Genomic DNA, 129,133 nt, shown 5'->3' on the forward strand with positions numbered 1-129,133 from the left:
ATCACAACGTAAGATAAAAACCTAACAACCTATAAAAATGGGCTTAATAAATGGGTTGAAAGAGGAGGAGGAAAATTTGGAGAAAGAAAATGAGAACGTATGTGAGAATATGGTATTTTCCTTTATAAATTCACTCATACGGTTTCATGCGTTTTTACGGTGCATGTTAGGGGCGAACGCCAATTACAAACACGCAGCAAAATTTATCTACTTTTTTTTGTGCAAATTAAATAGTCAATTTAGCACCAAATATCAATTCACTAAAAACTTAGAGAAATAAATCAAACAACCAACAAGCAAAACATCAAGATTTGTACGTGAAAAACCCTCCGGTGTGAAGGAAAAAACCACGTAACTTAGTCCAATTAGAACTTACAAATAGTAGAGGTGGGAGTTGGAGGAAGGGTGAACAGAAGAGTAATGGACATTTAAACTTTTATCATCTTCACAAGAAATTTCATACAAATATTGGTAATTGAAATGACTGTGGACCAGTGTGGAAATTTTACATAAAACTCAGTGAGATAATCAATTCCAGTAAAGTTAAACTGTTTATTAGAAGTCAGACTGACTGGGTGGTTTGGAGGTGGAGTCTAGCTGATCAAGCCACTTGCGAGATTCTTCCCATAGTTGGGTTTCAATACCTAGCTTCCTCAGTTCTGTAAGGCCACGCTCAACTGTACAAGCATGGAAGCCAAAGCATCATAAGTAAATCAAAACTCAGATTTAAAATATATACCATTACTTCATGGTACCAAAATTTGAAATGAGAAAATCGAGGTTAATTTATTTCATTAACCATGTGTCATTAATTATACAAGTCTTTTAAGATGTAGTGCATGTTTGGCATTGATTCACTATTCAGAGCTTTTTGGTATGAATTATGAGACTAATCATCAAAAACTTTCGTATGGGGGTACCATGTCATATAAAGAACTCATTTCAAGAATCACAAAATTTACACATTGCTTTATGGTTCATAAAATATCCATCATATAGCGTCAGACTAGCCGCAAAGAGCAGAAGTAGGGCTGTGCCAAAAAACCGCCTACCGCCTGCCGGCCGAGTACCATCCGAGAACCGACTGACATTGCCTAACTGGCGGCCGGTAGGTGGTAGACTTTTTCCATTTCCCACAAAGTTAGTTCAATAGGAGGAATAACTTTTGAGAAGTTGTATTTTAACTGATACTTACCCGACATTACCGCATATTGGAACAACGTCATTTTGAATTATTATTTATTTATCATCTAAAATGGTGTCGTTTTGAGATGACTATAAGCATTCAACTGAAATTATCAACCAACATTACCGACCGCCACCTTAACTGACATGTCGGTGACGAAAATAAACATTGGCGGAAAAAGTCGGTGAAATTCCAACTTTAGTGTCTGTGGCAGTATGAAATGCGAAAATGCCTATTTCGTAACTGAGTTATCCGACTCCCAACCCTAATTGTAGAAGTCTATGAGGCAAACACATGTATGTACATCCTGGCATGGAAATGGCAAAAAACTTCTCTTAATTTTTTGAAGGAATTTCTTGTGATAAAGAAAAAGCATGGTAAATTTCAGATTGGGATTGTGTGGGAGGAAAAGGTCTGAAGTTCAGTCCGAACTCCGAGGATTACAACATTTAAGGTACCAAAAGAAAAATTATATCGTCAAGCAAGCGTGTGAACAAGAGACTGAAGAGAGAGAAAAGAGAGTACCATCAACTGCATCAAGTGAAGTAGGTGACTTCGTGTTGTGGTTGATCCAGAACTGCAAACGCTCCTCTGCTATGTCTGTTTCCAGTCCATGGTTTTTTGCTCTCCTCCAGAAATATGTAAGCCAAGCCTACAACAACACAACAAGCAAGCATCCAAGAAGCCATGCAGTGTGAAAGATGTGGTCAGAAGCAATTAGAATTATATGCAAACCTCCTCCTAATTATACGAATATCTATTATTTGGGAAAAATTGGAAGACAAATGCCTTTTCCCTTCTAATTTGGCTTATTATTTGTATAATCATGTTGAAATGAAATCAAATAGGCTATGTCATCACAATGACAAACATCCAAATGATGATTAGGTCGCAGGTCCTTATGATCAAGGCCAGCCTAATATAAAATAACATCATCTCTACCGACGTATAGAGGCACAACTTTTTTGTCCTCCACTCAAAAACAGCCCTCTCTCACTGTAATTTGGTTTCTCTATGCCATAAAGATAAGTTGATGAATAGGGTTGAAAAATTTCATTTGAAATGGGTGGTTGTCATCATTCAAAAGGGTACATTATCACCGGTGGTAACTTTGGTCATTTCTCAGGGGAAAAAAAGAAAGCAAAAGAAAAGGGTAGTTTTTGCCAGTAACACACAAATATCACTATTACCAACCATTCTAAAAAAATCCAAACATGCAAATCTAATCCATCCAATAGGAAAAAAAACTCCTAATGGCGCTAACTTAGTGAAGAAACCCCACATGAGAACCAAGAAAGATAAGATAATACAGTGAACATATTTATGACATTTTTTCAAGCTATATAAGAATTTCAAACTTTAAAGGTGTCATCATACCTGCTTAAAAAAGACATCTTCGCATTCCTCTGGGCTTAGTTCTGAAAGCAAACATTAAATAATATTTTTTATTATATCAATAACACCAAAGAGATCCAAATTTCCAACATCAACATTATATTAGTAGTAACGTTCATGAAGACAAGTAATAAAAGTAAGCCTTGTTACAACAAATGCACGCCATAATTAAAATAAATAAATAAAGAGGAAAAACAAGTGCCACATACAGTGTATAACTCTTTATTAACCCACAATGAGTTTGTTTTCATTGAATAGGTCTCCAATCGACACGAACTAAACCATGGTCAACTTAGATAAGCCATCTGTTGAACAGATCCTTGGATTCCTAAAAGGTTTATCTGTATGCATAATTTTTTATAAATATTTTTCTATACACATAATTAATGTAGTAAGCACCTTCTTATCTCATAAACCCAACATGCAAAGAACCATTTATCCGATCATGGAGTCCCAACTCTCAACATTCATCATAGGCTTGTTTTAGGTATTTTCAGTATTGCAAAAGCATTTACAAAAATAAAATAAAAGGTAAATTACACTTTTATCTCCTAAACTACCATTCAATTCTCACTTACCCCCACCCGGAATTGGAAATCGGGCAGGTTCATCTCGCAACTCACCGAGTTTTGGAACAAAACATTACTTATTGAGCCCTAGCTCCAAAATGTGCAACATTACTAGTGAGTGCAAAGAAAGAACTTCCATATGAAAAGTGTGGTATGTGATAAACTTACCAAATGCTTCAAATTGTCCCTCGGCTGGTAGCTTCACATCATCTGCACCAACAATCGAAAGGAATGAATAAATAAAATAACTGTTAGGCAACCAGAAGTCACTTATTATGATAATTTGAATTAGTAAACAAAAACATTCATTCATATCACTTTGTTCGATTAATTATTACTAGAGTATAGTTTGCCAGACAACAATCTAGTCCCTATCAAAATTTTCTTTATAATTCATATAATGTTCTTACCTTTCTAGTGAATTACACATAACAGAGACAAACATGTGAGATTCATTAAAAAAAGAGAAAACTTCACTTACCACTCCTAATCTTTCAACACTTTTGCAGTCACAACCATAAATTTTAAAAAGTGTCAATTTAATGTATCAATTTTTCAATTTTTTTCAATTTCACCCATCCATTAGAATTTTTTGTTAAATCCTAACGGAGTGGTGTCAAAATTTATAAAATACCCCTCCTTTTTTTAGGAGAGAAAAAAAGGGTCAAAATTTGCAAAAAATTAAGCGTTGTTAGGATTTAACGGAATTTGTAAAAATACTCATGTCTGAATCTTTGAAAATATATATATATATATATATATATATATATATATATATATATATATATAGGGTATTTTGGAAATTTTGACAGGATTTAACGGAAAATCCTAACATATAAGTGAAATTGAAAAAAATTGTAAGATGGATCACTAAATTAACATTTTTAAAAGTTGGGTATGATTGCAAAAGTGATGAAAGTTAAGATGTAGTGAGTGAAGTTTGCTCTTAAAAAAACTAAAAAAAACCAGTCATGATTCTCACCAAACATGAAAAAGGACAAAAGAAATGATTCCTTTATATTAAGTTCTTTTGTTTGCATAAACAATAGGCAATTTTTAAATAAGAAGATACAAAATTTGTATCATTCAAAACCTAACTGCTCTATTATTGATAGGGTGCAATGTTCATTGTCCAAAATACAGAGAGTATATGTATAGGAGAAGTTCTGCTTTATAATTATCTGAACATATAATGTATATAACAAACTACAACATTTTTGCTGATACTAAAGTATTATATTATCTTATGACCAAAAGAAAAAAAAAAGAAAAAAAAAAGATTCTATTGGAAAGCAGTAATTACTTAGCACCTGAGACCCAGGATCTAAGTGAACTTGAGCGTCGATTTTGAGCCATCGCAACTGCCACTGCTTCTTCTACCTTTCAAATAATTACATTTAAAACCATCTAGTTATAAGAAACCACTGTTTTAAAAATAAATATCAAAAAAACAAATCTACTAATCTAGCACAAATGGTAGTTCTTTGTTCCTCAATTGGCTTAGAAATAACAAAATATGTAATGCTTGGATTCACAAATACAGTAATGTAGAAAACTGCTTTATTTTTTTTTCAATTTTGCTTGCAGTTTCAATAACATTGTTCGAAAAGGGAAAAAAAAAAAAACGCAAGAGAGGGAGTTTTCTGTCTGAAAAGCTCAGTAAGTACTAATTTATGTCTTGGTTAATATAATGACATAGATCGTATATGAAAAGCCCAAAGTTAGATATTTCGTTGATTTTGTAAACAAAAAGTCCCAACATTGAAAGGACTGTATTTATTAAATTCTCTAATTATTGAGAAACATAAATGAATGGACCTTCATTGTTGGAATTTTTACCATTTTTGAGTAAATGGGAAAACTTTAGTTCTTCATAACTCCTACAGAAATTTGTACTAAATGCATGCAAATTTAAACTTAGAATTCTATAACAGGATGGAGGTTCAATTGTTTAATATTGCTTACGAGACAATGTCAAAGAAGTTAGAAGTTAAAATATAGTCAAGACTAGAAAGCTGGTCTAAGCTATTTCAAAATATTCACATGTAACTTCATGAATGATGCTAAGCATCAGCATTCAGATAATGATTGGACGAAATATAATGTGAACTTTAGGAAGATTAAAATTCATGTCACTTTGGGGGTGTGACACTGTTCCAATGAACACATTCAACTCTTCTAAATTGTTAAGTGAAGAGGCAAAATAATTAATGGCAAAGGAGCAGTGTATGAACTTAACCATCCACTATTAGGGGACAGATATTTCTTTGGGTACTCCACATCAAGCAGAAATACAGAAAGCAGATTCATAGAAAACATGGATGTATATGCGCAATCATCTGTTGCAAAGATTTCAAGGAGAAGACAGATGATATTCATGAACAGATATGTTTGCCAAATTTGTAACCATAAGGATATGTATGACCAGAAACCTTTAGTGAAGCCAGTTCCCGCAGACCTTTCTCAACTAAAAACATGTTTTCAATATTTCCCTCTCCAGAATGTCCATTCAAATCATGTGAAACTTTTTCTCTTTCCTCTAAATCGTCATGTACTGATCAGCATGAGATAAAAGAAAAACAATGAGTTAAACTAAGGCATGAGATGTGTAAAACAAATCAAAAGGCAAGGGAGAAAACCAATTTTCATCCTCAACATGCAAAAAACAAAAAAAATAAAAAGGACCGGTGAAAAAGGATCAAAAAATATTCTTACTGATCTCCTCCTTAGCTTTCTGTCCGGCAGCTAATACAACATCGACAGGAAGAGGGGCAAAAGACTTCCAGCATTCATATCTTGCTCCAGCAATCTCTGCATGTATACCTGCCAAAATTTTCTAGTGCTTATTAATCATCTAAGATGTATATTAAAATGTGTTCTAGTTCAATCATGAGTTAGAAGGCAACCAAGATAACACACATAGAGGGGAGTTTCAACCTTTATAAATGCTGCAGGATCACAGTAAGTATTTGCTATGGGACATGGTTTGTTCCTTATGTTAGACAAGACAACTGTTCAGTCTAAATGTCACGGGCTGACATCTTGGTCAGTTGGATGTAAGTGTTACTCCATGTCTAGGCTGTTTAAGGTGTCTCCAAAGGCCTTTATGATTGATTTTTAAGATAACACAGGTTAGAGAATGTGAATATATTTACACAAGTTTTCAACACATGTTTAAAGTTGGTCACAACTATTCAGGAGACTGTATATACAATTCTAGGATGATATCGAGCTGACAAGATCGCAATTCAGTGCCCTTAAGGCTTATATACTAAGGCAGCCTGTGAAACTCAGGATCTATTATGTGTATTAATTCTTTCCCAACATCTGTTCTATGTAAAATCATACTCTCTATAGCATCTTGATTTAATATATCCTTCTTACTACTTCTCCCTTGTTATTTTGGCCTCCCTCACGCAACCTATGAAGCCAAACCTGGAAATATTATTTCTATGGAATTGAATGCATGAGGTCTTGAATTCGCAATCATCAAAACTAACCATGTAAACTATATGTTAATTTTCCTTGGCTAAAGAAGAGGTGGGGTGTTAGAGTAAGTCTTACGAGAGCAAAAAAAAAAAAAAAAAAGCGAGAACTTTATGTACACCTAAGGAAAAGAAATTGTTACTTAGGCAAAGACAACAACATGGAACACATAATGACTTTACCATGTCGAACACATAAACTCCAATACCGAGCAAGCCAACACCTCTTTAGAACAACTTCTTCCTAAGATAAAAACTGCAAATCACGTTACTATGACATAATGTATTAAGAAACAAAATTGCAAAAACAAGGTAAAAAATTAAATACAGACCATCTCTTCCTGAGTCAGTATCATTCTCTGAGTCATAGCCTGAAGTGATTGTAGTTCACACTCAGCTTCGTGCAGCTGCTCCAAAGCACATGTTGCCTCATCCCTTGCAGTCTAAGTGTTCCAGTGTTAAGTGTAAATTTAAATTGCACAGGACATTGCAATTCTACACTAGATAACGGTAGGAAAAAAATAAAAGAAAAGGATAAACATACAAGCTAGAAGTTCTGGATACCTCAACTTCTGTCCGAAGGGCAACAATCTCACTGCTACCAGCATGAGTTTGTGCAGCAACTCTCAGAGCAGCCTGCAAGGAAAACTGTGTTCATATACAATCTAATTGGTAATCTGTATTCTATTAGACTTTAAAACATTTGAAGAGAGATGCTGTCCACAACATGGTGGTCTTCTAATCAAACACACCCATGTGATTTGTAGCAATAATTTGATCGAAACCTTAGAACCAGTCTACAATATGATGAGAATAGGTAAACCTCACACTGTACATGCTAAAAATTTGAACCTACTACGATTTGGGAGACACATGCACCATATCCAAGGGATGCATCATATTCTTTGCGCCTGAGTTCCTAGGGTCTGTTCTGTTCTTCATTGATCACATTCTTCTAAGATAGTAGGACTTGTAGGATCTAAAAAATGAACCTGTAGAATCAAATTGTTTGTCGTAATTGTTGTTTATGATTTATCAGCTTAAACAGAACATATCGTTGATCTTGCCCAACTAGTATTTTGGATTCATTAAATAAGTTCAAAAATAGCTCGTTTCATGAAAATTATGGTAAAGAGAGATTCCTATCTTGTTGAAATTTTAGCCTTCAATTACATCTTTTAAGATTTATAAAAACACTACATAATTGATAAGTATGACAATAGTTTTCTTTATGTATATTCTCAACTGTAATTTATTTTTACAAGTATACTGATATTTCAAAATTTTTGAAGGCATTTCTTTAAGACTTGTGATAACACTATTTTCCTGCTCTTCTCTTTTATAAAAAATCTCACACATGCTAATAACAAAAAAGTGATATTATTTAGCAAATTCCTACAAAAAAAAACTGCTTATAATAATAGGTTAGGTATACCTTGGAAAAGAAAACTTGAACTGTTAGAAGAGTTTGTTAGGATTAGAAGAATCTATTAGTGATAAGGATTTGTTATAGGGGTATTTTGGTCATTGTATTGAATTTTAGAATATATATATATATATTAAAGAGGTGAGAGAGGCTATGTAAGATTTCCTAGGCTTCTCTTTCTATCTAAGTATTTCCATGTGAATTCTACACCATGATATCGGAGCCTAGGATTTAACCATTTCCCTGTAATCCTTCTCGTTTCTCCCTGCTTCTTCTCTTTTCCCTTTTTCTTCTTTCTCTCATCTTTTCTGTTCTTGGTACTTATTAAAGATGTTGGTTTATTTTAATTGGCTACATTCTGGTTAACAAAACGCTTTCATATCAGAGACTTCCATAATAGGGACACCGTAATTCTAGAAGATTTGTTGCAGAATATAATTTCCAATATGGAAAGAGCTTAACAAGAAAGTATCTGCACATAATAAATCACTAAGAAAGCAATATTTTGAAGATCTTAAGATTCTGAAGACTTTACAGCGAAGAAAGTCTGTTTTCCCTACAGCCCTTCCAGACGCTCATATGCCAAAGTCTGAACACCTAGCTTAGAAACTTAGAGTCTTATGAAGGTCCGAACGGCTCAGCGAACACGAGCCACAAAGAGCTTCCGTCTACAAGAAGTCCGGACAGCTTAGCAGAGGCGAGCCACAGAGAGCACCCGTCTGTAAGGAGGTTCAAACGCTGATGCAATGACTGCGGACAAAGAAACTATTTTATGCAACCGTCCAGACGCTAAGTTCCAAGTCCGAATGTGCTTCAATAATTACTTGAAGTTTCAGTTGCAAGTCCGGACGCTGCCTATGCAAATCCGAGTTCTAACTTAGAAAGGAGCTCTAAGTTAAAGGAATCTATTGAAGAACTCTTCAGACAGGGGTTTGGATGAGAGACAGACAAGTAGGCGCTTGTTAGAATTCAAGGTACGACTACTGCAAGAGTATTGTGAGTATTACTATATTGTAACTAGCTATTTCTTCTAAATAGTAGATTTCCTGGGTTTGGCTGTCTCGGAGTAGTTTTTCTCTTTGATGCAAAGAGTTTCTATTTCGTAACCAAAATATTTGTGTCTATTGCTTTTCCGCTTCATATTTTGGTTGCTTATTTATTTACGGTTGATTATATTAGGAGTCTTTATTTTTTCAAAAGACTACTGAGTTACTGGGCTTAATGCTCATGTTAGGGGGTCGATGGCGTTAAGATCACCGTCACCAGTAGTGTGAAGTCGCCACTGTCACCGCCATATTTCCCATCGTCGTAGATGGTTTTGGTGTAACCAACAGAACTGTAATCGTGGTTGTTGTGAGAAATTGGCCTTTGTCAACTTTTTCGGTTTGAGTTGCTAGTAGACTTGTTCTTCGATGCTACTTAACTAGTGCTGATGACACATTTCTTGAGTCTAGCTACTCTATACTTTACGGCTGATAATTCTTTGGGTGATTCTACTCTTGAGCCCAATGTCTTGTCCATTTCGCTTCCAGTTCCACCTCTATATGAGTATGTCTCTCCTTTTCATCCAGTCTTGTTGCCCACACGTTTGACTCTAGCCACACTCACTCAAGCGCACCTACGACTACTCGCCTTTTTGGCTTACTGTACTGACCAAAGACCGAAATACGCACTGCCTGCCCCACTCCAGGTCTATATGCGTTGCCCTTGACCATCAATTCTTGCGCCTCCACCATCTTCTTTACTGTCTTCAGATCCAGTGTCCCTACTTGCATCCGATTCCTTGTCCATTACTCTTCAGAAAGGTAAACGTTCTTCTACTACCCAACATCCTATAAGTCAGTTTGTATCAACTAGTTCTTTTTCTCCTTCACTTTCTTGCTTTATTTCCCATCTCTCTAGTGTTTTCATCCCACAAACAGTGCAGGATGCTTTATCTTGCTCTAGTTGGAGGTGAGCCATAGAAATGGAAATAGAGGCCTTCATCAAAATAGTACTGGGGAGCTTGTTTCATTACCACCTGGTAAACAAATTGTTGGCTACAAATGGGTATACATGGCTAAGTTTAAGATGGCTCTATTGATAGATTGAAAGCTAGTTTGGTTGCTAAGGGTTATACTGAGACATATGGTATTGATTACGATGATAGGTTTTTCTCCAATTGCTAAAATTTCTTTTATTCATGTACTTATTTCTTTGGCTGCTAATCTACATTGGCCCTTGTTTCAATTGGATGTCAAAAATGCTCTTTTACATGGATATTACATGAGGAAGTTTATATGGAGAATTCACTTGGATTTGTTGCTCAGGGGGAGTATCAAGGCCATGTCTGCAAGTTAAAAAATGATTTGTATGGTCTTAAAACAGGATTTCCCAAGGGCATGGTTTGGAAAATTCTCTGAGGCGGTATTGGAGTTTGGTCTCCAAAAATGTCAGACAAATCGTTCATTATTTCACTTACATACTAGTGCAGGCTATATTCTCCTTGTGGTATATGTGAATGATATTGTGATTATCAAAGATGATTTAGGAGGTATTGTTCTCGATTGAAACAGTTTTTGCTGCAAAGGTTTCATATAAAGGATTAGGCAAACTTTGATATTTTCTAGGTATTAAAGTTGCTACATCCCGGACAGGTATCAATTTATCTCAAAGAAAATATGTACTTGATTTGTTAGGAAACACAGGTCTTCTGGGTGCTCCTCTTGTTGAGGTTCCAATAGATCCTAATCATAAATTACTAAAGGATGAATGAGAATTATTTGAAGATCCTAACAAATATGGTCGCCTAGTTGGAAAGTTGAATTATTGTACTATCACTAGGCCAAATATCTCATATGCGGTTAGTGTTGTTAGTCAGTTCTTGGAGGCTCCTAGGGTTTCAGATTGGAAAGCCGTCACTTGTATTATTAGGTATCTAAAGAGAGCTCCTGGTCTTGGGATATTGTATAGACCAAAGGGACATCCCAAGGTAGAAGGTTTTACTGATGCAGATTGGGTATGTTCTCCCTCAGATAGATGGTCTACTACAAGATATTGTATTTGGTGGTAATTTGGTCACTTGGAGAAGTAAAAAACAAACAATAGTGGCACGATCTAGTGTCGAAGCAGACTACAAGGTAATAACTCATACAGCTAGTGAGTTGATGTTGTTACAACATTTTCTCTAGGAGATTGGATTCTCGGCTCCCACTCCTATTCCATTGTTTTGTGATAACTAGGCTGCTCTACATATTGCGTCTAACCCAGTTTTTCATGAAAGAACCAAGCATATTGAGGTTGATTGTCATTTTATTCGAGATAAGATACTTGGTAAAGATATATCTACATCATTCTTGAACTCTGGAGACTAGTTAGCTAACATGTTTACAAAAATTTTGTGTCAAAATCGGTTAGAGTTTATTTGTTCTAAGCTGGGTTATAACGATATATATGCTCTAGCTTGAGAGGGAGTGTTAGAAGAGTTTGTGAGGATTAGAAGAATCTGTTAGTGATAGGGATTTGTTACAAGGGTATTTTGGTCATTGTATTGAATTTTAGAATATATATAATAAATAGGTGAGAGGGGCTAGGTAAGATTTGCTAGTCTTCTCTTTCTCTCTAAGTATTTCCATGCAAATTCTACAACATGAACCGTCACAGAAAAGTCAATTCTAACTAAACTTTATGGGGAGCAATCTATGTGCATTGAGTGGCAAGTAGAGAGAGAGAGAGAGTGAGAACACATTATTTTCCCATTTTAAATTCGTGCATGGTTTTAATAGATCTTGAAACAGCACAAACACACAAGTCTGGTATACTAGGAAACATTAAGTTTTCATTTTAGAAGTCAGGAGCTCCAAATTTACATGAACAGGCTGCTATCTGTGTGGATAAGTAAAAGGCCCTAATAGCATGAAGGAGCATGCGTATCCTATTACATGGGTCCATGTCTTGACACCAGCACAAATGAATTAAAACATGCAGATTTTAACGCATATTGACTGAGTAACATAAACTTACGCATACGACATGTAAGAGATACTATATATTTATAACTAGAATTTTCAGTAAATTATATGAGTGATATACACTTGCAGAGTCGTTGTATAGAGATAGAAACAGTCTTAGTACTACAAACCTCTCTTTGCTGCAGAGCTGCCTCCTTTCTGAGGAGTACACAATGTAAAAAATTAGTGTACAAAACAAAGGAACAAAACAAACCTTACAAATACAAATGAACCTTTAAGCTTGCCTGCTTAAAAGACGGGCTTCTAAAGTTACACCTTCTCCAAGGGTAGCAATCTAAAGAAAAGCATATAAACAGTAAAGAGAAAGGGATAACCCATCAATACTAGAATCTGTATAATAACCACAAACAAATAGAATACAACAAACTGCAATAGAAGACACGGAAGAATAATAACCAGGAATCATTAACGTTAGGTACACCCAAACTTCATACATCAGTAATAATTTATGAACAAAAAACTTTCTTACAAGCATAAGTAATATGTGAACACTATGTTTGTGTGTACTCTCCATGAGACAGTTTCAATAAAGCACTTATTTAAAATGAGGAACCACAATTATTAACTAGTGACTAAGCTAAGTCCATCAAATGTCTATATCTCTTATTCATCTACATAGACCAGCATATCAACACCAATGCTCACGCAATTGATAAACAGAGAAGCGACCTTATTAATATATTTGCAACAAAGAGTGGAAAACGTAAACCTATTATATTGCATGCATCTGAATCAAAAAGTGAAAGTCATGCATAATCCATTAAAGTTATTCACATAATTACTATAAAAAAAATACATTACATGGTTTTACCTATTTAACAAATAAAGAGAGGAATATTTATCATTTGATATAGTTGTAAAGACACATCATCTAATTGGTTGCCTTTTTAACTGTAAACAATTACCTGTTTCTCAAGCTGCCGACCTCTTGCCTCTGCTTCCTCAAACCTCTCCTCTGCAAGTCGAAGCTGGGGAGGCACATATCAGAACAGGGTACCAAACAAAATACTTGATACATTATCAGAATTAGACCATTGGACCACTATAATTTTCTGCCTAGAATAACATCTTCTATGTTGAGTGAATGTGCTGCAACAGCAATATCCGCATGACAAGCAGTCAATTTGACCATATTGATTGTTTGGAGATTACTATTGCAGCACTCCCAACCATTAACTCAGTGCTTCAAAAGCTGAAGAAAACCGGCTTGATGTGCACAACTAAAATATGAATCTTCTTAAAATAGAGCATTGTTACTACAAGCCAGTGTCAAACATTTATACCGTATAGGCAAAAATGAAGTGCAAAATTATATTGGCATCACCTTTTCGAGTAAACTTTCATTTTCTTCCTGTAGCATATCAAGCTGCAAGGAAATTCACACCTCATTAGTAGATTCTCAATAAAGATAAAAGTTTTCGCAATGATCACAGTTGCCAAAGGTAAGTAAAAAATTAAGCTTATTAGCAACTTCAGGCACTCCAATCCAAATCAATTACTAACCATAGACCTTAAAGCACGAATGATATCATCTTGAAAAGCAGAAATACCTCATCTTGTAGAGCAGAAGAATACTGACTACCAGTTTCTTTTAGGTTCATATTCCCCAGATCCATTGACAGCCTGCTTATGGTCCAAAACTACAGAGGATTAATTTAAGAGGAATTGAGGAAACACATTGATAAATATGTGCATTTTGAAGCACCTTTATGTCAGTATGCAGAAAAGAATTGAATTGAAGTACTTTATGAAAGAATTATTGAACATCCATATTTACTAACAGAATAACAGCCACACTCTTAAAAGTCGCAGGCATACAACAATGGTAATGAAGGCATGGACTGCTCAATTCTGTTGTAAAATTGTCCCAACGGCAAATATTATTTCCTCATAGAATTTGGTATGTTTGGACTTCAAAGGCCAGATTAATGGGGACAAACCACATTGAGTGTATGAAAAGGAAACAAACACTTAATAAGCTATTAAGATTAAATTCTTACCCCCAAGACGAAAAAGTAGATATGATAAGAATATGATTCTTCATAAGAAGGCTACAAGTTTACAGCCTCAAGATACCTTTTATCTCTCCTAATATCAATGGGAACCTCTGATGGAATTACAGAAAATGTTGGCCTCAGTGATATAGGCACACTAGCTGGTACCATGGGAGCTATCTTGACTCCTAAATGCGGACGGGCAGCTGATGTAGAGCGAGCAGATGAAGGTTGTTCAACGGTATTGGTAGGCTGAGAAGATCGGACAGTTATTGTAGAACGAGCAGGTAGAGCTTGTTCAACAGAGTTAGTGGATTGAGACGGCCGACTAGCTGATATTGAACGAGTTGAGGATGGCTGTTCGACAGGGTTGAGAGACAGAGATGATCGACCAACTGACGAAGAACGTGCAGATGGAGGTTGTTCTTGAATTGCACGAACTGACTAATAAAGACATCATTGAAGTCAGAATAAGAGTTCATAATATCAATATTGAAATATCAATTCGTTTATAATTGTTTTCCTAAATTCAATCATCAAACACAGCCACGTCTATTGTCATGCCAACTGCAACATTCTTCATCATTTAAGAAAAACTTCATAGGATCATAAATAAGAATGGCTAAAATGTGCACAATGTAATCCCAGCATGTTAAGTATTTCATGCCATCAGTCTAGACTGACCAGAACACTTTTTCATGTCAGCTTAAGGTGATGTAATGCACTTTAAATAAGAAAAAAGGAAAGGGCAAATGATGTTAAAAAAAGGAACAACCTTGATCAGTAACATACACTAGAACGCTCAAGGAAAGTGATATAAAAAATACATACATGCTGTTTTACTTCAAGGAAAATGATTACTTCAATAGAGTTGTGAATAACTTTTTTATCCCGATCAATCCTACTTATATGAATATAACCAATTCTTTTCTATGCATATTGTTGATCTTCACAATTCCCATAATTAATTCCACCATATCATCTGGCATCCCATTGTATGATTCAATATACACTATCTTAAAGGAAATTTTATCCCAACAACTAGTACATTATCATTGTAACATAGGTTACTGATAGTATTAACTACGCATAAGTAGATTCTAACATTCTTAACTGCCCTAAAACTCATGTTTCTTTTGCAACATAAGCTTGACAGGAATAATTTTAGGCAGAATTAAGGCCAATTACCAAAGGCGATCGAGACCGCATTGACCGTCCACCTGCAAGCCCTATGCTCCCTACGCCACTCCCCGAGGTATAATCATCAAAAAGCTCATCCTCCTCGTCTCCCTCATCAGCTTGTTGATGTGCCATCACCCGCGCCAGCCTCTGCGCTGCAGCTTTCTGTTTCTTCAAATTAGCCACCCCGACGGAGCCCGACCGTGTGTGGCGGTGCAGTGGCGACATCATTGGCGAAGATGGCGCCCCTGGCGTCCCCGTTATGCTCTTCTGCCGAACATACACAGGTCTTATTCGGTCCATAGCTACTGCCATTAAAGGATTTTTTTTTTTTTAAAAAAAAAAAAAAAAAAAAAAAGAAGAAGAAGAAGAAGAAGAAAACGAGAATGAGATTCTGATCAAAAGCAATTCAATTACAAAACACACATACACACCAAGAAAAAAAAATTGTTACGACGCTTACCTTAAATGCAATTTATGATCACGTTGATCTTCTAATTTGGGATTTCTTACGGTGCAAGTAAATACAAATTGCTCATAAATTTTTGCTCCAATTCCTATTTCTGATTTATAGATTAAAAAAAAAAAAAAATTCAAACCCGGAAGGAAAAGAAGAATGAGGAAAATCACAATGCGATTGCTCTTTAATGCAAAAAAAAGTTTGGAAGTTTTATCAAAATTGAACTTTGATAATCAACCTGAAATGCTCTCATTTAAATCAAATTGTTAATGATTTCTTGAAGAAGAAAAATGCGAAGGATCTCCAAAAACGTTTTTACATTTTAGAGTCTCATTGGAAGCTGGAAAGGAAAGAATGGGATCCGAATGGCAAGACACAGAGCGAGCGAGAGGTAAAAGTGGAGGTTTTCGCGTATAAAATGCCACGTTTGGTTTGAAAAGGCAACGGTCAGTTTGGGCAAATATCTACAATTCAGGAATTAAAACAAAGGTACCGCATTTCAAGTAACTTTTTTGGTATTAAAAAATAAATAAATAAAGTAACTTCTTTGGTCGATATAGAGAAGAGGAAATTCATTTTTGTTAAATTTTTTAGAATAAAATGGTAAATCTTCGGACTAAGTCATTGCCTCTTCGGGTAAAAAAGGAAAATACAATTTCAAAAGAACATGGGGATTTTTATTTTGAGATGGCAAGGAAGTTTTTTAAAATACAATTTTAATCTTATATATCTTGCTCCAAATTTTTAGCCTAAAATCTATAGGAGATTGTTTTGTGACATTTCCTCAAAAAAGGGCCACATCTAATTCATTGCTGCATGTGTTGGATGTCACCGGTGTCCTAATAAATCACATGGTAAGCACAGAAGTTGATAGTTGATCCTTATGCATGTTAATCTTCTTGGCTTCCCAAGAATGAAGAAAGGGATGGATGGTAAGGATAGTAGAGATGGTATCCTTGACGATGAAAGAGATCCTCCGATCACTCGTAAAAGGCTACCAGAGATCCGAATGACTACTAAATAGCCTCCTTCAAGGATAAAGGATTTGAGCCCCAAGGAGAAGGCTAATTGAGCTGCAACAAGAGCTTCAAGAGATGAGTGCTTTTTTAGGGTATTCACAGCAACTTTTTCCGATGCAAATGATGATATAAATCAAGGAGGAAAGAGAAGGAAAATTGAAAGCCAAGGATTCTAGAGGCCAAAAAGATTCTTTCCATACAATGCAGGCAAAAGCACAAGTGAAGAAAAGAGGTTTAAGGAGTTGGCAAAGAGGACAAAAGAGTTCATCAGGAGGCAAGTAGAGATTTGGTAGGGACACCATGCAATTTTTCAAAGAAAGAGTCTAAGCAGGTGGGCGGTCACTAAGGTTCAGCTCCAGAGATTGGTTCAAGCAGTGGCGAAGATAAAAGGGGGCAGGCAAGGGCGCCCGCCCCCTCTAAATGTTTGAAAAAAAATGAAAAATAAAAATGTAATTTTTTAACTCAAACTCTATTCTACCCCTAATAATAATGCTCATACAATGCTACAAACCCCTAAAAATTAAATCAAAACATTCATTCTTCTGTATTTGCTCAAAAGAAAAATAAAAAATTAAGACAGCTTAGCTCAGTGACAGTAGCACCCTTAAAAAATGGAAATTACCTTTAAATTTGGGCTGATATTGATCTAAGAAAACCCAACCCAAAACTAAGAAAACATAACTCAAACAAAATTAGACATCATGAATGATCGATACATTTCAAATCTTCCTCTACACGCTACTAGCAAATCTTCTTCTACAGGCAAATCTTTCACAAATCTTCTTCTTCAGTTCTTCAATCCCCTGTCGCCGAGGCCTAGGTACTACACTTCTCCTACGCTTTAAGCTTGTAACTTGAAAGTATTTCTATATTTGAGTCTCTCTGTCTCTAATTTTTATTTTAAACTATAAACTTTTGAGTATCATCACATAAAGAGTCAAAGAGACAATTATACGAAAAAGACAAAAAAAAAAAAAAAAAAAAAAAAAGAAAGAAAGAAAGAGAAGAAGACAGAGATGAGAAAGAGACGAAGAAGAGTAGGCTGTGAGTGAAAACTGAAAAGTGAATATGAAAAGTGATAAGAAAAGGTTGAAGACAGCCGTGAGTGAGAGAGTGAGCAGTGAGGACATGTGTCATTTTTTTTTGTGTTTCTTTGTTGATATTTTGAATTTTTGATAGTTTAATAGAAAATATGATAAAAAAAAAAATAAATTAAAAGTAAAACATCCATGATATATTAATATCTGATGCCTGATGCGCTAGCTTAATGAATGATGCGTAGGTAAATATATGGTTGATGCCTTGATGGTTGAATGAATCAATAGTGAGTCATGAATTATAATTATAATTTATATTTTGAATTGTAATTAGCATACTTTTATATATTATAATAAAAATATAATATATAAAAAGAATAAAAAATATATTTATTATCATATTTTATTATTTTAATTCCGTTCCTATTAAGACATATTTCTAGCTCCGCCACTAGGTCCGATTAGGATTGTGAGTGAGAAGTCAGAAAGCTGATCGGTGGTGAAGAGACCGAAAGAGGAGGGGGTTTAAAGGAAGTTTGCGGAGGAAGACCAGATGGTCCAGATGGGAAGATGTGAGAGCTTGTGGATGTTATTGCAGAGGCTAGAGGACAGGAGATGGATTGTGTAGTCTTGTTGCAGATATGCCATCCAAGTTTGGAAATCAAAGCCTGATTGACTGCTCGCATTTATCGTATACCCAGACTTCCTAGGGATCGAAGTACAAATGGAGCTCCAACACTCATGACTCATCCCCCGCCGAAATTTCCCTTGTCCTTAAGGGCAAAGTGGGGAAACCGAAGTTGCATCTCATCTAACTTCTCCCACGTGGCCGGTGTCTGTACACTGTAGGGTTGTGTCCATGCCAAGAGATGAGCACTTCGATGCCTTTGTTCTTGCGACGATGATCTATGAATGCTTGAGGTTGAAGTTGTTCAGTGATTTCCAACTCAAGGTAATTATAGTATCACTATTAAACCATAATTGAGATTAAAATAGCGAATATTTATTTAATTTTTCGCAACTATGAACATTAATTATGACAGCTAGTGCAGAGCCTCTATTAAGCAACCATCACGTTATATTATAATCATTACAGAATCGAAGCTATATCTAAATACATAAAAACATCTTAAATCATTAAGTATGAAACTTCCCCGAAGGCACTAATTACCTTGAGATCATCCTTACCCAAATTCTAGTGAATAGATCACATGTGAAATGCAATTATATAGTAAACCCAATCATTTTGAAACATAAGAGTAAAATACACATGCGACAATGTTTTTCAATATGGCAAAGGCAAAAAATCATGCTGATTCATAATTATACAAAATATATAATTACATCATAAGTCATAACTCTTCTTCCTATAGCCTATTCGTACCATTTCCTCTTCACGATAAGGTTTGCGAGACTCGTTGAATATATGGTACAACTCCGGTCTACATAGCCAACTACCTCTAGTTTATTAACCGAGTCCAACTTCAAGTGATGTGACAGTTCGGCAGTCTTAATCAACTCTTAGATTATATATCATGACTGATTCAATAATTGATTGGAACTATACTATTGTAAGATTTTTGTAAAATAAAAATATAATTTTTAACATTACTCAAATTCGTATATATACTATATTGTAACAAACTTGAGCCCGGATTCATAAGAAGCTACCATATCTCAAATCTATTGCTAGTAGGGAAAATTATCTCAAAAGTAATACTAAAAATCATATTTTTATTCTACAACTATTTCAAATCCTCTCTGCGGATGTTCACACTTTTTCTTTTTCTTTTTTTAATTCCTGTGGATGCCCAAATTGTTGCTGAGTTATTTCAAATAAGAAAAAGAATTCCCAACCCCCCCCCCCCCCCCCCCCCCCCCAAAAAAAAATATAAAAGAAAAGACAATAGTGTGGGCATCCACAGAGAGTGGTTGGAGCTTTGCCACGGGCCCACGAAACTTGTTCAGAGCTACCAAACTCTCGCAAAGGCATCCTCCTAACTACAATTCTCCCCTTACCAAAACACATAAACGACATATCAACCTTATGTATCACGTATGGAGCGTGTTTATAATATTTTTTTGAATTGGAAACGTGTTTATAATAATGAGTATATTTGGGTGCTATTTGGACCTAAACGACATATCAATGAGGTTTTTGACTTCTGTCCTTATCCACGAATATCTGCATTGCCCTTTTTGAACTGAACCTAGGGTTAGGGTTTTCCAAATTCTTCTTCTCCTCCCCGATTGAATCGGGTTTTTTTTCTTTTCCCAGATATGCGGGCTCTCCAAGAATCACTCACGCTCTCTTCGCTCTCAAACTCGACCATCGCTTCCCCCTCTCTCTCTTCGGGCCCAAGCTTCTACGACTGGCTCTTCGAGTGCCACGGCTTCTGGCACAATGTTGCGCTCATTATTCCTTCCCTTCTTTTCGTTCTCTACCTGTCCTTCCAAGCCAGGAAGAGCTTCTCCAAGCTATCGCATGGACGGTCTTATGTTATAATTGCGTACTACGCGTGCCTCTGGCTTGTTAGCTTGCTCAACCTGATTTGGTGCTGTTTTCAGGTTTTGGTTTTGCAATTATAGATTAATTGAATAAATTTGTGATCGTGGTGGTTTCTTCAATTTATTGCCTTCTTGTATTTGGTAGTTGACTTTAGTTGCTGAGTTTTCTTGGTTTCTATTTGGGTTTCCTTCACATTTTCAGATTTAGTTATTTGCAGCTGAATTTTGGTCGTTTCTGAATGGTTATATAATCCTCGTTTACTTTCTTGGATTTGAAAAACTGAATTGTGCTGGTTTCCATTTGGGTTTCTTTGTACCATTGGATTTAGTTATTAGTGGCTGTATTTGGGATTTGTTGTTGGGTTTCTTGCACGTATGGTTAGTGGCTATACTTGGGTGGTAAAATTGGGTTATACAAATTTGTTTCTGAGGGGTTAACATCAAGTTGTATGTTTTATATGAGTAAAATGAAATTACTGAAGAATTAGAAATCTGAATAAATTGATCCCATGTAATCGCAACTGTATGAAATTTTACTGTGAAAATTATTATTATTTTCATCAGAGTTCAAGATAGTGAATGGAGGAAATTAGGTGGCAAATAGAACTTAGGATATGATCAGAGTGCAGGGTTTGTTTCTGGCAGCTAATTGCGCATTTGGAAGAATAGAAGAATTTCTTGTGGCCTATGAAGTTTCAATAGTTAAGTTTATTTCATGTTTGTCTTTGGTGGCGCAACAAGTGTAAGAGATCAAAAGAAGTTAGGAAATATTACTTATCAAAAAAAGAATTTAGGAAAGAATGTAAGAAACAATAAGAAAATAAAAAATCTTATTTATACATGAAAATAAGTTAAGAACAGGAATATAGAAGAGGAAAAAAATTTCAGTTAAGGGCCGTTCCCGCGCATGTTCAGTTGGTCACATGGTGCTGATGCTCTTGAATCTTGATTGTTTCTGTAACTCTCTCTCTCTCTCTCTCTCTCTCTCTTATCTTCTGAACTCTGGTTCCGACGTGTGTAGACTTTGATTTACTTACATGTTCTAATCTAGTATGCATGTACCAGTGAGGTCCTGATAATATGTTTTCTGTGTTATTTTATCATAGTTTCGGAATTTCTTAACAAGGCAAAAATTCTTGGTTAAATTGAATCTTTGCACATTGACATCTGTCAAGCCACTGTCCAATTTTCTTAAATTGCTTTTGGTTTGTAATGAATTAAGTGACTTTCCAGCAATCAAAGACAGTAATTAAGTTTGATAACACATGCTATGGGGCTGTTACTAAACTCTTGGTTTCATCCGCATTCCTGTTTGCTTGAAATTTCCTGTTCTCTTAGCTAAGAACTGGATCCTCTTTATTGACACAGGCATGGGAGTGCACTCCAGGAAAAGAACTGGCATGGAATGTCTTATCTTTGCTTGCAACATCTGGAATGCTATTTTTAGAAGTAAGCTTGGTGGCCTTTTTATTCCAAGGAAATCATTTCAGTGGGTTAGAAGCGTTGACACGGACATTTGTTGTCTCAGGGCTTATCGTTGGTTTGGATTTCCTTCTAAAGGTATTCTTTTCATTTTCGTGAAAATAAATAAATAAATAAAATTCACTTATGTATAACATTACCTTTTCCATGATGATCAGAATACAACATTCTTATGGGGGACGAAGCATTATTTTTTTCCTTCTCATATGTGTGTTATAATAGCACACTTTAACATTTCTTGGCTCTCAGCTTGTACACTGATGGACCAATGAACTCCTATGCCATTTCTAATTGATTATGTATGGAATTGTTGTATAGAAGCTCTTGCAAATATTGAACTACATGCTAAAGTGTGGATTATTGTTAAAGTTCTTTATTTATTTATTTATTTCTTTCTTTCTGAACTTGTTTTTAGTTGTTCAATGACTCAATATTGCATTAAGTAATGGATCTTTCCTTGCCCATTGAACCTCTTTCAGGCAATTTATCTATTTGGATTTGGGATCCCGTTGTTCATTGACAGCAATGATCATACACACCAGATGAAGTGGAACTTGTGGGTTGTTCATAGGCTGGTGCTGACTGCAGTCTATGGCTTCATACTGTTCATGTACCATTCCAAGTGGAGAGAAAGATTACCTGGTAAGTTTGTCTGGCATATGCAAATTAAAGTTGTCACTTATCAATTTCATTGCGGTTTAATCTCACTGCTTCTTTTTTTTTTTCAATACTCTGCAGCAAGACCTGCATTCTACAACTACATTGTTATTATGTTCTCGATGAATGCTCTTGCACTGTTTGCTTGTGCACTTACTGGAAACGGGGCTAGTTTTGGGTTCTGGTAATTTTTTATCAATCTCTTTAAAACTAATATTCCATTAACACCTCAATTCTAGTAATTTTCTATTGGTTTTTTTTTTATTAAAAAATTAAATTAAATTCTCTGTCACAGGTTGTATGGTGCCACCATTGTCTGTTATCATGCCTTCTATCTTCCTCTTCTATATGTAACATTTCTGGCCGACTTTTTCCAGGTTATCATCATCATTCATTCTTTGCAGCTTGTTTTTTTGGTTGACCTAAAATTTTCTCTCTCTCTCTCTCTCTCTCTCTCTCTCTCTCTCTCTCTCTCTCTCTCTCTCTCTTTAAATTTAGAAGATAGTATTGTTTTTAATTGATGGCGTTCTTGATGGACACAGGAGGAAGATTTGCATTTAGAGAATGTATACTACTCGGAGATGAAAGATGCTGGTTTCTTCGATGCTGATTGGGAGTGATACGGTGACTTCTGAATAACATGATCTGTTTACAATACTCTCTGTATATAAAAAAGTAAATATGTACACTTCAATCTCGGAATGTTGAGATGCAAGCAATGTCTGATCAATGTTTGTATGGCTTCATATCTTTTTCTTAACCGTAGAAGCTATTACCATGTTCCCTTTTTGCTATTCTCTTATGTTCTTTGCCTTACGTTTTTCAATAGAATATGGTGATTGAGAACATTATTCTTCATCAAGTGCATGAGCATCTCCTATAAACAAGGAAAATCAACAAATTTATTTAAAGGCAAAATTTTCTCAGAATATTTAAAAAGTAAGGACAAAGATTTCCTTTAAATTGGGTTTGAGGAATTTCTTAAACTTAATCTATAAAAATGTCGTGCATTTATTTTTTTAATAGAATGTGAGATGCACATGTTTTTTTAATAAAATTCATTTCAACTTTGTCCCTATTGATAAAAAATTATGTGTTTTCCACATGCTCAAGAAATACGTGTTATTTTTATAATACGTATACTGTGAACAGGAAATTGCTGAGTACGTTACGATTCTAATAATAAAATTCTGCAAAGAGTTACATGTACATTCTACCATATGCAAAAGACCAATACTATTGTATTGGAGTAAGCCATACTTATTCCAGTTTCAGCAAGTAAATTATGGAATTAAATATATGGAGTACCCAAATATCAAAGGGCCTTGTAGGCCTAGCTGAGGGCCTGTTTGCCCAAAGACAGCTTTAGCCCAAATCTAAGGCTTGGACTCACCAAGCGGCATACATGTACAGTACACTGGAAGTCTCTCCCTTGCATACACCCAAAATGGTAATAATTCTATAAAGAATGTCATCCGCCTATTTACCGACTTGCTTATTTCAAACTTGCATAAGAAAAGAGCTCTTGAGAGCACTCCCTCAAATGAAAGTAATTTATGAGACCTTATTGCCTTGTCTGTTTTGAATCCACTCAATAAGGAAAAGAGTCATTGGAGGTGTCACCCAAAGTGAAATAAATTATGAAAGCGCACCACTTTCCATACTACCCTCCTTGACCTTCGATATTTGCCTTCTTGTGCCCGCTTGCAAACTAAAGACAAAATCTCTATAAAGGTAAAGCGGCCCGCATCACATGTATACAAGCTCTCTCACCCTTTTTGCTTACATTTTGTCCATATACCTTTTTGATTTCACTCTTGCTAACTTAAGCATACCCTTTTTGCTTACATTTTGTCCATATACCTTTTTGATTTCACTCTTGCTAATTTAAGCATCAGAGGTAGTTTCCCATCACTCCTGACATGCTACTTTAACTCTTAGTCTTTTTGCAAGTCTTCAATATTGGATGTTCGACGTGTGTGGTCACTATATCAATAGTTGACATTGTCTGTGGGAACGACAGTTCTAACCAAGTCATTGTTCCTTAAGACAAATAACTGACCATGAACACGTGGTCTAGATAATATCACATCATTGAAATTCTCTGTTATTAAGTTGTCCGAGCAGGTGAGTCACACAATCTCATCTTTTAAGTAGTTTTAATTTATATATTATTCGAACAATCTAATAATAGAGAATTCTTCAGCCAACCTGATAACATGAAATCCTTAAAGAAATTCAGGAATTTTATCCCATATCACAAACTTGGGGTTTCATTTTTCAGGTATATATCCACCTCAATTAGACTAGCAGGTTGCAACACCATATTCAATGATTAAGAAAAAGGGTAGTTGAAGGGTTGGAAGAAGCTTTTATTTTTGATCTCTTGCGTGCTCACAGTTGAAGGAAGCTTTGAGTTTGACAAGGCCTAGCAGTTATTAACTTCCTCATACCCTTTTTCAAATTCTCAACTACCCAGTTGGTTTTACATCATTTTCATACTTGTAAAGATTAATGCTTGCATGAATATTATCCAGTAACCTCAATTATAGCCATATAATATACGCCCTGAGACTTTCCAGGGCTAATCATGTAGTGTATAGATATATATTCCTGGACTTTTTCCTTTTCCTCTATTATGACTAGTAAAAGACCCTAGAAAAGGAGAAGAAAACAGGAAAAAGGCTTGTAATCATGAAATGACTTGATGAGATTTAAAGGTTTGTAGAAAGGATGTCTTGGTCCCATTCAATGTTCTCTTTAGGGCAACACCAACGTTGGGGTTGGGACCTTTTCCCTTGCTCCCTACCCTCCCTTTGACTGGTTATGGTCGGCACTCATCATGTTCAAATTTGAGGCTAAACCTAAACCTAAACCCTAGGAGTAATGTTATGAATAATGTTATGAATCTCTTATATTGTGTATATTTTGCTAATACGAAAGGTTTATTTTTAGCTTATATAAAATACATTTTTTTTTTTTTTTTGGCTATAGTGATTAACCTTTAGGCAATCATCATAGCAAAATGTTTCTTTATTTTATTTATTCTCAACTACACTTTTTTGATTATTTTATTGTTTTTTTTTTTTCTCAACAATACATTTTATTATTCAACAAGACCACTCAAGAAATATGACCATTGTCTTATCAAAAAAAAAAAAGAAATATGACCATTGGAAAATAAAATAAAATTATATGAACGTATGAAAATATGCTGTAAGGAAAAAATAAAAATTATGACTATTGGAAAAATATGACTTAGAAAAGATGATGTTTGAAAATATAAGTGTTGACAAGAATATAATAAAAAAAAATGAGAAATAAGATTTGAAGAAAGTAGAAAAGATAATATAAAATATGTTAGAGTGTTGTGTTGAAAAAAAGAAAAAAAAAAAGAAAAAGAAAAAAGTAGATGAAGTAGAGAATTGTATTTTTTAGTTAGGTATTTTAACTAATCTTATGGAGATGATGTAGGGTGGTCAACAGACGGAGCTGGATGGCAACTATTCTCCGTTTCCTTCCGTTCAAAAATTCCCTTCCCCCACCCTACCCGTCTCGTTCCCCAACTTGTACTTTTGTATAGACCACAAAATATGCCATTATGCAATAGGAAGATGTTAACATACAATTTTTTTTTTTTATTTATTTTTTTTTTTTTTAGGGACGAAGCTAAAAGCTTTTATGTGTAAGGATTAGTGGCCAATTTTTTTTTTTGGCAAGGGCTAATAAGCTAAATTTTTATTTTTTTTTTAAAATTTCAACCTTATAATTTTTTTTTTTTTTTTAGAAATTGGGGGGGGCATGGCCTCTGCCACCCCCTCCTCCTCCATCCGTCCCTACATTTATTACTCATCTTTTATCTATTTTGTTTGCACATTTATGTGAATCTTACAAATTTAATGGTTAATTAATATATCTTTTGTGTGAAGATAAACAAAAGACGGGAAAAAAAAATGAAAACCAAACATTTTTCTACTTTAAAAAAAAGAAAAGAAAAAGGAGAAGAAAAAGAAGAAAAAGAAGAAAAAGGAAGAATAGAAGAGAAAAGAAGAGAAGAAGAAGAAAAGTTGAATCCAGCAGAAACCACGTAAAGAGGTTACACGTCACAATTAATCCGGCAAAATCAGAGTGTTCCTTTATTTCCTTTAATTAATGAACCAAAGAATATGACTATTCTCCGTTTTCTTTTTGTCGTTAGCCTGCATGTATTATATTGCAATTTTTTTTTATTTTTTTTTATTTTAAAAAAAAACTTTTTACTTTAAAAAAAGAAGTGAAAAAGGACCTGAGCGATCCACGTCTTTTTTATTTTTTATTTTTTATTTTTACTTTTATTTTTTATTTTTTTTGAAGGGAAAGTTTGTCTTTCCATTAAGAATTATTTGAGGGCGTAATTATATTTTTGTAGTTTTTGAGAAAATAACGGATATTTCACATGTTAATGAAAAATCCTGAGGAGGATAATTGAAAGGGGCTAAAGTTTTTGAATTTTAATGAAGAAATTGAAAACCGTTTAAGTTCATACATCCTATTTTGTCGTTCTCTCATTCTTCAATTTTTTTAAAATCATAATTGAGTTTGTGAGATCCATAAAAAGGACCTGCATGAACTCTATAAATTCAATTATATTTTTTAAAAGTGAAAAAATAAATAAAAAACAATGAGATGAAAATGAATTATTTCTACCAAAAAGAATAGTCGGTAGAAGGATTTAATTCCCATTTTGACGTGAGGTGGAGTGCAAATCTTCATCAAGGATCTGTCTCTATAACAAAACTAACGTTACATCATATTTAATGGATTAGGGTGGCTTGTCCCATTCAAACCGTCATACTTTGATCATACTTACGTATTAAGAGACATGATTGTAACTTTTTTACAACTTAACAATTTTCTTTTTTTTTTTTTTAAAAAAATAAAATAAAATAAAAATAAAAAATCAACCATTGAATAATATAATCCACGTAGTTAGTTTGAAAAAAAGTTGTACAATTTGTATGATATATTACATATTAAACAATTTAGTGGTGGCTTCATGGCTTGTCCCCGGTACTGAAGAACAGTTGTACCTAATTCACTTTACCGGTCTAATAAAGCGATGTGTCTTATTTAGTATGTAAAAAATATATATATTTTTAATAGTATGTGTTTTTCACATATTTTTTTTAATAATATATACTTCTGAAATGCATGTCACTTTATTATACTGGTTTATAAAAATTAACTACAAATTATTTTGTAGCTAATTTTTATCCTGTGTGGAGAGTGCGTGGGCAAGTTCTTGCAATGTAAATTAATTGTTATCTTATGTTCCCATTTGTTTTTAATATCTAACCTGCAGTAGCTGGATTGAATCTCACAATGCAAATTAACCACAGTTAATTATGCCGAAGCATAGAGGGGTAATTTGGGAATATTGACAAATTTTGGTAGAATAAGGAAAGAAATATTGACTCAATTAATAATTTGAAAAATAATAAAATATTAATAATAAAGTAGCAGTTTGAAAAGATATGAGTACTTTTTCATAAAATTTAACAAGAATCGATGATATAATTTCTTTTTAGGTGCTAAGATTTCATAGGAAATAGTAAATACTTGGGGCTTTGAGACCTCAGACCAATAAAGTACTGTGAATGCCACAAACATTAGGACTCATTTGAGTGTATAAATTTTTTTTTTTTTTTTTTTGTATTATATTTAAAATTGTGAATAATGATAGAACTTGTTTTTTAAAATTATGTTTGGATGGTTTAGAAAATTTGAGACAAAATTAAAAAAAAAAGGATAAAATTTGAACAGAATTTGAATTCTAAAAAAGTAACCCAAACAAATTTTTGAAAAATAATAAAATAAAAAAAAAAAAAAAATTGTTCATGCCCCGAATTATCCATTTTGATGTGAAAACAACAAAGTTGTTTACTTTTAACAGATTAACCGGAAAAAGAAGAAAATACATATAACTTTACTTTCAAGTTTATGAAAATTTTGCAAAAGAAAGAAAAGCCGGTCAGCATTACTATTTTAAAAAGGTGATTTACTTCTTCATCATTATAACTAGACAAAAGGGGAATTCACAGAAAGGTGAGCATTTCATCTCCCAATTTTAGCTAGTTATAATTACTATAACTTTTTAAATATAACCCTTTAAAATTTTCATTCCCATAAATTGTACCAAAAAAAAAAGAAAGTAAAATCAATCTATATAGTTATCCAAATCTACTCAGCTGGGTGACCGAATCACTTCGTGCCCATCAAGAGTGGTTCGCCCCTAGGCTGGCCAAATAAGGCGGTCGAGCTACCCCTCCATTATATATATAATATTATTTTATTATAAGCGACATGTATTATAATGTGATTAGTGCTGACGTGGTAACTTGATGATTTCTATCAAAATTTCAGACAGAAGTTGTGCCTAGAGACTTCTTGTGTTTTTGGCTTACCATCAAGAGTTTTCAGATACTTTTAAAACTCAAAGAGCTGTTTGCAACTCAATAAAACTATTTTAATTGATTTTGTATTTTTTTTTCACAAACTTTAATAGAAAAGATTACTAATTTTTATCCTTTATTTCTCAAATTCAGCCAAATTCAACTTCTGATGTTTTGGGGAACACATTTATGAGACGTTAATTACCAAAGAAATATGATAACCTTTGAGGATGTCAAAACAACTAAAAAATCGTGTCGGAGAAACTTAATCTATTAAATTGATATTTACTTTTTAAAATAATTAACATGTATTTTTAAAAATACATATAAAATTACGTGCTTTAAGCACATATAAATAAACTTCACCCAATCGTCTTCTTCTTTAATTTAATTATTTAAAAAGAAAAAAAAAAAGAGAAATTTTTTTAAATAAGCTTGAGCCGGCCACTGGCAACCATTTAAAAGTTTGCATTTTAAACTTGGATGACAACTTTATAGCCTATTTTGCGATTGAATGGGTTAATTAATTTTTTATTTTATTTTTTTGTCAAAAGGAAATTCATTATATATTATAATTTTGGCTGAAAATGTTTTTTCACCATCTTATAAGGCATAGTAATTAATTAATCAGTAAGGCTGATCTGTATTAGGCAAATTTGGCTGTATATTTCTTTTTCCTTATTCTTTTTCTTCTTGATCAATGAGCTCGGGGCATTTTCCAAAGAGAATCGATAAGCATATATTAATATATTCAATGCATAAATAAATAAATAAAATATATATATTTCAAGAATAATACATTTTTAATTTTTGCCAGCTGGCTAGCTAAATTATTTATTCACATGAAATTCCTCATAAATGCTGCCTTTATTACACGTGTTTCCTATTTTGTTGCACAAAAAGTTCATGCATTTTGGATTTTTTTTTCTTTCACAATGATAACATTGATAAGGAATGTGAGACAATTTTTGACACAATTGGCTTATTTCTTGTAAAGAGATGAAAATAAAGCATTTTTTTTAGCGAATTTGACACAAAATTAGTAATTTAAAATTGAAGAATCTGACTCGTTTAATTAAACAAATCAAAGTAGGATTAACCAATATAATTTTATATTGATCATTTAACACGATCCAAACCCAACACACGACATCAAGTCTAACAATTTTTGATACAACTTGTAAACCCAATATAAAATTAACAGAATAAAATTAAAAAATCTAAGCAATTTAATTAAATTAATCAAATTAAAATTAACCTATATAAATTGATACTTATACGTATACTCCATTCAAACCCGATTCACGACAACGGGTCAACGAACGGCAGACCCTATTGACAAGGCGTAAATCACGACTATTTCTGATTCCACTTCGTAAAGCAATTACTCAACCATACTCACTGCGCAACACGTTTTGAATTTGTACCCAAACTGACGTGTATAGCAAAGTAGCAAGCAATTTTCTCCATTTTGCGATTCCGACCCGACCAAACCGGGCCGGCTATGGTCACGGTTTCGGTTGAATTGAAACGGCGGGTACAACTAACACCACCAACAGGCAACAGGCACCGGTTCCCACTTACCAGACTTTGCTTTCACTCCCTTTCTTTCCAAGTAGCACTGCCCTCTGTTTCAGACCACCAAACACACCCCTCTCTCTCTCAAAAAAAAAAAAGAAAAAAGAAAAAAGAAATATATTTCTCTTTTTTAAAATTCCGAGGCCTGTAAATGGAAATTGGAATTTATCGATCCCACCGAAGCTTACTGTTGTGTATATATATATATAATTAAAAGCGGAGTTTCCACGCAAAATTGCATTCCCTTGTCTTTTCAAATCAATTCCATTTCCACCCTTAAATTCCTCTCACTCCTACTCTCTCTCTCTCTCTCTGTGATTCCGAACGCTGTCGTTTCTCTGGCTCGTTTTCATCTACTGCCTACTGGTTTCTAGAACGATCGAATTCCCAGCTGATTCAAACCGTCGGCGTTTTCAGTACCGCAACCGGCAAGGTAACCGCTTTCTGAATCTCTCTCTTACTCTCTGATTCTGAACGCCGCTGCCGTTTCCATGTCACGTTTTCGTCTTCTGGTTCTTTGAACGATCAATTTATTTCTGAGTTCTGTTTGCACTGAATTTTAAAAAAAAGTTTGGAATTCCGATTCGTTTCGTGTTTTTCGAGGTTCTCTGAGTTGGAAACCGAGTCAGACGCTGACTCGTTTCGTTGACTATTCTTCTATTTTCTTGTTCGTTACTTTCTGTTTCCATATGCTGTCGTTCGGCTCAACTCGTTGAGCTTCATTGTTTTGAACGATCTGAGTTGGGAATGAGTCAGAGTGTGAGTGTTGAAGTAAAACGAGTTTGCGTTTGGTGTTTTTACTTCTTGTTTGGTTGCTGAGAAAACAGAGGAATATGAAACGGAGTCATGTTTGAAAATTTTCCGATATCTTTTTTTTTTTTTTCCTCTGTGGGTCCGCAATTTGGATTCTAGTTATTTCAATTTTTTCGTTTCCTACAGTTTCTTAGGAACCAAACGGAGGGTCTTTCGGCCTTTATATATGCATTCGTACATGTACATTTGTGCAGGGCAGTTTTATTTTTTATTTTCTTCCCGAAGAATTGGACATGTGGATTTCTTTGTTAATTTGTGTGTTATGTAGGATAAGAGAGACCTGGGCATTGGCCGCGAGTTTTGCGTACTGTAAGGATTGTATTTGAATTTGAATTTGTTGTGACGAAGAGAAATGAGTACGCAGTTTTTGGAAATTCAGCCCAAGGAACTGAAATTCATATGTAAGTCAATGATTACGAGATGACCCATTTTAATCATTATCCTATGTTTTTCCTTCTTGCTTTATTGATGTACTATATTGGTGATATCTACCATTGTCATTGTTACAATTTCTTTACACCCCGTTTGATCTCTGAAGAATTGAGGAAAACAGAAAAGAAAGAATTATGAAGGATTGCTTTTGTTGTTGTTGGATTTAGTTGTTTTGTTTATTTTTTTATAAATAAATTTATAAGCAAAAAAAAAAAAAAAAATCTGATCTAAATTGGCATAAATAGTAGTGAATCATAAACAAAATACCCAACTCAACTCTGCCAAATAACTGGTGGAAGACAGAAGAATTTGTTGATTGTATCTTCCCCCAATTTTGAGGAAAGCAATGAAATACGAGGAGTCTGATTTTTCTGTCTTTTCATGTTTTTCTTTCTAAAATCTCTGTAGCTATACAAAAATAGTCTGCGACACCAATGAATTTGCTAATAGAAGAAATTATGGGACCTCTGTGCCTTGGCTTAGGTAATGAAGGGATGCAATGTTGTCAGTTAAGGTCTGAGGGTTTTTTTTTTTTTTTTTTGACGAATAGTTAAGGTCTTAGGTTATGGATCCACAACTAAACATTTTTTTAAAAAAATACTTACAAAAAAAGAAACAGATAACAATTTGCAGATTAATTCGCACTCTTAAAGTTTTTATATGTGGAAAAACTTCAGTGGCCCTTTAGGCTTTAGATGTATTAGATGTGTAATGTTTTCTTCTTCTAGTTTTAGTCTGTTGTTAATTTAACTATTGTATTTGTTGCACCCATCTACTTCTGAAAGATAAAGTTATGGACTAACATGTCTGAATTCCTTGTTTTTCATAGTTGAGTTGAAGAAGCATAGTTCATGCTCAGTTCGACTGGCCAATAATACCCACAGCTATGTTGCTTTTAAGGTGTGTATTACTTCTACCTATGTTTTTCTATTCCCAGCTTTCAAGAGTGTTAGACTCCGTATAATTTTATTTTTTTTTTAAAATTGTTTTGTTGTTGTTTTAAGATGGAATGCTCAATAGCTATATGATATTGGCAGGTTAAAACTACATCCCCTAAGAAGTACTGTGTGCGACCAAATGTAGGTATTATTTCGCCGAAATCAAGTTGTGATTTTTCAGGTATGCCCTTCTCATATCTCATCGGGTACAAAATGAGCTTTTAGTTGTGTCTGTGATGTTTAGTAGCATCAAGTATAAAGCCATAAGTGGCCTATAGTCCAGATTCAAAAGACAATGGTTTTTGTTTATAGTTTCACCGGACCACTTTATTTTTAGAAATAACTATTATTTTACACAATAAAATTCAATGGCAATTTTTTTTTTTTTTTGACAAGTAAGAAAACATTTTATTAAAAAAAAAACGTAAGGTGCCTCTAAGTATACAGGGAATATACTAAGGAACAACCAAAGCTAACCCGAATAACCCAACAATACCCACAAAAGCTAAACCCTAAAACCCGAGAGGAGTACCCACAAAAGAACCCACAAAAGAACCCAACTAAAACACAAGGAAAAGCACCGTAAGACTCGAGAACAACCCTTAAGACCCACCAAGGCACACAACCCTACGGCATGTGTGCCTTGCCTTTTTGACGCCTAGAGGGAGCGTTAGTGTCGCCATAATTGATGGAGCTTTTCAAATTCAAGAGCTCCCTCTTGCCTTTAGTCTTTTGGTGAGCTATCATCTTGTCTTGATAGAATTCTTCTTCCATGGCATCCCGGATGGCCAAAAACTCCTCACCATGCACACCATCCAAGGGCAAAAATATCCCTGTAGTTATGCATTTGCTATATAGATTAAATTGTTAATTCATTCCTGGGATTCAATTGTTAATTTTTTTCTTGTTTTGAACCGGGATTCAGTTTTTACTTGTTCAATGTCTTAAGCTCTCTATCGAATATTTCGAATATGAATAATATTCTGAATCTGATCACGGATTTCAAGGTAATGAAAATGTGTTTGGATGTTGAATATAATTTTAGATTCTTTTGAATATGTGTTTGGGTGTTGAATTTGAAAGATTGGAAAAAAGTGTTTTATAATAGTATAAAGTAATTGGAAATGATTGGATTGTATGAAAAGTTGTGTATAATGATTGGTATGGTAAAAAATAATAATAAAAAATATATGATGGGTTTTAAAAAAGTGTTTTATAATAGTATAAAATGATTGAAAATGATTGGATTGTATGAAAAATTGTGTATAATGATTGGTATGGTAAAGAATAATAATAAAAAATATATGATGGGTTTATTCAAACTATTCAAACTTTATTCAAGTGACCCATGGGTTTTATTCAACTTGGATCCGGGTATGGGTTTTTGAATAAAAACCCGGTTCGAATATTGAACAATGTTACGAACCAAACGCACCATAAATTATTTATAGAAGCTGGACAAAATTTGTATGATAAATCTAGTGAGTTAAAATAGTATGAAATAATTAATATTCATGAAGTAGTAATATTTTGGTTGTTTACATTTTTATTTTTTTAAAATATTCATGTAAGTGCTTTGTTTGATTACTTTTGCGTACACAGTATATTCTGCCTTTTCAACTTAACTAATGAAAATGAATGTAGAACAACTGAGAAAGGAATCTGGGCTCTACATAAGTGTTACTTATCATGTGTGTATCATTGAGGAGAACTTCCTCGAGATTGATGGATTAATGCAAATAGCAGTTATGGAAGTTTCATATTCTGACAAAGGTTTTAGGGAATGTGTCATGTTTTCCCTTTTTCGACTGAACTTCTAGATCTCTTTGAGGGAGGAAGTTTCTGGTTCTACATTGCTCAGTCAAAGAAAGTGACTGAGCCAACAGTATTGTTTTTGAAAATGTTGTGAGAATGAGAAATTAATATACAGAGCATGTTGGCAAAACATGATTGGTGTATCCACTTCAAACGGTCGGAATGCAGCTTCGTGTACTTGTGCGATGTTGTAGAACCATCAAATACAATCTGATCCTGTGTGTGTGTGTGAGAGAGAGAGCTGAAAAGTTCTAGGCAAATTCAATTGTTTGAAGTCTGGCACCCCAACAGGGCTTGATGCTCTTTGGTAGTTTCTCTATAATCCTTTCCTGTTTGAATTCATATTATGTACTTGTGCACTCGCACGCACATACACAATAACATAGTCAGAGGTAACTGCACAGAGTTTGGGATGTTTTGGAGGTTAATTTGGTTGGTCATTGATATGATTTGGGTTTCATCAGATATTTTATAAATAAAAACTATTGGCATGTCATGACATCACAATGCGATGAAGAAAAATCTCCTGATACTTGCAAATGTTGGTTTAGTATATTTCCTCTCACATAGTTTTACTCTTTGGTTTTTGACTGTATACTGTTTTCTTCTGTTGTTTTTGCTTCTATCTTCATTGCCTGTGATTTCAAATGTAGTTACAATGCAAGCTCAACGGACAGCTCCTCCTGATATGGCGTGCAGAGACAAGTTCTTGATCCAAAGCACGATAGTTCCTGATGGGACAACTGATGAGAACATTACGCCTAGCATGGTAAGTTTTTGTAGTTTTTGTTCTTGATTCTCTATTTTGGCTTCTCATAGATTATTTTGGCAGTTTGCCAAAGATGGCGGCAAGTACATTGAAGAGAACAAGCTGAGAGTAATCCTTGTTAGCCCACCCCATTCACCGGTGTTGTCACCAATTAATGGAGCACTGAAACAGGGGCTGGCTTATGAAGCTTCAAAGCTGAAAAGTCAGTTTTCGAGTAGAGTTGAAACAAAGCAAACGGTTAGATAAACTCTTCTTAGTTGACAATTTTGTGTTAACTCTCTGTATTCCCCTCTCCCCTCAAAATTTTTGAATCTCTCAATATCAATTGGCTTTGCTTTCTGATTTTCTTAGATGTCTTGGATTGACACCCCCTCCCCCTCCCCCTTTCTGAGTTTAGTAGGTAAGAATTCTCCTGATATATGTGATCAATAGTGTGTTTGATGGAGTTTAAATTCCATCAAGTGTAGCGAACCCAATTTGCTTATGCTGTGTTTGGATGTTAGATTTCAAGTTAAGATTTTATTTAAAATCATAATTCGAAAAACCAAAGTTGATTTTCTTTGTTTGGTTCAATAAGAGAGTTATTTCAAAAAAATTGAGGAATTTTGAACTCAAATTTCCAGGCATCTGAATTCCAAGTTTAAATTCAATGGAGGAATGTAACATTATTCAAATTCTACTAACAATGTCTTTTCGTACTGCCCAACATTACTCTTCTGTTCATGCCACCACCACCATTGCCCATTGAGAGTCAAACCACGACCACGACCACGACCACGACCACATCCACGACCATAACCACCACCACCAGCAGCCACCACCTGCCACATACAACCACTGCTGCACTGTCACTATCCCACCATCATTGCCAAATTATTTCCACGACCATTATAATTATCATCATAGCCATTATAATACTCTTATTAATTTAATTTTTAAATATAGTAATCCAAACAATTAAAAATTTAGACATTTTGGAAGTTTTAAGAAATTTTCAAATTTTGATCCAAATATAACCTTATAGAATATAATGTGGTTCTCATTCTATTCTACCAGGTTACTAAGGATGTAGATGAGTCCAATTTGGTCAATGATGAGGTGCTAAGCCTAGAAAAGGATATGGAGTTCGAAACAGTGGAGGATGCAGAACAAAGTCCAGCAAATGATGCAGAACTGAGGACAGCAAAGGATGCAGAATTTGAGCCAGAAGAGGATTCAAAATTGAAGCCAGCAGAGGATGTGGGGTCAAATTCAATAAAGAAAGTGGAGGAGTTAAATTTAATTAAAGATATTGAGGAGATGAAGTCAAAACTTGATGGTCTTGAATCAAAGCTAAGGGAGGTCAGTTTTCCAGAATCTGTTTTAAATCGATGGTATTATTATAGTGCGACATATCAGGCTGGAAAAAACTAATTGTATGGTAATATGTGGCTATTCTTGTTTGCCTCCTATTTGTATGCTGAAATTCGACTACTCCCTTGTGACCATAAAGATAATAATGGTTACTCAAATCCATCTCTGATGTCTTCACCTTTTTGGTATAATTTAGTTTGTTACAAAGAATGTCTATATCAGATGGACCAAAATTTACAAAAATCAACTAAAATAAATATATAACGGATACATATCTTTTATTCAACATCTGTTTCAGTTGTAGGTTTAGCCCATGATATGACCTATGAAAATAAATGCACTGGGCCCAAGTTCATTTGCTGTCTTTTCCAATGAATTATTAGGTTTTGTTTTCTATAAAATCATTATGCGTCCATGGGTTCCATTGTTCCCATCACTTCTCAATTAGAGGTTAGGTCTGAATTCTGCATTAAGGAACCCCTAACGAAAATGAAATTTGTTCTTTAGTAATTCTTCTGAGTCTTTATTTGCTTAATTTTTCGTTTTGTGAACGGGTTCATCTAATATTTGGAACTTACGAACTTGTGAGGTGATGAGGAAACTGTGTTATTTGCTTCCCCATTACATCCGATTCTTTACATTCTTTTATTTACAACAATAGTAATCAAGTATTTGGACTGCCTTTGCAGGCTGAAGGTACCATTTCAAAGCTAACAGAGGAGAGGAGATCAAGCGTTCAAGATATAAAAGTGTTGCAGGAGAAACTTGTAACTTCTTGAACCACATTCTTTTCCTGTTTCGGTGTTTCTTTTTTATTTTTATTTTTTCATTTTTATTTTCCACTTTCTTACTTTGCAGGCAGAACTGAGCAGAAGAGGAGTAAGAAGAGTTCAAGTGGGATTTCCTCTTCTGTTTGTTTGTATGGTGGCACTCATCAGTGTTGTGGTTGGATACCTTTTACACCTTTGAAAAGTGCACAAAGCTTTTACAATATATTGATAGTTAGAGGTATAAATAAGTACAGGAATCCCTTAAAAGGAGGTATTTTAGTCAGCGTTTTCAATGTGGCCAATGTAATTTTCTGCGAATGTAATTTTCTTGGAAAAAAAGAAGAAGAAAAGTAAAATGAAAATGTATGCAAGTGAAGCCATTACTTTGATTATTAGATATAATAATGTACTTGATCTGGAGAGTTAAGCTACGGTCCAGAATTTCTTCTTCTGGTCTAACCAACTGTAAATTTGGAAAATTGGAAGCTAAATTTAATTTTGTTTTGTATTTTTCTTTTGACATTGAGCTTAATTAAGGATGAGAGTGAGCAGAGCTGAACTAATTATCATTACATTCTTACTGAGATGCATGGTGGCCTGCTGCATCTAAAACCACATGATTTGGAGAAATTTGAGTTGCAAGCTGTTATGATGGTACTTGTTGTACTTGGGTCAAAGCGTATGGGGTTTTCTCTTTGCTGGTAAAAGTAGCGGCAGAAAAAAGGGAGCCAAGTATAAAAGTAGATGAATGGAGTCAGTGGCCTACTGCATCGAAGCACATAATTATGAAGGATTTAAGTTGCCATTTGATAATGGTCGTGAAAAATGTTCTTTATTTTTAGCTTGAAAAAAAGTGTTTTATGTAATATAAAGATGAGAAGTGTTTTGTTTTATGGGGTCACGTTTGAAAGATGTTTTTTTTTTTTTTTTTTAATTTTTTATTTTCTTATTTATTTTTTTATTTTTTTTATGTGGTTGTTTGATCGTTTTTGAAAGAAACAAATACAGTCATACTTATTTTGTGAAAATACAAACTTCATAATTTATAAAAAATAAAAAAAAAATAAAAAAAGTTTAAAAAATGAGTGGTTGTATAGCCACCCTCAATGGAGGGGAGGTGGGTGTACAACCACCCCTATCTGGTTGGATTGGACCGAAAACGTTTGATAATAGGCAAAAACTATAATTTAGTGAGAGAGTAACAATTATGAAAGAGAAAAATCATAGCTGCTCAAAAAAAGAAAAAAAGAAAAAAAAAAAACTCTGAAAACCGAAATATTATTTTCAAAACTTAAGTATTGAATTAAGCCCATAAGTCGGGCTTACCTAGCTGAAGCAAGCCGACTTTTTGCCAAAAACATAAAAAAATTAATTATTACACAAAATCAAACTGTAGAATAAAACAAAGATTTTGTAAAAAATATAGCAAAAATCGAGAATAAAATGACTACCAAAACGAGCAAAGAAATATTTCCTAAAATGAAAAAAAAAAATTACTTAAAAATATTGATTATGAAGAAAAAAGGGTAGATTTTGGGCTTGAATACGGCACTCACCAAGCATAGTTGGGTAGCGACAATGTGCGCGCCAAAAATGCCCTTTTTGTATCGGGGTTATATGCGCGATTATGATATTCATAGTAAAAGTTATATCTGGTTTACTACTAATGCACAATATTGTCTTAATTATAGTAGATGCTATTGATTTTGAATTTTGCTTAAATGCTATTTTTGTGTTAACTAGAGGAGATTTCTTGTAGTTGTTTTTAATGGTATTGATTTAATTTTAAGTTATTTTATGAGAAAGAGAGAGAGAATGAAATTAAATTTGAACAGTTGAAAAAATTACAAGAAATCTCTTATAATTGTTTTTACAGTACATAAGCCAAATCCATTGATACATTTTTTTCACTCTCATACTCATCTTCCCGTCAAGATACCATTTAAATAATCTTTAAAGAGAAAAAGAGGAAAGAGAAATTATTTAAATATAGATAAAAAAAAATTTCAAACTAGTTTGAAAGAATTTTCTTCCAACCCACTCTAATAAATTTCAAGTGTCCTTTGACATATAGGAAGCACTTGTCAGAGAACACTTGAAATTTGTTAGAGTGGGTTGAAAAAGATTTCTTTCTAATCAATTTGGAGATAATTTCTATCTCAGACGTTTGCTTGTTTTGTTCAACCAAATTGCAAAGACTATTTTTGTTTGGTGAAGTTTACAAATTGCCAGCCATGAACAGTTGGAGCGTGTAATAATGAATCCATTTTAAGAATATTACATATCAAATCAAACATATATATATATATATATATAATGAATCCATTTTCGAAGTACTGAACTTCATTTAGAGCACTAACCGCATGCATCAGTTCCGGGTTTCTTGTCAATTGCCTATTGCTTTGAAAAGTATGAGATGAGATGAGTACGAAACTTCGTTGAGGGTAGTGACCTCATTAATTAAGTGTTTTTAATCAACTGTCATTTTTTAATTACTAGGTGTTTTTTTTTTTTTTTTTTTTTTTGTCTAAAAGAAAATAATAAAACTGATTACTAGTTAGTACGCTTTGTAAACTAATTAAACTTGGCAAAGCAAAAAATGACAGATCAGAATTTTTTCAAATTATTTGTCCTAATGTGAGAGAATTTGTACTGGTGATTGTGAGATATCTCTTATGAGACACCTCTTATGAGAATTTGCAATATTTTTTTTAAATAATTTTTATTTTTATTTTTATTTTTATTTTAGTTTTAATTTTTTTGAATTGAAAAATGACACATGGCAGGGACATTATGCGAATATTTCGTCAAAATGGACATTTTTCAAAAGTTTTAATAGTTTGAAGGATTAAAATGCTAATTTTGATAGTTTGAAGGCCTTAAAAAAAAGAAGTAATAATTTAAAAAGTTAAATTGTATTTTTTAATTTGATAGTATCTTAATCCATTAATTAATTAAATATAATGAAATCATTTTTCAAGTAAGAAACTTCGTGGAGAGAGCATAGCAGACTTAGCAGTCACCTCATCAGTTTCTCATCAATTTACGCGCGTTTCTAATCAACTATCATTTTTTGATTTACGCGCTTTGAAAACTAAACCCCATCATTTCTCGTTTGATTGTTGTTTTTTCCTGCATGATTTCTTTGACTGGTTGGTTGTGCTTTGCTCAGACTCTCTCTAGCTACTCATTTTGCCATCTCCTCTACACTCTGATCTTGCTTTTCATCTTCATTCTACTCGATCACCATCTTTGCTGCTCTGCACACGACTCAGAGGCCTAAAACAGAGAGGTACGTGCTTCTACTACTGTCCATCTTTGCTTTTCAAATTTTGTTATCCGAATCAATTAATTTCCCTTGCATCTCTCTACCATTTACCATTTCATTCGTGCTGCAGTTCTTGTCTTCTTCTTTAACTTTTTGCTTACTCTTTCACCTCCAAAAACTGAAACAAAAAATACAATATGGTTGACTGTAATTCGGTGGAATAGATAATAATATTGGAAATAGAAAACTCTAACCTATGAACTTCCATTTCTTTTACAAACATAACCATATACTTTAAAAGCTGTCAATTTATTGTATCTTTCAATTTTTTTTCAATTTCATTAGGCGTTTATGAGTTGTGTTATCAATAGAAAAATAACAAAATATCTTACCACCTCCCGTTTCTGATTTACACACTTTGAATATTTAGAATGACTCACGATTGGTGGGCTGATGAAGAAATTAATTATGCAGGTGTGAACTCATGTTCTAAACCGTGTTCTGCTTTTGCCTATATGATGTGAATGAAACGCAGGTTTAAAAAAATAAAAAAACCAAGAGGAGGAGGCGAAGGAAAAAAAAGAGATTGAAAATAAGAATGGAGATTGTTATTGCGATTGCTGCCAAAATTGTTAAGTACACGGTTGCACCAGTTGGACAGTGGCTATGCTACTCGTTTCGCTACAGCAGCAACATTGGGAGTGTGAAGAATCAGGTAGAGAAGTTGCGGCTTGCTAGAGATAGCATTCAACATTCCATTGATGCTGCGATAAGAAATGGTGAAGAAATTGAAGGTGAAGTTAACAAGTGGTTGAAAGAGGTGGATGAGATTACAGAATTGGCCAGGAAAGTTCTTGAAGGTGAAGAAGAAGCAAAGATGAAGTGTTCTAATGGGGCATGCTTGAACTTGAAGCTTCGGCATGAGCTAAGCCAGAAAGCGAAGAAGATAGTGCAAGGTATTGGTGAAATCCTGGAAAATTGTCGATTTGACAATGTTTCCCACCGTCCTGCTTCACAGGAGATAATGACTAGGAGATATACGAATTACATGGACTTTGGGTCAAGAATGTCAACTGTGAAGGGACTTATGGAGGCACTGGGAGATGCTAACATCAACGTGGTTGGTATGTGGGGGATGCCTGGTGTGGGAAAGACTACACTGGCGAGGGTAGTTGCTAGGCAAGCCAAGGAAGAAAAGTTGTTCGATGAGGTGGCCATGGCAGATGTGACGCAGAGTCCGGACCTTAGACGAATTCAAGGAGAATTGCAGACATGCTAGATCTAAAGTTTGATAAGGAGATTGTACCCGTCTGACGGCCCTTTTTTTTTTTTTTTTTTTTTTTTTTTTTTTTTTTTTTTTTTTTTTTTTTTTTACAAAACATAAAACGAGTCATCGCAGTGGCACAACTACGTGTTGCTCAGTCAACATAAGCACATGCCCATAACATGCACTTGATATACAGAGTTACATTTACAGCGGAAGAAATCATAATACCATCAATTAAACGGAAAAACATAACTATAATCACACTCGTTATCTAAACAAATGTGAGCCATAACACAAGTTTATCTGTTTAAAGTTTAACTACATATAACTATTACAAAAGAATGGCTTATACAAAATAATGTATGACACATACGTCAAACCATATACAAAAGTACCCAAAAATAAGGACACCATAGTCCTACCCCACTACGATCGTCGCTATGTGCATCAATCGTAGTAACCCAAGTAATGTGCTACCGGATCATCGTCCGCCTCAGGAGTACCTGCAATCACAGGAATATCATCTACATGGTTGTGGTGGTATCCACATCCGCATAGGTGAAATGATGAGTTCACTGCCTTAGCATGAAACACACTAAAACCTCAGTAGTATAAGACTGACTGAGTTTTCGCAAAGAACCAACCTTTCTTTTATTTTTAGTCGTGCGAGCACTATATTAGTCACAATTTACCAATAGATAATACAGCAAACACAGGCTATTCTGAAAACATTTAAAACCTACTAAATAGCTGGAAAAATATATAGAAGTTCCAGTCATCTCTCATTGGAAGTTTCCACATACCAACCCGTCTATTATAATACTTTTCATTGGTCGCTCAGACATATGTGCACATGATCACTCCATCACAGATATCACGTATACACATAAGTCTTAAGTAAAGAACATGGCATCTTACTCTTGCATACTAAGATAAAATCCTTCAACAAAACACTCGCAACACCATCTCTAATCGTATTTCAGTTTCGTGCCTTGAAAGTCAGTAGATCATGAAAGCACTAGAATTAAACTCAATCAAGCTAACATGTCTTTCTTGAAGAACAATAACAGTCAACCTACTTACTCATAGACATGCCATTACTCGCGCTTGGGCAATCATGTATCCATGTACTTTCAAGTTCAATATATGATATTAACACATGGCCATTTGATAGAAATATACATAAGCTCTTTTCCATTAAAACTCTTATGCATACTAATACGTCTAGCAAAACTATTCATAGCATAAAAACATCACTCATAAAAACTATGTTATACATGACATGCATGACCATGGGCTAATAATGCTGCTGATACTATAATGCTGCTGATATTGATATACTGTTGATACTGTTATATTGCTGATTCTGATATGCTGCTGATACTGTTATGCTGCTGATACTGTTATGCTGTTGATACTGTTACTGGTGGGGTATGTATGCTTTATATTATATGCTCAATATTCTGTGCCTGACCAGTATATATTTCATTATTGTATCATGCTGAAATCATGTAGTTGCTAAATCACGTCCTCTTAAAACTAAACAAATCCAACATTTTATGCAACACTTTGAAAAAAATTCAAAACATAGTTTCTTCATAAAACTTGAACAGTTTCAACATGACATGTTCCCAAACTCAAATCATAGTTTCATAAAACGTAAACAGTTTCAACATGATATGTTCCCAATAATTTGCATAATTTAAATCTCAACCGCAGAACACAACACTTTAAATCAATTCAATACTTCTCACTCTTATACTATTTCTTAAACATCATTGATATAATTTAAATATAATCGAAACTAATCAAATCATCTCAAAACACATAATTCATCATATAGTTAGTTCGACTTCATAAACATTATATATATTTTTATCAATCAATTACATATAAAAATATATATTTTTCTCAGTGAGTGGAATACCCACCTTAGATCGTCTGTACTCTCAAATATCCAGATAACTCTAAGCTCAACCGCAATGGGCTGCTAAAACACAATACATTGCATTAATTAGCATTTCAACTAGTAATTACACCTAGTGGCATTTTGAATCGCTCAAAAGCCATTTTACTAATTTACCCTTATAGCTCTAACGTTCCTAAATATTTTATAAATCCCAACCTTGCTAACCCATAAGCATAACTTAGGGTTAACCATAATTATATATCACTTTAATAAAATACCAAAAACTATTGTCTATGAGAAACTCACCACAAATTCACCAAGCAGTGACCAAATGCTCGGGATGCTCTTGACAACTCTAAACCACACCAAACCTAGAGAAAATACCAAGTTAAACTCATTTCTACAAGATTTAACAAAAACCTCTAAAAGATGCGAGTTTAACTATTTACCTCAAAACATTCGGTTAGAACGTAGATCGGGCTTCAGGGATTACGTTATCAAAGTTGGACCTAAGATTGGGCGGCTGAATTTCAAGATATCACAGTTTTTGAGTGAAAAACCATGAAGAAACAGTGAAGAAAACCGTTGAAAAAAAGGAAGAAACGGGCGTACTACCCCCTTTTAAATGGAATCCCGTTCAGACGGGCATCTCAAATTGTCCGGACACACGCCATTTCAAACAGACCGTCCGGACGAGCATAAGTCACCGTCCGGGCGCGCCATTTAAGAAGACGTGCGCCGCACGGTAGATCGTCCGGTCAAACGACGACTACCGTTTGGACGCGCGTCGTTTAAGAAGATCGTGCACCGCTCGTTGCGGACCGTCCGGACCCTATAAAGCAGACGTCCAGACGCGCGTGGAATGAGGCGTCCGCCACGTGGTGATAAGGTACCGTCCGAACGGGTCTGTTGAGCCGTCCGGACGCGCCATGTTAATTTATTTATTTAATCCATTTTTCCACCTTTATTCAATTTCCCTCTCATTCTCACATATTTTCTCCTTGTATAACTTATTTCCTTAACTCATAGAATATTCTCTGCACGTCCCATTGTACTTTCTAGTCGTCTGATTAGTTTTAGTTGTCTATACCAATAAATTATATTCTCAAATTTGCCCGATAATAATCGGGACATCACAACCTGGAAGAGCAATTCGTCTACAAGGGAGATTATCACAAGACATGAAGATACTTGTAATCTTAGATGATATTTGGGGGAAACTTGAGTTGGATGAAATTGAAATTCCTTCTGAGGGATGCAAATTACTACTGATATCCAGAAATCGAGATGTATTATTTTGTGAAAGGGGCCCCCAAAAGGATTTTGGACTTGAAATTTTACCTGAAGAAGAAGCATGGAATTTATTTGAGAACATGGCGGGTGATTGTGTTAAAGACCCTAATTTTCGATCCGTAGCAACGGAGGTAGCTAAAGAATGTGCAAGTCTACCCATTGCGATTGTAACAGTTTCTAAGGCACTAAAAAATAAGAATTTATATGAATGGAAGAATGCCTTGCAGCTACTAAGAAGACCTACTCCCGGACACCTCACAACAATGCAATCAACGATATATTCTTGTATAGAGCTAAGTTATAGTCATCTTGAAAGTCTGGGGCTTCGAGATTTGTTTTTGCGCGCGTTGTGCTGAAATGGATTTCTCCATCAACTATCTGGACTTATTGAAATACTGTTATGGTTTGGGCTCATTTCATGGCATTAATACATTGGAGGCAGCGAGAAATAGATTATATACACTAGTTCGTAATCTGAAAGACTGTTGCCTATTGCTAGATTGTCCTCATAATTCTGAGGACTGTCATATGCATGATGTTGTTTGTGACGTTGCTACATTAATTGCGTCAAAGGATCATAATATGATAATCGTGAGAGATGATGATGGACTAAAAGAAAGGCTAGATGTGGATGTACTCAAAAGATGCAAGGAGCTCTCTATGCATGGTGGAGATTTCCATGAACTTCCTGATGAAATGGAATGCCCAGAATTAAGATTCCTTTATGTGGATGGTGGAGATCATTCTTTGCAAATCCCAGACACTTTCTTTCAAGGGATGGAAAGGCTCGAAGTTTTGGATTTTACACAAATGCAACTTTCATCACTTCCTCTCCTTAGAAACCTGCTAACTTTGTGTTTGGATGGTTGTGTGTTGGATGACATAGCTGTAATTGGAAAGCTCAAGAATTCAGTAGTTCTTAGCCTTCTTGGATCCCAAATTTCGAAATTACCAAAAGAAATAGGGTTCTTGAGTCATTTGCGGTTGTTGGATTTGAGCAATTGTTCCAAACTTGAAGTGATTCCCCCTAATGTCCTATCGAGCTTGGTGGCATTAGAAGAGTTATATATGGGAAACTCTTTTGTTCGATGGGAGGCTGAAGGACTCAATAATGAAAGAAATAATGCTAACCTTCCTGAGTTAAGGCATTTGTCCCATTTGACTACTTTAGAGATACATATTCCAGATGCCAGCAATCTGCCAAAGGATTTGTTGTTCGAAAAGTTAGAAAGATATGTAATATTTGTAGGAGATGTCTGGGATTGGTCTGATAAGAGTAAATTCTCAAGGACATTAAAACTTAAGATGAATACAAGCTTTCAATCATGGGTTGGGTTTAAAATGATGTTGAAGGGAACATAAAATCTTTATTTAGATGAGTTAAAGGGTGTTAATAGTGTTCTTCAGGAAGTAGATAGGGAAGGCTTTCAACAATTGAAGCATCTCCATATCCAAAATAATCCTGAGATTAAGTATATTATTAACTCAAGGATGTCGGTTATTGCCTTTCCTGCTTTGGAGACCTTTCTTCTAAAAAATATGATAGGCTTTGAAGAAATATGTCATGGCCAACTTCCCTTGACATCCTTTGGTAACTTGAGAGTTGTAAAAGTGAAACATTGTGATAAATTAAAATTTGTCTTCTGATCATCCATAGCTAAGGGCCTTTTGCAACTTAAAGAATTGGAGATAAGAGAATGCAGCATCATGGGTGCAATAGTTGTTAAAGAAGGTGAAATAGAAGACACAGATATGATATTGTTCCCTAAATTGCGTTGCTTGGCATTACGAGATCTTCCAAAGCTCATCAGCTTCTTAAGCGCACAAAATTCATTCATAACTGCTTTTGGAGAAATCATTTCAGATGGAAAGCTTGATTTTTACGTGCCAATTCTACACGAATAGGTACATAAGATTTTTATTCCCCAAAAAATAATCCTACACGCACAGCACACACCTTTATACATATCTATACACTGTTTGAATGATAAATATTTGAGTAGTGTATTAATTTGTCCATGAAAAACAACCAAAACTAATTTCAATATGAGGAGTTTATATATACCAGAGTAATTACTTAGAACTAGGAGCAATGCTGCTCCCTCTCATATAACTCTAGATCCCACAAGTAATTACTTATGTGGCAGTAAGGAGTCATACTTCTAGAGTACTTTGAATTATTGTTGCCAGCTCAAGCACCTTTTTTTTTTTTTTTTTTTTTTTTAATTATTATTATTATTATTATTATTTAACAACCTAACCACACTTTACACTTCCAACTTCACTATCAAGTAGTTGTCTTTTCTTAGTGGTAGAATATAAATTAAATGATTAAATTCATCTCTTCCTATTGAAGTGGTTATTTAACACTTAGCAATACTAATCCTGCAAGTTTTAGAATAACTGGAACGAAGATACTGATCATGATCACTCACCAGTTGTTTATTGAAATGAATGTCAAGTAACATGACTATCTCGTTTGTTGCGTGAGTGACTTGAATAATCATGTCTTGAGTGTGTGGGGCCTAGCTGTTTTTTTACCTAGCTACTTCAATTTGGAATTCAATTTTGTAGCCGCCTTGTAGTGTTTCTTTTCCCAATTGGTTTTGGACTCTCAGAGCACTATCAACATACTCCTTAAACCACCTTCCCTTCCTTAAACGTAGGAAAAATCTCCAAAAACCCACCTGCACTAGATTGCCCTTTCCTTCCCTAAACCTAGGGAAAGCTACAACGCTATCCAAGTTTTAGAAAACACTTTAGCTTTCCTTATCCTTATTTTATTAAAAAAAAATGCTCCCTTTCCTCTCTCTTTCCCCTAGCATTGATTGGAAGAATATTTAAATAGTATAGGAAAATGATAAGGGAGGCTATTGAAGGATGTATTTGAATAGGAAAGCAAAAAGTAACTTGGTTTCTTAAATTTAGGAAAAATTTAAAAAAAGCTGTTGAGAGTGCTCCTATACTCAAATTAGGGAAAGTTTTGACCGACTTAGAACCTTATAAAAGGCACGTGGCTTCAGCAACTTGATGCACGTCACGAGAGAAAGAGACTTGAGTTGCTCAATATGTTTTCTCACTGGCCTTGTTTTGCTGCACATGCACTAAGAGAAAGAGAGTTGTCTAATTTTGTTACTTTACTCTTTTGTGTGAGAGTGAGATTTTGCTGTATTGAAACTTTTAAGTTTTGAGTGTTTTTCTTCCTACTACTCTTTGTGTTCTATCTTTTGATAATGAATTTCCTTCTAGTCCTCTTTATTTGTGGATGTAAGCTTATTAAGCCAAACCATGTTAAATCTTTGTGTCATGTATGATTCGATTATTTGTATTTTGTCCTTTTCAGCTTCTTTGGGATTCTAAAATTATTGTGATCACTACATCCTTTGTGAGAAAAATAGGACCTTATCTTCACCCAAAGAATCCATGTGCATATTTGAGAGGCATGTGTGTCTCAAGTGAGGATTTTGTGTAGCTAAATTTACATAGAAATTTAATTAATTAAAAAAAGAAAAAAATTACTTATTTAGTTTTTGGGATTCTAGTTGTACCAAACTAATCCTCAAGGTATGCTATTTGTTCAATATGGTCATACCATTAGCTGTTTGACAGAACTATGAGATGCACATGTGGATCTATGTCACAACCAATTGATTGGCACGTGGTATAACAGGTGACTTAGCCTATAGTGGAATTATAGGGGGTGGACGTAAAGGCCAGGAAATTAAATATAGAGTTTTAGCAATTAATAAATTACATTTATTAAATAGATGTGATAAATAATTATATTTTAGGTAGTAATATTTATGTTCAGAAAATAAAGTAAGTCTATGTAAAAATAATAGAATAATAATAATAATAATAATAATAATAATAATAATAATGGGTCCTAATAGAATAAGTAATTAATTGAATGGATTGAATGTAATTAAAATATGTGGGGGGTTAAATGTAAAGGGTTAAATGAGAGAGATATTAGAAATAAGGGTCCTGATGTAATTAATAGAAGTTAAGGTTTTAAAATAAAAAGAAATCCTAGCTTGCCACATGCCACCTCCTGATTGGATCAGAGAAGATTACATTATCCTCTCTCAACCAATCACTTGAAGACACATGGTTCTTTATCTCTTTTCTCAATTTTTCTCTTTCTTTCCCCATATCCGGATTTCCCTCTCTCTCACGCATTTCCTTTTCTTCTTTTCTTTCTTTTTCCTTCCCCACCTGACGCCCATCTTCTTCCTCTCTCCCGATTCCGCAGCTCACCCGTCCTCTCTCCATTTCTTTTTTTCTCTTCTCCCTCCCCACACACACACACATCCAGCCGAGAGTTTGAGAGAGATGATACCGTGAGAGATAGACCGTGATGGAGACGAAGAGTTGAAGGTTAGGGTCAGGAGAAACCCGAGACTTAAGGGAGACCCAACGACCCATCGAACCTGAGAGAGAGCTGAAGGAGATTCGAACTGATTGGAGGCATGATCTCCGGCGAAATGAAGCGATTTTTACTGAAATCAGTGGGGATCTCCAGTGGTTTCTTGAGAAGCCTTTAAAGGTAATTTTCGTGTGATTTTGTAGTTCAATCCCCTGTTTTGTTGGCCGTGTGGTTTGATGGGATTTTTGGGAGAAGGACCGAATAGGTTCTTAGGGTTTAATTTTTATCAAAGTTTCTGTTGATAACCAAAAGGGGTGTGGATTTTCTAGGATTGTATGAGTCTTGATTTCATTAGTTTAGGAATGAAATTTAGTAGATGAATGTTGGGATTTCGGTGGCAGATTTGAGAGTTGTTTTGACTATGATTTTTGGGTCTCTTTCCCTGAATTTGGTAGCAACCGGTTGGGTGAATTTCATGGGTATATTTGTGGATTGGTTGAGTGCGGGTATTTATGATGTTTCGATCAAATGGAGGATGAGGTTTGGATGGTGTCGATGGCTAAGATCTAGGGATTCGATTGGTATACTTTAGGTGTTAAATTCTGATTGGGTTGGTTATGTATTGGTATGGAACTTAATGTGTATTGCTATGTGATCTTTGTAGAGAATCCATGAGTGTTGGCACTCTAGAAAGGGGAGTTGATTTTGACATTTAAGAATAGGTTGCTAATTGTTGATTGTTGTTTACAAATCAAGAGGTTTATATTTTTGAAGTGATCTTTTGTATTTGGGTTGGCTTTATGTGGTTGGATTAATAAATACCTACTGATTTGGGAATTATTTTGAGATTATGCTCATGGTGTTTTCTATTGAATATTATTAGGAATTATAGAAGCAAAATCCAGCCCTTGTGTTTGAATGATGGAAGTGTGGTTTGCCTATGGGTTGTGTTGAAGTTTGGACTTGGTGATTTCTTGTGTTGGCTATTATGGTTGATATTGATGAGTATGTAATTTTAGTTATATTGAAATATTATGGATTGTTGGTTTGATGGTGATTTTGTGACTAATAGAGAAGTGGATCTTAATATTTATAGATATATTGTTAATTATTGGTTTGAGAAAGGTTTAGGTTGAATGAAGTTGTTTGAATGTTATAAGTATGTTTTGAGGCTTTAATTTAATAGGGACTTATTTAAAGGTTTGTATTGACTTGTGAACATGGCTATAAGTGGTTTAGAGGGTTAGTAGAATCATTTGGTTATGTCGGAGCCATGATTTTTGTAAGGGTTTGGAGACTTAATGGTTCACTTGGGGATGCTTTGACTTAAGTAAGTTATTAATCGGTGTAATGAAGTTTTGGTAGAGAACATGCTATTTCCATTTATGAAAGGGATTGAGTTCATTTGTTTATGACAATGTATTAGGTTATGGTGATAGATGATAAGGTCTTAGTCTTGGTACTAGTGGAGTGATGAGAGACCAAGTAACTAAGTAAAGAGTTTAAGAAAGGATTAGGTATTAATTATAAGATTAAAAGATCAATGTCGTGAAATAATAGATAGTCTAAATTGTCACGCCCCCGTTTTGGGATATAAGGGAAAACGTGAGTTTAAGTGCTAAAAACAAACATTATAAATGAAAGCGTGCATTTACAACTAAAAATTTAAAATTTCTACTCTCTTAAAACTTTCTATTTATAAATCTATACAAAATCATGAACTCCAAAAGGAACAAATCATACTATACAATATTAGGGTTTGGCTGGTTCATCACGAACTATCGCTCTCAGCGAGGTCTACGCCCTTACAAGAAAAAGACTTCATCTTACAGTTGTCATCTGGGAAGGGGTGGAGGAAAAAGGGGTGAGTTCGACAACTCAGTAAGGAAAATACAACACCAGGAGAAATAAAACATGCTATAAACCTTTATGTCATAATCTCTAGTCATTTTCATAATGACAGATTTATTCTACTCACTGTTAAGAATTAATTTCACATATGATGAATTGCATAAAGTAAATTGAATTAGAACCTAAACCAACAGTATATTGATTTTAATTTATTTAGATGATTTAAGTGTTTTTGAATATATTAAGATTACGATGATGTTTAGAAGTATGAATATGTGATTTTAGATTGAGTATAAGTTAGAGATTCAAGTTATGAAAAACTGTCTGAGAAGTGATATGCTAGGCTGTTTATGTTTTATAAGAAAACACATATTAAAGCATGATTCATAAATGAAATGTATTGTTTTAGAACAGGTGGTATGGCATATGAACAATTAAATAACATTTGAAGAATATGAATAATGATATAAGAATGACAGTTTATAAATGAGAATGACAGTTTATTATGATCCAGTATATTCTTTTTATCAGTTTTCTCTTTAATCATTTCTCTGTGGTTTAACCCTTTATAGACTCTAAACCGCTGTTAACCGTGAGCGGAGCACGTTGGCTTTTGTCACACAGACCTATGGACTCAGCCTGTCGTCACAGGGGAGAGCCGGTTCCGAGTTGGGGATCTTCCCTAGGTGAAGGCCAACCTCGGCTGGTAGCACACACCAACACATGGTATGCTTGCCATGCTACCCTATGGGTACCAATTCTAGCTGTAATAGTGCCTCAGGGTTAAACGGTTACTGCACATGAACGTTTTCTGTAATACTGTGGGCTCTGCTTTAACTGTATACTTTATTTCAAAACTGTAAGAGCCGTTTTCATAACTGTAGTCATGTGCAGATTTAACTTTAGAATATCTTTTCTTTCAAAATTGTATTCTTGAATAGAATCATATACTTTGAAATTTTCTGTAATCATATCTTTCAAATGCTCTCTTTTTCATCATTGTAAGTATGCATAATTCATAACTTTGAACTACCTTTGATCATATATGCATAAATCAAAACTTTAAAAATGCTCTTAATCATATCTGTATGCATAATTCACAATTTCTGAAATACTCTTAGTCTTAACTATAATTATGCATAAATCATATCTTTAAAAATGCTCTTACTCATAACTGTAATTTATGCACAAAATTCTTGAATAATAACATATGAGCAATAAAAGCTTCGCATTAAAAAATCACATGATCAACGCTTTGTAAAATTCCCCAACACTTTTTCAAAAGATTTATAATAAAATCTTGTTGGGGGTTTTTCGGTGTTGTATCCCCTTACCTGCACTAGCCGTTAGCCTCGGAGTCGAGCTTTTACCTAAATAAATTGAAAGAATAAGCTTAGAAGAATATTCTAAAATTTGAATGCTACAATTTTACTAAAGTAAACATAACACATAACAAGAGGCCTCCAAATGGTATTATCCATCAATACGTCACCCACGCTTTGTAAAATTACTATGATCCTCTAAACTAACATTACAGAAACTCCATCACAGTACTTACACTAATCCGAATAATACCTCATATCATAATTGATCAACAACAAAAGTCACCAAAAGTCTTAAATTTAGTTAGCAATCCATTAGGACTACATTTATCCCATTTCAATTTAAATATATATATATATATCACTTAATTATCTAGCCAAAAACCTCCAAATAATATTCCAATATCTATTCATTTAAACAACCTAAAACAAATATCCAAATCACCATAAGCAGGAATTACATAGCTAATTCCAGAGATGATTTCAACATCAAAATCATTAATAACCTGAAATCAACTCATAATCAATGAAATCTCCAAATCCGAATACCCCTCAATAAAGGACACAAACTTAATCCAATCCCCTTTTTGCCAAGACCAGTGATCAAATCTAATTTAGCCAGAACCATAAAGCCCTAAACAACTCAACACAAGCTTGATCTAAGAACTTAACTTCAAATACCAACTAAATCAACGACAAGTAAGTGGAAACCCAAATCAATACATGTTATAGCCAAAACAGTATCCCAACCCCTCACTGCCAGTAAACCTAAACAAGAAACACATCACAGCAAAGTCATCACTGTGGACCAAGCTACTGGGAACACAAACAATATTAAAAATACTCAAACACAGCCCACGGCCACTGTCCAAAATCCACACAAATCAAAACACCCAAACTAGATCATAGGGTTTACTCACTTTGAGGATTTTCCCAGAAAATCCACCGAAGAAATCACCGAAAATCGGCTCTGGTTCGCCGGAAAAATCGTTGGAAATTCGCCGGAATTGCACAAGAAGAACCGGGTCTTCCTCTCGGGTCTTCGGGTCATGGGGTCAGGTTCTGGGTCACGGGGCTTCGGGGTTCGGCTGGGTTGTTGCACACGGGTAACGACTCACCGGAAACTGCTACAGGGATCGCCGGACATGGAGGATCGAACCTCCGGAAGATTCGGGTCGCACCAGTTCTCCCAGGTTCCGACGGGTTTGGCTCGCGGGTCGCTCGGGTCCTCCTCGATCGGCCGGAAATCGGCCTGGGCTCCACCGAAAATAAACTTGTCTCGTCGGAAAACAGCCTCCGCTCTACTGGACGACGTCGTCGGGTTCAACGGTCACGGGTCGTGAGTCACGGGTTTCTTGGATCTCTCGGGTTTTCTTCGGGTTTGATGGGTCGGCCGGGTTTCACGGCCCCTGCTCTGCTGGACAACGCTGTCAGCCCGCCATCGACCCTCCGGAAATCGGGCTTCCGGTCGACTATCGGTGCTGACCCACGGACGTGGGTCTGGGTTGGTCGGGTCTCACCCGGGTTCTCTTCCTCTCGATCAGTCTCTGAATCTCTCTCTCTCGGTCTCTCAATCTCACTCTCTCCCTTGATCTCTCATCTCAGTCTCACTCTCTCCCTCTTGTTGTCTCTGTTTCCGGCAAGAAAAAGAAGAATAGAAGAAGAAAGAAAGAGTAACGAAGAAGAAAGGAGAAAGAAGACCAAAACAAAGAGAAAAGAGAAGAAAATTATAAAGGGATAAATCAACTTGCCGTGCAAGTTCTTCTTTCTATTTTTTTTTTAAAAAAACTTATTGATTAAGTTACTTACTAAAAAAATTATACTTTATTTTATTATAAAAAATATATATATATATATATATATATATATATATATATATATTATTAGGCCCATTAATAAGTTTTAAAAAAAATATCTGGGGTATTACATAAATAACCTTATGTCAACATATAAAATAAAAATATTGTGGAATTGCCTAAATAGACTCTTAAGTCAAATAGTAATAGGAAGACTTAGTAACTAATCCACATATTCATGTATTCATAATATTTTAAGGTATCATCGAATTAGATTCAAGTCTATTAAGTGTGGTATGTATATATTTGTATATATACATAAACAAGTATGAGTCCTATATAAAATGTTAACTAAGTAAATAAATAACAAGCCAATAATGGATTAATGATAATAGTAAGGTGATGTAATAATAATAAATAAGCAAATAAAATAGTAAACACGTCATAGGCGAATAAAATAGTAAACGTGTCCTAAAGAAAACATATAAACCTAGAATCAATGAAAAACCTAATGATAGCTTAAGGTATCTTAACTAGATTTATACGCGGGTAACGCAACGTGTGAGCACGCGGGTAGTCTATGAGCCATAGAGTATAGAGTTCCATAACGTTGTCTAACGTTGTAAGTATTTGCAGGGTCGTGTCATAATTGGAGACTTCAATGGGTTTTTCAATGTAGAGTTGGAGTCGTGAATCCAATGCAGCCAGGTGATATTTTACTCACTAAGAAACTATATTTTTATGTTTGCTAGAATAACAAAATATATGTGTTTTATGAATTTGAACCAACTGTATGTTGAGTATCTGTTGTGGTTGATTTTAGTAGTTTCAATTATGTTCAAATAATATCAATGATGTTATGAAATGATGTATGAATGAAAGATGTAGAATTGCTTTAAAAGTATTTGAATGTGAGCTACAGTTGAAATTTAAATTATGCAGAGTAAAATGATAAAATTTCATGTTGATTGGTTTATTGTATTTGAAGAAAGCATGATTTGTAAAGAATATGAGTATAGAGTTTGAATTGTAAAGCATAAAGCATAAAGCATGAGCATATAAATGAAAGGGAGGGTAAACCTCAAAAGGAATGAAAGGACAAAGTACAAAGAATGAAAGGAATGAAAGGACAAAGCACAAGGAATGAAAGGATTGATATAAGGAATGGAAGGACAATCATGAGCATGCATATCATTGTTTAAATTGTATAATGTTTTCATGATATAGAATATTGTAGTATAATGCTAGACGTATTAGTATGTCTAAGAGTTTTAATGACAAAAGAGCTTATGTATACTGCTAACGTCTAGTTGCATGATTTAAGAACATTGAGCTTAGACGAACAAGAATATTGTCATGGTTCGGTATGAGTAATACAGCGTCCTAGGAGTAGGTAGATGAATTGTCGTAGCACATTAGTAAGAAGTGCTTGGATACCCGAGTTTTACTCTAGTAACCGCATGGACAACTATGTGCTTGTCATGAAATTGTAATGCCCTAAGATTCTGTGTTAACCATGTTCAGAAAATGATAGTAAGCTTGTACTAAAGAGCGAGATGGCATGTTTTAAGCTTAGTGTGCTTGGTTTTGATGTTATTGGTTGCGATATCAGTGTGGCTTAGGAGTAGGTAGATGGATTGTCGCGGCACATCAGTAAGAAATGTTTGGATATCAGAGTCTTACTCTAGTAACCGCATGGACAACTATGTGCTTTGACATGAAGTTATAATGCCCTGAGGCACAGTGTTGTCACAGTTAATAATGTTAGTCCTATGTGCATTTGAACTACCAACATAAAAGTATTATTGTAGGTGGGTTTATACGTGGTTGCTTCCTAGCCAATGGAACTTCTACGTATGGGTCCAACTACATAGTATGTTTTAAATGTTTTCTGGTAGTCGATGTTTGCTATATCAGCTATGGGGGGTTTTCAAATAAAATTTTATAAATTGGTAGCTGTTATAGTATACGCGAGACTAAAAAGAAAAGTTGGTTCATTTGGAAAACTCAGTTAGTTTAATATCACTGAGGTCTCAGTATTATGTACTGAGGCGGTGAACTCATCATTTCACCTATACGGATGTGGCAAACTCCCACAACCGTATAGATGATGTCTCTTGGCTGCAAGTACTCGGGACGTAGTTGATGGGGTCGTAGACGTGCATTTGGAATATTATGACCGGAGCTCGCCACGATGGCCGTAATTGCGGGACCATGGGTGTCCTCAGTTTATAGGTTTAGATGGCTTGTGACGCATGTGTCACTCGTTATTGTATAAAGCCATCTTTGTTATGTATTTATATTGATGAAAGACTTAATCACATAGATGTTAAATGGCTCTTGTTGTTATTAATTTATGATAGATGTTTAAGATGTGATTTCCGCTATTAGATTTATGTTTTCTGCTGCATAGTTAGATAATTGTCATACTCTGATTTATCAGGTACATACTATGGGATATGTATCACATGTTGGCTTTATGACAAATCATCGTGCCACTGTGAAGATCCATTTGTATTTTAAGAGATTAATGTTTATGAAATGTTAAAAAAAAAAAAAGGGGGTTGTCACAGGGTGACCCACCACCCTTACTTATAGTAGTGGCCAACCTCCTCTCACCTATATATATATATATATACAAATATAAAACAAGTCGTCATAGTGGCACGACTATTTGTCGCTCAGCCAACATATGGCACATGCCCCATAACTTGTGCCTGATAATCAGAGTTATATCTATTTTTTGTTGATAAGTAAGTAAAATTTTATTAATACGCAAAATGCGATCGAGTACACATGGAGTATACAAGAATGGCTGCTAAGAAGAGGAAAATAAAACAAGAAAATCATTATAACTAATCCCTGAAGGTGCTAGGAACGCGGCCGTCCAAGAATACAAAGAAGAAAAGAAAAAATACATGAGTTCCTCTATTGATCTTTCTTTGTCCTCGAACTGTCTATCATTACATTCCATCCACAAGCACCATAAGAGGCAACAAGGAACCATCTTCCACACCGCCGCATTTCGAGAGCGACCACCCGTCCGCCAACAAGCAAAAAGATCTACCACCCTACGAGGCATCACCCAAGACAGACTGAAACGGCAAAAAATGGCATTCCACATAACACTAGGGACCTCACAGTGAAGAAGGAGATGATCCACAGACTCCTCATTCTTTTTGCACATGCAACATCTATTAATCACAATGATTTGTCTCTTTCTATGATTGTCCAAAGTAAGATTCTTCCCTAGCACTGCCAACCATGCGAAAAAAGCCACTTTCGTAGGAGCCTTCGATCGCCAAATACTTTTCCAAGGAAAACAAACAGACTCCTTAAAAACAAGAGTCTTATAGAATGAACTAACATCAAACTTCCCTTTGCAAGAAGGAGACCACCAAAGCTTGTCTTCTGCACCACGCTCTATTCTTATAGAATACAATAAGGCGAAAAAAGAGGCCAAATCATCCATCTCCCAATCATGTGCTGCTCGAATGAATCTGACATCCCATTGGAAAGGCTCGTACTCCAAACTCAAATGCGTTGCAGCTAGCGAGCTCTTGTCACAAGCTATGTCATACAAACCTGGGAAAGCTTCCTTGAGAGACATCTCTCCAACCCACAAATCATCCCAGAATCTGATTCTAGATCCATTACCCAAGATCAGTTTGGTATGCCTACTAAACAAACTCCATCCCTTCCTAATAAACTTCCAAAGCCCTACTCCATGAGACTCAGGGGGATCCAGAGAACACCAACCAGCCTGAACAGAACCAAATTTAGCATCCACAACTGTTCTCCACAAAGCCTCTTTCTCGTGCTCATACCGCCACAACCACTTCCCTAATAACGCTTGATTAAACATCCTTAAATTCCGTAAACCCAAACCGCCTTCTGAAATAGGAGTACAAACCAAGGACCAGCTAACCAGGTGATATTTGAAATCGTCACCTATGCCTCCCCACAAGAAATCCCGATAAAGTTTTTCTATGCGATTAGCCACACTGGAAGGGATGGGAAAAAGGGAAAGTAAGTACGTGGGGAGGTTAGATAAAGTACTCTTAATAAGGGTAACTCTACCACCCTTAGACAGGTACATCCTTTGCCAACTAGCCAGCCGTCTTTCTATCTTACCAACAACATCATCCCAAATGAACTTGGCTTTAAAAGGAGCCCCCAACGGAAGCCCAAGATACTTTATAGGTAGAGAGGAGACACCACAACCTAACACACCGGCCAGCTCATCCAGATTGTCCACCGCACCCACAGGAACCAGCACAGACTTGGCCAAATTAATCTTCAAACCTGAAACAGCTTCAAACAACACAAATAAAACCTGAAGAAAACGAAGATGATCAATGTTAGCCCCACAAAAAACTAAAGTATCATCAGCAAATAATAAGTGAGAAATATTAACCACCTCGTCACTGCCCGAACCCACTGCGAATCCTGACAAGAAGCCTCTTTGGACAGCGACAGAGAATAACTTGCTGAGGGCCTCCATCACAATGACAAACAAAAGAGGCGACAGAGGATCACCCTGTCTAAGACCACGAGAGCTGCTAAAAAAGCCAGTAGGGGATCCATTCACTAGAACAGAAAAGTGCACCGAAGAAATACAATGCTCTATCCATGAACACCATCTTGTCCCAAAACCACACCTTTTCAACATATACATCAAGAAATTCCAATTAACGTGATCATATGCCTTCTCGATATCTAGCTTGCAGATCAGACCTGATTCACCTGATTTAAGACGACTGTCCAGACATTCATTAGCAATAAGAACTGGATCAAGAATTTGTCTACTTTTCACAAAAGCATTCTGAGGCTTCAAAATAATCTTATCCACTACTTTACTCAGTCCGTTAGCAAGAACTTTTGCAATGATCTTATATAACCCACTAACAAGACTAATAGGCCGAAAGTCTTTCAGGTCAGAAGCGCCAGACTTTTCCGGGATTAAGACAAGAAAAGTAGCATTGATGCTTTTCACAAATCTGCTACGAGAATGAAAATCCTGAAATACTCCCATAAGATCCGACTTGATTACCTCCCAACAATCTTGGAAGAACGCTAAAGAAAACCCATCCGACCCTGGCGCTTTATCACGATTCATGCCTTTAATCACCTCAAAGACCTCCTTTTCCTCAAAAGGAAGTTCCAAGGACGAAGACTCCTCCGCATCCAGAGTGTCGAAAGCAAGGTTGTCCAACCTAGGTCTCCAAGAATAAGGTTCTGACAAAAGGGACTCGTAAAAGTGAGCGACATGATTCCTTATAACCTGCTGATCGGAAGAATTAGACCCATTGATAGAGAGGGACTCCATAACATTTGATCTCCTGTTCGAATTAGCAATTCGGTGGAAAATTTTAGTGCATTTATCCCCCTCTTTAAGCCAATGAACCCTAGACTTCTGTCTCCAACTAATCTCTTCTTGCAAAATGGAGATCTCCAAGGCTCTGATAACCTCACATTTTTTTGCCTTATCTTCCGGAGATAAACCGCGGTCTTCCTCCAACCGATCAAAAGCAGAGAGATCTTCCAATAACCTAACTTTGCTAACAGTGGAAAACATAATAATACCATCATAATTTCAGTAGAAAAATACAACTAAAACGTAACATGTTGATCTAACAAAAGAGCCATACACATGTCTATTTTTTTAAGGCTTAACATTATTACATCATATAACAAAAGAATACGTGACACTCACGTCACAAGCCATATACAAAATATATCAAAAGAGAGGACATCGTAGTCCAACCCATTACAACTGTCACGGTGTGCCTCAGTCGTAATATCCCATATATAACGCTACTGGGTCGTTATCTAACTTTGGGGTACCTGCAGCCAAAGTAGCATCATCTATACAGTTGTAGGGGTTTGCCACATTCGTATAGGTGGAATTATGAGCCCACCATCTTAGCATAAATAAATACACTAAGACCTCAAAAGTATGCTATTCACTGAGTTTTCGTAAAAAACCAATTTTTCCTTTTTAGTCATGCATACACTATAACAGCCACCAATTTTATAACTTTTGTTTGAAAACCCCCATAGCTGATATAGCACACACCAACTAATAGAAAACATTTAAAGTATACTACGCAGCTGAGCATATGAGTAGAAGTTCCATTGTTGGAAACACCTACATACATCCTCACCTACTATAATACTTTTGATTCAATGAGACTTAGAAAATAATGGCATTTAAATCATGCAACCATCCGATAGAAATATACATAAGTTCTTTTCCATTGAGACTCTTATGCATACTAATACGTCTAGCAAAACTACTCGTAGTATAAAAACATCACACTCATAAAAAAAACAATGCTATACATGCTCATGTAAATTTCTGTTGTATTCCTATTGGGCGTTGGTCCCCCAATACTAGTTCATGCGTGTGTTCCTAAGGGGCGTAAAACTCCCAACACTAGTTCATGTGTACGTTTGTATGGGGCGTAGGTCCCCCTATAGTTCATACATGTGTTCGTATGGGGCATATGTCCCCCAATAGTTCATACGTTTGGGGCGTAGATCCCCCTGGGGCGTATGTCCCCCACTAGTTCATGCGTTTGGGGCGTAGATTCCCCTGGGACGTATGTCCCCCCACTAGTTCATGCCGATGGGGCGTAGATCCCCCTAATAGTTTGTTTATGCGTTCATGTTTCATGCTCAATGCTCATGCTTAAATACTATACATTTAATTTCATAATCATGCCTTTAACACATACTTTCTTTATAAAACATAAACAGTCCAACATGTCATTTCTTAGACAATTTCCATAACTTAAATCTCCAACTTATACTCGCTCTAAAATCACATATCATATTCATATTTCAAAACATCATTATAATTTCAATATACTCAAAAGTGCTAAAAGCATCCAAAACAGATCATAATCAACGTACAATTGGTTAAGGTTTGTAAAACAATATACATTTTGCAATTCATCATATATGAAAATAATACTTCTCAGTGAGTAGAATACTCATCTTGGATTGCTCGTACTCTTGATTCCAACAATCCTAGGTTTGACCCGCAAGGTGTCACTATATTCACAACACAATGCACCATTTAGCTTTTTAATCAACAACTATAACAATTAGCACTTTGAATCACTCAAAGGCTACGACATGAATTTCCTACTAATTAACTAAACCTATACATGAAAATATTCTTAAATTTGCAGTAAAATTTTTCAATTATACAAATTATTATTTCTAGGACCTAACCACATAAATGCCTATTTTCATGAAACTCAAACATGATTTTAAATTATTTAACACTTCAAAACCCCCTAATAAATTTTACCCATCAAATTAGGATTTCTCAAACTTAACCCATAATTATAAAACACTACCTTCATCACCATGTCATTAACCCATAGCATTTATTAAGGGTTAATCCCAACCTAAAATACAACTAAAATCAAATAACTAAAAGTTAGGGTTTGGGAAAAACTCACAACAAAATCACCAAACTAAAGCCCAAGGTTTGGATAGTTTCAAGCAATTTTCAACAAGCTCAAACACCTAAAGAATATAGAGGATTAAACTAATTTATAAGATTTTACCCAAAAATCACAAAACTATGAGTTTAATGTTTTACCTCATAGTGAACGGTAGTAATGTAGATCCAAGTGTAAGAATCACACTACTGAAGACAAATTAAAGATCGAACCGTTGGATCTTTGTAGATCGTGATTTTTCTACAAAAAAAAAAAAAAAAAACTTTTCATTTTCTTTTACCCCTCGTCTCACGAGTCTGATAGTCTAATGAAAAAGGAGGCATTGCCTCGTTTTCCTTTTTTCTTTTAAGTCCACCTCACGCTGTCTACTTTTTCTTTTTCTTTTTGTTACCTTTTCTTTTTCTTTTGGTTACTTTTTCTTTTATTATTATTATTTTTTTCTTCTTTTCTTTTAGAAGGGCCACATGGCCCTTCTTGTTTAGTGGTGGGGCGCAGGTCTTGCGCCCTGCGCCTCACCACTTCATTATATATATATATATATATATAATTTAATTAATTAATTATTTTTATTTTATTTTCTCTTTTATATATATTATATTCAATTACTTATTTTCCTTTATATTTTCTTTTGTTTTATTTTTTATTTCCTTATTTAAATTCTATATTTTTTTTTTACCTAAAAATATTTTCTTGTATTTTAAAGACGCTAAATTAATTTAAATTAATTATTTATCCAAATTTCGTGTTATAGTTATTTCAAAATGTCATGTACATTACAAGTATTGAAGTTAATAACATGTTACAATTTTGAGGAAATTGAAAAGTCTCTCTTAAAGGATTTTCAACGTTATTGCAATAAACGACAGTCTTGTATGTAAGGTTCAGGGTGGGATTGGAACCTTACAATTTCTTTAAAATTGTCGATTTTTAGATTATGTAAATTTATGTTTTTTTTTTTTTTTTTTTTTAATTTTCTTTTATATCGAGCGACATGAAAAATTTTATATATAAAAATAAATAATGAGTATATTTATATCTTTTTACACTTTATGTCGCATAAAAGCTTTAAGCAAAAAATTATGTCTTGGTTTAGTAAAGAAAAATGGTCTTTTCAAAAGTGAATAAAAAGTTTTTTAGAATAATGTTTTTTATTGCTAGGATAACATGTCATATATTTAATATATAACATTTTTTTATGTTATTTGATGTAAAAAGAGACTGAATTCATATAATTAAAAAATTTAATTTTTTTTTTAAAAAAATTATAGAAGATTTTAATTGAGGATGACGGTAGTAGCCTCATTAATTACGTGTTTCTAATCAACTATCATTTTTTGATTACTAGTTAATACGGTTTGAAAACTAATTAAAGTGGGCAGAGTAGACGGTGAGGGGAAGTAGAAAGTGATTGTAAAGTAGAAAAAATTTATATGAAAAAGTGAAAAAAAAAAATTATATTGTAGTAGATTTTTTTATTTAAATAGTAATAAGAAATTGTTAATGTGATGTAAAAAGAGAAAAAAAAATTAGAATATTTTGAAATTGATTTTTTTTTTTTTCTTGAGAGAAAGAGAAAAAAAGAAAAAGAAAAAAAAAAGTGAGGGGAGAGGTTGCCAAACAGGGGGCGTTCACGGATCAGCACTGGCCTTTTGTTTTGAGAGGTGTGGAAGTTCAACTTCAAGCCTGTACATTTCCTAGATTTTATATTTTTAATGAGTTGGTGTGAGCACCAAGAAAAAAGAATAATGAGTTGGTACTTCTTGACCTGTTAATTGTGTTTGTTTTGACTGATTATTACTTGTTCTCCCTGTCGTATTAGCGTCCTCATTTTTTTTAAAAAAAAAAAAAAAAAAACTTATCACAGATTAGTGTGTAATAACACATGGGATAAATCCTGCAGGTTGCCTTTCCTGGTTTGGAATATTTGTCGGTCTCCCACTTGGATGACTTGAAAATCTTATGGCACACTCAATTGGCCATGGAGTCTTTTTACAAGCTATGGTATATAAATGTTAAAATTTGTAAATATCTTGTAAATGTCTTTCAATCTAATACGTTGACAAGATTTTAGAATCTAGAAACACTTCTCGTAAGTGATTATGGATAATGGAGTAAAGACCCCAAACCAATTTTCAGCTTTCAAAATCTACAATTAGTACGTGCTTTTTGATGTTGGAGTTTGAAAAGTTTATTTTCAGCCTCCGTAGCTACATGTCTCACGCAATTGGAGCAATTTGTGATGGTTGTTACGAGCAGGAGAAAATTCTTGAAGGGGAAAAAAAAGTTCAACATATTAAAAGTTCTTCTCATTCACAAATAGAATTAGGGCAATTTGGACGCAAGAAAGGAAGTCTGTCGTAAGAGCAAATGTACATAATTGAACAAGATTGCTATATATATATATATATATATATATATATTTTTTTTTTTTTAAAAAAAAGAGGAGTGTATGTGCCACTCCTAATGTTAAATGGGAGGGTGCAGTAGGCACACCCTTCCCGTGCTTTTCAAAAGGACATCATAAAGTTTAAAAGTTAAACACTTGTAATGTTTGGCATAACGTTGTCAGTTACGTTTGACGGTGAATATAGAGTAGCGCTCATGCATTATTCCGGTGGTTGCTTCTCCTCGTCAATGGGTGTGAGGCTATAAATAACCCCTATTGGATGAGACGAGGCATCAAATCACTTGTCAGCAATGTAAGTGACTATACAACTGTATCAATTTTGATATAGCTAATAGGGAATAGGTACGAACAATAAATATTATTTGTCTGTATTTTTACTAATAATAACAAACGGACCCTGTTTGGTAAAAGAAGAATAATTGGAAGTGGGAGTTGGAAATGATAGATGTAATATAAAGTAAAAAAAATTTGTATAGAAAAGTGAAAAAAATTTATATTGTAGTGAATTTTTTTTATTTAAATAATAATAAAAAATTATTTATGTGATATAAAATTAAAATATTTTGAAGTTGATTATTAAGTGAAGAGAGAATTTTTAAGGGAATTTTTTCCACCTGCCAAACAAGGCCACAAAGTAGCAAGAGCAAACGCCATGAAGTCTTCAAATCACATCATCAAAAGCAAAGGCAAGAGCATGATAAAACGTGATTAATATGGAAATATAAAGAGCCGGAGGCATCCAAAAATCAGTTTGTCCGGATCTCCAAAAGCCAAAAAGCAAAGTTCCCCAACTTGCAAAAGTCACAAAAGCAAAGGGCAAAATCATGACAAAAGTGCCACCTCAAAGCAATAAATGAGCAGGTGGTGTTGAGAGGCCCACACATTCTACTTTTTCTTTATTTTTTAAACTAATTGTTTTATGGATAAAATAAAACAATTCGTTCTTCCTTTTTTTTAAAAACAAATTTACGTGATTTTATTGGTTGGTTTACGTGGTAGTAGGGTAGAGTTTTAACGTGGTTTTGTGCACACATGCAATGTTTTCGTTCAAAAATTTAGATGAAAAAAATGACAAATAGATTGATAAGAAAATGAGACATATTTCATTAAGTTAATTATCAAAATTAAATACACACTAAATTGGAATAGTATACAACACGAATAATTAAATTTAAAATTTTCCAATCAATAAAACCCACTAGAATTAAACTGTCATGTTTTTTAATAAAAAAAAATTAATATTATTTAGTAGTCTATTGTACGATTGTTACATAATTAAAATGGTGTAACAGTAAAAATCAGCCTTTAAATTAACAAGGTAATGTTGAAAAAAAGGAAGAGTCCACATAATCCTCTCAAACTACTATATAATTAATAATGTCTTCCAAAACTTTCAATTAAAACAATGTCTCTCAAACTACTAAAACATTGTCGATGTATCTCTCAAGGCTAACAAAAAGACAAAAATAATTTTATAAATTTTTTAATAAAACAAAAATACTCATATATATTAAAAAAAAAATTGACTAATTTTTTTTTTAAATAACAAAAATTTTTATTTAATAAAAACGAAAATTATAATCTTAAAAGAAAATCTCAAAATGCGAAAATTTAAATTTCTTAAAAAGACAAAAAAAAAAAAAAAATTATTTATTTTTTTAAATTTTTAAATTTTTAAATTTGGCCTCCCTTGATTTTTATGTATTTTTATGTATTTTTTTAATTATTTTTTTTTAAAAAAAGTTATTATTTTTAAATTTTATTAAGAGTATTTTCGAATTTAGGGTCTGATTTTAAAAATGATGTACGACTGTGGTCTCTTGACAGCCTTGACTCCCTGGTTCGCATTCTATGAGTAAGAGCACTAACAGCAGATTCATAACTATTTTCCCTATATTTAGGGAATAACACTACTTTTTGCTTCTCTATAAAAAAATACCCCACAATAGATTTCTTTACCTTTCCCTATATCAATTAAATATTATTTTTTTACTCTTATTTTATTATTTTTCTCTCTTTCCTACTTTTTCTATATTCCCTATATCAATTAATTATACTTCTTTTATATTAAAATAATACATAGGGAATGAATAGTAGATATGTATACATTGGGAATCACTATTCATTCACAACCCTCTCATCTAAATATAAGGCATCTGCTGTGGGAGGTTTTTTGATGTTTTTCATGAAATTTTTCTTAAATATAAGGAATGAACGAATATAAGGTAACTGCTACTAGTGGTCTAAGAACACTATCCTCATTATTTTAAGTAGGAAACGTCGTGGAAAGAGAAGAGCAGAGCAGAGCAGAGCAGAGCAGACCTGCTGTTTGTTGCTTTTTCCTGCATGATTTCTTTGACTGGTTTGGTTGTGCTTTGTTCAAACTCTCTAGCTACTCATTTTGCCATCTCCTCTACACTCTGATATTGCTTTTCATCTTCATTATACTCACCACCTTTGCTGCTCTGCACACGACTCAGAGGCCTAAAACAGAGGTACGTGCTTCTACTTCTGTCCATCTTTTGCTTTTCAAACCGGGTGTTTGTGCTTATTTATTCCGCCATGATTCATTGTTCGATCAGAACCTAGTCATTTTGCCATCTCCGCTACACTGTTTAGCTTCATTGCCACCCTCTGATCTTGGTCTACTCACAATCTTTGCTTTGCTTTGCTCTGCTCTGCTCTTCACACGAGTCAGAGGCGTAGAAGAGAGGTACGTACGTGTCCATCTTTGCTTTTCAAATTTATTTTAGTGACCAGTTTTCCTACTATATTCTTATCCAAATCAATTAATTCCCTTGCATCTGTTTTTTTTTTTTGTTCTTGGTTAACTGCTTTTTGCTTCTTACTCCTTCACCTCCAAAAAATAAATAAAAAACAACGTAGTTTACTTTGATTTGGATCTGGATCCGGATCCGGTTTCACTCACCGTCCCCCGCCTTCTTATTCTTTGGTTTTATTTGTTTTTCTCGTAATGACTTTGCTTCATGACGCAAGTTTGATGGTCATTCTAAACTAAATATTTTTATATATCATTTAGAAGTGCGTTTTTAACAATTATAATTTAAAAATATTTATTTTTCTACCTTTTCAAATTCTAAGGGAGGGGGCGGTTTTTTTTAAAATGAGCAACTTTAAAAGTTCAACTATAATTTTAAAAGCCAAATTACGATGGTACTAAACACTTAATTATATTTTTAAAAATCACATTTTAAAAATCGTTATTCTTAATTGCTCTTTTTAAATTCGCAAACTTACACATATTCTTTGTAGGGTACTCATTTAGGCAAAAAAGGTATTGTAATAACATTATAGGTGTTAGAATATATTCATAATATATTTTTGGCATTTACCGTATATGTTAATTTACCGTATTTGCTTTATTATGTACATTAATTCTCTATTTGATTTACAGTAATTTATGTTTCCTTGTATATGTTGGCCTATTCATCTATAAATAGGCTCCTTTAATACACAATTTGATACAGAAATATAGCATTCAGTCATTCATATATTATCTATTCTCTAGTTATTTTAACAATAGGTTTTCATCAAATTTTGTCAGTTTAGCGAAGGAGTTGTTAGATAATATAAACAGTGACAAAACTCATATTGTTAGGATTTTTATTATATCATTTGATTAGTATTTTTGCAATCAATTTACTTGGGGAAAACTATATGGCCATGTGGTGCATCTCTAAGGGTTTTTGTAAAATTTTCCTTTTTTTTTTTTTAAAAAAAAAAAAAAAAACTTAATAACATTGATCACTTGGTTTACAAAGATTTGAACAAGTAACTTCTTTAATAAAGCATACCACGCTTACCATATAAACAACTATCTTTCTTGAGAATAGTTTGAAAAATAATTTTTCTCACACGTTTTAAACCTATCTACTTGGGGAATGAAATGGAGAGAAGCCGGTCCTTAAAATTTGCCCCTCTAGTATAAAGGATCGGCTCCTTTACTTAGACCTTGCATAAAGGATTAACGTAGGCTAAAATAGTGGCCGTTACAACAATTATCACATTTTTGTTCGCCAAAAAATCCAATGGGATTGATTGGCCGATGTAATCGAATTCTCAAATTGACTTTATGTGAAAAATAAATATGGGTATTTTTCTACTTATCAAAAAAAAAAAAAAAAAAAAATTGGGTATATTTCGTATAAATATGCCAAGTATTTTCTCAAGTTATATGTATGCCAAATAGATGCCCTTTAGTTCTTCTTTTTTACGTTGCCGAATCACATGGTGTACAACCTAAATAAAAAATAACATGAATACTTCACTTAAGTTTTGTGAAATTTAGACAACTTAAGAAACGGAGTTGCGGGGATCATTTGTTTTGGGCAGCTTAGGATTTAAGATCCATCTTTTAGAACAAATGGGCCCAAAACCCTCTCTTCTTTAAAATGTAGACGGTCTAACTAATAACAAAGGTCTTTGGACGACGTGGCATCTTTTCTCCCATTCATATAGGTTCAATCTCGTACATGATGCTAATATATATTTTAGAAATATATGTCATGATCCAGCCTGCCATTACCAATTCTTATCTTGGATGACAGTGGACATCTTAGCATACAGATGACTCCTTGCATCATTGATGATCTGAGGACCATAAGTTTCAAGCAAGACCCCATTGAGGTGCCAATGTCTAGCAATGTCCCCTAACTTCAGTAGCTTTATCATACACTAGCTTTCTCTTACCCCACGAGCACCCTTGTGGAATTTTTACTTGAATAAAGCATTTGCCTTCTAACAAATATTCTTTTACCCAATACTACCCATAAGGATCCAGCCCTTGCAAATAGATTCCATATATGCCTCAATATAGAGGCCTTATTCCAATCATCCAACCTCTTAATCCCCAAACTCCCCTCCCTCTTTGGAACATATATATAGCCAATTCCAGCTTACCTTAGCTTTAGCTTTGACAACATCAGAGCCAAACAAAAGAAACCTATTGAATTTTTGTTCCAATAGCCTAATGATCTTCTTAGAGAGGATAAAGATGGATGACCAGTACACCTGTACACTATATAAAATAGAGGATATCAATTATAAGTGACCAGCAAAAGATAGCTTTTTTGAAATCCAAGAATTGTTACGCCCTGAAACTTTCTCAATCAAAATACTACAATTTGTAAAAAATTTTAAACTTGGGAGTAGAGAATGGATTTTGTTCTCCATATTTAGCTTGGTGTCTAACAAGCTCTAAAATGGAGATCGGGAGGGGAGTGGAGAGCTTGATGTATGAGGTTTTTTTGTAAAATTTCTTCAGATTTTAGCTATAGGTGGGTTTTAGAGAGCTTGTTAACTACTTACAAAAAATTTCAGCAACCTCTTTGATCTCACTGACTTCCTTGCACTTTCACACCCTCTTCAACCCATTCCCATAGATGACTACTTTGATTTCTTGAGTTTTGCACCTTTAGCATCCTATGGAAGTAGGCCTTATTTTGGTCACCAAGGGTCAGCCACTTTTTTCTAGCTTTCTGCTTCAAATTCCTCAGCATTACAAATTGAGGTATATTCATGTAAACATTATTTTTCCCTTAACAAGTACTCATACCTATCATCAGAATTAAGCAATAAAATCACTTTGAGCTTAAGCAAGCCGAGCCTTAGCTTGTGTTAACACCTTTTGAGTAATCCCTCCATAAACATCCACATTTACCAGCTTAAGAATTTTCTTGACAGCTAGCCTTGAGCTTCATATACAAGCAGAACATAGGCACACGTACCCCTCCACCTCAATATTCCAACCTTGAGCAACCCATCAAAGAAAATTTGTGACCAACCCAATAATTTTGATTTATGCACTCCACAAAATCAGATTCATAACCATCCAACTAATCGTGTCACCACTTCTCTTGAAATCACATTGAAATCACCCGAGTGAAGCCAAGGTCTCCTTCCAAATGCTGCCATAAATGAAAGAATGGACCACCCAGTGTAGTTACCCATTGATCTCAGAAACATCACAACTAATCACTTGATATCTAAATATGATATATATTTAGATTTTAGTTTTCTAAGAAAGATGATCTCAGACCCATAAGTGCTCCGATCCATAACAAACAACAAACTTGATATTGCTTTTAATGGCCAAAATCTCGAAAATTAATAGAACTAATTAATACAATCATGATAAAAGTAACACCTGCCACAAAAACTAAAAAACACATGCACATGCACTGCACAATCTCCTTAATTTTCATAATTGGCTGTCCACCGGGATTTGTTAGATTCCAAAGCAGAGCAGAGCATTCACCTCATGATCAGTTTGCGCTCGTTTCTAATCAACAGTCATTTTCTGATATACGCGCTTTGAAAACTAAACCCCATCATTTCTCGTTTGTTTGTGTTTATATATCTTGACCTGCTGTGTGTTGTTTTCTCCTCCATGATTTCTTTGACTGGTTGTTTGTGCTTTGTTCAGACTCTCTAGCTACTCATTTTGCCATCTCCTCTACACTCTGATCTTGCTTTTCATCTTCATTATACTCACCATCTTTGCTGCTCTGCACACGACTCAGAGGCCTAAACAGAGGTACGTGCTTCTACTACTGTCCATCTTTGCTTTTCAAACCGGGTGTTTGTGCTTATTTATTCCGCCATGATTCATTGTTCGATCAGAACCTAGTCATTTTGCCATCTCCGCTACACTGTTTAGCTTCATTGCCACCCTCTGATCTTGGTCTACTCACAATCTGCTTTGCTTTGCTCTGCTCTTCACACGAGTCAGAGGCGTAGAAGAGAGGTAAGTACGTGTCTATCTTTGCTTTTCAAATTTATTTTAGTGACCAGCTTTCCTACTATAATATTCTTATCCGAATCAATTAATTCCCTTGCATATGTTCTTTTTATGTTCTTGGTTAACTGCTTTTTGCTTACTCCTCCACCTCCAAAAACAAAAAAAAAAAAAAACAATATAGTTTACTTTGATTTGGATCCGGATCTGGATCCGGATCTGGATTCTCAAATTGACTTTATGTGAGAAATAAATTTGGGTATTTTTCTCATATATATGCCAAATATTCTTTTTTTTTTCGTAAGTTATATATATGCCAAATAGATGGCCTTTAGTTCTTCTTTTCTACGTTGCCAAATCACTTGGTGTACAACCTAAGAATAAAAAATAACACGAATACTTCACTTAAATTTTGTGAAATTTAGACAACTTAAAAAACGGAGTTGCGGGAATCATCTGTTTTCGGCAGCTTAGGATGTGGATCCATCTTTTCAAAACAAATCGGCCCCAAAACCCTCTCTTCTTTAAAATGGAGACAGTCTAGCTAATAATGAAAGTCTTTGGGCGACATGGCATCCTTTCTTCCATTCATATAGGTTCAATCTCGTACATGATGCTAATATTATAGAAATATATCTCATGATCCAGCTTGCCAATACCAATTCTTATCTTGGATGACAGTGGACATCTTCGCATTCAGATGAGTCCCTGCATCACTGATGAACCGAGGACCATAAGTTTCAAGCAAGATTCCATCAGGGTGACAATGATCCAGCCCTAAAAAATGTTTGCTTTTCAAATTTATTCTATATATCCTTATCCGTATCAATTAATTCCCTTAAATCTCTCTACCATTTCATTCGTGCTGCAGTTCTTGTCTACTTCTTTAACTTTTTGCTTACTCTTTCTGTGACGACCCGTTTTTTTTTCTTTTTTTAATTTTTTTTTTTAATTTTTATTTTGAAAACATACAAACGAATCTTCACAGTGGCACGACTACTTGTCGCTCAGCCAACATAACGTACATGTTCCATAACATGTACCTAATATTCAGAGTTACACCTAACACAACGGAATATAAATATCAATGTACACATATCAATAGCGAAATTACATCTAATACATAACTGTAATCAACAACAAGAGTCATTTACAAGTCTATCTATTTAAGGCTTATAAAACACATTACACTAATTACATACCAAAATATAGGCCTAACAAATACGTGTGCCACGTAGGACACGAGCAAAAAATATAATACCCAAAATGCGGACTACCCATGAGTCTGTGAATTATGACTGTCGCGATATGCTCCAATCATAGCATCCCATATGCTAGGTAGACGAGTCAATATTTATATCCGCAAAACCTGCAACCAAAGTATAAATGTCTGTACGGTTGCGGGGGTTGCCGCATCCGTACAGGTGGAATTATGAGCCCACCGCCTTAGCATAAATAAATACACTAAGACCTCAGAGGTATACTATTCACTGAGTTTTCGCAAAGAACCAACTTTTCTTTTTCTAGTCATGTGTACACTATAACAGCCACCAATCTTATAAACTTTTGTTTGAAAACTCTCATAGCTGATATAGCAAACACCGACTAATAGAAAACATTTAACATACTAGGCTACTAGATCATACGTAGAAGATTCGTTATAGGAAACAATGACATTTAAATCATGCAACCATCCGATAAGAATATACATAAGTTCTTTTCCATTAAGACTCTTATGCATACTAATACGTCCAGCAAAACTACTCATAGTATAAAAACATCACACTCATGAAAACAATGCTATACATGCTCATGTAAGTTTCGGTTGTATTCCTATGAGTAGTTGGTCCCCCAATACTAGGTCATGCGTATATCCCTAAGGGGCGTAAATCTCTCAATACTAGTTCATGTGTGCGTTCGTATGGGGCGTAAATCCCCTGGGGCGTCGGTCCCCCCATAGTTCATGTGTGTGTTCGTATGGGGCGTATGTCCCCCCACTAGTTCATACGTAAGGGGCGTATATCCCCCTGGGGCGTATATCCCTCACTAGTTCATGCGTTTGGGGCGTAGAACCTCCTGGGGCGTATGTCCCCCTTCTAGTTCAAGCGTTTGTGGCGTATATCCCCCTGGGGCGTATGTCCCCCTTCTAGTTCATGCCTATGGGGCATAGATCCCCCTAATAGTTTGTTTATGCGTTTATGTTTCATGCTCAATGCTCAATGCTCATGCTTAAATACTATACATTTAATTTCATAATCATGATTTCTTTATAAAACATAAGCAATTCTACGTGTCATTTCTTAGACAATTTTCATAACTTAAATCTCCAACTTATACTCGCTCTAAATTCACACATCATATTCATATTTCAAAACATCATCATAATCTCAATATACTTAAAAGTACTCAAATCATCCAAAACATATCATAATCAACATACAGTTGGTTCAGGTTTGTAAAACAATATACATTTTGCAATTCATCATATATAAAAATAATACTTCTCAGTGAGTAGAATACTCACCTTGGCTGCGCGAATATTACGCACTAGGTCTCCTAAACACCACCATGCAATGCATTACTATAAAAACAATACATTGTACATTATTAACAACTTCTAATATTGGACTCACATTTAGCTCCTAAATTGCTCAAGAGCTAACCCATAGAAAACCCATAATATTTTAAGGGTTCCAAACATCTACCCATAAATCCTATACACTAACTATAATTCAAACAATACTAACCCAAAGTATTTACTAAGGGTTAAATATTAAAATTACCATTTAATTATCTACTCATAATATTAATTACTAACCCGTAATTAATTTTACAAACCTGTAAATTATGTTCACTAATACTATTTAAACTAAATACCCATAACTATTTATTTTTACTAACATTAGAACCTATTCTCATAAATACCTATTTTTTTATAAAACCCAAAACTAATTTGGGGATTAATCATCACTATAATCGTAATTAATTCACAAATTAACAATATAGGTTTTAACCACTTAAAAACCCTAAATTAATTTAACCCTTCAAATTAGAGTTTCCAATCTTATACCAAAATCACCAAAACGCTACTTCAATCATAATATTATTAACCCAATAACATTAACTCTACATAAAAACTCAATTAAAATTAAATACCAAAAAGTTAGGATTTTAGGAAACTTACCAAAACTTGCCCAAACGAAATCCAATACTAGAAAAGTGTTAGGGAGGCTCTAAACCATGCCAATCCTAATGAATTAACAAAATTAAACTCCACATTTCAAGATTTAACTCAAAATCTAAAATGACAAGCGTTTAACGTTTTACCTCAAACTAATCGGTAGAAACGTAGATCGGGTTTTGTAGATCACGTTACCGAAGTCGAATTTGAATTTGGACGGATAGATCTTTGTAGATCATGAATTTTGTAAGAAAATCTCAAAGAGAACAAAAGAGAGAGAGAGGGGCATTCTGCCTCTCTCTTGTTTTTTTTTCTCTCCCACCGAGAGGCCTTATCATCCATTTCTTTTTTTCTTTTCTTTTCTTTTTTTTTTTTTTTTTTTTATTATTTTTGTTTGGGAAAATTGCACCGTTGGTCCCTGTGGTGTGACGACCCCTTTTTTTATTTATTATTATTATTATTATTTTTTTTTTCTCGAAAGCATACAAACGGATCTTCACAGTGGCACGACTACATGTCGCTCAGCCAACATATGACACATGTCCCATAACATGCATCTGATAATCAGAGTTACATTTAATAGCGGAATATAGTAATCAATGTGCAGCGGAACACATATCATAAGCGGAAATACATCTAATATACAATAGTTAATTACAACAAGAGCCATTTACAAGTCTAACTATTTAAGGCATTATATAACATATTACACTAATTACTTTCTAAAATATAGGCTCAACAAATACATGTGCCATATAGGACACGAGCCATGGATAAAATACCCAAAATGCGGACTACCCATGAGTCCGTGACTTATGACTATCGCGATGTGCTCCAATCATAGTATCCCACACGCTAGGTGGACGAGTCAATATCTATATCCGCAAAACCTGCAACCAAAGCATCAATGTCTGCACGGTTGCGGGGGTTGCCGCATCCGTACAGGTGGAATTATGAGCCCACCGCCTTAGCATAAATAAGATACACTAAGACCTCAGAGGTATACTATTCACTGAGTTTTCGCAAAGAACCAACTTTTCATTTTTAGTCGTGCGAACACTATAACAGCTACCAATTTTATAAACTTTTGTTTGGAAAATCCTCATAGCTGATATAGCAAACACCGACTAATAGAAAACATTTAAATACTGTGGGTAGCTAGTATTATACAAAAAGATTCGTTATAGAACACAATGACATTTAATCATGCAACCATCCGATACCAATATACATAAGTTCTTTTTCTATCAAGACTTTTATGCATACTAATACGTCTAGCAAAACTACATTTAAATCATGCAACCATCCGGTACCAATATACATAAATTCTTTTTCTATCAAGACTTTTATGCATACTAATACGTCTAGCAAAACTACAATATACTTATCATGAAAACATCACACAATTTAAACAATGCTATGCATGCTCATGATAGTCTTTTTGTTCATTATGAGCCTCACGCTCTCTTCATTATTATGAGCCTCACGCTCTCTTCTTTATTATGAGCCTCACGCTCTCTTCATTATTATGAGCCTCACGCTCTCTTCTTTATTATGAGCCTCACGCTCTCTTCATTATTATGAGCCTCACGCTCTCTTCTTTATTATGAGCCTCACGCTCTCTTCTTTATTATGAGCCTCACGCTCTCTTCATTATTATGAGCCTCACGCTCTCTTCATTATTATGAGCCTCACGCTCTCTTCTTTATTATGAGCCTCACGCTCTCTTCTTTATTATGGGCCTCATGCTTTATGCTTTACAATTCTAACTCTATACTCCTATTCTTTGCAAATCATGCTTTCTTCAAATACCATGAACCAATCAACATGAAATTTTCATTATTCTTCTTTGCATAATTAAATCCCAACTACAATACACTTTCAAATACTTCAATCAATTCAAAACCTTTCATTCATGCATCATTTCATAACATCATTGATATTTCAACATAATTGAAACTACTTGAAACATCCAAAACATACATGTTAACATATCGTTGGTTCAATAGAAAATCATCTATCATTTGCATTTCTATAAAATACGAAAAATATCTTTTCTCAGTGAGTAGAATACTCACTTGGCTGCGCGGATATTAAGCACTAGGTCTCCTAGACACCACCATGCAATGCATTACTGTAAAAACAATACATTGCACATTATTGACAACTTCTAATATTGGACTCATATTTAGCTCCAAAATTGCTCAAGAGCTAACCCATGGAAAACCCATAGTATTTTAAGGGTTCCAAACGCCTACTCATAAATCCTAAACACTAATTAAAACTCAAACAATATTAATCCAAAGTATTCACTAAGGGTTAGATATTAACATCACTATTTAATTATTTACCCATAAAAATATATTAATTGCTAACCCATAATTAATTCCACTAACCCATACATTATTTTCACTAACACTTTTATAATAATATTAACCCTAAAATTATATTCACTAATCTCTAGATTATTTTTCACAAACATTTTCTCGATATCATTAACTCTAATATTATTTCATAAATATTTTTACCTCAATTACTAACATATTAACACAATTTAATCATCTAGATTTTTAATCACTTAAAAACCCCAAATTAGTTTAACCTAACAAATTAGAGTCTCTAAACTTTAAATCATAATTTATAAACACTACCTCAAACACGATATTATTAACCCAATAGCTTTTACTAAGGGTTAATCACAATAAATAGCATTTTAACAAAATACCCGAAAACTAATGTCTATAGAAAACTTACCAAAAATTCGCCAAGCAAAGACCAAATGCTCGGGAAGCTCCTAGCAACTCCAAACTATCCAAAATCTAGAGAAAACGCCAAGTTAAACTCATCTCTATAAGATTTATAAAAAATCTCCAAAAATGCTAGTTTAGCGATTTACCTCAAAACGATCGGTAGAAACGTAGATCGAGCTTCGTAGATCACGTTACCGAAGTCGGATCGAAGATCGGACCGTTGGATCTTCGTAGATCAAGGATTTTCTATAAAAATCCATAAGAGAAAAATAAGGAGGAGAGGCACTGCCTCTCCGAAAAAAAATAGAAAAGGCCAAAAGGCCTTTTCTTCGGAAAACAAGGCGCAGTGCGCCTTGTTGTTCATTATTATTTTTTTTTTGTCTGGAAGGGCCAAGTGGCCCTTCCTTTAAGTGAAGGTGGGGCGCAGGTGGCGCCCCACACTTCATTTATTTATATATATATTAATTTTACTTTTAACTTTTCTTTTTCTTTTAATTTTATTTAATTTTATTTCTTTTTGTTATTTCATTTTCTTTTCTTATTTAATTTTATTAATTAATTTCTTTTATGTTAATTTTTCATTTCTACTTTATTTTCGATTATTTCAATTTTCTATTTTATTTGGACTTTAAAAATATTACTTTTTACATTTTAATAATACTAAAATTATTTTAACTATTCATTTACTCAAATTTTATACTCTAAATATTAAATAATGTCCCGGACATTACATTCCTCCCTCCTTATAAAAATTTCGTCCTCGAAATTTGGACATTAAATCGTTTTGTGCACATACGAGCATGCATTCTATATTAGAACACTCATGCAAGTCTGCGTTTTACTTGAAATATTCATGAGAAAGTGGTAAGATACAACAATCATACCCGGATTTATTCGCTAAAATGGGGATTACTTCCACATTTAACGATCGATCACACATGTGGCTTCCTCAACATTACGATTTCACCACAAGGTTCTCACTAACGAAATGATTTTAGTGTTTTCTTACCCACCATTACTCGTTTTGCACCTTTTCATAGGTCAATTTCCGTTGAATATGAAGAAGTTCATCACAAGTAGAGGGCGTAAACACACTCGCAATCGAGAAATACGGGAAAATGTCATGAATGTCCGCCAAAACGAGGAGACATTATGACCGATTACATGACGAACCCACATTTAACACTAGGGACAACTCAATATATCCAGAATTGAGCATATTCATATCCGCAAAGCGTTACATGTTTCGCATTGGCATCACCTTGCATTTCACCAGATCACCAATTTGAATCACATATTTGCGGCGATGCTTATCCACATAGCGTACCATCACTATGTAGTGAATATTCACTTTGAACGAGTGCAATTTTCCCTAGAATCATGTACCACTTCCAAGCTCACTGATTGTCTCACGCCAACTTCATGCCAAATGAAATGGCGTTCCACGCTCACGTCTATACGATTTTACGTGCGATATAATGTCAATAGTTGTAAACCAGCATAACTAGTAGTCGCAACCAATGACGGTGTCCTAACCAACTCTATGGATTCCCACACGCATAACTTAGGCGTATCCTCAAGTGTATAAATAAATCTGTCGAATCAGTCGTCCGCATACAAAGGGTACGTTGAGCTAACATTCCACATACACGTAGAGTAAATCCCGCCATCACGAGATTTCCACTTAGTGCTTTAGCTGTGACAGTAGCTTAAGTTGCACATAAGGACGTATTGCCATCAAAATCTCCAAACACAAGAAGCCATCAACATTACCCTATAATTAAGTCTCTCAACGTGGGAACACATTGAGACTTGAGTGATAAGTGTGGGTTTTACACACTTCACCATAGAGGTAGTTCTAACACGTTATTAAGGCTTAAACAACTACTGCTAACTCCAAATCATGAGTAGGACTGTGCTCCTCATGGTCTACAGTCGCCTAGAAGCATAGGCTACATCCCAATCCTAATCGCGCTACACATGTGCCAAGCCACATACCCAACAATTTCCATGGGTAGTTTAAGCACAGGTGCAATTGTGTGTGTTCTTGTTCTAACGTGTTGACTACGAATTCATTCTTGCTCCTAACGTGAGCCAAGAATGGCGCTCCATCAATCCAAAACTCGCATCACCAAAAACTCGTAGTGGTCATACCATATATGGTTCACTGACTTTAGCACATTACCTTTTGCACCCAAAAGTCAATGGCATTATGGAAGAAAGTCAATTCTCAAGGATACCGAGGCTCCTTAGAGTTGACTGAACAAGTTGTCAATTCTCAATAAGGAATACTCATCTTGGATCGCCACGAGGCTTAGCACACGATAACCTATGCAACCTCCCATAGACTCGCGACTAAAGTGGAAACATCTGCATTATCCGAATGTTCTCAACTTGAACTCGATATGAGCTTGGCTTAGGCATAAGCCAGACACACAAGTGTATATTCTCAGACATCCATCATTGTCGAAGGTTGGAGAGAGATAGCGGAGTAACTCGCAAACGAGACCCACAAAGTTCGGACTCTATATACAATAGGGTAAGAGCACAACTACCCACTCGTGATTGTCTACGTTCACTTCTACTCTTTGATTGTTAATCCATTCCAAATTGACACCAAATCCCTAACGAGTCAATATTATAGTTCAACATGATAAGTTTTATGGTCTAGCATGTTGAACACCAAAATTCTATATACATGGCATTAAAACTCAACATATTACATGTTGAAGCTAAATAAGCCAATATTGGAACTCTACACGCATAACACTCTTAGCTTTACTGGCAGAGTCTTTTCTCTAGTACCGATGGCACACTTATCCACACGCTCCCTATAAGCGAAGGCGTCATCATTATGAATGGTCACGCATAAGTTCTAATCTAAGGGTTCAACGCTCAATTTGCATAGCTTACAAGTGCAATTGAGACCAGGGTGGACAATTTAACATATCAAACTAAATGAGTTAGACACCGTAACTCCTCATATCAAACACTATAGCTAACATTGTCACCACCCATATAATGCTAAGGCAATGACCTCCATGTTTACTGTGGACAAATGCGTCACCAATAGAAATGGTCACGCACGATGATTTTAAAGGTTTGAAGCCCATTATGCATGTAACCATGCATAGTGAGACATACGAATGGATACAACTCGAATAAGCCAAATGCATACAATGCTACAACATAAAGATATAAATCATGTGGCAGCATTAGTAGCATTTGCGGTGGTTGGACGGACTTCAACATTGCTCGGTGTAAGTGTGTACACTATACTTGAGCAAACTGTCTCCGCTTGAAGTTGCTCGCTAAAGATACTTGAATTTGGCGGCAACAAGTTGGTGACCTCACGTGGCATGGTCTCCTCAACTATATTTACAATGTGCCTTAGATCTTCTACGACATACACTCGAGTGTAGCTCCCCACACACTACAGTGGGCAACGCTAGAGCTGCTTTGAGTCAAAGCGGCTAACGAGGGACATAGCTTTACGAGGTGACCAAGTCTACCACATCGAAAGCAAACCCGTGATTCTACATGACACATACACCAAAGTGTGGCTTCCACAACTGGTGCACCGTGTGACACCAAAGCGGCTCGCAAAGGCATCCTCTTCTCCAAGGAACTTAGAGCCACAACCAATAGGTTGCTTCTTTGGCGGGAGGAAGCATGAGCTCCCAATGACATTGACCATTTTCTACTCAAATGATTCGTGGTCGAAGGTTCGGCAATAAAGGATACCTAAAACCACTACTAACAAACAGTTTCCTAGACAAAGGGGGAGGAGGTAGAGGCACCTAAAATCACTTCCACCTCAATCACTCACTGAGGAATCCTCTTCCTCATTGCGTATTGATATTGCTTGTCAAGACGGCATGACTTGTCTGTACAATGAAATGCCACATAGACAATGCTGCATAAAGAAGATTACATGCATCATGATACCCATGCAATGCACCTAAGAAGCTTATTCTAAACCGTTTCCCGTCTAAGCGATATACTCTACAAAATCACATTGAAGTTAATCTATGATGTGAAAGTGATAGGTAAACTAACTATACGTAAATTAAATAATATGCATCACAAAATTCATGTAATCCATATGGAGTATTATATTTTAATTTCCTATCTTTGTTGAAGCTTTTAAAATTTCCTAAGGCTCTTTTGTTATTATAGATTCTGACACAACCCTAAGTTTCCGCTTTCCGCTTTTCTAACAAACCCTAGGACTAACTGCTCTGATACCATTTTCTGTGACGACCCCTTTTTTTTTTTTTATTATTATTATTATTATTTTTTTTTTCTCGAAAGCATACAAACGGATCTTCACAGTGGCACGACTACATGTCGCTCAGCCAACATATGACACATGTCCCATAACATGCATCTGATAATCAGAGTTACATTTAATAGCGGAATATAGTAATCAATGTGCAGCGGAACACATATCATAAGCGGAAATATATCTAATATACAATAGTTAATTACAACAAGAGCCATTTACAAGTCTAACTATTTAAGGCATTATATAACATATTACACTAATTACTTTCTAAAATATAGGCTCAACAAATACATGTGCCATATAGGACACGAGCCATGGATAAAATACCCAAAATGCGGACTACCCATGAGTCCGTGACTTATGACTATCGCGATGTGCTCCAATCATAGTATCCCACACGCTAGGTGGACGAGTCAATATCTATATCCGCAAAACCTGCAACCAAAGCATCAATGTCTGCACGGTTGCGGGGGTTGCCGCATCCGTACAGGTGGAATTATGAGCCCACCGCCTTAGCATAAATAAGATACACTAAGACCTCAGAGGTATACTATTCACTGAGTTTTCGCAAAGAACCAACTTTTCATTTTTAGTCGTGCGAACACTATAACAGCTACCAATTTTATAAACTTTTGTTTGGAAAATCCTCATAGCTGATATAGCAAACACCGACTAATAGAAAACATTTAAATACTGTGGGTAGCTAGTATTATACAAAAAGATTCGTTATAGAACACAATGACATTTAATCATGCAACCATCCGATACCAATATACATAAGTTCTTTTTCTATCAAGACTTTTATGCATACTAATACGTCTAGCAAAACTACATTTAAATCATGCAACCATCCGGTACCAATATACATAAATTCTTTTTCTATCAAGACTTTTATGCATACTAATACGTCTAGCAAAACTACAATATACTTATCATGAAAACATCACACAATTTAAACAATGCTATGCATGCTCATGATAGTCTTTTTGTTCATTATGAGCCTCACGCTCTCTTCATTATTATGAGCCTCACGCTCTCTTCTTTATTATGAGCCTCACGCTCTCTTCATTATTATGAGCCTCACGCTCTCTTCTTTATTATGAGCCTCACGCTCTCTTCATTATTATGAGCCTCACGCTCTCTTCTTTATTATGAGCCTCACGCTCTCTTCTTTATTATGAGCCTCACGCTCTCTTCATTATTATGAGCCTCACGCTCTCTTCATTATTATGAGCCTCACGCTCTCTTCTTTATTATGAGCCTCACGCTCTCTTCTTTATTATGGGCCTCATGCTTTATGCTTTACAATTCTAACTCTATACTCCTATTCTTTGCAAATCATGCTTTCTTCAAATACCATGAACCAATCAACATGAAATTTTCATTATTCTTCTTTGCATAATTAAATCCCAACTACAATACACTTTCAAATACTTCAATCAATTCAAAACCTTTCATTCATGCATCATTTCATAACATCATTGATATTTCAACATAATTGAAACTACTTGAAACATCCAAAACATACATGTTAACATATCGTTGGTTCAATAGAAAATCATCTATCATTTGCATTTCTATAAAATACGAAAAATATCTTTTCTCAGTGAGTAGAATACTCACTTGGCTGCGCGGATATTAAGCACTAGGTCTCCTAGACACCACCATGCAATGCATTACTGTAAAAACAATACATTGCACATTATTGACAACTTCTAATATTGGACTCATATTTAGCTCCAAAATTGCTCAAGAGCTAACCCATGGAAAACCCATAGTATTTTAAGGGTTCCAAACGCCTACCCATAAATCCTAAACACTAATTAAAACTCAAACAATATTAATCCAAAGTATTCACTAAGGGTTAGATATTAACATCACTATTTAATTATTTACCCATAAAAATATATTAATTGCTAACCCATAATTAATTCCACTAACCCATACATTATTTTCACTAACACTTTTATAATAATATTAACCCTAAAATTATATTCACTAATCTCTAGATTATTTTTCACAAACATTTTCTCGATATCATTAACTCTAATATTATTTCATAAATATTTTTACCTCAATTACTAACATATTAACACAATTTAATCATCTAGATTTTTAATCACTTAAAAACCCCAAATTAGTTTAACCTAACAAATTAGAGTCTCTAAACTTTAAATCATAATTTATAAACACTACCTCAAACACGATATTATTAACCCAATAGCTTTTACTAAGGGTTAATCACAATAAATAGCATTTTAACAAAATACCCGAAAACTAATGTCTATAGAAAACTTACCAAAAATTCGCCAAGCAAAGACCAAATGCTCGGGAAGCTCCTAGCAACTCCAAACTATCCAAAATCTAGAGAAAACGCCAAGTTAAACTCATCTCTATAAGATTTATAAAAAATCTCCAAAAATGCTAGTTTAGCGATTTACCTCAAAACGATCGGTAGAAACGTAGATCGAGCTTCGTAGATCACGTTACCGAAGTCGGATCGAAGATCGGACCGTTGGATCTTCGTAGATCAAGGATTTTCTATAAAAATCCATAAGAGAAAAATAAGGAGGAGAGGCACTGCCTCTCCGAAAAAAAATAGAAAAGGCCAAAAGGCCTTTTCTTCGGAAAACAAGGCGCAGTGCGCCTTGTTGTTCATTATTATTTTTTTTTTGTCTGGAAGGGCCAAGTGGCCCTTCCTTTAAGTGAAGGTGGGGCGCAGGTGGCGCCCCACACTTCATTTATTTATATATATATTAATTTTACTTTTAACTTTTCTTTTTCTTTTAATTTTATTTAATTTTATTTCTTTTTGTTATTTCATTTTCTTTTCTTATTTAATTTTATTAATTAATTTCTTTTATGTTAATTTTTCATTTCTACTTTATTTTCGATTATTTCAATTTTCTATTTTATTTGGACTTTAAAAATATTACTTTTTACATTTTAATAATACTAAAATTATTTTAACTATTCATTTACTCAAATTTTATACTCTAAATATTAAATAATGTCCCGGACATTACATGTGGTATGCCATAATTATTTTTTACTCCCTATGGTTTAAAAAATTACTGGGAGGTCCTCGTGGTAGACAATAATTACAAATCGATCCCTGGCGTCAAATTCTGTTAAATTTTTTAACAGATTCTGTCAAATGCCACGTCAGCGACACGTGTCGCCATCTTATGGCGACACGTGTCCATCTTAATAAAAAAAATATAAATTTATTAAAAAATAAATAAAAATACTTTAAAAAAAAAAAAAAAAACTGAACGGTTGGCCACCCATTTGGGGGTGGCCTGGCCGCCCCCAGAGGCCGCAGGGGGTGGCGCGCGGCCACCCCCAAGCCACAGGGGGTGGCCTTCGGGCCACCCCTGGAAGATCCGGGGGTGGCGCGCAGCCACCCCAGTGGCCTGGGGGTGGCCGCGCGCCACCCCGGAGTTGTCTGGGGGTGGCGCGCGGCCACCCCCAGTTGCCTGGGGTGGCCATCGGGCCACCCCCTGTGGCTTGGGGGTGGCCGCGCGCCACCCCCTGCGGCCTCTGGGGGTGGCGCGCGGCCACCCCCAGTGGCTGGGGGCGGCCAGGCCACCCCCAAATGGGTGGCCAACCGTTCAGTTTTTTTTTTTTTGGATTTTTGATTTTTTTTTTTTTTGGATTTTGGATTTTTTTTTTAATAAATTTATATTTTTTTATTAAGATGGCGACACGTGTCGCTGACGTGGCATTTGACGGAATCTATTAAAAAATTTAACAGAATTTGACGCCAGGGATCGATTTGTAATTATTGTCTACCACGAGGATCTCTCAGTAATTTTTTAAACCACAGGGAGTAAAAAATAATTATGGAATACCACAGGGACCAACGGTGCAATTTTCTCTTTTTGTTTTTCTTTGGGAAGGGCCAGATGGCCCTTCCATTTTTCTTTTCCGTGAAGGGCCATCTGGCCCTTCACTTTTATGCATGTGGGGGCGCATGTCGCCCCACATGTATAATTATTATATATATATATATATTTATTTATTTATTTTCTTTTTGACTTTTTAACTTACTCCCTTTTTTTTTTTTTTTTTTTTTTCTAATAATTCATTAATTCTCTTCTTTATTTTGTTTTACTCATTAATTTCATTTTCTATTTTATTTCATTTCATTTTCTTCCTTTAATTTTTTATTAATTAATTTCTTTTATGTTTTTTTTTCTTTTTTTTTTTTTGAACTTAAAAATATTCATTTGCATTTTTTAATGACACTAAAATAATTTTAATCAATTATTTATTCAATTTTAGTATTTTAATTACTACAAAATGTCTTGGACATTACACTTTCACCTCCAAAAACTAAAACAAAAAATACAATATGATTCACCTGGTACACTACTATTTAGCAGCGGATGCGGATGCGGATACAAATACGGTTATTGAAACTCATTTAATTAGCAGCCAAAAACCCATACGTGCAAATGCAATTTTCAATTAATTTCTTTTATGTTTTTTTTTCTTTCATTTTTTTTGAACTTAAAAATATTCATTTGCATTTTTTAATGACACTAAAATAATTTTAATCAATTATTTATTCAATTTTAGTATTTTAATTACTACAAAATGTCTTGGACATTACACTTTCACCTCCAAAAACTAAAACAAAAAATACAATATGATTCACCTGGTACACTACTATTTAGCAGCGGATGCGGATGCGGATACAAATACGGTTATTGAAACTCATTTAATTAGCAGCCAAAAACCCATACGTGCAAATGCAATTTTCAATTATTTGATTCACTTGATACACAACTATAAAGATTAAATGTAGATTTACTGTTATTTATCTTAAATTAATTAGAGTATTTGTGGTGTCTTCGGAATTATAAATTTTTGTATCAATAACTTAATTTTATATAATTTTAATATGTTCTTACCATCTAAATTAATAAGGATTAATTGTAATTATTGACTTTAAATTAGATTATTAGTAAAGTGCTTTCACTTGTTTCTCACAACCACTCTTCATCAATTAAGGGGCAATTGTATGCCCTTCATTAGATGAAACGATTGACAATATCTTTGTGAATGGATGTTGCCCCTCACAATATAAAGTGCGATTGGCCACTCTTCTAAGAAGGGAGGCTTGTCCCTCATTTGGTAAAGAGTGGCCAGTTGTCCCTTATTTTTTATTTTTTAAAACAAAAAAAGAAATTTGGGATAAAACTGGTGAGTCCTAGCTTATCAATGCTATGTATCAATTTACAATTGGATGTGGGGGTGGATTATGTATAAATTTAATAGTTTTGGCGGTAGAGATTGTTTTAGACTAATAGATAATATTTTTAGTACCACGGGATCAATTTAGTACAATTACAAACCCATGGACCATTTAGTAAATTTTCTCGTGTCTTTGGCTCTACTATGCTCTTCGTCCTACTAAACGACTGCCGTTTTCTTATATCTTTCAGTGTATTTTTTTTGAACATATTATCTTTCAATATATATTAATGGTCACCTGCCATTTTGTGATTTATGCATTTTGGATTTTCAGAACAAAGCGGGATTGGATACCGTCTTCTGCATTTCCCATATCAGGCCAAGAAACGTAGGTTTGAAATCCCAAGGAGCTTAGCTTTAGCGTGGTTTCGAATATCCCAAGGAAAATTACTCTCTTTTTTTTTTTTTTTTTTTTTTTTTTTTTTTTTTATTGTGGTTTCCACTTCTCTTTTTCTTGTTTTTGAGTTTTTGACTACTTGCAAAAAAAGAAAAAAGAAAAAAAAGAAGAAAAGTGTATAAAAAAAAATTGAAACAAGAATGGAGAATATTGTTATTGAGTTTGCTAAACAAATCGTTGATTACACGATTAGACCTATTGGACGGTGGCTATGTTACTCGTTTCACTATAGCAGCAACATTGGGAGTATGAAGAACCAGATAGAGAAGTTGAGGAATGCTAGAGATCGCGTGCAACATTCCGTTGATGCTGCTATAAGAAACGGTGACGAAATTGAAGGTGATGTTAACAATTGGTTGGAAGAGGTGGATAAGAAAATAGAAAAGGGCATGAAAGTTCTTGAAAGTGCTGAAGAAGCAGGGATGAAGTATTCTAGTGGGGCATGCCTGAACTTAAAGGTGCGGCATCAGTTAAGCCATAAAGCAGCGAAGATAGTGAAAGATATTGGTGAAGTCTTGAAAAATGGGAGTTTTGACAGAGTTTCTTACCGTCTTGCTCCACAGGGGATAGAGTCTACGAGCTGTATGGATTACATGTCCCCTGAATCAAGAATGTCAACTGTGAAGAGACTTATGGAAGCATTGAGAGATGATAATATCCATGTGATCGGGGTGTGGGGGATGGCCGGTGTGGGAAAGTCTACGTTGGTGAGAGAAGTTGCCAAGCAAGCAAAGGAGGAAAAGTTATTTGATGAGGTGGCTATTGCAAATGTGACCCAGAACCCAGACCTGAAAGAAATCCAAAGAGAAATGGCGGACATGATAGATCTGAAGTTTGATGTGGAGAGTTCTGTAACCGGAAGAGCAATTCGTCTACGGGAGAGGTTAAAAAAAAAAAAAGACAAGAAGATGATACTTGTTATCCTTGATGACATATGGAAGAATCTTGATTTGGAGGCTCTAGGAATTCCTTCTGAGGGATGCAAAGTATTGCTGACATCCAGAAATCGAGATGTATTAGTTTCTGGAATGGGCACCCAAGAGGATTTTGGACTTGAAGTTTTAGCTGAAGAAGAGGCATGGAGTTTATTTGAGAAGATGGCTGGCGATTGTGTTAATAAAAACCCCAATATGCGAAGCACAGCAACTGAGGTAGCTAAAGCGTGTTCAGGTCTGCCTCTTGCACTTGTCACGGTTTCTAAGGCATTAAAAAATAAAGAGTTATTTGAATGGAAGGATGCATTGTTGCTACTAAGAAGACCTGCTCTGGAACACCTTAGCGAAATGCAGTCAACTATATATTATTCTATAGAGCTGAGTTATAAACATCTTAAAGAAACTAATAAGGAGGCCCTAGACGTCTTTTTGCTTTGTGCTCAAATGGGTTACTACAGTCTCAAGATGGACTTGTTGAAATATTGTTGTGGTTTGGGTTTATTTCATGGTATTAATACAATGGAAGATGCAAGAAACAGACTATATGCAAGACTTCGTATTTTAAAAGATTGTTGTCTATTGCTACCTGATGATTGCTTTGAAAGTTTACGTATGCATGACGTTGTTTGTGATGCTGCTAAATTAATAGCGTCAAGGGATCATAATATGTTTAAGGTGAGAGCTGATGGTGGGCTAAAAGAATGGCCAGATGTGGATGCACTCAAAAGATGCAAGGCATTCTTTGTTCGCGGTGGAGATATCCATGAACTTCCTAACGAAATGGAATGTCCAGAATTGAGATTCTTGTATTTGTGGGGTGAAGGTCATCCTTTGCAAATCTCAGACACTTTCTTTGAAGGGACGGGAAAGCTCAAAGTTTTAGATTTGACTAAAATGCAACTTTCATCGCTTCCTTCAGCACTTGGTCTCCTTAGAAACCTGCAAACATTGTGCCTGGAACGATGTGTGTTGGGAGACATAGCTGTAATTGGAGAGCTCAAGAATTTAGCAATTCTTAGCCTTCTTTGGTCCGACATTTCACAGTTGCCAAGAGAAATAGGATTGTTGACTCGTTTGAAATTGTTGGATTTGAGCCATTGTTCCAAGCTTGAAGTGATTCCACCAAATGTCCTATCAAGCTTGGTCGCATTAGAAGAGTTGTATATGGAAAACAGTTTTGTTCAATGGGAGGCTGAAGGACTCAATAATGCTAGCCTTGCTGAGCTAAAAAATTTGTTCCATTTGACAACTTTAGAGATGCATATTCGAGATGCCAGCAATCTGCCAAAAGATCTGTTGTTTGAGAAGTTAGAAAGATATGTAATATTGGTAGGAGATGTATGGGATTGGACTGATGATAACCGAGGAGAAGCCTCAAGAATATTAAAACTCAAGCTAGATACAAGCTTCCAATCTGAGGTTGGGATTCAATTAATGTTGTCGATGAAGAGAACAGAAAATCTTTACTTAGATGGGTCAAAGGGTATTCAGAGTGTTCTAAACGTATTCAATAGAAAAGGTTTTCAACAACTGAAGCATCTCCATATCCAAAATAATATTGAGATTAAGCATATAATTAACTCGAGCCCGTTAGCGGATATTGCCTTTCCTGCCTTGGAGACAATTCTTCTCGAAAATATGACAGGCTTGGAAGAAATATGTCATGCTGAGCTTCCTGGCTTGAGATCCTTTGGTAACTTGAGAGTTGTAAGAGTGAAATGTTGTGATAAATTAAAATTTGTCTTCTCATCATCCATAGCTAGGGGCCTTTCCCAGCTTGAAGAATTGGAGATAGAAGAATGCAGCATCATGGGTGCAATAGTCATGAAAGAAGGCGGCGAAATAGAAGACACAGATCTGATCTTGTTCCCTAAACTACGTCTCTTGGCACTGCGGCGTCTTCCAAAGCTCATCAGCTTCTTAAGCACACAAAATTCATTCACAACCGATGCTGGAGAAATCATTTCGAAGGGCAAGCTTGATTGTTACACGTCAATTCTACACGGACAGGTACACAAGATTTTTATTCCCCAAATAATAACCCTACACGCACAGCACACACCTATATACATATACACGTATAGATGTGTCGAGAACACTGTTTGAATGATAAATATTTGAGTAGTGTATTAATTTGTCCATGGAAAACAACCAAAACGAATTTCAATATATATATACCAGAGTAATTACTTAGAAGTATAAGGATCAATGCTGCTCCCTCTTATATAACTCTAGATCCCACAAGTAATTACTTATGTGGCAGGAAGGATTAGCAATACTAATCCTGCAAGTTTTAGAATAACTGGAACGAAGATACTGATCATTAATTATCACTTACCAGTTGTTTATTGAAGTGAATGTCAAGTAACATGCCAATGGGCGTTTGTTGCGTGAGTGACTTGAATAATCAAGTCTTGAGTGTGTGGGGCCCATACTCAGTATCCTTAAATCACATTCCCTTCCTCAAACGTTGGAAAAATCTTCAAAAATTCACCTCCAGCAGATTCTTTTTTCCTCCCCTAAATCAAAGGAAAGCTACAATGCTATCCAAGATTTAGGAAGCACTTTCCTTATCCTTATTTATTTATTTATTTATTTTTAAAATGACTTTCTTTCCTTTCTCTTTTCCCTAGCGTTGATTAGAAGAATATTTAAATAATATAGAAAAAGGATAATGGAGGCTATTGAAGAATGTATTTGAATAGCAAAGCACAAAGTAACTTGGTTTCTTAAATTTGGAAAAAATCTAAAGAAAGCTATTGAGAGTGTTCCTATACTCAAACTAACTCATAACCCGCGCTATGCGTAGGATTCTTCATTATAATTTAGTTTCAGAATTTAAACGCATTTTCATTGTACTTTTTATTATAGGTTAAAAAATGCTTGTAAAAAAAAAAATTATCACATATCTTTCAATAAAAAACAATAAAGGTTAAGACCCCTAATTTTATTTTAATCCAAAAAACTAAAACTTATTAAAATATTGTTCACATAGGTGTAATTTATAACGAAAAGAAGTATAAAAAAAAATATCAAAAAGAAAATCTAAATTTCAAATATTACAGTATAAGTGTTGTAGTTTTTTCAATGGTTAAGATGGTGCTGTAATTTTTTTTATAGCACCTAAGCCAAATCTTACAAAATAAAAGAAAAATTTTCACTCAACATTTAATGCAATTTAATAAATCCTCTTACATCACGTTCAATGCTTAATCAAATATTTTTTTGCCTTATTTTGCTTTCAAAAGCAGAAAAAACACTTCAAAAAAAAAAAAAAAATTGAGTGAATCATACCAAAAAAAAAAAAAACCATTAAACATTCAAATATATTAAAAAATAAGACTCTTAATTTTACTTTAATCCATATAAATTAAAACATATTAAAATCTTTGTTCTCATATCAGTAGTTTAAAAATGAAAAGAAGTATAAAGAAAAGAGAAAGAAAAAAGCAAGAAGAAAGCCTGTAGATTATGATTATCAAAGCATTAATAAAAAAAAATTAGCTGGAGCCTGTAATATTATTTGTATGATACATATTACATTTTGATACAAATAAAACCTATATAATTCTGAACATTCTAAAAAGAAATTACATAGCAAACAAAACAAAATGGCTGAAAATCGAGTAAATTATACAAACGAAAACAAAAATATTCCATAAAACATTCAAATGAACTAAAAAATAAGACACTTAATTTTATAATGCGAAAAAATTCTTATTTTGGTCTTATGAAGATTAACACCTATGATCTTTTTCATTAAAGCACAATAAATTTATTAAAATTATGATAAAACCGGTTCAACCTTTAAAATTCACTGGTTTTTTTTTACTTAAAAAACCGGTTCAGTGTTTAAAAATTATGGGTTCACACCACGTGTCATAATTCTCCATTGCACAAAGAATATTGGATGAATATATAAATCACATAAAATTTTACTATCAAAAGAACCATAATTTTAGTTTTAATCCATATAAAGTAAAACTTTTAAAATATTCTCATATGTGTAGTTTAAAATTGAAAGAAGTGTAAAAAAAAAAAAAAAAAAATAGCAAAAGAAAAACCTGAATTTTGATTATCAAAGTATTAATAATGGGATTAATAGTAGGAATCTATAATATTGTTAGTGTGATACATATCTATTATGTCTCAATAAAAATAAAATTCATATAATTTTGAACAATAACAATAACAAAAAAAAAAAAAAAGCATTTCAAATTTATTCCTTAATTAACTCTTTAAAGTTTTAAAAGCATTTCTATTTCCTTTTCTGCATAATAATCAAATAAAATTTTGCATTTTTTGGCTTTCAAATGAAGAATAACACTTCCAAAAAATAAGTGAAAATCATGTAAATCACATAAAAGAAAAACAAATATCTCATAAAACATTCAAATGAATTAAAACATAAAACCCTTACTTTTAGTTTAATTCATATAAATTAAAACATGTTAAAATATTGGGGTAATTACCTTTTCCCCCATGAACTACCAAAAAATGCGCGATGCCCCCATGAACTACCAACTCGACCAAAATAGAGCATTCAACTACCAAAGATAACCATTTTCCCCCCTTCCGTCAGTCACACGCCGTTTTACCCTCACTTTCTTCCTTTTTTCCCCCTATGAACTACCACTATCTTCCTCTTTTCCCCCCATAAACTACCATCATCTTCCAACATGCCCCCATATAAAACGGCACATGACCCGTTGACCGTTTGTTTTAACCCCTTTGACTGACGGAAGGGGGGAAAATGGTTGTCTTTGGTAGTTGAATGCTCTATTTCGGTCGAGTTGGTAGTTCATGGGGGCATTGCGCATTTTTTGGTAGTTCATGGGGGAAAAAGATAATTACCCCTAAAATATTTGTTCCCATAGGTGTAGTTTAGAATGAAAATAAGTATGAAGAAGAAAAATATCAAGAAGAAAACCATGATTTTGATTATCAAAGCATAAAATAGAAAATTAGCAAGAATATATATATATATATATATATATATATATATATATATTATTGTCGATGTGATACCTATTATATTTCAATCTTATATAATTCTGAACATTCGAAAAAGCAAATGAAAAAAAAAAAAAAACCCTCATTAACATTCAAATGAAGAATTGCTCAATCAAAAATTTCACAAATAAAATGAAAACATATTTATATTTCAACCAAAAATATAAAATACTAAAGAAATACGTGTCTCTACAAAAAAGTCCTACTTATATCATTAATTGAGAAAGAGACTAATTGTATCATTAATATATATATATATATAGAGAGAGAGAGAGAGCGAGAGAGATATTAAATAGACCAGTTCAATTTTATTTAAAAAATCGGTTCAATATTTAAAGGACCAGTTTAGTCACTAAAAATTATGGGTGCATGCCACGTGTTATCATTTTATGCCATTCTAAGGAAGAACTTTGCTTTTAAGTTGTGTAAGAATTGTGCAAAAAACATTACTCATATATATGATTAGGAGTTTTGACCAACTTATAACCTTATAAAAGGCACGTGGCTTCAGCAACTTGATGCACAACAAGAGAGAAAAATACTTGAGCTAGCTCAGTATGTTTTCTCATCGGCCTTGTTTTGCCGCACATGCACTAAGAGAAAGAGAGTTACCTATTTTTGTTACTCTTTTCTTTTGTGTGAGAATGAGATTTTGCTGTAGTGGAGCTCTAAGTTTTGAGTGCTTTTCTTCTTACTACTCTTTGTGATAGCTCCATCTTTTGATAATGAATTTCCTTCTGGTCCCCTCTATCTATGGTTGTAAGCTTATTAAGCTAAACCATATTAAATAAATCCGTGTCCTGTGTGATTCAGTTATTTTTATTCTGTCTTTTTCAGCTTCTTTAGGATTCTAAAATTATTTTATCACTACATCGTATGTGAGAAAAACAGGACCTTATCTTCACCCAAAGAATCCACGAACATATTTGAGAGGCATGCATGTGTGTCTCAAGTGAGGACTTTATCAAGCTAAATTTACATAGAAATTTAATTAATTAAAAAAAGAAAAAAAAATCTTTTTTAGTTTTTGGGATTCTAGTTGTACCAAACTAATTCTCAAGGTATAAAAATACAAAATTGAGCCCTGGGGTATGCTATTTGTTCAATATGGTCGTACCATTAGCTGTTTGACAAAACCATGAGATGCACATGTGGATTTATGCCACAACCAATTGATTGGCATGTGGCATGACAGATGACTTAGCCTACTGTGGAATTACAGTTTAATTTTTACCCTCAAAAAAATTTAAAAATTGAAAGAGGCCCGGTGAAGGCAGCCTCCCTTAACAGGGGGTGGCCCAGCACCCTTACTAATAGGAGCGGCCAACCTCCTCTCACCTATATTAGTAACTTGTGGTTGAACAGGGTAGTAAATTTGACATAGGCCAAGGAAAAGGACTAGTTCAATAACATGATAGTTTCCAGTATTCAATTTTGTAAATGAATTTTGTCTATAAGCATGTTTTGTTTTTAGTACGTTTCTTCATTATAAACAGCCAACAAATGATTTGAAAGTCATTATTGAAGTTAATAACATGTTACAGTTTTGAGGAAATAGAAAAGTCTCTCTAAAAGGATTTTCAACATTACTGCAATAAATGACAGTCTTATATGTTTTCTATCAAACAAAAGAGAGAAATTTTACAAAGAGGGCTCATGCTGCACACACAACATATATAGTTGACTGTATTTACTTACAGAGGTGTGGACTCATAGCTATAGAGGCCCGAGACAGAGGAATGCCCAACAACATATTGGACTTTGATCCTTAAAATTTGGAGAAGACTTGGTATTTTGGTGACCTAGACGAGACTTTTGGCTAAAGAATGATTAGGTTTGGGTTTGGTAGTTAATGACATTCTTTTGACTATGTATAGTTTCTAGTAGCTAGGTGTAAATGAAATAGCTAGTAAGTTGAATATTTGGAACAATACTGTAAGTGATATGTAAATAAATGTAATTTGTTTTCAATTTGTGCTCTTGTATTATTCTTACATTTATAATTCAATTATTCTTCAGCTGCAAGTCTAAATTTAAGTCGTAGCTGTAGTGCCTAATGGTATTTAATTACAGTTAGAAAAAAAGGTAAAAATGTTGGAGCGTTACAGTTATAATGAATAAAAGGCTAAAAATTAGATTTTAGAGCAATAGAGAATTTTAAAAAGCTAATAATGAGTAATGGCTACGTTTTATCAGCAAGTACAAGTTCGTTTGCATCCATGGATTTTTAAAATAAAAGAGAAGAAATTTATACATTGTGTTCGCACCCTACCCCACGAATAATTCAGGCCAAACATGTGCCAGGATTGCACGGCAATGTTGGAATGAACGTAAATAGTATCTTTTTGTTGACTCTTTCCCCATAGCTTGCTAGTCACTATGCTCCAATAAAATGGTATTTTACGTCTTTCAAAGAAAAATAATATGCATACCCTGATACCTTAGCATGTTTGTGCATCTTTTAAGTTGTATTTGAAGGATACAAATTTGCTGTTGGTGCAGGTTTTGTTCCCCAAGTTGGAAACGTTGGAATTGTCGTCAATAGACTTGGAAGACGTACAACGCAATCCACATCGGGCAACAAGCTCCTCTTGCATATTAGAGAACATGCAATCAACGTCAAGGTTTCAAAATTTGTCACGATTGAAAGTGCAGGGCTCTAGTAATCTAAAACATCTATTGTCATTCTCTGCAGCCAGATTTATGCGGCAGCTCAAATACCTTTTCATATACGAATGCATGGTTATGGAAGAGATTATAGTCACAGAAGAATCGGGAGTAGTAGAAGAAAGAATTGTTCCAAAGATGGTGTTGTTTAGTCGACTAGAATACCTGTACCTAAGAAAACTTCAAGCGCTTAAAAGATTCTGCATAGGAAGTAATATCGAATTTCCGTCCTTAAAGCAACTGCGTATTAATGGTTGTCCTAAATTAAAGACATTCCTATTCAAACCTATTAGTTCAGGCATGACCGTAGGCAAAGAACTGGTGGAAATGAATGCAAAAGACAACCCTCATACCGTTGTGCAACCTTTCTTCAATGAAGAGGTAAATCCTTTTTACTTATCTTTCTTTCTTCTTCTTCTTTTTTTTTTTTTTTTTTTTTAATAAAAAAAAAATTCTGAACTTTTAAAATAAAAATCTCTAGCATCGATACTTTGTAAATATCTCATCTTCCGTTATGTGAGTTATTACGGTTTGGTATGTAATTAACACACGGGATGAACCCCGCAGGTTGCCTTCCCTAGTTTGGAAAAGTTGGAAATTTCTCATATGGATGACTTGGAAATCATATGGCATAACCAATTTGCCGTAGATTCCTTCTGCAAGCTTCAGACTCTAAATGTTGCATCTTGTGAAAATCTTACGAATGTCTTTCAATCTAATATGCTGGCAAGATTTCAGAGTCTAGTTGAACTAACCATAAAAAATTGTAGCTCACTGGAAGAAGTATTTGAACTGCAAGGGCCAAATGTTGAAGGAACACATGCGGTAACAGTCATTCAGTTGGAAAAATTGGCTTTGGCTCGTCTACCCAAAATGAAGCATGTATGGAATAAAGACTCCCAAGAAAGTTTCAGCTTTCAAAATCTAAGAAATGTGAGTGCTTTTGATTGTGAGAGTTTGAAAAGTTTATTTCCAGCCTCAGTGGCGAGATGTCTCATGCGATTGGAGAAGCTTAGTATATATAATTGTGGGGTGGAGGAAATTGTTGCAGGAGAAGAAGGAGAAGGAGCAAAAGCAATAACTAAGTTTGTGTTCCCTCAAGTAAATGGTATACTTCTCATTGGCGTATCAAGACTCAAGTGTTTTTACCCTGGAAGGCATTCTTCAGAATGGCCAATGCTGAAAGAAATGGGCGTGAATGGCCATGGATGCCAAGTTGACATATTTGCTTCTGAACTTTTGAGCGAAGCACTTCAGGAGAGCCAACTTGATATCTCCGCTAAACAATCTCTTTTCTTGGTTGATGAGGTAAGAGCCTTAACTTATAATCTTATAGGATGCCCTTAACAATCCCTGATGCATATTGCCTTTTCCAACAAGTTTTGTTCAACATTTTAGAAAGTCCATGCATTTTGTTCTAGAGTTATATCAACTAGAAATGACGAATGATGCCTTAACTTCTAGAACTCAAAATCCCTATACTTTCAATATATTATTTGCTCTTTTTCACGTTTAATTTTCAATCTATACTTTCTATTACTTGAAGATCTTAAAGGCCTTTAACTTGTGCTTTATAAAATAAACCTAGCTAGGCATTTCTTGAAAACTATTAATAGACCTAATAAAATATCACGCGCCTCAATTTGAAGTCATTGCATGCCACTAATTTCCAAACATTTGAATGAACATAGTCAAGAATACCATTGTTTGCATAAGATGCTACTTTAAAATTGACCATGCATTTCTTAAAACCCAGTTTACATGATTTTACACAATTCAACAAATTCTGTTTCTGAAGCTCAACATGTCATACTCACCTAATTAAATAGCCAGGCTACATATGTCCTAAAAAATTGTATCATCTAAACTTGATTCTCCCAAAATAGATACTACTACTCTACATGTGACCATGTTCCCAAGCAGCTTATATAAATTATGAAATTTCTAATTAATTTTTCTTAAAGAATAGCCACTACGCGTTCCAAATGTAACCTTAGTATTAGTATATATGATAAGGATCAATCCTTATCTAGAGGTACATGCGGATGCGATTATTTGGAATATCCGCAGTCGTAAAATACGGATGTTTCTTCTAGATATCCACATCTACACAGTTATAGCGGTTATTATCCGTTGCCGCATATTAGGTAATGGGCCTTTTCGGCCTATTTTAGTCTTTTCGGTTTCTATTAGAGCTTATTTTTAAATGATTTTGAAAACAATTTAGGCCGGTTTTTAGTGTTTTAAACTTATTTTAATTTTTTTAAGCCATAATCTTTTGAAAATATATTGATTTCACATTACTTTTGTCTTTTCGTTCAAGTGTTACACACGAAAGCAACACAACCAATCAAATCAATGTAAACATAACGTTTTGGTGAATTTATTTTATATATATATAGGGTATGCGGATGTGGTTATCAACCGCATCCACTTACCCTAAACCGCTATCTTGCAACCGCACCCGCATGTTCAAATAGGGAATAATGGATAGCAAATAGTTGCAGATACCAAATGCGGGCAATTAATACCCACCTACATGTACATCTCTACCTTTTCATATACTGTAACACTTGAAATAGCCATTCCTAATTTCCCATGAAAATGAGTATTGTTTCTTAAATTAAAGATGTCTATTCCAAGGCTACTCTATTTCCAATAAAAGCTATTTATTTTCTTAGTGGAATAACCATTTCACATACCAAAACGTATCTTTAGAGTTCTACTTGAAAATAATAATAGACTTCAACTGACCAAAATTAAGCAATTCACCAAATATGTAAAGCAGTAACTCAGATGACACAAATATTTGGTTACGAAGTAGAAACTCTTTGAACTTAAAGAGAAAAACAACTATAGGGCAGCCAAACCCAGAAAATCAACTATAACAAAGAAACAACGATTTACAAGAAGTTAGTACTCACAAAACCTTTACAGTGTTCACTCTCTTGAATTATAACAAGCGACCCATTTCTCTGCTTCTTTCCCAGAACCTTTGAAGAGTTCTTCTTCTTGATCTTCCTTAACTAGAACTCCATATTGATGATTGAACAAACAAACATAAGTACTCTTAAGAGAGATAAATGATAATTCTATTTAGGTCTAAAAACTCTCTCTTAGCATAATGAATTATATATTAGAATCCTTAAATAAAAGACTGCCTATAAACCTCTTTAAATAGGCTTTAGAAACCCTAAAACAAGTCATGAACGGTTTCCTAGGTGGCAGTGTCCAGACTGGCTAATCGTGTGTCTGGACACTAATCAAAAAGAAAACTTTTTTGTGAAGCGTGTACGAACAAGGAACCCTACTATCCGGACATATGCATGAAAAACACTTTGAAAAGTTGCGTCCACTAGGTGTTCGAATACCTTGAAGAATAAGAACTCGATGTGGGTCGTGTCCGAACACAGCTTCTGACTGTCCGAACACTTGAAGAAAATCCAGAAATTTAAGAACAAATTATTATCAAGAATATGTTCTAAGTCACAGTTCTAACCTTTCTTAATTAATATTCTACAATAATCTCCTTACTCAACTTTTTTATTTTTTGATTAATATTTTGCAATATTCTTCTTATTCGGCTATTTTCTTATTTTCCGATTGATATGTTGCAATATTCATCTCACTTGACTCTTTTCTTTCTTGATTACACCAAATAAGTTTTGACACCGAATTCGCCATCACTAAGAAAACTAACACTACTTGTATGGTGGATCACACTCTTTGTTTTGTGTTATTCTTTAGAACAAAAAATAAAAAAATAAAATAAAATAAAATAAGATAAAATTGTCGACTAGATCGGAGCCAAGTCCAAGACCAACTTTGTGATGACCCCTTTTTTTCTTTTTTTATACAAACGTAAAATGAGTCATTGCAGTGACATGACTACGTGTCGCTCAGTCAACATATGGCACATACCCCATAACAAGCACCTGATAATCAGAGTATAACATATATCTATTTATGCAGCAGAAAACATAAATCTGAATAGCGAAAATTACAACTTATACATCTATCACAAATTAATTACAACAAAAAGCCATTTAACATCTATCTGTTTGAGTCTTATTCACATAATATTTACATAACAGTAATGGCTTTACAAAGAATAAGTGACACAAACGTCACAAGCCATACCAAACCTATAAAATAGTGGATAACCCGTAGTCCGACAATTACAACTGTTGCGGTGAGCTTCAGTCATAATATCTCAAATACACTGTTACTAAACCATCAACTATACCGAAGTACCTGCAGCCAAATGAACATCATCTACACGGTTGTGGTGGTATCCACATCTGCATAGGTGAAAGAATGAGTCTACCGCCTCAGTATAAAACATACTAAGACTTCAGTGATATAAAACTAACTGAGTTTTCACAATGAACCAACCTTTATTTTATTTTTAGTCGTGCAAGCACTATATCAGCTATAATTTACCAATAGTTAATACAGTAAACATCGACTATTCAGAAAACATTAAGACATACTATATAGCTGTGCAAATATATAGAATTTTCAGTCTACCGCTTGAAAGATTTTACGTATAGACCCCTCTATAATAACACTTTTCAACGGTGGCTTAGACATATGTGCACACGATCACTCCATCACAGATATTACGTCTACTTATAAGTCTTAAGCAATAAAACATGGCATTTTACTCTTCCATACTAAGATATCATCATTCAACAAAATACTCACAACACCATCTCTAATCGTATTTCAGCTTCGTGCCTTGAATATCGGTAGATCATGTGAGCACTAGAGTTGAACTTAAGTATGCTAACACGTTTTTCCTGAAGAACAATAACAGTCAACCTTCCTACTCATAGACATGTCATTACTCGCACCTAGGCAATCATGAATCCATGTACATTCAAGTTCAATGTATGACATTTTAACACGTGCGGCTATCCGATAGAAATATACATAAGCACTTTTCAATTAAGACACTTATGCATACCAATACGTCTAGTAAAAGCTACTTATAACATAAAAATATCACTCATTTTTTTTTTTTTTTGATAAGCACATAAAAAAATCACTCATAAAACAATGCTATATATGATATGCATGAAACTGGTTCTACTGGGGCTTGGGTTCCCCACGATGCTAATAACTACTGTTTAATTGTGCTTACTGCTGCTTTACTGTTGTACTGTTGTTGTATGTATGCTCTATACTACATGCTCTATGCTCTGTGTTTGACTAGTATATATTTCACTACTGTATCATGCTATAAAATCATGTTGTTATTAAATCATGTTCCCTTAAAACTAAACAAATACAACATTTCATTATACACTTTGAAATCATTCAAAACATAGTTTCTTCATAAAACATAAACAGTTTCAACATAACATGTTCTCAAACAATTTTGCATAATTTAAATCTCAACCATAGTACACACTCACATACTTTAAATCAATTCAACACTTTTTACTCGTGCATCAATTCTTAAACATCATTGATATAATTGAATATAACCAAACTATTCAAAATATCCCAAAACATATATTTCATCATATGATCGGTTCGGAATTATAAAATAAAATATATTTTGCAAATCCATAATATATAAATATATATTTTCTCAACGAGTAGAATACTTACATTGGCTGTATTGGACTCTTGACTCGAATACGCCCCATGTTCTAGTTACTTGAACTCTACATTGGAAAACCAATTAAAGTCTCCAATCTGGACATGATCCAGCAAACATTGGTAACATTAGACTATGCTATTGAAATTTATACTCTATGATACAAAAGCTACCCGCTAGCTCACACGTCGCGTCATACGCTTTTAAAGCTAGCTAGATAACTTAAGCTATTATTATATTAGTCATTGGTTATAAGTTTGTGTCTTATCATGTTTATTTATTATTATTATATCTTATTGTCATTGTTAACTCATTAATGGCTAGTTACTTATTTACTAAGTTAACAATATATATTTAACCTGTTTACACGCGCACACACACACGCATATATATATATATATGCAACGCTTAACCTAATCCGATGACACATAAATATTATGTGTGCATGTATAAGTGGATTAATTACTACGTTGCCACATAATGGATTCATATTTTATTACATTTACTAAGTTAGCAATATATATTTAACCTGTTTACACGAGCGCGCGCGCACACACACACATATATACATACAACGCTTAACCTAATCCGATGACACATAAATATTATGTGTGCATGTATAGGTGGATTAATTACTACGTTGCCACATAATGGATTCATATTACATTTATGTGTTCCTATAAACTTACTAACTTATACTTATTAACTTAAGGTTATTTGGGTAATCTATAACTCTTTGACATTCTTACTAGATTGTTCCCTTTGATATATACCTTAGGCTCTATATTTACAACTACTAATATACTTAATACTTTATCTTTATCAGCTACTAACCATCTAGGTAATTTAAACTATAGAATATTAATCTTATATAACATATTAATCTAATAACTCTTATTGAACTAACTTATAATCACATTTTATAATATCCATTCTTTTATTAAACAAACCCAATTAAAATCCTCTCAACCAAAACTACATATAATCAACCACTATAAGGAATCACCAAATCCATTTTATAAAAATAAAATTTCATATACCATTGAACTCAATTTATTTACATAGTAGCAATGGTATATTTTTCCTCCTAAAACCTCCACATAATTAACCATCTTCAAATTACTAACCCAAAACTAGATTTGGGTTCCACTTAAAACACCCATTAAAATCACCCATTAACTCAATCAAAGCCCGTAGCCATAAACTCCATCAAAGCCCCTCCAAATAAGCCCATCCAAATTACTCCAAAATAGCCCCTAGGATGCCACCGAAAATCAACCCACAAATCCAACTCCCAATTTCATACGGCCCTTCACAAGCATCAACTATCGAAAATTAACCCAAAGGATTTTCTAACTAAGCACTCACGCAGCTATTATATTCACAACAGAAAATCCACACTATTTCCAACCAAACCCCCAATCTCAACCCTTCGAATTTATCACTTAATCGGTCCTACACCAGAAAAATAACCGACCTTTTGTTTCAGAACATTTGATCAACACACAAAATACACCACCAAAATCAATGAAAAACTGAACTCCTCTTCTTCATTGGCCATCGACAGAAAATACCCATATACCCATTCGGTTATGCCCAGAGAAATCCTCCAAAATTATCCACACAAAGAGACCCATTCGGTTTCCTCGTGGAAACCTAACCAAAAACTCATCAATCAAAACCCAAAACAAGAACCCATCCGGTTCTAACAGAAAAATCTAAGGAAATCCAAGTAGAAATCAAGGAAAGGGAAGAGGGAATCTTACTGAATCAAGGCCGGAATCACAGCCCAGCCGCTACCTCCATGCCACGACGGTGGCCCAGCCACCAAGGCTCCGAAAATCGCACCACCCACGGCCAAAAGCCACTTCCACACTCACGAGTTCTCTCTCTCTCTCAGTGCCAATCTCTCTCTGTGGCTCTCTCTCTCTCTCTCTCTCTCACGGTTTGGCCAGGTGCACGAGAAGATGGGGGAGAGAATGGAAGGGGAAGAAAAATGGGAGGGGACATGTTGTGATGTGATGAGGGGAACAGACGAGAGGGAAGCAAGAAGAAAAGAAGAAGAAAGAAGAGAAGATAGTGTCGTGGAAGGCTGTCCCCCGAGGAGAGGAAAGAAATAAGAAAAGAAGAAAAGAAAAGAGAAATGGGGGGCTGTGCGTGAACAAAGGGAGAATGGGAAGAAAGAAAATGAAGGAGGAAAATAGAGGGATTAGCGGATTAGGGGTGACGCAGGGGACAAGGGAGAAAAAGGGGGAATAAAAAAAATTACTGAAATGCCACTCAATTATATATATATATTTATTTTGATAAGTATCATTATTTTTAAACACTCAACTATATATATATTCTTTTATTTTTCTATTTATTAATTGCAACATTTCCTATTTAATTTTTTTCTTAGTCTTTACAAACTTGAAAAAGAGAAATATATAGAATTCGATCTGCCCAAATGATTTGATGGAATCCCGAATTATATCAACAGGAATTGTTTGTATTGCTCTTAAATATTTAATTTCTTTTGATTTTCTTTTTTATTTTTCATTTAGACATATTCCTGTAACATGTTGGGACTATGTTTCTACGCCGTCAATTGCAGCACATTCACGGACGTATTCTATTTTCTAGTCCCTGCAATAAATTCTACGAACTAACCCAGACTTCTTGAAGGAATTGAACACTAATCCAACTTTCTTTTGTTTATTGATATAATTCATTTATAGGCTACGTTCCCCAATTTGGCGACTTTGAGATTGGCGCATTGTGGCACAATATGGCGTGGCCAGGCGGAAGAAGTATTCCCCTATGAAGAAGCTCTTGGTCAAGAAGAACATGCTAGGATACTCCCAAAATTAAGAGAACTAAATCTAATTAGACTACCAATGCTGACACATTTGTGGAAAGAAGACACCCAACCATGCCAAGTTCTTCATAATCTTGAAAAACTGAAGGTGACGGACTGTGGCAAATTGAAAATTTTAGTGCCATCCTCAGTATCTTTCCAAAATTTGTCAGAACTGGAAATTTCGGAGTGTCATGGATTGATTAATTTAGTTACATCCCCAACAGCCAAAACTCTGGTGCAGCTCAAAAAAATGAGCCTAAGCGAATGCGAAAGTATAACGGAAATTGTAACAAGGGAGGGAGGTGAAGCGAATGATCAGGTGATCATTACTTTCAGCAAATTGACTTACTTAAAACTTGATTGCTTGCCAAGGCTCATAAACTTTTGCTCGGGAAGTTATTACTTGGAGTTCCCATCTTTGGAAGAAGTAACTGTGAGACAATGCCAAGAGATGAAGATTTTCTCTTATGGAGACTTGAGCACGCCAAATCTACGAAGAGTACAAGCAACAAAGAAAGATGAATGGCATTGGAAGGATGACCTGAATTCCACCATACATTGGCTTTGGAAGGGCAAACTGTGATATCACCATGCTATATTTGGTTGTTCAGAGAAAGGGTAAGCATATTATTCAACACATCTCCTAATTTCCCACACCATGTTGTTTAATTATTGCTGTGCATTAATGCTATATATATGGTGGTTTTCCTTGATTCTTTTATAAACAGTTTCCTACATGATTTTTTGATGTCTAATTATTAATGTTTTTATATTCAATATGTTATTTTCTGTGAAGCAAGGTTCAGAATTCTGAAGAGGAGGAAGATCATCGACAATGGGAAGTCACGTAAGTTGGTTGATTTTTTATTTTTTATTTTTTATTGTCCTTGTTCCAGGCCGGTGTAAGAAGAAAATAGATGGAATTGCACTTTGTTTTCTATGATTCTTTTATGAAACATTTTCCTTGATGATGTCAACAATTTGAATGATCGATGCTTTTATCTTCAATATGGTGTTTTCTGTCAGGTAAAGGTTCAAAATTCTAAAGAAGATGAAGATCATTCTCAATATGCAGCACCTGGAATGTGTCTTTCCTATGTTTAGTTTGTGGCATTAAGGATCATGTGCTCTTTCTTTGAAGTCGGCACCAAGGATCATGTGTTCTTTCTTTGAAGTCGGTCAGAGGAACATTCAAATAGGGCTAATTTTTTGTTACTTGTTTTGATCTTGCTTCTTTATTTTCTTCTTTGCAATGTTCAAAATGTAGTACAATATGTCGTATTTACATGATGCATTCCTTCCTGTAAGTGTTAAATGCTACTTCTAATTGGTGCCGAAAAGACAATATAACTATCTACATGAATTTTTGCATACATTTAATTTGTTTATCAAGAAGTGTTGAAGTTTTGGAGTGTGTAATAATTTATGATGAAATTTTCTTGTTGCTAGTCCTATTCAATATTTCTGTAGTGGACTTACATATTTTCACCCATGCACATAAAACAAGTAAATATATTTTTCATCTAAACTAGCAACTACTTCGATGGAAAGGAAGTCTGGCAAAGGAAAGGAAGGCTAGCTAGGGGGAGGATCTCTGCCACTCCTAATCCTAATGGAAACAATAAGAGGAGAGTTAGGGGGAATGAGGATGGAAAATATCAGGGGAAAATGTGTTTTGTGGTTCTCCATAAACTCAATGGAAGTCCTCTCATGATAGCTGCTTGAATTTGAAAATCATGGACAACAGAAGAGATGTCGAGGATGGATTGAGGATATATACAGAAGAAGACATGGGTATGCTGGATAGTTTCAGCGTGGTGACACTGACACAATGGGCAGAGAAGGTCTTCTTGGTCCACCTTGTGATAAACTATTTTGGGTATAACCATAAAAACCCGAGCTCAACACACGGGCATCCATGATCATTGAATCGAAAAATATACATCCCATTCTCTATGGAAAACACCTCAACTTTCCCATACTTTTGCCACATGATATCCACAGACTTCTTAACAAGGACAAAAAGGCAAGGATTTATCCAAAAAAAATTGACCTGCTAAGCTCGAGCGCCATTTCCTCTTCCACTTCCACATCCCAAGGGAGAAACCTCAACCACACCCCCTACAATATGAGGTTCAAAGTATTGAAGTTTTTCAATAGATTTCTCAAAATTGAATGGACCTCTCCAATCAGATTTAACTTTAGGAATAGCTCCATGGCCATTCTCAACAGATTTTACTTTAGATTTTAGTATAGATCGCCATTTTTCACAAAATGATCTGTTTCATACTTCAATTCATTATCAACCCTAACAAAATCACGGTCACCATGACAATTAACAGCCGAAATAAAATCGCAATCAATATAGCAAACAGAGTCATTCACACAGTCTTGACAATGCACATCATCAAACACTTGATTCACCATAGGCTCCGATGATCCTTCCTCCTCCAACTCCTTAACGGCCCTTTCCAGAGGTATTTTCATATCATCATAAGAACCAATTACCTCAAATAAAGGTTTTCTAAGAAAGATGATCTCGATCAGACCCATAAGTGCTCCATACAAACAACAAACTTGATATTGCTTGTAATGGCCGATAGATATCTTGAAAATTATCAGAACTAATACAGTCATGATAAAAATATATATAAATTTCAAAGTTTATATATATTTTAAGGCCATTGATCGTTGACCGTACGGTAACATACAAGAACTGCCCCTCCCAATCCATTAGTCACCTTATTTTTATGTTATTTGTAAAATCTAATCTTAAATCATAAAACAAATAATGTGTAGGAAATCATAAACCCGATCCGGTTAGGTTCTAAACAATCTTCAAATAAAACATTATTTTTATTTTTATTTATTTATTTTTTTAATGGTTTGTCCTATTCATTTGACTATCGTACTTTTTCTATTTTTTAGTTTTATTTCCTAAACACCATGTCACTATCAAACGAGTTTCACGCGCGGTCTTAATAAGCAGGGCTAGATAATGTTAGAAGATTGAAGAATATATTTTGGATATTTGACTAAGAGTAATGATTCACTACCACTTAAATATACAACTTTTCATCACTTTATCTATGTAGTAAGGTGGTCCCCCACTTTAATTTATTTTTAAAAAATAAAAAAATTCAAAAAGTAGTGGGGGACCACCTTGTCACATAGGCAAGGTGGTGAAAAGTTGTATATTTAAGTAGCATTGAATCATTATTCTTTGACTAATTGGTTGAGATATTTGTTTCAAAGTTTTTGAGGCTAATCAACAAGATCTACCTAATGATTATAGTTTTGGAAATTTCTTTTCTTACAAATTAAACCGCTTTTACATCTCATTTTATTTAGGAATGGCAATTTTTGACACGATTCGCAAACCTAACACAAAGTTAAAGGGTTAGGGTTAAGCTTAAAAGGGTTCAGGTTATAAAATGGTTGACCCGTTAGACCCGTTTAATAAACGGGTTGTTATCGGGTCAATTCGTTTGACCCATGGGTCGACCCGTATACTTAAACTTATTTTTTCAACATTAAAAAGTAAACCTAAACAATCATGTTACCTCTAGCTTTTTTTCACCGTTTAAAGAGTAAAGATTAAACTAAAAAAACTCACAAAAGACAAAATAAGTCTTTTTCTTTTATTGAGTTAGAACTTGAACAAAAAAGGCAAATACTAAAAAAATTAGCCCCATTTTTTTTTTTTTTTTTTTTTTTTCAAGTTTTCAAACTTGAAGTTAAACCAAAACAAGTAAACAATACCTTAATTCTAAAAGATGTTAAGCTTCACGTGGAGTGTGTCATGTAGCATGACTTCCCTACTGCAAGTTTAAGGTTTCACCCATTCTTCACACCATACGACTAAAAAAAATTGCAGGAAAACAGAGAGAATGAGGGATAGACAGAAATTAAACAGGGGAACACGACAGAGGTAGTATTGATTAAAAATTTAAGAGATTAAATTTTTGAGATTAATGGTGATTTAATCTCAAAAATATAGCTAATGGTCTGCACCTCCAACCCACAAATAAGACAAAGCTGATCCTACGCTATCCTTCTTTTATAAAAAATTTCCTTGATCGATAGTATTCCGGTCGAATATTTGTTTACTTATCAAGCCATCTATTCCACATTAACCATCTCTCATTATTGAAGCCAATCAATTTTGTCAATGGGTACAATATGCAGTGGACCCAATGCAGGGACTAGGGAGGCAGACAGCTTGTGCCGCGTAGGGATGACTGGATGAAAATGAGAGAGTGAGACTTATGTCAAAACGTAAAACCAAATTCCATATGTATAATGGCCGACGATTAGCGGTTATAATCTCTTTCGCCTACTCTTAAAATTACTAATCGTTCCGTTTTAAGCGATCAACAATTTTTTTTCAACCGCCTACAAAATCAGTTACGCAACTGGTGGTTATAGGCGTAACTAGGGCTGACAAAATGAGTTCACCTGTCGGGTTCGGGTCAACCCGTTAAGAGTCAATCTTGACATGACTCATTTAGCTAAAAGGGTTAGACCATTCGACCCTAACACAACCCACTTAAATAACGGGTTGACGCCACATGACCCGTTTATTGAACGGATCGTGTTGGGTTGACAAGACTCGACACGACCCGTTTGACCAATTATATAATAAAGTCTATAAAAATAAAAATACAAATACAAATATAAACTAAAAAAAAAAATTAGATTGTTTGAATAATCATATTACTCCACAGTTTAAAGTATGAAACGTGGAGTTGTTTTATTGTTTACTTGTTTTAATTCAACTTCAAGTTCGAAAACTTGAAAAAAAAAAAAAAAAAAAAAAAAAAAAAAGAAAAAAAAAAAAGACTTGTTTTGTCTTTTGTGAGATTTTTTTAGTTTACTCTTTACTATTTAGACAGTGATAGAAAGAGAGAGGTAACGTGATTATTTACGTTTACCTTTTAGTATAGAAAAAAAATAAATAAATAAGTTTTAGTATACGAGTTGACCCGTTAATGACACATTTATTAAACGAATCTAGCAGGTCAACTTTTTTATGACCCAAATCCTTTTAAGCTTAACTCTAATACTTTAATTTTGTGTCGAGTTCACAGGTCGTAAAAAAAATTACCAACCTTAGGCGTAACCGCCCCCTTTACACCCTTAGGCCTTGTTTGGTTTGCAGAATGAGTATTCTATTGTGAAACGGAATAATTATTACCAAGAATAAAAGAGTAGAATTGAATGATTATTCTTAATTTTTAGTTTGATAACAATTCATATACTTTAATTGGAATCCAATCAAAATTACTAAAAAAAAACCCCACATTACATATATATAAATTAAAAAAAAAAAAACATTTTTTTTAAAAAAAAATAGTGGGTGGCCAACCACCCCAGCCACCCACGAAACAGCCGAGGGTGACCACAACCACCCCCGGAGTGGTCTCTAGGGGCGACCTGGCCACCCCCAAATGGTGTCGGGCGTGGTGCAATGGGTGGTTAGCCAGCCAAAGTGGGGGTTGGGTTTTTGGTTTTTTTTTTTTAAAAAAAAAAAAAAAAAAAAAAAACAAAATTGAAATAAAATTAAAAGTCTATTCCCCTTGGAATAGCTATTTATCTAAAAAAATGAGATAAATATGTATTCCTTTTTGTAAGAGAATAGTTATTCCATTTAGAATAACTATTCCAAGGAACAGACTATACTAAACATAAAAATGACTATTCCATAGAAATGGTAATTTCATTCAATGGATCTATTCTGCAAACCAAACGAGACCTTACTTGTTAGGGTCCTAAGTATACCAAATTCTTTTACACTTCATATAACAATTTTTGAGCTTTCATGAGTGAGATGAAAAAAAAAAAAAAAAAAAGGATAATTCAAGATTATGATTTACGTTAAGATTAAAAAAAATGCTTGTATGTGGCATGGATTTGCAAAATGGCATATTTGTTGATATCATACTACTATAAATTTAATCGATCAAAAACTACTTCTTTACTTTTATTTTTCTTTTTCTTTTTTTGTTGAGTTGCACACACAGTGAGTCTTGAACCCATGCCTTCACTCATCCCTTTTTTATAGGTAGGAACTAGCATTTGAACTAGAGATCATTGACTTAATTCTTTTTGGAGCATTAGCACTGGAAACATTATATAAATTCTTATTGAAAGCAAAGCTCAAGTGATCTACTTCGGTGTTTTTCTTAAAGTACTTTACATGAATTGCATACAGACTGTGATTCAATAAGGTCCATTTTAAAGGTGAAGCGTGGGTAGTATCTACCTAGCCTTTCAATTATTAATTTTGGGATCTACTCAAACTAGTAACAACAACATGGTATATGAATATATAAATGTGATCACAATTTTGACATCATTTAGTTCCTCTTACTCAACCTTGTTCTTGCCCTGTTATCGTGTATTTCTGGCTCTCTGTTTTGTTGGGCAAACATTGAATGTAACACTACAATAGGAGTGCCACAGAAGAAAAATGTTGATGTATGAAAAGTTTATTTAATACTTATTATAGTTCTCGTGATTTGGTTATCTCATAATTCTATACATTTGGGTTTGAAATGCTGCCTAAAAGAGTGAAGTTCTGCTTCTTTTTTAGGTATACAATGGAGCAGCCTCGGTTCAGTGATCATCTAGAGCCAATCAAGTTTATTTTGGGAGGAACCTCTGTTGCCTGTTATGGCTTTGAATTTCAGATGCAGATATTATAGAGGCTAGGATGATTGAGAGATATTTTTTTTTTTTTTTTTTTTTCAAAGTGATTAGAAGTTCACTCGCTGTAGTACAAGAAGGTGATCGCCATGATTAGAAGGCTTGGATGTGATGTAATAATAAATCAACTGGGCCTGGCGAGGTATGAAATGATCCAATTATGATCCATATGCATATTGTGATATTTTAACATATGAAAGGGCATGCTTTATCTAGTCGTTTACCATGTACTTATGACGATTGAGTTGTACTGTGAATTTTTTGGCATTGATTTGGAATTTTTATGGATTGGATTAGCCTTCGTAGTGTGATGTACTCCTATCCAAGAATTTCCTTAATTATGCTATTGAAGGAATCAAATGTTTATGGATCCATAAGGAACCAATTTTTATTGACAAATACTACAACTCTTAAGAAACTCCAAGACTCATTAACACCTTTGAATGCTGATGTACCTTTTAATCCTGACAAACGGCCATAATTCAAGGATAAGTATCCTCTCCATTTTAGAGAGTATCAATTTGGACAGAAATTTCTCACAAACTTGTTTGTAAAAAAAAAAAATTTACAAACGAACTTCAACATGTGAAAAGCATTTACTTTTTTATTAAATGTTATTAAAAAAATCACGTGAGAATGAACTTCTTACATTCAGGACATGTTGCTTTTAGAGGTTGTTATGGGCCCAGCACCAGAGCAGCAGCCCAGCCCACCTTTGGCAGTGAATGTTCCAGAAGAATAGCAGCAATTGGGTTTTCTTTTAGCACTTGCATTTTATGTTTTACACTGGGACGTTTTGATATCTTGTACAGCATGCGTCCATGAAGAAGACAATATCAGTGTGTTGAATTTACTCTCAAGTATAGCCCATTAGATTCATTGACAACTGGAGTTATCATTGAATGTATGCATTTACCATGGCATTTGTTATGAAATTTAAACTCTTTTATTTACTTCTAAGTCCCCATTTGTAGTGTTGGATATTTCTTTTGTCAAAGACAACGAAAACAGAGATTCGAACTCCTGATGCTGGAAGCAGCTGCTTCCTCTCCGGTTCTGGCCAGCACGCAGTCTGCTATTTCCACTTGTTGGTTAAACTCAAGTGTTCTTTGTTTGATATTTGTCATTAGAAAATCTTGATAGGATTTGTCTGTTTTAGCTCTCACGTTAACTTAAGTGGCAGGTGAGGCGGATAAACTCGAACGCCATTGTAGCAGGGTAGCTCCGAGTTGGGGTGGAGGATGAGCTTGCCAAGCTCAATCATGGAGATCATGTGGCGAATGCCGGAGCTGGGGCCATTTTTTTTTTTTTTTTTTAACAGCAGATGAGCTGTTCTTTTTTATAATAGCGCTGAAGCCGGATCCAGAAAGAATATTCAACTTTTAATCGGGACCTTTGGCAAGGAACGGTTTTGCTTAAATCAGATTTACCTCTGCAAGTTGCAAGTTGCTACGAAAGCAATCATTTATTCTTGGAAAGACACAGAGATCGATCCTTCCTGGGATGTTACTTGCTGAGAGATAAGAGATCCTTGCTGAGACGTTACCCAGCTATTTCTACCCAGTACTACACCCCACGTCACTACAGATATATAAAAAAAAAAAAGAAGAAGCCAGCATTTCTGGATAGGTAAAAACCTGTAGGAATGTATTCTAGACGGTTCGAAATTGTTCGGAATATAGCGTCCATAAAATAAATTCTGGACGGTTTAGACATAATCGTTAAGAATTCTTGATGGTTTTGTTCAAACTGTCCAAAATTAATAATTAATTTTTTTATATTATTTTTATTAATAATATAATGATATTATTTTCATTTTCTCCGGGAATTAATAATTATTTTTATTTTTGCCCAAACCGGCCGGCGACAGAAGGAGAGAGATCTAGGAAGAGAGATCTGGTAATCACGCACACCGGCCAGCGACAGAGAGAGAGGAAGAGAGATCCTGCCGGAAATCCACGCACAACGGCTGGATCTCTCTCTGTCAACTCACGCCAACCCACGCACACAAAAAAAATCGACAGAGAAAGAGAGAGGGAGAGAAACCCATGCACGGCTGACCTCTTGCACGAATCTCTCCATGCGAGTCTCGCAGCATAAGCGTCACGGAAACGTCCAAACGACTCGGGAGGGACGTGCGATGATGCTGAAAAGGAAAGACAGGGAGGTAAAATACTATCAGAGATTAAAGAAAAACCGAGAAATTGGTTATACACAGCGAAATCAAAAAATTAGAAACGAAATAACAAGTTGTTCTAAACATAAATAGAAAAAGCTCTCTGTTTTACCCAATGAACTGAAAGAATCAAACGAAGAGAAATCGTGGGTACCTGCGAGGACGAGAGAAAAGGGCAAAGGAAAGCTCTGCTTCTCTTGGAACCAACTCGAAGATCAAAGACACAAACTTTTAAAGAAATTTTAAAAAATAAAAAATAAAGAAGCGTCCAACTTCGATGATGAAATTAGAATGAAATTATTCTCCTGGCTGGAGTTTCAGTGACAAACAAAATTGGCAGAGAAGTCTTTATTCTTTCCTTTTTTTATTTTTTTTTCTTTCTTCTTTTGAGTTATGAGTGAAAATCAAATAAAAAAGGACATGAACAAGGTCTGATGGAGTGGGAGGGGTTAGAGACTCAGGAGTGAGAGAGACAGGCAGACAGAAGTACTTCTTGAGAGAGAGAGAAAGAGAGAGAGTTTTTTTTTTTTCCTCGTTTGAAAATCTTCAGTAAATTTTTTAATTTTTTACACTTTTTAAAAAAATGTCAGTAAAAGTTTACGAAATTTTTTTTCAGATTGTTTTCAAAAAACTGTTTGTAAACTTTTTCCTTCTTGAAAAGCGTCAATAAGAATTTAATTCTATACGGTTTTTGAAACTGTATAAAAAAAAAGGTCAATAATTTGACGCCAGAACAAAATAGCGATTATTCTGTAGGCTAATCAACAGGCAATTTGTAAGGAAGAAAACAGGAAATTCACTCCAAAACAGAGAGAAAACTCTGAATTTTGATAAATTATCAATAACAATAAGCTGCTGAAAAACGCTCACAAGCCGGGCTTAAATAGCTGAAAATTAGGTTTTTTTGCGGTTTAGGGTCCAAAAATGATATATTCGTGTGGGGCGGGGCGGGTTGCGGGTTTAGAGTTTTAAAAAATTCGGATCCCCGCCCCGCATCAATGAAAACAACAAAAAAGAAAACCCTAGTCCCTGACTCCCTAAGTCCTCCATTTACCCAATTATTCAGCCCTAGCGCCGCACGCACACTACCCCTTCGGCCTTTACTTTTGTTTTCTTTCTTCCATCTTCGAGTTCCAGCGTCGCACTTCACTGTTCTTCTCTCTGCGTCTTCGCCTCTTCATCAACCTTCTTCAATCTTCACCTCTCCATCTTCTTTGGGTTTGCATTTGCAGGTATTATGTGCTTAATCTATTTCCTGTGCAATATCTGTATGTATAGTTTATATTGAATCTCCATCTGAAGTTGGTCTTTTGATCTACTGCTTGTAGCAGTCTACGGCCACGCCCCCACCTCCGCCTTGGTGCTGGAGACCCGGAAATGGCGTCGCCATTTCAGTTTTTCTTCGAATTTCAGATTCAAGGTTTGGAAAACCTAGCAATTCTCTCCGATTTAGCTGAATTTTTCGTGTCTGTTTTTTTCCTCTATTGCAAATGCTCTCTCTCTCTCTCTCTCTCTCTCTCTCTCTCCCTCTTTGGTTCTTCGTTGTGTGTTCTTCAACGAGAACAAGGAAACGACAAAAAGCGTGAGAGATTTGAATAAGGGTAGAGAAAGAACTTTTCATTGTTGTGTGTATACCCGCCCCACCCCGCGAAACCCGCAATCCCCGCCCCACACGGATTGTCTATTTTTTGTGCGGTTTGCGGGTTGAAAATTGTCAAACCGCAGGGGTGCGGAGAGGGGGCAAAAAGGGTGGAAATCCGCCCCGCCCCGCCCCGCCCCATGCACACCCCTAAGGAAGAGGGAGTAGCCCATGGTTTCACAAACTAAAATGTGGTCCTACACTCGTCGAAACAAAATGACAAGCAAACATGTGAGTCTCATATAGAATTTCTTACATTACGTGTCTACATTACTAGTTATTCAAGCAAATAAGCAATGTAGATTCCTATCCTGATTGAAAATAGAACTTCACCCTCATCACCATAATTCATGAATGATCCAAGTTTTAGACTTGGTTTGACTGTGATCTTAATTTAATATTCGACCTAGTCTTTCAACTTGCCTGATCCTCGACTTTGGTTTTTCACCCATTTAAATAAGATAGGAAAAATTTTGTTTGACTTGATCAATTAATTTAGAATAAGCATCTTGATTATCTAAGGTATCAGTTATTGACAGGGGTGTAAACGAACAAAGCTATCCGTGAGCTGGTTGGGCTCAGCTCGATAAAGCTCAACTCGTGCGCGACTCGATTATTAAATAAGCTTTTTGTAGACGTGAAACGATACTTGATTATTAAACGATACATATCAATATAAAACTCGGATCCCTCGTTTGAAGTTCACGAACATACTCGTTTAAAGGCTCAACTCGATTATTAACACAGCTCGTATATATTTATATATATACATATTAATTAATAAATACATGTATATATATTAATTATTAAGAATAACTTATATAGTATATTACTTATTAAGTAACAATTTAACAATAGTCATTGTGATTTTATATAATATATATGTATATGTATATATTGAATATTAATTATTAAGTAACAATATTTGATTGGTATACAACATATAATTATATATATCTATAAGAATTTGTATAATATATAATTTAATGATAAAAGTTAATCACATGGTCATATCTTAAATGATCTAACAATTAAGTATTTAATGGTAGTTGAATCAGCATATGAGATATAAGTTATATAACAATTTATATGATACTAAATCTTACAAGTTAGGTGATACACTGATATGGCACTATGTATCTTCATTATTTAATGTAAATTATGTAATATCATATGATTCGTATTAACAAGTTAACAACAATTATTTTGTGTTACTATTGGCTAAGTGTGATCTAATCATGTAAAATATATAATATGATCTAACAGTTCATATGTGATATGATCTAAACTGTATGACTATATATATATATATCACATAATTCCTAAATCTTAAGTTTCCTAACTCATAAGTATACAATTCATATTAATATAATTATATAAACTATAAAGATTAGGTTATAAGTTATAACTAATATAACAATTTATATAATACTAGATCTTAGAAGTTAGGTGATATACTGATATGGCACAATGAATCTTCATTATATAATCTAAATTATATAATAATCACATAATTCATCTCAGCAACACTTATTTTGTATGACTATTGATTAAGAATCCGTTGGGGTTTGTGATTTAAAAATAGCGATTTTAAAATGTAAGATTTAAAAATTCCAACTTATTCCGTTGAACTATGCAATTGGATCCATGTCATTGGTTGGGACACTGGGTGGGCGATGGTTGGCTTACCCATGTTCATGTACTATTTGACCCACATGTGTTTTGCGAGTGATTAATCACAAGTCTAATAGTAATTTTAAAAATCACATCATTATTAGAAAAACAAAAAAAGATACAAAATAAATCTTTAGCATTACTCGTGTTTTGCATAGAGAGAATCATGATAGCTTGACGAGGCAAAAGTGAAAGCAGAGAAGATAAAAAGAATTCATTGGTATCTGACGCAAGCAAACAACTCCTCGAAGAAAAATTGATTCTTGCTGCGAGAATCAAGCATAATGGCTTCCCTTTATTTTCCCTTTATATTCTCTGTATTTATTGTCTTTTGCCTTGGTAATCTGGGTTAAGCTCAAGAAAAAGGAAGAAAAGAGTAAGGAGAGCTCTTCCAAATAATTCATCCAAAAAAAAAAAAGAGCTCTAGAAAAAGGAAGAAGGAAATATAAGAGAAGTTTCGTGGTTCTGACACCCTTGTTCGGTTGTTCTTCCATCTGGTGAAGAGTGAAGACAAGAGTAATTAAGGAGAGCTCTTTCAAATACTGTAAGTAATGAAATACTTTTAATCATCTTCAAAACATTTATCATATTCTCATTTTTACTGCTCATAGGACAACACGATTTTGAGCGACTTATGTCAAGTCAATTCCCTTATTTCTTTTGGCTTATCCAATTTGTGTGAGGACCAATTAACATATCATTAGGGATGAATGTAACTAATGTTTTATTTTTGAGAAATGTTATAAATCACATTTTTATCTTATAACTATCTCATAATATTGACGTGTCAATTCTAATGTACTTTTTGATCAATTCTTGTTAAAAAAAAAAAATCTAAGAATTGTTTGTAACTGCCATGTCAGTGAATGAAAAAATAATATAAAGCGGAATAATAAAATGTAGATAAAAGATTTTACGTGATTCAGTTTGTGACCTACGTCCACAAGATAAAACTCAAAGGGCTACATTATATCCTTATTTCTCTTGATAGAAACTGTACAATAAAATGATCTATTTATAGTTGAATGAGTCCATGACTACAATAATTACATATAGAGGCCTTATTCCAATCCTCTAACCTCTTAATCCCCAAACTCCCCTTCTCTCTTTGGAACACATAATCAATTCTAGCTTATCTTAGCTCTAGCTTTGACAACATCAGAGCTAGACAACCAATTATCTAAATTAGCGGTTAATAATCGTCCCACTTATACACTTCTAGTTGGAGCATGTAATAATTTTTTTTTAAGTAATAAACTTGTTAGTGTTGACAATGTTATAAAAATCTATTGGATTAGAGTTATTTGAAAGAAGGCAAATTGTACCAGAAACGACCCCACACAGATGTTTTAATTTTCTTTCCCTTTTCATCCCTTTCACTCACTTGAGCTGAGCTTAAGTTCCTTTATATAGAAATTATAATGGAGGGAGTGATTTTTAAAGTGTTTAAAATCTAGATAATGATCTAGCTAGATTCTTGTTTTCCTTGGTTGCAATTTCTAAATGTTTATAACTGACCAGTTATTAATTTTTTATTTTACTTAATTTTTTTTACTACAATCAAATACTAAATTAAATAGTATTTTAGAAGTCCTCATACAAAAAAAAAAATAATAATGAATATCTTTTAAGATGAGATGAGTACGAAACTTCGTTGGGGTAGTAACCTCATTAATTACACGTTTCTGGACTCTAGTCAACTGTCATTTTATGATTAGTAGTTAATACGCTTTGAAAACTAATTAAAGTGGGCCAATCAAAAACTGACGGATCGTGATATTTTTAAATTATTTGTTTAAATTTAAGAAAATTTAAATAAATAATTGTAAAAATTTACTTAACCAAATAAAAATTAAACTATCAAATTACTTATTTAATCAAATAAGTCATATAAATAACCTCTCATAAACACTTGTTGAAATTCTCTAAAATTCGAAATAATTTAAGAGATTAGCCTTAAAAGAAATAAATGAGCGGTGTTGAGATCAATTCGGTCCTGCCACACATTATACTTTTTCTCTATTTTTTATTTTTTAACAAATTTACGTGATTTTATTGGTTGGCTTACGTGGTAGTAAAGGTGGAGACCCCACATCGGAGTCCAACTACCATGCTACACATTATTATTTTATTGGTTGGTTTGCAAATGCTTTAAACTTTGTTAGGCTGAATAATTATATTAAGTAAAGAAGACTGAACAGAAATTTCTTACAAAATAATTTGTAATATGTATTTTTTAAATATGCATGTAAAAAGTACATATTTTTTTATTAATGCTATTATAAAAAGTATGTGAGAAACACATATTATTAAAACAACAAGTGATTCTCATATGACAATGAACACATATCAATCTTATATGTAAGTTGTATGAAATTTTCTACAAACCGATTAATAAAAAATTTCTGTCCAAAAAGAAAAAAGAGACGTCTCTTACGGGGCTTACAGCTCGAATCAACTTGACTTAATTTTAATATTACTTTACAGCCGGTATCAACTTGAATTAATTTTAGAAATATGTTACTTATGTTACTTGCAGCAGGTATCAACTTGATTGTATGTATATATATATATACATACAATCAACTACGTATAATATCTTGACCTGCTGTTTGTTGTTTTTTCCTCCGTGACTTCTTTGACTGGTTGTGCTTTGTTCAGACTCCCTAGCAGTCTAGCTAGTCATTTTGCCATCTCCTCTACACTCTGATCTTGCTTTTCATCTTCATTCAACTCACCATCTTTGCTGCTCTGCACACGACTCGATCAGAGGCCTAAAACAGAGGTACGCGCTTCTACTGTCCGTCTTTGCTTTTCAAACCGGGTGTTTGTGCTTATTTATTCTGCCATGATTCGATGTTCGATCGGTGTCCAGTCATTTTGCCATCTCTGCTATACTGTTTAAATTAAAATACAATTAAATCATTATTACTTGAAAATAGCTACATCGACACTTGATTACGAATTTAACTGTTCATCGTGGTGCTGTGATGACCTCCTTCCATATTCTTCTCCTCTTGAACTTGTCAAGCTTCCAAGAAAAATTTTCTGTCTAAAGCTGAGTACATCTTCTCTTGAAGCTTAGGGGTCTATTTATAGAGACTAAAAAAGACCTAAACGCCCTAGGAATTCAAGAAAAATTGAAACTTAGTATAGTAGGAGATTGAAAATTCAATCCAAGTAGGAAAATGATTCCAAATTCGTCCAGATTTGTGATTTTTTATTTCGGGGCGATTTTGACATAGTAAACATCCGAATTAGGAAAACGCTATTTCAGGCATATTTGTTGTATTTTTTTATTTTCTTTCCAACGACACTAATTTCATTGCAATCCAAAACTTGAGTAGAAAGTTATGATCAAAATACTGAGACATATGTAGAATCCAAATTTGAATTTAATCCGATTTTGACTCTTATTGGAGAAATTCTGATTTAATCATTTCCTTGATTTGATTAAACTTAAACACATCATATAGGTCTTCTATTATGATTGGCTAAGCTTAACCATATCTTTTAGGTTTTCTCAAAATGTGTTTTAAGCCCAAAATCAATAGAATAATTACATTTTTATTTAAAACTTGAAAACAATAAAAAAACACAAAATCAAACAAATAATAATGCTAAAGAATTAACATATGCAAGTTAAGGGGTTTGAATGTGCAACATTCACCACTTTTATATATATATATATATATATATATATATATATCAAAAGAGGTCAAGCTGCCCACTTTTAGGCCCTTTGTTGGCCTAGTTTTTTGGTTCTTGTTGGTTTAATTGTTGACCGAAACCTATCTTTAGGCATTTATGGTATTATTTAAAGACTTAGGCTTAGCCTTTGTGCTATTGTTTAAAACCCAGGCCTATTTTAGCCTATAGTTGGCTTCCATTTCAGCCCATTATTAGCTTTTATTTTGACCCATAGTTGGCTCATCTTTTTTGAAATAAGAGCATAATATAGTTTTTTGAGCTTTATCTTATGAACGTAAGTCATAGACTGAACCATGTAAAATCTCTTGTCTCTATTTTATTATTCCGTTTTAATTTTCTTTTTATTATCTTTTCTTTTAGAATGTTCATATATATGTAAAATAAAATAAACGAGAAACAAACTAAAATATAATAAACTTGATATTGCTTTTAATGGCCGATATCTCAAAAATTAACAGGACTAATACAGTGATAAAAGTAACACCTGCCACGAAAATAAAAAGCACCTTACTGTATAGTTTTGTGTTCAGGAGGCATGTTTTGTTTCCTGGAGTGTTTGGCTACAAAAAAACAGCTAGAGTGCATTGTACCTAACTGTTGATATTTGAAAGAATTACTCATTCATCCAAAAATAAATAAATAAATAAAAACACTTGCAAAATCTCGTTTTTATTAGCCTTTACCAGGATCATTGTCAGATTCCAAACTAATAAGCTTGATATTGTATGAGTTTGAGTTGTGTTTTCCATAGAAAAAAATAATAAAATATCTTACCACCTCCCATTTCTGATTTACACACTTCGAATATTTAGAATGACTCACGATTGGTGCTCTGATGAAGAAATTAATTATGATATATTCTCATTGCAGTTTCTAGTTGTTTCTTGATAAGAATGGAGATTGTTATTGCGATTGCTGCCAAAATTGTTGAGTATACGGTTGCACCAGTTGGACAATGGCTATGTTACTCATTTCGCTACAGCAACAACATTGGGAGTGTGAAGTATCAGGTAGAGAAGTTGCGGCTTGCTAGAGATAGCATGCAACATTCCATTGATGTGGCGATAAGAAACGGTGAAGAAATTGAAGGTGAAGTTAACAAGTGGTTGAAAGAGGTGGATGAGATTACAGAATTGGCCAGGAAAGTTCTTGAAGGTGAAGAAGAAGCAAAGATGAAGTGTTCTAATGGGGCATGCTTGAACTTGAAGGTGCGGCATCAGTTAAGCCATAAAGCAGCAAAGATAGTGAAAGATATTGGGGAAGTTCTGAAAAATGGGAGTTTTGACAGAGTTTCGTACCGGCCTGCTCCACAGGGGATAGTGACTACGAGATATGTAAATTACATGGACTTTGAGTCAAGAATGTCAACTGTGAAGGGACTTATGGAGGCACTGGGAGATGCTAACATCAATGTGATTGGTATGTGGGGGATGCCTGGTGTTGGAAAGACTACACTAGCGAGAGTAGTTGCCAATCAAGCCAAGGAAGAAAAGTTATTTGATGAGGTGGCCATGGCCGATGTGACGCAGAGCCCAGACCTTAGAAAAATTCAAGGAGAAATTGCGGACATGCTAGATCTAAAGTTTGATAAGGAGACTGTACTCGGAAGAGCAATTCGTCTACGTGAGAGATTATCACAACACAGGAAGATACTTGTAATCTTAGATGATATATGGGTGAAACTTGATTTTGAGAAGATAGGAATTCCTTCTGAGGGATGCAAGGTATTACTGATATCCAGAAATCGAGATGTATTTTGTGAAATGGGCACCCAAAAGGATTTTCGACTTGAAATTTTACCTGAAGAAGAAGCATGGAATTTACTTGAGAACATGGCAGGTGATTATGTTAAAGACCCTAATTTTCGATGCGTGGCAACGGAGGTAGCTAAAGAGTGTGAAGGTCTACCTCTTGCAATTGTAACAGTTTCTAAGGCATTAAAAAATAAGACTTTATCTGAATGGAAGGATGCCTTGAAGCTACTAAGAAGTCCCGCTCCTGGACACCTCACAAGAATGCAGAAAACTATATATTCTTCTATAGAGCTGAGTTATAGTCATCTTGAAAGTGAAGAGGTTAAATATTTCTTTTTGCGTTGTGCTCAAATGGGTTTCTTCATCCACTATAAGGACTTATTGAAATACTGTTATGGTTTGGGTTCATTTCATGGCATCAATACATTGGAAGATGCGAGAAACAGATTAAATAGACTAGTTCGTAATCTGAAAGACTCTTGTTTGTTGCTAGATTGTCCTCATAGTTCTAAAGAGTTTCATATGCATATGCATGACGTTGTTCGTGACGTTGCTACATTAATTGCATCAAAGGATCACGATATTATTATCGTGAGAGATGATGATGGGCTAAAAGAAAGGCTAGATGTGGATGCACTCAAAAGATGCAAGGAATTCTCAATGCATGGTGGAGATTTCCATAGACTTCCTGATGAAATGGAATGCCCAGAATTAAGATTCCTTTGTATGAATGGGGGAGGTCATTCTTTGCCAATCCCATACACTTTCTTTCAAGGGATGGGAAGGCTCAAAGTTTTGGATTTGACACAAATGCAACTTTCACCACTTCCTTCATCACTTCCTCTCCTTAGAAACCTGCGAACTTTGTGTCTGGATGGTTGTGTATTAGGAGACATAGCTGTAATTGGAGAGCTCAAAAATTTAGAAATTCTTAGCCTTCTTAAATCCCACATTTGGCAATTGCCAAGGGAAATAGGATTGTTGACTCGTTTACGATTGTTGGATTTGAGCCATTGTTCCAAACTTGAAGTGATTCCACCTAATGTCCTATCAAGCTTGGTCGCATTAGAAGAGTTGTATATGGGAAACAGTTTTGTTCAATGGGAGGCTGAAGGACTCAACAATGCTAGCCTTGCTGAGCTAAAGAATTTGTCACATTTGATCACTTTAGAGATACATATTCCAGATGAGAGCAATCTTCCAAAAGATCTGTTGTTTGAGAAGTTAGAAAGATATGTAATATTGGTAGGAGACGTATGGGACTGGCCTGATAATCAAGGAGAAGCCTCAAGAATATTAAAACTCAAGCTGAATACAAACTTCCAATCCGCGGTTGGGATTAAATTAATGCTATTGATCAAGAGAACGGAAAATCTTTACTTAGATGAGTTAAAGGGTGTTACGAGTGTTCTAAACGAATTCGATAGAGAAGGTTTTCAACAACTGAAGCATCTCCATATTCAAAATAATTCTGAGATTAAGTATATTATTAACTCGAGCATGTTAATGGATATTACCTTTCTTGCTTTGGAGACAATTCTTCTGGAAAATATGACAGGCTTGGAAGAAATATGTCATGGCCAACTTCCTAGCTTGAGATCCTTTGGTAACTTGAGAATTGCAAAAGTTGAACGTTGTGATAAATTAAAATTTGTCTTCTCATCATCCATAGCAAGGGGCCTTTCTCAACTGGAACAATTGGAGATAAGAGAATGTAGCATCATGGAAGAGATACTTGTCACAGAAGAATTAGGCGCAGCAGAAGAAACAATTCTTAAGGTGTTATTCCCTCAGCTGAAATTCCTAATCCTAAAAGAACTTCCAATCCTAAAAAGATTTTGCAAAGGAATTAATATCAAATTTTCATCCTTGAAGCATTTAGTGATAGACAATTGCCCTAAATTGAAGACATTCATATCAAAACCTGTTAGTTTGGGCATGACGATCAATAAAGAACCCGAGGAAATGAATGCAGATGAGAGCCCTCATACTCTTGTGCAACCTCTCTTCGATGAAAAGGTAAATCTTTTTTGCTTGTTCTCCCTGTTTTAGCCTCTCTTTTTTTTTTTGGTTATAATTTTTTTTTTGAAAAAAAAAATTCTTACGGATAAGTGTGTAAATAGCGCATGTGATAAACCCTACAGGTTGCCTTCCCTAGTTTGGAATATTTGTCAATTTCCCACATGGATGACTTGAAAATCTTATGGCACACTCAATTGGCCGTGGATTCCTTTTACAAGCTCCAGCGCATACATGTTAGACTTTGTGAAAATCTTGTGAACGTCTTTCAATCTGATACACTGACAAGATTTCAAAGTCTAGAAGAACTTCTCGTAAGAGATTGTGGCTCACTGCAAGAAGTATTTGAACTGCAAGGGCTAAATGTTACAAAAATGCAAGCTGTAACCACCATTCAGTTGAAAATTTTGGGTTTGTTTTGTCTACCCAATATGAAGCATGTATGGAGTGAAGACCCCAAACCAATTTTCAGCTTTCAAAATCTAAAAATAGTACGTGTTTTGGGATGTACGAGTTTGAAAGGTTTATTTCCAGCCTCCGTGGCTACATGTCTCACACAATTGGAGCAACTTATGATAGATTTTTGTTACGAACTGGAGGAAATTATTGCAGGGGAAAAAGTGGCACAACCAATAGCTAAGTTCTTCTTCCCTGAAGTAAGAGTCCTGCATCTTTTAAATCTACCAAGACTCAAGTGGTTTTACCGAGGAGTTCATACTTCAGAATGGCCAAAGCTGAAAGTTATGTTGGTGGGTTGGTGTCCAAAGATTGAGATACTCGCTTCTGAACTTTTAAGCTTTCAAGATATAGTTGGAGAGAGGCAAGTTGGGATCTCCGTTAAACAACCCCTTTTCTTGGTTGATGATAAGGTACGTACGTAAAAGCCTTAACTAATCTCATTAATTAAACGTCCACATTTAGGTACAAGTGATAGAACTGGTATTGTTTATAAATGGAACAATCGAACTACTTAATCTTCTTAGCCATAAATCTAGAATTTTATATTTTGCTTATGATTTATATGAATATTCTATTTGCTGTAAGAGGAATGGCCGAACGGGATATGGGTTTTGGGAACAACGACTGAATGGGTGAACGGAGGGAGAGTGAAAATTTTGAAAGAGGAGTGTCCAGTTAAGGCTCTGTTTGTTTTGGTATAAAATATTTTGTGAAAAATATTTTTCATATGTTTTTTGAGTTTGGTGGGACCGAAAATAATAGTAAAACTGAAAACATTTTCAGTCTAACCAAAAAAACTTCTTTAGTTTCGAAAAACGGTTTTCGTTTTAAAATTTTGTAAACCATTTTTTGAGTTTGAGTTTCTCATTCTGAAATTTGAGTTTCTCATTCTAAAATTGCCAGAACTCAAATTTTTTAGGTTAATTGTTTTATATTGTGAATAAAAATTGATTTTTAAATGTTAATATAATTGAATGAAAATATAAAAAATATTTTTAATTTTTCGTACGTGCCAAACCCTGAAAAATGGAAAAAACAAATTCTGAATTTTTTTTTTTCTAAAAACATTTTCGACCATAAATATTTTATATTGGAACAAACGGAGCCTAAATTTAAATTTTCTATTTTCTCTAAGAGGAAAGACCGAATAATGCTGCTACTACTACTACTACTGCTGCTACTACTACTACTAATAATAATAATAACAACGACAAAGGAAAAAGAAACTTATTACTCTCCGATAAATGTGGTATGATTTCTCACTCTCTTTCTCTTGTCTTATTATGATGCTAATTTCCAGGAGCAAAGGCCTTCAATTTTAAAATGGTATTGAAATATCTCAAAAAAAAAAAAAAAAGGTGTGATTTTAAATCAAGTCGCAGAAAATGTATCGTTTGAGAGTGCATCTTTTAAAAATTACGATTTAAAAATGCAGAAAAATCTAGATTTTCAAACGCGGGTAAAGAGGTGTTTTTTTAAAAATGCATGATTTTAAAGACAAAACTATGATTTTATCAAATGCTTAACTGCATTTTAAAAATTACGTTTTCAAATTGCATGCTTTAATATCGTTATTTTTAAGAGAAATACTAAGAGTACTAAATCTTTTACCAAAAGATGGGTGCCAAAATGATGTAGAGCTTATTTAATGGTATTCGTAGCATTTCTTTTTGTTAATTGTTTTGATCATTTCCAATGAATAAACTTCATATCATTTTGGTATTTATTATTGATCATCTCTAATGATGTGGAACTTATTCAATGGTACCTGTGGCATTGTCAATTCATCATTGATTTTTTTAAAAAAAAAATTAATATTGATCATGATCTAAAGGTGAATTAAAGACAAATTACACATTTTTTGCTAAGTGAATAGCTATATATTGCTATTCACTGTAGCACACTATAACAAAAAAATATGTGTTTCTCTCGTTGAAGAAAGAACTCTTGGGTTGTGTGCTCTTTATATCTTTACTTTTATCTTTATTTTTTAAACATTGAAAAATAATATTTAAAGAAAGTAGAGAATGGAGTAGAGAATCTGTTAGAGTTTATATTGAAAAGTTAATAGCTAAAATAGAAAAATATGTATTTTAAATAACTAAAATAGCTATTACTGCTGGAGATGCGCCTCTTATTAGAGTCTCAAAGAAGTTTTTTTTTTTTTTTTTTTGGCTTTTATTAATTTCTGCTCTCTAATTAAAGACAAACTTGTACCGAATAATTGCTATTTGCATGCTTGTAGTGTAGTTTAAAGGCCTACGTGTACCGAATTCTATAAAAAACTGATCCCTGGATGTACCATTTTGATCTAATAACTCAATCTCTTCTTTTATCTAATTTGTGTATTTTTTATTTTTTTTTTCCCTTAATTGTACTCATTCCCTTGACAGCCTGCTTTGTGCTTGTTTAGATTACAAACTTACAAATCTTTGTCATCTTTACTTGGTATCTTATCTTCAATATGATGGTTGGATATATATATATATCATTAATACATACCGGATGAATGCTGTAGGTCCCATTCCCTCTTTTGGAAAAATTGAGAATCTCCTGCATGACGGACTTGAAGATTATATGGCATAACAAACATTTCACTGCAAATTCCTATTGCAACCCTCACACAATATTGAAATTTGAGTTCTGTGAAAATCTTGTTGTTCAAGAAACATGTGTTTTTCCAGCCACTCAATTAAAAGAATTGCATCTTCTTTATCTGCCAAAACTGAAGCATATATGGAATAAGGACCCCCAACAAATTTCCAACTTCCAAAATCCAATTGAAGTACATTATGACTTTCCTGCAATGAAGGATGTTCAGTTTGACGGGCATAGCGTCGCGGAAATTATTTCAGAGGAACTATAACTCGAGGGTTTTCTCTGAGAGTTCACACTTCAGAATGGCCGTTGTTGAAAGAATTGGACATTTACTAATGTTATCAAGTTGAGGTATTTGCTTCAAAGTTTTTGAGTTTTCAAGAAACAGTTCAACGGAGCCAACTTGAGACCTCCATTTCACGCCTTCTATTCTTGGTTGAAAAGGAAAGAGGCTAATCAACAAGATCTACTTAATGATTGTAGTTTTGGAAATTTCTTTTTTTTACAATTTAAATTGCTCTTACACCTCCTTTTATTTCAGTTCATTCACAGAGCTTGCTAGCTGTCACATCATTTTGTGTAGACGCTTTCAAATGTACTCAAAGTAGAGTGCTAGCTCTTTGATCTTTAACTTCTTGAGAGAATTGAACGCCATTTATTGTGTTAAGACAGTTTCCAATCTGGTTACACAAGCTTCAGGATAATTGATTTTGTCCTTTCCCTACAAAATAGTATGCTCGATAAGGATGCTTGCTGGGAGTGTCAGCTGGTCCCACTCCGATGCTTAAGTCAGTTCTTTGAATAATATTTATAAATGCTTGATTAACAATAATTTCAGCTAGAGGAATACTTGATGGTAAGTCCGTATTTATAGTGAAGGGGAGAGTTGGTTTTCCACGTGTCGGGTTGGCGTGTCTTCTTGTATCCAAATCGTGTGCGTCCACATTCTGGGGCATGATTGGCCAGGACGTGGGTTGGGATGTGTTTGAGACACGCTTCGGATATCTTGGCATTTCAGTCTTCTCATGGCTTTCCAAGGGTTGTTTTTGACTGGGCTTGGTTGGATCAAGCAATGGATCATATAACCCGACCAATGGGTTCGGGTGGGGGGCTCGGTCGATGGGCCCGAGCCAATGGCTTGGTTAACTTGGCCTGGTTAATGGTGGGCCAAGTTGGGCTTTCGAGACAATTCACTGGTTAGTGGGAATATTTTTCAACAATTACCCCCCAATTCCTCTTATCCGAGATGGTCTTCAGTTAAGGAAATTTAATATCATAAAAACATATTTTCTCCAAGCTTTATCAATCAATCAACCTACCTGTCGTATACCTCGGTCTTCGTGAGTGGACCTGCTAATCAATTAGTCGAATTGTCAGTTGTTTCGGGCTTTGTGCTCAGGCCTGTCAATCAATCGACTAGTCAATTCATCAGTTGCCTCGGATTGTGTGTGGTCAAACAACTTAATTTTTGAATTTCGAGTGGCTACCCTGTGCGAGCTGTCATCTCAGTATGACAGTTCGATTCCCGGTTGCCGCATGGCTTCCGTGTGTTGCTTCAAAACCCGAGACTCGATACACACCATTCATTTAAAGCTCCGGCTTTTGGTTTTTCTGGGAAGGCTCTACATAAACCCTCATATTCCTTTCATTTCATTTCATCTCTCTCAAACTCTCTCAAACTTCAACAAACTTCTGGCGTTCCTCTTTTCTGGTGGCTTCTTTCTTTTCCAGTAACTTCTTTCTTCATTCAGGTATTAGAATGGCCTCTGGTCCGACTTCGACAACGACATCAGGAGAAACCTTAAGAGAGAAAAAAAATAGAATTCAGGAGAAAAAGAAAGAAAAGGCCATTGGCCTATTTTTTTCTTTTCCACAACAATGCGCACAACGCCTTGTTTTAGTGAAGGGCCACTCGGCCCTTCCTTTATTTATTTATTTTTTTATTATTGAAAGGCCATTAGGCCTTTCATCAGAATTTGGCCCTTATTGGCGACACGTGGCGCTGGCGTGGTATTTGACGGAATCTGTTAAAAATTTTAACAGAATTTGATGTCAGTGATCGATTTGTGATTATTGCATACCACAAGGACCTTCCATGCACTTTTTAAACCATAGGGAGTGAAAAATAATTATGACATACCACAGGGACCAACGGTGCAATTATCCATTTTCTTTTTATGACTACCATTTACCAGTTTATAAAATAAAAATAAAACACTTTGTTTTAGTTCACCACACTAATAGACTTATTTTTTATTTAATCCATATAAACTCATTATTATTATTATTATTCTATTTTAGTTCCATTATATTATATCTCCATAGTATAATTATTACCACCTAGAATATAATTATTTGTCCCATCTATTTATAAATACAATTTATTAATTACTAAATCCCCCATTTATTTTCTTGGTCTTTACAATTTC

The 129,133-nt window shown here is 34.5% G+C and overlaps 8 protein-coding genes and 5 long non-coding RNA genes across 17 annotated transcripts; 7 read left to right on the plus strand and 6 right to left on the minus strand.

The window, feature by feature from the left end:
- Positions 1-249: 249 nt before the first annotated feature.
- Positions 250-15,874, minus strand: LOC133883121 (coiled-coil domain-containing protein SCD2-like). Of its 2 annotated transcripts, none has more exons than XM_062322338.1 (18): positions 15,708-15,874; positions 15,254-15,549; positions 14,148-14,509; positions 13,622-13,694; positions 13,396-13,437; positions 12,977-13,039; positions 12,296-12,345; positions 12,182-12,209; positions 7,200-7,271; positions 6,968-7,078; positions 6,819-6,879; positions 5,866-5,973; positions 5,583-5,704; positions 4,461-4,530; positions 3,319-3,360; positions 2,564-2,604; positions 1,712-1,838; positions 250-677 (listed from the first exon to the last, which is right to left on the minus strand). In XM_062322338.1, exons 2-18 carry the CDS (start codon positions 15,545-15,547, stop codon positions 556-558), a joined length of 1,788 nt encoding a protein of 595 aa, XP_062178322.1. In that variant the 5' UTR covers positions 15,548-15,549; positions 15,708-15,874; the 3' UTR covers positions 250-555. The 2 variants fall into 2 exon arrangements, with proteins under 2 accessions (XP_062178322.1, XP_062178323.1); XM_062322339.1 differs by having other exon boundaries at positions 15,254-15,552.
- Positions 15,875-19,905: 4,031 nt separating this feature from the next.
- Positions 19,906-23,201, plus strand: LOC133852772 (protein CANDIDATE G-PROTEIN COUPLED RECEPTOR 2). Its single transcript, XM_062289523.1, has 6 exons — positions 19,906-20,328; positions 21,637-21,828; positions 22,230-22,392; positions 22,489-22,591; positions 22,703-22,784; positions 22,950-23,201. Exons 1-6 carry the CDS (start codon positions 20,041-20,043, stop codon positions 23,025-23,027), a joined length of 906 nt encoding a protein of 301 aa, XP_062145507.1. The 5' UTR covers positions 19,906-20,040; the 3' UTR covers positions 23,028-23,201.
- A 7,340-nt stretch (positions 23,202-30,541) lies between these two features.
- Positions 30,542-37,826, plus strand: LOC133852218 (vesicle-associated protein 2-2-like). Its single transcript, XM_062288919.1, has 9 exons — positions 30,542-30,849; positions 31,498-31,630; positions 32,491-32,561; positions 32,699-32,780; positions 35,068-35,183; positions 35,247-35,420; positions 36,240-36,524; positions 37,226-37,303; positions 37,395-37,826. The coding sequence occupies exons 2-9, from the start codon at positions 31,582-31,584 to the stop codon at positions 37,503-37,505; spliced, it is 966 nt and encodes a 321-aa protein (XP_062144903.1). The 5' UTR covers positions 30,542-30,849; positions 31,498-31,581; the 3' UTR covers positions 37,506-37,826.
- Positions 37,827-45,400: 7,574 nt separating this feature from the next.
- LOC133852627 (disease resistance protein RPS2-like) lies at positions 45,401-46,948 on the plus strand. The gene is made up of 2 exons (XM_062289394.1): positions 45,401-46,319; positions 46,701-46,948. The coding sequence occupies exons 1-2, from the start codon at positions 45,401-45,403 to the stop codon at positions 46,946-46,948; spliced, it is 1,167 nt and encodes a 388-aa protein (XP_062145378.1).
- A 2,256-nt stretch (positions 46,949-49,204) lies between these two features.
- On the plus strand, positions 49,205-52,231 carry LOC133851955 (uncharacterized). The gene is made up of 2 exons (XR_009895860.1): positions 49,205-49,592; positions 51,836-52,231. It is a non-coding gene; the product is annotated as an uncharacterized LOC133851955 (long non-coding RNA).
- Positions 51,023-54,238, minus strand: LOC133851956 (uncharacterized). Its single transcript, XR_009895861.1, has 3 exons — positions 53,506-54,238; positions 52,598-52,633; positions 51,023-51,251 (listed from the first exon to the last, which is right to left on the minus strand). It is a non-coding gene; the product is annotated as an uncharacterized LOC133851956 (long non-coding RNA).
- Positions 54,239-57,344: 3,106 nt separating this feature from the next.
- LOC133852628 (uncharacterized) lies at positions 57,345-59,959 on the minus strand. Its single transcript, XM_062289395.1, has 3 exons — positions 58,921-59,959; positions 57,749-58,686; positions 57,345-57,452 (listed from the first exon to the last, which is right to left on the minus strand). The coding sequence occupies exons 1-3, from the start codon at positions 59,957-59,959 to the stop codon at positions 57,345-57,347; spliced, it is 2,085 nt and encodes a 694-aa protein (XP_062145379.1).
- Positions 59,960-64,493: 4,534 nt separating this feature from the next.
- On the plus strand, positions 64,494-71,925 carry LOC133852629 (uncharacterized). Its single transcript, XM_062289397.1, has 4 exons — positions 64,494-64,497; positions 66,541-66,761; positions 66,849-66,979; positions 71,672-71,925. Exons 1-4 carry the CDS (start codon positions 64,494-64,496, stop codon positions 71,802-71,804), a joined length of 489 nt encoding a protein of 162 aa, XP_062145381.1. The 3' UTR covers positions 71,805-71,925.
- Positions 71,926-74,794: 2,869 nt separating this feature from the next.
- LOC133851005 (uncharacterized) lies at positions 74,795-77,308 on the minus strand. Its single transcript, XR_009895723.1, has 4 exons — positions 77,101-77,308; positions 76,959-77,023; positions 76,283-76,338; positions 74,795-75,115 (listed from the first exon to the last, which is right to left on the minus strand). It is a non-coding gene; the product is annotated as an uncharacterized LOC133851005 (long non-coding RNA).
- A 4,129-nt stretch (positions 77,309-81,437) lies between these two features.
- Positions 81,438-83,889, minus strand: LOC133883018 (uncharacterized). Its single transcript, XR_009902802.1, has 4 exons — positions 83,684-83,889; positions 83,542-83,606; positions 82,866-82,921; positions 81,438-81,698 (listed from the first exon to the last, which is right to left on the minus strand). It is a non-coding gene; the product is annotated as an uncharacterized LOC133883018 (long non-coding RNA).
- A 3,084-nt stretch (positions 83,890-86,973) lies between these two features.
- Positions 86,974-105,370, plus strand: LOC133851664 (probable disease resistance protein At4g27220). 3 transcript variants are annotated; one of them, XM_062288187.1, is made up of 6 exons: positions 86,974-89,846; positions 95,352-95,897; positions 96,084-96,824; positions 103,845-104,584; positions 104,763-104,813; positions 104,993-105,370. In XM_062288187.1, the coding sequence occupies exons 1-4, from the start codon at positions 87,042-87,044 to the stop codon at positions 104,547-104,549; spliced, it is 4,797 nt and encodes a 1,598-aa protein (XP_062144171.1). In that variant the 5' UTR covers positions 86,974-87,041; the 3' UTR covers positions 104,550-104,584; positions 104,763-104,813; positions 104,993-105,370. The 3 variants fall into 3 exon arrangements, with proteins under 3 accessions (XP_062144171.1, XP_062144172.1, XP_062144170.1); XM_062288188.1 differs by having other exon boundaries at positions 104,773-104,813; XM_062288186.1 differs by having other exon boundaries at positions 104,767-104,813; positions 104,993-105,369.
- On the minus strand, positions 99,504-103,310 carry LOC133850998 (uncharacterized). Of its 2 annotated transcripts, none has more exons than XR_009895720.1 (2): positions 102,891-103,310; positions 99,504-99,770 (listed from the first exon to the last, which is right to left on the minus strand). It is a non-coding gene; the product is annotated as an uncharacterized LOC133850998 (long non-coding RNA). The 2 variants fall into 2 exon arrangements; XR_009895721.1 differs by having other exon boundaries at positions 99,504-99,791.
- Positions 105,371-118,786: 13,416 nt separating the features above from the next.
- LOC133852039 (probable disease resistance protein At4g27220) lies at positions 118,787-127,516 on the plus strand. Its single transcript, XM_062288707.1, has 4 exons — positions 118,787-118,948; positions 120,745-123,647; positions 123,773-124,516; positions 126,625-127,516. The coding sequence occupies exons 2-4, from the start codon at positions 120,768-120,770 to the stop codon at positions 126,970-126,972; spliced, it is 3,972 nt and encodes a 1,323-aa protein (XP_062144691.1). The 5' UTR covers positions 118,787-118,948; positions 120,745-120,767; the 3' UTR covers positions 126,973-127,516.
- The last annotated feature ends 1,617 nt before the right edge of the window (positions 127,517-129,133 follow it).

Source organism: Alnus glutinosa, chromosome 12 (assembly GCF_958979055.1).
Source record: "Alnus glutinosa chromosome 12, dhAlnGlut1.1, whole genome shotgun sequence".
In the NCBI taxonomy this organism is placed as follows: Eukaryota; Viridiplantae; Streptophyta; class Magnoliopsida; order Fagales; family Betulaceae; genus Alnus; species Alnus glutinosa.

Excerpts from the sequence above, each read along its gene's own strand:
- LOC133883121 (XM_062322338.1), bottom strand. The coding sequence starts at position 15,547 with ATGGACCGAATAAGACCTGTGTATGTTCGGCAGAAGAGCATAACGGGG. Across the intron at positions 12,210-12,295 it reads GAAGCCCGTCTTTTAAGCAG|AAAGGAGGCAGCTCTGCAGC; the intron begins GCAAGCTTAAAG and ends TGTACTCCTCAG. Across the intron at positions 7,272-12,181 it reads CAGCTCTGCAGCAAAGAGAG|GCTGCTCTGAGAGTTGCTGC; the intron begins GTTTGTAGTACT and ends TTTTCCTTGCAG.
- LOC133852772 (XM_062289523.1), top strand. The coding sequence starts at position 20,041 with ATGCGGGCTCTCCAAGAATCACTCACGCTCTCTTCGCTCTCAAACTCG. Across the intron at positions 21,829-22,229 it reads GTTTGGATTTCCTTCTAAAG|GCAATTTATCTATTTGGATT; the intron begins GTATTCTTTTCA and ends AACCTCTTTCAG. Across the intron at positions 22,592-22,702 it reads GGGGCTAGTTTTGGGTTCTG|GTTGTATGGTGCCACCATTG; the intron begins GTAATTTTTTAT and ends TCTCTGTCACAG.
- LOC133852218 (XM_062288919.1), top strand. The coding sequence starts at position 31,582 with ATGAGTACGCAGTTTTTGGAAATTCAGCCCAAGGAACTGAAATTCATA. Across the intron at positions 31,631-32,490 it reads CAAGGAACTGAAATTCATAT|TTGAGTTGAAGAAGCATAGT; the intron begins GTAAGTCAATGA and ends TGTTTTTCATAG. Across the intron at positions 32,562-32,698 it reads ACAGCTATGTTGCTTTTAAG|GTTAAAACTACATCCCCTAA; the intron begins GTGTGTATTACT and ends TGATATTGGCAG.
- LOC133852627 (XM_062289394.1), top strand. The coding sequence starts at position 45,401 with ATGGATTTCTCCATCAACTATCTGGACTTATTGAAATACTGTTATGGT. Across the intron at positions 46,320-46,700 it reads CTGGGATTGGTCTGATAAGA|CTAAGGGCCTTTTGCAACTT; the intron begins GTAAATTCTCAA and ends GATCATCCATAG.
- LOC133852628 (XM_062289395.1), bottom strand. The coding sequence starts at position 59,959 with ATGTTTTCCACTGTTAGCAAAGTTAGGTTATTGGAAGATCTCTCTGCT. Across the intron at positions 58,687-58,920 it reads CTCTCGTGGTCTTAGACAGG|GTTTGAAGATTAATTTGGCC; the intron begins GTGATCCTCTGT and ends AAGCTGTTTCAG. Across the intron at positions 57,453-57,748 it reads CTTGCAAAGGGAAGTTTGAT|GGTGGTAGATCTTTTTGCTT; the intron begins GTTAGTTCATTC and ends GATGCCTCGTAG.
- LOC133852629 (XM_062289397.1), top strand. Across the intron at positions 66,762-66,848 it reads CTCAGAGGCCTAAAACAGAG|AACCTAGTCATTTTGCCATC; the intron begins GTACGTGCTTCT and ends TTGTTCGATCAG. Across the intron at positions 66,980-71,671 it reads GTCAGAGGCGTAGAAGAGAG|CTTGCCAATACCAATTCTTA; the intron begins GTACGTACGTGT and ends CTCATGATCCAG.
- LOC133851664 (XM_062288187.1), top strand. The coding sequence starts at position 87,042 with ATGGAGAATATTGTTATTGAGTTTGCTAAACAAATCGTTGATTACACG. Across the intron at positions 89,847-95,351 it reads CGTCAATTCTACACGGACAG|GTTTTGTTCCCCAAGTTGGA; the intron begins GTACACAAGATT and ends CTGTTGGTGCAG. Across the intron at positions 95,898-96,083 it reads AACCTTTCTTCAATGAAGAG|GTTGCCTTCCCTAGTTTGGA; the intron begins GTAAATCCTTTT and ends TGAACCCCGCAG.
- LOC133852039 (XM_062288707.1), top strand. The coding sequence starts at position 120,768 with ATGGAGATTGTTATTGCGATTGCTGCCAAAATTGTTGAGTATACGGTT. Across the intron at positions 123,648-123,772 it reads AACCTCTCTTCGATGAAAAG|GTTGCCTTCCCTAGTTTGGA; the intron begins GTAAATCTTTTT and ends TAAACCCTACAG. Across the intron at positions 124,517-126,624 it reads TTTTCTTGGTTGATGATAAG|GTCCCATTCCCTCTTTTGGA; the intron begins GTACGTACGTAA and ends TGAATGCTGTAG.